Consider the following 137,344-nt stretch of genomic DNA (forward strand, 5'->3'; position numbering starts at 1 on the left):
ATCTGTGGTGTCAGGTGCTGGGATTAGGGTAGGAGTTAGGGGTTGGGTGTGTGAGTGAGTGTTGAGATTCAGGTGGTCTTGGGTGAGTCTGAGGAACATCCTTGTGGGTCTCTGGCTGGAGCTGATGTTGGATTGGGGTCAGACTGGTCAGAGACGTCCTACAAGAAAAAGGTCCATAAAGAACATTCAGACTGTCACTGGTGCACAGGGGTTTGGGAAGACTCAGGGAAGAAAGAATGAGGCCTGGGAAGAAAGAATGATGCATGTTTGGGAAATGTCCGTGCTGGCTGTGGGCAGGGTTTATTCCAGGAGAAAAGAGTCAGCGGGTGCACGTCTATGGAGTACTTGCTGAGTGTCAGGCATTGTGCTGAGTGCTGGAGACCATGGTGGAGATTTACAGAGCTCCTGTTCTAAGGCCTGCAATGGAGGTCCTTGGAGGAATGAAGTATGGTCCAGGCCCTCAAGAACTCCCTGGTCACAGAAAGACTCCACAGGCCAATCCAAAATGGAATACGGAGGGCTGGGGGAGCTGCCTAGGAGAGGCTTCCTGGGAATGTATCTATATTCCCCAACCTCCAGGGTTCCCAAGCCAGATCATTGTGCATAGTGCGCCGGTGTTCAAACTCCCAGAATACACCTGTGTGTTTCCCTACCTCCCAGGAAGATTCTCAGAGGCTCCAGCAGGGAGCCACCCGCTAGAATGCAAGTCCAGGTCTTGGTGTGCCAGGGAAGCTCAGAGCTCACATCAATGGGAGGCAAGGAATCCCAGGGTGTTCTATTTCAGAATCAAGGGTCCTGGGAGGAGGCAGTCTCCTTGGGACCTTGCCTGACTCCTCATCCTGAGGGGCTCTCCATACCACAGGCAGGGAGATCCCAGCTTGCCAAGTTCTCTGCTTCAATCAAAGGCTGACCTCTGCATCTCTCCCCCAGGATAATGAGGACCCAATCAGAGTCCCATCTCACATGTGGGAAGCACCTTGCCCATCCTGCTGGATCACACTCCTCCTTGGAACTTGGCAGAGTAGCTGTGGTTCCTGTCTTGCAGATGAGGCTATGAGGCTTGGAGAGGGCGAATATGGCACTGGTGGGGGGTCTGGGGGTGGGGGGCGCCCTGCTCACACCAGGCCCTGCCTTACAACTTTTCCAACAGCTCCCAGACGACTTCCATCTGAATGCAGGCTGCATGTCTGCTCCTACAGAATGGACTGGTTTCCAAAACCAACTGCGAAGTTTCCTGAAAGGCGCTGTAGGGCGACAGGCTTCAAGGGCTCTCAGCAGAGCCCTGCCCAGGAAGCAGTGAGACAGCACTTCCCCGGCTCTGCACTTGTGGCTGACCCTGGCCTCAGGGGCCTTCCTCTCCTCATTAGGGAAGGATGCTGGGGAGGGTGGAGAAGGCTCTGGGGAGAGACAAAGCCCTTCTGGGAACCATTCTGAGGGAAGTGGTCACTCCTGTGTGGCCCTGCCCTGCTCTGGGCCTTGCCCGCTCTGGCCTCAGCAGGTCTTTGGTGCTGGAAAGAACGGGCCTCGGCTCCTGAGCCTTGCAGGAGGCAGAGGTCAGCACATTCCAGGGCTGAGCCCTTCCGCTTAATACTCACAGGCTGGGCCTCATCCTGTCCCCGGGCTGCCCTTGGAGGCGGCAGTGGACAGGGTGGGGGACTGGCGGCGGCCCCTCTCTGACAGTCAGAGCTCTTGGAGTTGTTTGGCCTCTGGTGGGAACCGAGCCTTCGTCCCTCCTACCTCCACAAAATGAAGCTGCTGGGCCCCAGGCCACTGCCTGCTCCCAATTCCTGGACTCCAGCCACTGAGCAGTGGAGGAAGAGCCTGCTTCTCAGCTGGAGCCTCAAGTGTCACAGGTTCTGGTCCTGTGTCCCTTGCAGACACCCCCAGTCTTCCTTCCTGGTCTCCCCCCAAGGCACACATGCCTTCTCTGTTCCTCACTCCTCTGCCCTGCTCTCTCCTCTGCCTGGAATGCTCTCTCCTGAGTCTTCCCCTTGCTGATTCCCATTCATCCTTCAGCTTCTTCTCTACCCCACTTCCCTAGGGTGACTTTGTGGACTCTGGAAGGCTAGTCCCTCTGTCCCACGCCCTTCTTCCCTCACCCCCAGCAATCCTCTGCCACAGTTTGTTACTGGAGGGCAATCCACTGACTCCTTCTCTCCAGCCAGGAAGCCACTGCTTGTGCACTGGCCAGACACAGTATGAGGACTTAGGAGTGCTTATTGACCAAGTGGATGATGGAATGTTCTAGCAAGGTTGGGTGTCCAGAAGGTTCTCCCATGAGGCTCTATAGACTTGTAGACCAGAAGAGGCAAGCAGCATCAGGAGCATAGCTATGGTAGGGCAGAGAGCCTGTGGGTGTGACACACACTGATGGGCCAGGCCAGGATGGTGTTGGGAAGAGGGGTTGGAGGGGTAGCTGGTAGAAATGGGCCCAGATGTCTTATAATAGAGGTGAGACCTATGGAGGGACTGTACCCATATAGGGACAGCCAGAGGCAGACTCCTGAGGTCATTGCACCAGTCACCAAGTGCCCTCCCCTTTCACAGAACTCCTGCCTTGCAGAGGGAGGCAGCAGAGTTCCAGTCAGCTCCCGCCTTCTCCCCAGAGCCCCCTCTTCTCATCTGTGAAGCAAGGAGGAGACACACTGGTGGTGTTATTGAAAGGTCAGCAGAGGAAATGTTCTTGAAGGATGTTATTGAACCGAAGGTCACTTTGCTTTTCCCTTCTTTGCAGAATCACAGGCCAGAGGTGAGGACAGGGACAGACACCCTCCTGGTCCCTGGGAGTGGGAATTGTTCTTCAATTGATGGTAAAGGGTTGTGTGACTCATGGCCTCTGCAGTGGTTGGTTCTGGGAAGAAGGCGAAAATAGGTTCCCACTAACTTTGCCGAGGTGAAGAGTTTTCCTTGGCTCTTCCCAGACCCACTGTCAACAAACGTATACCAAGTTCTTACCAGGGGCCAGGCACCTGGACAATGCGAACAGAATGACCCAGCTCTGCCAACAAATGACTCCCTTCTCAGGGAGCAGAGTTGTGAGCGAGGGCGCACTTTCTAGAAAGTGGGAGCGGACCAAGCTCAGTCTTCACCATCTGAGACCTGGCCAAGGCTCAGTTCCACATCTGTGTCTCCAGCTGCCACTAATTCCCTTCCCACATGGACAACCGTTTGACAGCTCATGCTCTTCTCCAGCGCTGAGTTCTGGAAGCTCTCCCTAGATTCACTCCACCCTTATCTCCAGTGATGGCAGCTTCAGCCTTCCAGTTGCTCTAGCAAAAAATCCTGGACTCATCTGGACCCTCCTCTTTCTCTCACAATCCGCACCCAATCTGTCAGCCAGTTCTGTCCAGGTCTACCTTAAGATATATGCAGAGACTAATTCATCCAGACACGAAGCAGATCCATGGTGCTGGCTGAGGGAGGAGGCTGCAATAGCTTGAGGAGGTTTGGGAGATGATGGAAATCTAAGTACCTTGTTGTGAAGATGTTTAATTGGTGTGTGTGAATGCCCAGACTCATCAAACCATAGATATTTTTTTAAATGTTTTTATTTATTGTATATATTTTGATTTTTTAATTTGTTCTAAATCATGCGTTTTCATGTACACTACACCTCCATAAAGCTATTTGTTACTATGTTTTAAATCAGAGGTTCTCAGTGACCTCTGTGAGACCTTGGATAAGTCCTTTACTTCTCTTAGGTGAGGTGAGGACCTTTCCCATCTGTAAAATGGAAGTCTCTAAGGAACTTTCCTGGGCCCATCTCTACCCAGCACGACCACATCCTCACTTCTCCCTAAGAGGCGTCAAGGGGTTAAGGGAGGCCCTTAACCTCTTGTGGGGGACAGTGAGTATGTGTGACTCAGGCTTGTTCCAGGACTTTTCTGACCCCAGCTCAATTCATCAGCCCTTCCCATAAAAGTGGGTCAGACAAAGTTAAGGAATTAGTTGGGGAGAGGAAGGTGTCAGGAAATCCGGTCAAATCACACAGGAAAAGTAAGGAGATGAGAAAACACGGGACAGCACACCATATGGGCTTCAGAAAACCTCCAGAAGCTGGAGACAAGCACAGCCATTTTGAGACCCACCTTTGACAGGGAAACTGAGGCCATGGAGAACATTTTTTAAGTTCACTGAACTGGAAACTGGCAGAGTCGATGGGGGAACGAAAGCCACTGGAATCTTAGTCTGGGGCTTAAATGTTACCTTCTCCATGGGGACTTTCTGGCCACCTCAAGGATTGCCGCAGCTTGTCCCTTCCCTGGCAATCCTGATCGCCTCTACCCTGCACCCCACTTTTTTGTCCATCGCACTTTGCACTTCCTAATATGTAATATTATTTACTTATTTATCATTTGTATTCTTTGTTTCCCCCTGGAAGAATATAAACTCCAGCTCTCACAGATCTGTCCAGAATCTCAAAAAGGTCACAGGGAACCTCTGATTTTAAACAGTGAAAGCCAGGGCTTGGTGTCTGTTTTGTGAACTGAAGACTCCTGAGCATCTAGGACAGCACCTTGGACAGGCCCTGGAGCAGAGCAGTTGCCTAATAAGCATGTTGAATAAATGGCTTAGTCAAAGGTCACTGCCCTGCAAAGAGTCAGGGCTTCCAAATTACTCTGAGTTCCACAGACCCTGCTAGCACTGCCTGCTTTGTCTCACCTCCCAACACCTCCATTTCCTCACCTACAAAATATGATTTCCCTGGGCTATTAAGAGAGAGAATACCGATGAAGAACCTAACAGAGTGCCGGATCCACAGCCGCCAGACCGGGGCCAAATGTGGGGAGAAGTGACTTTATTTAGTCACTGTATTTAGTTACAAGGTGAAGCTGGCAAATTACATAGGACAAGCTGAGTGTTGACCCATGTACAGAGGGAAGATGATGGGAAGATACAAGGAGAAGGTGACCATCTACCTGTCAACGAAAGAGAGGTCTCAGATGAAGCCAAATCTGCCAGCACCTTGGTCCTGTACTTCCAGGTCAGGAGGAACTGTGAGACAATACCTTTTTGTGGTCAAAAGCCATCCTACCTCTCCTACTTTGTTATAGCAGCCCCAGGAGATGAATGCAAATAGGGCTGGTAGGGACAGGCAAGTTTCAGCTGACCCAGAGACCCCTGCCACTCATTCCTCTCCCAGCAGATCCTTCTGCACACTGTTGCCCCAGACAAAGGTCTCTGGAGTGCATTCCAGAGATGTTCCCAGAGATGTCCAACTGGGTGCCTCAACCTGAAAGACCTGATAGCTCAAGAGGAGTCCTGATCGCATCTTGGGGCCATATCTAATAGGAGGCCCTGAGGAACACGACTTGTTAAGGTTCCATGAGGAGGGCTTTCTAGAAGGATCTGGGTCACATTAATCAAGAGGGAGTGAATAGCCTCTGCTTACCTTTCCTCTTTGATGAGAAGAGAGAAATCTGTACTCTCTAGAAAGGGAAGAGCAGACACTCAGGCCCTGGGTCCAAACTCCCTCTTCCCTCCGTGCTCTCATGATCCTACAAGGGCACACTGAGCCCTTGGGGTGAGGAGATTTGTTTGTGTCAAGCAATGGCCTCTGAACCATGGACTCAGGTCATCCTGCTTTTCTGGTCATTAATCACTCCTTTTGGGACAGCTATCCTACTCCTCCCATCTTGAGCTGGATTCTGATTTAGTCATACGATGTGATGGTATTCTCTTGTCTCCCCCAAAATCACCTGACCCCAATCCCTCTTCTGGCCCATTCAGCTGCTCTGGTCAATAGTCCAGGCTACACATCACAGGAACAAAACCCGCATATCAATATTGTGAAATTAATTAATCCTTGTGGAAGAAGTTTCCAAGTCACACATGTGTGACCTCGTGGAAAGGTCTTATTTCTTTGAGGGTAAGGGGGAGAATCTAAACAAAACAAGGAATTTTTTTTTTTTTTCCTGGCAAAACAAGGCCACCCACATACACTCCCCTTAAGAAGCCAGGCCTGCCTGGAGTAATTGTGTTTTGGTCTATTGTCATGTAACTGTCACCCTGCAGCGAATGATCCCAGGCCATCTCCTCATTGACTCAGTCCTGATTTAGGAAAATAGGAGCTGTCAGGACTCAGACTGCCTGAAACCCACAGCCGATGCCCCCCACCTCAGCTCCCCTCCCTTTTCCTGTGTGACTGGCGACACAACCTGGGACTTCTGGGGAGAGAGGTTTGAATTCCAGGCCCACCGCCTTGCTCCCAATTGCCTCCTGTACTTAAAGAAAGGGAAGGTCAGCCAGCCTGGATCAGGCTGTGGGGATAAGTGCAGCAAGAATCGATTATCCCATAAAATCGTTGGCTCCCCAGTAGCTGCTGGCATTGGGCGTTTCAGATCCTGTTTGGCTTTGGACCAGGTGCAAATTCAGACTTTAGCTTTGGTCCAAATATTCAGTCCTGATCACGTGTTTCGGTGAAATGTTGTAGACCTTTGCTCCTTCCTCTCCGTGTCTCCCAGATGCCTGAGATGGGAATGTTTTCTAAGAGAAGCTGAAGCCACACCCAGATGTCAAGGTCTGTAGCCTCTAACCTATTTGAACAAAGGACCAGACTCAAATGGGCTTTTCCTGACAGTTCTAAGAGTGGATTAGCAGCCTGTATGTGTGACTTTTGAAGCTGGAGTGACCTGAGAAATCCATTTTCTTTCTGTTAGTAGAGGTGGCTCCAGAGAAGAGAGATGGTGGAAGAGTTGGCCTGGGTCCCCACATGTCCAAGTCCTCTCTGGAGGCCCCTCCATGCAGGTGGCTCTCTGCAGCCTGCACTGGACGGTCCAAGAAGACTGCCACATCTGCCTGTGGCCTGCCTGCATCTGTAGCGTCTACCATGACGTCTGAGCTCCCTGGAACCTGCTGCCAGGGACTTTTCCTTCTTGCTGTGGCCTCCACATGGAAGAGAGCAAATAACCAAGTAGGAATGTATTTTTAAAAGATGTTTAGGGAGTTTCCTGGTTGTCACCACACCATAGCTCTTCTTACCTCCTACTTTTGCAGTTGGATCCAGCTGGAATTCAGAATGATGTCCTGGGAATTGTAAAATCCTGACCAATTTTTTTTTTTTTTAAGTTCAATTATACTTACTAGACAATTCTTACAGAGTCAGGAAAATGAGAAATATGTTTAGTAAAGATTTCCAGGAATGGCATGTGAAGCCATGCTGGACATTCTGTGGTCCAGAGGCCTTGATGACTGTGCCCCACCATCCTGACCCAGGTCCCACCCAGAGGCAGCTGCTAGCTAGCGGGTGAGGTGCTTGTGGATTTGACTGGGGGAGTGTTTTCGCCTTCCTTTGCTTCAGAGCGGTTCCACACTGGCCAGAATCTGACTGACCCGCAGGGACACACAGAATGAGAAGGGAGGTAGAGAGATGCAGAGGTGCCAGGGAAGTGGCAGACCCACCAGGGTGGGAGTTGCAGATGTGAGTTTCACGGGGGCGGCAAGATGGGGTTCAGGTGGGCAGAGTGGTTGTCCTGGGCTCCTGACAGCATGGGTCAGCATCAAGCTGTCCTTACTAGTCCTGGGACTTTGGGCCAGTTTTTACCTCCTCTTAGCCTCAACCTCCTGCTCCTCCAAGAGGACAGTGGTGGTAACCGGTGCCATGAGTCTGCACGACCAACAAGAATGATGCACAAAGAGCGCCTGGCGCCATGGCTGGCACCCAGGAAGAGAAAGCACGCAACAAACACTTGCTGTCATCAGCAATACTAAGGTCCAGGAGGCCTTAGTATTAATCCCCAGCCCCAAGTCCTAACTGCAGGGCACTCTTCACATCCTACCCATTCATCCATCTGTCCGTATTTCCTTTCTTCCTTGACAATATATTGTCACCACTCAAAGTCACTCGAGCGTGTCTGTTTCTTGCAGCTTAAAAGAGCGTCTCCAGCATAGAAATAAAAAGAACTTTCGTGATTCCAGAGAGCCCAGGTGGCCACTTATGTCAAACACCATGGGAAATGTTGTTGGCTCTCGAAGGACCTGGGTCTCAAAGCACCCTTCAGATTCAAGAATGGGGCACTGCTTGGCTGGCCAAGGAGAGGGGCGGGGAGGAGGAAGCTGGAGTCCTGGTCTCATCCAGAGCATGACCTCATGCTCTGCAGCCTGAGGTCAGCAGAGAGACTGAACAACTGGTGGAGTGTGTTGTGTGTGAAGGAGGCACGTGTGGAGACAGGAGTCGGGCACATGGCAGCGTGGGTGTTCTATGTCCTTGGACGTCTGTGTTTGTGCAGGATGGATGCACATGTAGGCAGAGCAGGAGGAGAGGGTGGCTGTGTGGCTTGAGAGAGCTCTGGGTGTGTGGCGGGTCTGGGCGGCTGTGCCCAGGTGCCATTCTGTGCACGGCCGTGTGTGCGCATGCGATTTCTGTGCTTGGCTGGTGTGTGAGGCATCGCTTCTCTGACCTCGGCAGCTGGACGAGTCATAGCTCAGGATGGGGTGGGGCAGGCCATCTGGGCCACCTGACTGCCAGGGCTGTAATGACCACCTTTATAGGGCCTGCTGTGACCCAGGAGCCAGAGCCGTCCAGGAACTGCTGTCAAAGACCAGGAATGAGGAAGTCTCAAAGGTTCCTCTGGGTTTTCATTTCAAGGGGCAGAGAGTGACCTTTGCCTGCGCGGCTTGGGCTTGCTGCAGGCTCCTTGTCCTTTTCCCCAGAGGCCAGTTTCACTTTTCTTCCCAGTTGTTTTCACTTTCAGACTTCCTCCACGAAACACCGAGGAAGGTGCATCTGCCATGGTGGGACGTGTGTCCGAGTCTCTGGGACTTCCTGAAGGCCCTGGGCATGCTCCTATGTGGACATGTCCCAAGCTTGGGAACTGACCCAGAGTGCACATTGCACATCAATCGCTGAGATCTGCCAGCCCAGTGACCTGATGAGGCAGAAGATGACTTCCCTGAGTACACCAAGCTGTAGCTCTCTGCTCCTTCTCATTTATGCTGGTGAGAAGGCAGCTTCTGAGAGGAGCAGATTTATCCAAAATAACACAGGGTGGGTGCCAGAGGCGAGGCCAGAACAGACGTCAGGCCTTGCATGGAAGGAGGGTGCCCAGCTGGTTGGCCAACAGCAGATAAAGGGAGGCACTAAACTCCAGTCCCTCTTCCTAACAGGTTATGCCAGACAGTCCCAGCATGTCTGTCCTGCTGGCCCTCCCTGGCCATGTCATACTGCCTTCACTGTCCCAGGAGCCAGGCAGGACCTGGTCACTCTCACAGAGACGCCATCCTACCTGAAAGATTCCATACACTCCCAAGATGGGTCCATCCTGTGCAACAAGCCATTAGCAGCAGGCCAACCTTTGCTCTGTTATCCACCCCCACCTGTCCCCCTCGAGTCTGAGCGTGCCTTGACCTTTGCTCTTTCAGGCCCTGAGGCCCTGTTGGACATCCACAATGGGTCGTGTATTCTCCAGAGGGCTCTGAACAGGTACCTCTTAGGCCCTGCCACCCTTGACCAGCTTCCCCCTCTCACGGGCCCTGGAAACTGTTCAGCTCTGCCTGGAGCTCACTGTCCCGGTTCTCCCACCTCTACCCTTTAGGTCTGTGTTGACAGCCTGTGCTACAAGCTGTGTACTGATGGACCCTTGGCAGCCATCCAGCTGGAATGGGCACACTCTACATTGCAAATAAAATAATGATAGCCTTATCGCAATCCACAGGAGAAATTGAATGCCTACTGAGAACCCTCTTTTTAAGTCCTTCTCCATTAAACATTTGACACTGGCAACTGCAAACAAAGAAGCAATCACATCTGATGCAAAGCAACTGACCATCGACCTCGATCCTCACATTAAATTTGGCTCTTATTTACTTTTATCCCATTGAAATGCTTCATGTGTCTGAGAGGAAGTGCTGGCACTGTGACTTCCTACTTGCGGCATGGGTTAAATGGAACCATTCTCGGGGAAGCCACTGGAGTGTACTGCTGTCCTGTGGACAGTGGGGTCCTGCTGGCCTGACTGTCCAGGAAGGCCTGGCCAGGCTGGGCGTTTACCACTGGCACCTTGGAGGTGGCTCAGAATATGGCTATAGAGTTGCCATATTCGCAAGTAAAAATAAAATACAGGACACCCAGTTCCATTTGAATTTCAAATCAATAATGAATAATTTTTAAGTATAAGTAGATCCCAAGTATGCAAAACTTGTACTACTATGCTACACTTATAATGAAAATTTATTGTTTATCTGAAATTCAAAGTGAATTGGCAACCAGGGCTTCATCTGGTGAGCCTAATCCAACTCCTTCACCCACTGGTGTGTACCACCAGGCATCAGAGGCTCTGCAAGGAACCCGTAACCATAGTAACAACTGAGAGTCTCACTGATCTATAGTCAAAGGCAGATGCAGGTCCTTCCTGCAGTAATGCCCCCCTCTCAGGTTCTAGAAAGTGGAATTGACCAATCCCAGTGATGCCCAGACCCCAGAAGTCAGTTCAGTGCTTTGTATCTAAGTCACCAGCTAGATAGTGCTTTGAGCTTACATTTCCACCGTTTTCCTTTTCTTCTTTACCCATGCATACTTCTTTAGGGAAGAAAGAAGACAAGTCCAATAAAGACAGCGTGTCAAGAGCATGCACCTTGTGACACTGCCTGTAAGCCAGGATGACGTCCCTGTGAGTGGCACTCCCACCTGAGGCCAGAGCAGGGCTTTGTCTGACATTTTTCAGGTTCATGATCATCTGTCAATTAAATAACAAATATTTATTTATTCTCAGGCTTCAGTAGTACTTCTAAACCTATTAATAATACAAATGAGTGATATATAAACCAAATCAATACTTATTGAAAAATGTTTGGCATCTGATATTTATCAATCTTCTGCATTTATTCTGTAAAGTATCAAATTTTAACTGATGTTTACTCACATACATGTGAAATGTTTTGTGCTGAATATGGCTCCAAAATTTCATATCTATAGCATGCTCTACTATTTTTCTGCACAGTATTTGGAAGATGTGTCAACAGCTGGGACAGCCCTGGGAGAGGACTGCAGACGGGCCCAGGGGACCCTGTGGGTTGCCTACTTCCTGGCTTTGAGCGACTTTGTAGCCATATTTCTTAGCCTTCACTGAAATCACTGGCTAATTGACTCAGAAACCTGCTGGGGACCTCATATTTCTTCTCGTCATGGTTTGCCCAAAGATGCTGGGTCATGAGCTAGATCAGATGTTGAAAGGGGATTTACATAGCCATTTACTTGGGCAGGCAAAGGGCTGGATGGGGGGCAGTGGGCAGGCCCTCCTTTGGGAGACTTGATGAGCAACTTCTTTAAGTAAAGGGTCTGTGCCTAATTTGTGTGGCATCCCCTTGAATCTGGCACGGAGAGCCCAGTGAACAAGGTGAACCAGGGGAAACAACCACAACTGTGAATAATCTGGCCTCGGTTCTGGGCAAAGCAGGTTTATTTTTACATATCGACACCCAAATCAATCCTCTAAAAACTTGTTTTGTCTGCCTTTGGTTGACTCCTGCCCCCTCATACCTGGTCCTTCTTTGTTGTCCTCCAAATCTCCAGAGGTCTGGGGCTGGTAGTGGGGGCACCACTGGACTGGGGAATCTACAAGGAGGGGGATGTCTTCATTGTAATTAGAGAGCTGTTCTCCCTGTACAGATTTCTGCAGATAGAAACATCCAGAGAAGGTAGGGAGCCATGAATGCTTGAAATCTAAGGTGGGGTGTTGTGGGGTGGTGGTAGGGAGGGGGCAGCATCAGAAGCTAGGAACAGGGGCAATGGAGGAGAGAGCTGGTTCCTCTCCAAGTGGACTGGAGGCCCATGATGGAAGAATCTTAATTTGTGCATTGCTGAGTGACTGCTACGTTGCTCCCTGGCAGACAGCTGAAAGATAAAAGAGAGTTTGTTTTATGCCCAGTATGAGACATTAAAAAAGGGAAGGATTAAAAGAAACAGGAAAAACTCAGTGTAGAGGAGAGCAGCCAGGATCGCATCAGATCTTCTGGAATGGATAGATGATCCTGGAATGAGTGCATTCGTTCATTCATCCAGCAAATATTTATTGAGCACCTTTGGAGGGCCAGGCAAGGATCCAGGCCCTGCACCACTAGCTTTATTAAAGTGTGTCTGTTTGGAATGATTAAATCGGATCTGAGTCTTGGGAAGGAAGTGAGTACCATTTTATTACACTATTTACCAAAGAAAATATCAAATACTTTTAGGCTTTATCCAAGGAAACTCAAGCCCTGCCCCCGCAGCTTCACACATACACGAGTCCTTATGTCTTTAGTCCTCTGAGCATCAGCCCCCTTCTTCCTGTGCAGATATGATCAGCTTTTGCCAACTGTTGAAAACAGGGCAGGAATTTGGCAAGAGGCTCGAGGTGAAAACTGTGTATTTAGTTCCTGGAGCAGATGGAGGGCAGAGGAAGTTAGCTGGGTTGCTCTGGGGCCGTGTTCCCGGGGAATGCTGCTCACCTGTTTTGAGGCTGTCCTTGGGCTCCTGCATCAGCAAATGCATTCTTTTGTTTCCTTTCCAGGGCTGGCATCCTTAATGTGTGGAGACGTCCCTCTGCCTGTCAGCCCAGAATACGGGTGTTGCCGGGGACCTGAGGGGTGCTAGAGGAAACTGAGAAAGAACTCTGAATTCAATTTAGGTTGTCTTTAGGTCTTTGTGGAAGTGCAGATTTGTGTCCTCTTAGAACAAACATGAAGGGGGTCTCAAGAAAATGCAAGTCATGAAAATAATGTCTGACTCTGGCGGGGGTTGAGCAGCCCTCTGGTGGCTGTTGTTACCTTGCACATGGTTAATGCTCATGTGCTGCTCACCAGCCACAGCAACAGTGATGAAGAATAAGTTGGAAAATGAACCACAGGTGAATCCAGGCACAGAGACTCACCACTGCCAGCCAAGCCAACATGGAGGCCAAAACCATTCCTTCAGCTCAGGCAGGAGTGGGCCCCTTGTTTGGAGCTTCCTGTGCTCATGGAAGGGGTTCAGGGTGAGGTGCTTTCCTCTAAAACAGTAACTCTCAAAATGTGATTGCTGGGCCAGCAGCAGCAGTAGCAACGAGGAGCTTGTTAAACATACAGAATTTGGGACACTATCCCAAGACTTCAATCAGAAACTCCAAGCAGGACTCAGCAATATGTGTTCAAAAAGGCTCTGGGTGCTGCTGGTGCACACTCAAGTTTGGGAAGCGCTGCTTTCTGTAGACCACCTGCTTCCACCTGTGCCAAGTCCCTGAGTGATACTGCATGGATTCTGCAGGCCAGGACACCCAGGTCCCTGGATTCAACCAGTGAAACAACCCAGGCCTAACTGATGCCCTCTCTCTTCCTTTCTTTCACTAAAGTCCCACAGTGTGTGGAAGGCAGTGGTGACTGGAACCTGAGAGTCACTCCACAGAGACCCAGTGAGCCAACCTGTTATATGACCCATGATGCTTCCTCTTGGGGACAAGTAGAAGTAGAAGAGTTCTGCAAGGTAAAATGAAGTCAGAGAAGGGTCAGATGAGCTCCTCATATAGTTAGGACAAAGTTAGGCTAGATAAGGGGGACAAATCTCACATAATTGGGAAGAGATTACTTTTGGCACATGAGCTACATTTAATATATTTTAGGTCTTCAGGTACACCAAAAGGGAGAGAAGCAGATTGCAGCTGGAATGGAGAGTATCCTGATAGTTGACCACCCTCCTCCACCATCAGGATTCTGGAACTCTCTCCCTCCACACTCCACATATATACATAATACTATAGTGAAGCTTCTACATACATAGGGAATGGCCAAGACTCACATCTCATGGTGGAGTCTGTGCAAGTTTATCAGGAGCAGAAAAAAATGTGGACAGGCTAATTTCTGGAAGTGAGGACTTTAATAAAATGAGATTTTAAAAAATAGGGAAAGTGATTGGTGGTAGCATGAGGTCTAGAGAGGTCCCACATGGGCCTACCCTTCCCAGGAACAGCATGGTGTGGACAGTGAGACCCACAGTCTCAATGTTCTAGCCGGGTTCTGGAGAATGAGTTATGTTAGCCTGAGTTGACAATACCAGCATTTTCACTGCTGTTTGCCACTATGAAGATCTCCAGAAGATGCTGGAAACTGCAAATAGTATTCAACACATATACTATATTATTCCTACACGTGCATGCAATGATAAAGTTTAACTTATAAGTTAGACACAGCAAGAGACTAATAATAAAATGGAACGGTTACAGTAGTATTCTACAATGAAATTATGCAAATGTGTTCTCTCTCTTTTTTTCTCATACTCTCTCAAAATATATTCCTGAAGTTGGCCATGGTGGTGCACACCTGTAGTTCCAGCAGCTCAGGAGGCTGAGGCAGGAGGATTGCAAATTCAAAGCCAATCTCAGCAACTTAGCGAGGCCCTAAGCAACTTTGCGAGACCCTGTCTCAAAATAAAATATAAAAAAAAAGGTGAGGATGTGGATCTGTGGTTGAACCCCTGGGTTCAATCCCCAGTACAAAAAAAAAAAAAAAAACAAACTTTAGAATGCTGTGCTCCTTCCTCTCGTGATGATGTGAGATGACACAATGCCTACGTGATACAATGAGGTGAGGTCTTCCGAACACACATCAGGAGGAGGGTCACGGTTGCCTGCGGGTAACTAAACCCTGGGAAAGTGAAGACCTACAGGTAAGCAGGCACGGCTGTGTTGCCATTGCCGGGTTGTGCAGCAGGGGAGGGTGTCAAGTGAGACGTCAAGCTCTTTCGCCTTGGAGCTGTTGATAGGAAAGACATGAGCAGGAGGATGCGCAGGTGTGGGAGAAAGGAGAATGCACTCAGCTTGAGTTCCAGGCTCCTGTGGGTTGTCCAGGTGGGAGGTCCCGAGGCCTCTGGGTATATAAGGTTTAGGAGGCAGAGACAGTCTGGGTTGGAGAAAGATGCCTGTGAGTCATTAGCAGGTAGTAGCCAAGGTCATGGGCTGTAGAGAAAAGAGAAGGATTAGAGATTTATCATATATATTTTATGTGAATGTTACTATATCAGTTTTATATATATATATCTACACATATATATGAACATATATATGCATATATAACTACAATTTATAAAGAGTAGGAATTTTTAAAAATGGTCATACTACCAAAAGCTCTCTACAGATTTAATGCAATTTCTATAAAATTCCAATGGCCTTCTTCATAGAAATAGAAAAAGTAGTCATGAAATTCATTTGGAAAGCAGGAGGCCTAGAATAGCCAAAGAGATTCTTAGTGAGAAAGTAAAGCAGGAGCATCACAATACCCAACCTTTAATTATACTACAGAGCTATAATAATAAAAAAAACGGTATGGTATTGACACCAAAACAGACATGAAGACCAATGCAACAGAATAGGAGATACAGAGACAAACCAACATAAATACAGTTACCTCATACTAGACTAAGGCCCCATAAACATACAATGGAGAAGAAAGAGTCTCTTCAACAAATGGTGCTAAGAAAACTGGAAATCCATATGCAGCAAAATGAAATTAAACCCCTATCTCTCACCCTGCACAAAACTCAACTCAAACTGGATCAAGGACCTAGGCATTAGACCAGTGATGCTGTGCCTACTAAAAGAAAAAGTGTGCCCAAATCTCCAACATGTCAGCTTAGGAACTGAATTTCTCAACAAGACTCCTAAAGCACAGGAAGTAAACTCAAGAATCAATAAATGGGATGGTATGAAACTAAAAAGCTTCTTTAAAACAAAAGAAACAATCAAGAACACGCAGAGAGAGCCTACAGAATGGGAGAAAATCTTTGCCACCTGCACCTCAGGTAGAGCATTAATCTCCAGGATATATAAAAAATTCAAAAAACTTAACACACACACACACAAAAAAACAAATAACCCAATCAATAAATGGTAAAAGAACTGAACAGGTACTTCACAGAAGAAGAAATATGAATGGTCAACAAATATCTAAGAAAACTGTTCAACATCTCTAGTAATTAGAGAAATACAAATTAAAACTACACTAAGATTCCATCTCACTCTAGTCAAAATGGCAATTATCAAGAATACAAGTAACAATAAATGTTGGTGAGGATGTGGGGAAAAAGGCACACTCATACATTGCTGGTGGGACGCAAATTGGTGCAACTACTCTGGAAAGCAGTATGGAGATTCCTCAGGAAACTAGGGATAGAACCACCATTTGACTCATTATCCCACTCCTTGGTTTATACCCAAAGGACTTAAAAATCAGCATACTACAGTGACACAGCTTACATCAATGTTTACAGCGGCTCAATTCACAATAGCTAAGCTATGGAACCAACTTAAATGCCTTTCAACAGATGAATGGATTAAGAAAATGTGGTATATATACACAATGGAATAAAGAGAAATGACATTATGGCATTTGCCAGTAAATAGTTGGAACTTGAGATTATCATACTAAGTGAAATAAGCCAGTCCTAAAAAACAAAAGGCTGGATGTTCTCTATGATAAGTGGATGTGAACTCACAATAAGTGGGGGGTGGGGAGGGGGAAGAGGGAAGAATATAAGTTCATTGGATTAGATAAAGGGCAGGGGAAGGGAAGGAGCGTAGGGGTATGACAATAGGAAAGACAGTAGAATGAACCAGACATAACTTTCCTATGTTCTTGTATGAATACACCACCAGAGTAACTCCACATATTGTATAACCACAAAAATGGGAACTTATACTCCATGTATGTATGATATGTCAGGATATGCTCTACTATCATGTATATCTAAAAAGAACAAGTTAAAAAAGTAGGGATTTAAAATTACAAGACAGAAAAGAGCTACACAAAGAAACTGACATTCTCTGCCCACTGCCCGTGGACGGTCCTATGTCCCCACCAGGGTGCACACGCTCCCCTTTGAGAGCTGCTGGGATGCGCTGGTGTCTCAGATTTCTTCGAGTCTCCTGTGTAAACAAGAGGTTTGCTATGTGCATAGTGGGTGTTCAGTAAATATTTGTGAAAGGGACAAATAAACAAGTCACCCAGGAATGTTCTGGAATAGAGGCAATGTCACAGTATGGCCAATGGCTTGGACTTTGGAATTGGAAGGGTTGCAGCTCAAGTTCCAGGCCTGTTCCTCACTAGTCCTGTGACGGAGGACTAGTGGCTTTTCTCCCTGAACCTCAGGGGGTAAGGACCAGATCTCCCTGGCAGGCGCATGAGGAGGAATCATAGAGATGAGCTGTTCTCACAGGGAGGGGAATAAGCCCAGAGCAGCTTTTTTTTTTTTTTTTTTTTTTACGAGTGCTGCAGGCAGCTGAGCTCTCTCGTGAGGGCAGAGAGTAAGTGTGAATTTTGGCAGAGGCAGTGACTGGACGTCAGTACTGGAGGCCGCCCACGTGCCCTCGGCTTGTGCAGAGAAGCAACAGACAGGGAAAAGCAGTGACTCCCCCAAGTCTGTGAAGGTCAAGGCAGGGCAGGGCCAGGAGTATCTTCCCTGAGACCCATCCAGTCGTGGGATTTATAGTGATTAGCTTCCATTCTGCAATTGATATTTATGGACAACTGCAATGTGAGCAAGTAGTTTTTCCCTTCTTTTATTTTAGAAGAAAATTGCATCTTTTAAAAGATAATTTTATCTTTTAAAGATAATTGCATTGGTGTCTTTCCAAAGTAATACTTATCATAAAAATTAAAACGTAAAGAAAAATTAAAGTGTAAAAGGCCACATTCCCACCAAGGAAAGATAATCTTTCTTAATATTTTGCTCTGTTTTATTCTGGCCTTAAGTTCTATGTAACAGTGTTTTGAGAGCCATAATTGCGATTATTATATCTGTTGTATAATATGGACCTCTGTTTTGTTTTTTATTTGAGGTCTTGACATAGGTCTTTCCCTTGTTATTACAAGTCCTTCGTGGGCATAACTGAGCAGCTGTGCATATCAAAGGGTGCCGTTGCTCTGCGGGTCTTGGAACCCTAAGCAGCCCTACGCAGCCCCGCCTCTCCCCAAGGAGCTGGACGGTCCTGCCTCTGCCTTGCAGCCACAACACCTTCCAGGCCTGATTCCAGCAGGGCCTCGCTGCTCCTTGATGCCTGAGACCCAGCAGGACAAGGGCTGTGTTCAGAAGACCTGGGCGCCTGATCACACTGTCCTCTTAAACTCCAGCCTCAGTTTCCCTTCTTTGAAATGGGGATAACAGCAGTCAGACATGCCTCTCATGGCAGCTGCCAGGCCAAATGAGGTGCTGCTCAGAGGCTGCTGGGTAACTTCCCAGTGCTCTCCAAATCTTGGTTTGTTGGCTTCATCAGAACTCTTCAGATGCTAGCAACAGGAAATCCAGCTCAACAAAACTTAAACCATAAAGGGAATTTATTGGCTCACAAAATTGCAAGACCCAGAGGCAATGGCCCAGTGAAACCAGAGCCTGAAGGACATGGCCACAGGTCTCGGTGGACAGGACTCGGTGACCTCTTTCCCATGCTCCCATTCCATCCTGGGGCAGATTCTCCCCAGGTGTCCCAGACCCTGACTTTGAGGGAGGTGTCCCAACCCTGGCCGTCCCAGGAGGCGGCACATGATCTTGACTGCTCCAGCAGAGGGTCCAAGCAGCCAGGCCTGGCCCAGGTCTTCTACCCTGATTGGCACCAGCTCACCTAGACCTCCTAACCTGAGTGTGGTACCCCAGAAGAGAATCTAAGTGCTTTCACCAGAAGAGGGGCAAGTTGGGGGAGGGGCAAACAGCAGCCATCCGCCTCGCTGACCATCGTTCCTACTGCTGTGGCTTAAGGGAGGTTCTCAGAGCTGGTGAGGCCAGGGGCCCATGGCCTTGGTCTCCACAGCCTGCTGCAGGATGGTTGAAATCCCTGGTCACTCTCCTTGTCCTTCACTCCTGTCAATCCTGCAGGGAAGCAGTGAGCATTCTCTTCCCGAATCCCCTGCCACAAGGCCACACCTCCAGGCGCTCCCTCCCTGTGACCATGAACTGGGAGGAGGCCTGACTCCCAGTGACCTCATCAGGTGACTCAGCGCACCGTGTACAGCCCAGGCCCAGGGTGTGTTAGGGTCCTGGCCCCGCAGAAGGGCCCCATGGAACGTTTATAGGCCTGATGTTTATAGCTCAGAAAGCAAAGCTGATGCTGCCCAGGAGAGCCAGGCTGGGGTGAGGGCAGGGATCGGGCACAGGGAGAGGACAGAGCAGCAGAAGAGGTGTGGGCTGCAGGCTAAGAGCTGGGAGCTATTGTCCATTCCCAGTGCCTTGGGCCTTAGCTTGGCTCAGTGGGGAAAAAAAAACAAATGTGATCACCTCATCCCATGAGCCCCTCATGCCTGAGAGGCTGGGAGGGGCAGGCTTTCCCCACAGATAGTCCGGCTGTGTCTCCTGCAGTGGCATCCTGCTATCTACACCTGTGTTTGTGCTTGGTCCCTGCCCTGAAGGCTCACAAGCCACCTGATATGGGATCAATCCAAACAGTGCAGTGAGGGTGTGTGCAGGGCAAGGTAGGGCATCAGTTTCCTTTCTCCAGGTGAAAAACAGACCCAATACCTGTGGGGGCCATGGCCAGGGTGCAGAGAGGCAGGAGGGCAGAGAACAGGGTGGCAAAGAGCCATAGATCTGGACAAATAAAGGGGGAGGAGAAAAGGACTCCAAGGGACAAGACTGATGACCAAGTCAGGGGAAAGCAGGAGCTCAGACCTAGATTCACAATGGGGGACAAGACACAGGCAGGGGACACCCACCCCAAAGCGATCATACAGTTGAATACAGGTATGGCAGGAAATCCAGAAAATGGAACAGAAGTTTGAGGCGCCTCCTTGTGAGGGCTTCCAGGGGCTGTCCCTGTTGAGGACAAGGTACAAAGTTTCGAGGAGAGGACAGGAGAACAACTTTGACCCAGATAGCCAAGAAAGCCTTAAGGACGCCAGCCAGGTGAGGTGTGGGTGTGTGTGTGCACACATTCTGTGATCAAGACAGCACCCAGGGCTTGTGCTCCTGGGGAAGAGGAGTGGAATTCAGGGCTGGCAACCGACTCCTAGGCTCCCCCACGTGCCCACAGAGGGGAAGATTCAGGGAGGAGAGGAGCAAGCAGGGGCTGGGAGGAGACCACAGCGGTAGCGCCACCTGGCCCCAGCGCAGGCAGGATTTCCAGTGGAGAAAAGAGGGAAACCAATGCGTAGGGTCATGGTTTGAACCATGAAGTTCAAAACCTTGATGATCTGCAGTGCTGGGCTGTCTCTGGAGTTGTGGTGGGAGGTGGGGTCTGGATCAGCCACTTCCCATCACATTCTTGGTCAGCCTCAAGATGACAGGGAAGGGAGGGAAATGAAATAGCCAGGCACTCTGAGACCCACAGCTTTGACTGCCCAGGGCACAGAAGGCCCAAGAAGGCCCTGGGGACTAGGGAGGCCCTCTACAGCTGGTATAGTCAGGCCACACCCCTGGACTGTTGGCCTTCCTCTGTAGAGACCGGGAGGGAGTCATCAGGAGGAAGAGGGACCTACGTGATGAAACCTGCATGAGAGGTGAGTTTGAATATCCAAGGAAATGCCTAGAAGCTCTGGAAGTGTTCAAACCCCCTGAACTTCATTATTGGTCTTTTTTTGGTGGCACGGTGGCGGGGTGGTACTGGAGGGTGAACCTAGGCATGCTTCGCCACTGAGCTACTTCCCCAGTCATTTTTATTTTTTATTCTGGGTCAGGTCTCACTAAGTTGCTGAGGCTGGCCTTCAGCTTGCGATGCTCCTGCCTCACTCTCTTGAGTCACTAGGATTATAGGCGTGCGCCATTGTCCCCAGCTTTGAACTTAATTACTGAACCCAGTCATTAAACTGTTGGCAGCCAGTCCTAAGGCAATGGACTTTTTGCACAAAATTGTCCAATCAAGTCACTATTTGTAAGATGAGAGTCACATATACCCTCACCATTCGACACCAGTGGGCAGTTGCTTAGAACTCCTAGCTTCCCACAGCCATGCATGAGATGGTGAAGCAGGGCTCCTCTCTGGTGGAATGACCCATATTGAAAAGAGTAGGATAACTTACTGTGATTTTTAAGTAAAACCATGCTTATGGGAAAGAATTAGCAAAAGTAGAAAATTCAGCAAAATTTAAATCTATTAAGCCCAAGTTTTTAATTCTGCCAATATTTCAATGAAATGGACAGGGGTGCATTAAAATAGGTTAGAAATCACAATCCAGGGTTTGCTTATACTAATATATTAATATTACTGTAATTATCATATAATTATATTTTCACCATTACTACGGTATTATTATGGATTATATTATTTATATAAACGTATATATGTGTGTGTATATATACACACACACACACATATATATATATATATATATTTTTTTTTTTTTTTTTTTTTGTACTGGGGACTGAACCCAGGAGCACTTTACCACTAAGCTGTATCCCCAGTCCTTTTTTACTTTTTCAAATTTTGAGGCCTCACTGAGTTGTTGAGTCTGACCTTGAACTTGCCATCCTCCTGTCTCAGCCTTCCAGGCCACTGGGATTACATGCATGTGCCACTCTGCCCAGCTTCTATTATCATATCATATTTAGCTTGTTATAGGTGTTTCACCCTGGGATGATTGGCCAAAATGCGTTAAATAGTGGTGTGGAATGATAGGTGAATTAAATAAAAATTTAACTCCCCAAGCAGAGTTGAAATATGGTAAGTTATTTTTGAAAAGGTATAATGTAAAAATTATTCAATCAGTTTAAAAACAAGCATCATGGAGGAGACAAATCATGGTTCCTGTTGGCTGGCTCAGCAGTCTAGAGCTGGCAGGACATGCTGGGTCCCCAGGAGCAGCACAGGACTGAAGATATGCGAGGTGCACGCTGAATGTGTGTTGAGTGACTGCAGAGACAAGATCCCTGCTCTCCAGGGGTGACTGAGTCTCACACAGGAGTAGTGATGAACTGGAGCACCCGAGTGCAGGCTGGGGTGGGTGCAGAGTAGATGAGGCCAGGCTGGGGCGCTTACCCCCAGGGAGGTGTCTGCTGAGGAAGTGGACGTGGGCGGGGTGAGGGACAAGGCCTGTTGGAGTCTCTCCGTTTCCTGCCAAAGCAGCGAGTGACTTCCACTGAGTAAGACTGGGAGCTAGAACAGCAGAGCCAGGCCTTAAGGGAGTCATCATGGACACTATGGAAACCCCATTGGCTGTACCAGGCCCTGGACCAGCCTGGTGTATCCCAGGGAGATGCAGAGCAGCTGGTGGGAATGGAGAACTGGAGGGAAACTTTTGCCTGGATCCTGAGAGGGAGGGTAGGGTGGAGGAGAGACCAGCATGCAGCAGGTGCTGCATGAAACCCATGCTAGAGGGATGAAAGGTGCAGAGGAGGGAGGAGGAGCATGGGGTTCTTGGAGGTGGCCTGCCAGTGACCCAGCCTTCATTTAAGGAGGATCTCCCAGGTCAGGCATGGATGTGGTTCTGGTAGCAGAGACTACACCTCTCCTGATGCTTCAGCAGAGGAGGAGGCCAGAAAGGTTTGTTAAGGATGCAGGAGTGGTTGAGGCACCAAGATGGCCTAAGCGTACAAGAGTGGTTGAGGCACCAAAGTGGACTTCTGACCCCTGAAGTGTCATCGTGTGGGTGGGCATTGGACTTGACCTGCCTGCAAACTGTGTGCTGCTCAGTCGCTTTGACCAAGCTTCTCGGGCAGCTTAGATTCTTTTCCTGTGTTGCCTGGGTTTGAATGTGTACTCTGTCATTTACCAGCCATGTGGCTCACCTAATTATTGTGCCTCTCTGGACCTCCATTTCGCCAAATGTAAAATGGCCCTAGGAAGGTAACCTCTCCTGCTGGGTCATTTTGAGGATTAAATGAGTCCATATTCTACCAGCACCTGGCACAGACTGTTTGCACTGTGTGTTTGTTAAATAAAAACATAAAACAATGATCAGAGTGACCCATGGGGGAGCAGGCTGCTCTGCCACTGACAATGACAAAGAGATTGGGCTCTTGACTTTGGTGATGCCCTACAACAGGGAGAGGCAGTTACTGGGAGACTTCCGACCCACAAGGAGCCGGGTCACTGGAGTTTATCCATGATCACACTTGGGTATCCAAATTGCTCAAGGGACTTTCATCCACTGCTGCAGGAGCGAACTGATGGACCCATCACCAAGTTCATAGCCAGTCACCAGTGAGGACTGACAAGGCTAGCCCAGAGACTGCCAGAGGCTTCCAGAGATGGGTTCTGACAGAGAGAGCAATGGCCCTAAGGCCTCAGACCAACAAGGTCTTCCCCAGTCACTGGGGTCTTTTTGGAATTCGCTTCTGTTTAATATCATTTAATAAACAGTTTTAAGCAATGAGATATACTGGACCGAATGCAAGGAGAATTAACACAGAACCTCTGTCCTCAGTAGCTCACAGCTGTGTAGGAGGAAGAGACACAGGGTACAGTTTACTGGCATCAACACCACCAACCACCACAGCCAAGATGGCTATATGGCACTGAGCCCCTCCTGGGCACTGAACACTCTGTGCATCTCTTCATACACGCTTTCTAACAAACATTAATATTTTCATCTTAAATAAGGCCTTGAAGATCTGAGAGATTAGCAAGCTATCCTCAGCCCCCTTAACCACAGTAGGAACTTGTCTTAGACTGAGATGGTCCTGTCACATACATCACCTCTTGTCCTGCAGAAAACTAGCAATCATTGTCCCCATTTTACTGATTAGTAAACCGAGGCTCAGGACTCTTCCCTGTGCACATGATGTGCTCCTGTCTTTATCATCACAGGTCACATTTGAGGCAATATGTGTAGTGGCCAAGGGCACTTTGTCAGACAAAGGTACTGGCTTCCCTTCACCTGGGCCAACCCTGGTATTGCTGTGGCCCATCCTGGACCTACCTCTCAAGACACTCTCGCTGGGAGATTCCTTCCCAAGGTTTAACTGCCACCACGTGTTCCCCAAATCACATTTCCAGCCCAGCGTCCACCTTGGCATTGCACCTGTATAGTCATCTGCCTGTGACACATCTCGGCTTGCATTGGCTCACTGGCTCCCCACGACAGCTGCTGGTCCTTCTGGATTCCCTGTGTCAGGGATGGGCATCGTCCATGCTGGTTGTAAAGTCAGATTCAGGGAGACTTCACCCACGTCTCCCTCTCTGACAGGCAGATGCCATCTCCTTTTGACACTTCTTGAGTCTCTCTCTCCTCCCCACCATCCGCGGCAGCTGCCGGGCCTGCCTCTTAGCTCCTGAGTCTCCTTCCAGATGGCCCCATTCTTCTCTTATCTGGCTGCCAGAGAGGTTCAGAGAAATGCACATCAGCCCAGGTCACCCGCTGTTCCTGAGTCCCGGTTTGTGCCAGGGGCAGGCCTACAGTCTTAGCATGCCACTCAGGGTTCCAGCCTCTCACACATTCCCACAGTTCCTGGTCCTGTGTTCCAGGCAGCAGATTGACTCTCTGTCACCCCAATCCTAGTCCTCCTAGTCCTGGGGCAGCTTCTCCAGGAAGCCTTCCCGTGGCCCCAGGTGAGTTGAAGGCCCTCTGCTTGCATTCCCACAGCCGCTGTGAACACCACGCCGATGCTTTCTCTTCTCTCCTTCCACCTTGAGGCCAGAGAGGCATTGAAGTTGGGGGCTGCTCTTAAGCTTTATTTATTTTTTAGTGCCAGGAAATTATGCTGAATTGAAGGATGGAAACTCTGGGAGACAGACCTGGGGAGGGTGCTCTTTTAAGGAAATGGGTTACTCTGTGTGTAGATACTGAATGTTGAAGACACGATATCCTTTCTCTTTCTTTCCCTAACACAGTCTCAGTTTTGCTCAGGGGGCAGCATTGGAGTTAGCTATATTTCTTAGCCTCCTTTGCAAAGCCCAGCTAATGTCAGCAATGAGGTTTAAGGAAAAGCAACTGTGCATGTGTGAAGATCTGCTTCCCTGATGTGAGCCTGGACCCTTTCTGTTTCTTGTTTTGCACTACTTTCCTGGAATTAGGAAGAGAGGCTGAAGTTGGAGCAGCCATCTTATGACCATGAGCAAACCATAGGGGAGGACAGTCACACACTAAGGAATACTGAAGGGGTCTAGATCATGACCTCCACACTATCTACTGCAGACCTATTATGACAGACAAATAAACCTCATTTAAGTCACTTTGGTTGGATCTACATTTAGCTGAACTCCACCAGTACAGAAATGGCATCTCTGAATAGGCCTTGGAGATGAAGCTGATCCTGAGAGCAGTCAGAGGTCAAGGTTAACTGAGCAGGACAATGTGAGGGCTGGAGTGGTTGGTTCCCCTGGGATTCCACTAGAGGATAATCCTCAGGCTAGAGATTGAAGAGGAAGCTCCAGTCATGGTGGCCCTAATGTGCCTGTGACCTTGACTTGGTATTCTCTGGTCCCTGCTTGGTTCCACCCATGAAATGAGGCTCCTGGACTAGATAACTTTTCAAGTGCTTCAGGGTCCACCACTTATTTGCTGTATGGCAATTTTTAATTGGCCACTAGCATTCCCATCTGTGAAGTCCCAACTGTAATAGAATCCGTCACTGTAGAGCTAATCTTGGGGTTACACTGAATCCTGCTTGTGGAGGCTCAGCAGAGTGCCTGGCACAATCTACCACCTGAGTTACCATCTGTGCCCAGCACAACTTGAGTTCTCTGTGATAGGAGGTGTCTTTGTGCTCCTTGTTGTCCAACCAGACAGATTGGTGACCTGGAGTTCCTGCTTGCTCTGGATCTGGGGCTGCTGCAGGGCTCTGGAAAGTTTGCCTGGATACACCTCTCTCTGTGGGTGAGTGGAGCGGTCAGAGGTTACCCACTGTCCAATAGCTTCTGAATGCTGCCATGCCTGAGGTCCTACTGCTCTGGTGAAGAGAAGCCGGTAGACACAGGCCAGGCCACACTAGGCCTAAATGCCTCAGGCCCTGGGTAGAAATAAACAGCCTATGTGGTTCGACCATCCTGTGACTTTGTGATAGTTGAAATTTCCTGGGTATTGACACGCATCTTTTCCTGGGTGTGGGGTGGGCTCAGAAAGATCGGCTCTGTAGGGGACTACAGAAATTAGGGAGCTGGAGGAAGGCCTCTAGCACTGGATTCCTCAGGGCAGCTGCTTTTGGCAGAATCTTTTTGGCCTCGGCAAAAGCCTCACCTTCTTTCCTTTTTTCTGAGTTTGCAGTCCCAGAGGTTTAAAAAAAAAAAAAAAAAAAAAAAACCCTTGGGAAAAATAAATCTGCTGTTCATTCCAACCCTAAGAAGGAGGTCAGTGGGGTGCATCCCGTTTGTCCAGGCCCCTCCTTTGTCCCCGCAGCACTCCAGCCCAGACCCAGCCTGGCCGACACTTGACAGCGCTTGCCGTTTACCTTGGCTCAGGTCCAGAGAGTTCGGGCCCAGCCCGGGGCGGCCCCCACCCCTCCACCTTGTTACCCGCCCCCTCTCCAGCGCAAAGAGCAGTTTAAATATAAATCAGCCCGCAGCACAAACAGAGCCTCCGCGAGTCTCAGAGCCATCACCGGAACTGAGGGCCCGCGTTTGCCGCGGCGAGTGCAAACAAGCAGAGACTGGCTGCGTAAATCTTCCCAAGTGCGTCGGGCGGGGTGCCGGGCTCACCTCTCCAGGAACCCCAGGCTCCCTTCCACCCGCTTTGCTCCTGCTGTCCCTACCCCGGGGCCCCTCGGACCCTCCTGCCCCTTCTACCCCCTGGCCCTGCCCATTCCTTCCTGGATCCCTTCTAATTACCCACCTGCCCGCACCGGCGGCACCCACCTTCACCCGGTCATCCCCCCACCCTCCTGCAGCGTCCTGTCCCTCCTGCCACTAACTCCCTCCTTCCCCCACCGCTCCCAGCAGGCGGGACCTTCTCCCGGCACCGTCCAGACTCGCGGGTTTGAGCTGAGGTCGAGCCCCAGCGCACCCAGCTCCTCCCGGGCTTGGGCAGCACGCACTCCCGAGCCCCGAAGACACCTGTCCAAGGAGGCGGCAGCGGCAAGGGCGGGGGCTCGCAGCGCTATTGACACCGGAGGAAGAAAGGGAGGAGGGAGAGCGCGTTTCATCATCGGCGACGGCGGCGGCCACTTATAAAAACTTCTGGGCGCGCACTCTCTTGTTCAGTTTCCGCGCCGCGCGCCTCCTCCGGCCATCGCCACCAAGTTCTCCATCCCCCGTCCGGCCGGACCAGCCCGCGAGGTCTCGCTTGGAGAGCTCGGCCCGGAGCCTGCAGCCACCGCCTCGGCAGGGCGGTGGGGGACGCCGTCCCCGTATCACTCTGCAGCCCGGCCCGCCATCCGCCACCATGGGGCTGTTGCCCAAGCCCGGGGCGCGCCAGGGCAGCAGCGCCTCCTCGGGCCGAGCCGGCCGCTGTCCCCGCTCCGTCTTTGGCAACATTAAGGTGAGCAGAGTCCGCGGGCAGTCCGGGCTGAGCCGCGCCGCGCGCACCTTCGCGAGGCGCTGGCGTCGGTGCTGCCGAAGTCCAGGGGGTGCTGGGTGCTCCCGGCTCCCTCCTCGGCTCTCAGGGCCACCACTCCAAGTCGCACCCTTGGCGCTTGGTGCTACCGGCCCTGGGACACCTGGACGGGCCGCGCGCGCGCGAGTGCTCACCTGCCCTCAACAGGCTAAGAAAGAGGACAGTGAAAGTACCTGTGTTTTTTGCGACAACCCTAGAGAGACAACGGCAATTCGAGAATTGCCATCTTAGAAAAAGAGTATCTAGAGGAACACTGTCTCCCGCAGACAGTTACTTCGTTCTTGGGATGGACTTGGAGGTGCCAGGTGGGCGCCTTGTGGGGATGGCTGTGGGTACTGTTGAGATGGAGCCAGTCCTGGGGCCGGTAGCAGAAGATGTTCTTCCTGGGGCTGTCAACTTCTATCAAAGCTGGTGGGGACTCTGCTACCTGGCTGCGATTCTCCCAACAACACTGGGAATTCCCTCTCAGAGGTTCAGCAGCCAACCCTTCTGCTAGGGCCTGCTTTCCTGATCTGAAAATGGCCCCAGGAAAGCAGTGGCCCTAGTGGTCAGAAAGATCAGAGCAGGTGCCTCTGGCCCAGCAAGTTAAGGGGAGACAGGGAAGATAAATTGGGGTGTTGGCAGCTATTAGAATGACAACACCTTCTTCCCCAGGAGTCAGAAACACTTTCCACTCACTCACAGGTCCAGGAGGACCTAGAATGGTTGAATCCACACTCGGGTTCTTTGGGGACTTCCTGGCAGAGGGAAGCTACATTGTGAGGAAGTGGAAGGTTAGAACGTACCATGAGGGCATATTGGGGTCAGGGTAGGGATTATGGTGCAGAGAGGTTAGATTGTTTCCCACAATCATACAATCAGATGGAACTGGGTAAAATCTCCAGTGGTGGAGATAGGGGGAACTCAGACCACACTAAGGGAGGTTGGGACTCTGTGAACTGGTTACATGTATCTAACAGAAAGGGATCTGGAGGTCAGAGAGGATCCCACCTACATACTTGTACTTAGATTGTTACTAGTGGAATTCCCTATTCCTGTTGCTGTTCTTCCCACACCACAGTAATAAAGGTTGAATAGATTTCATGGTTGAGTATAAATAAGACAGATATTTTGAGATAATTTAAAATAATCCTAAAACCTCACCTCTGGCCAAACCTGCATAGAACATTGTGTGTGATTTCCATTCCACCATTTGAAAGTGTTCTGGAGAAGTTTCAGCTGAGAATTGTGGAAAGTGTGATATTTAAAAATTAAGAATTGGAAGGAAAGGGTCAGGGTGGGTGTTGGGTGGTCTGAAAGGGATGGGTCTGTGTCAGGAAACAGGGTACAGGCAGTCTACCTCCTTCACCCCCAAGAATGGCAGGAGGGGCTATTGTTCCTGCACAGATTCCTGACAGTGACAAGGGATAAGGCTGAGCCATGTAGACCCACCCTAAAATAGTTTATGGCAGCAATTTCTTTGAAGATCTATAAGAATAAGATAACTTCTCTCATGCTAATGATTCATGCCTGAGGCCTGAGTTCTGAGCTCCTAAGGGAGTTAAGGGCTCATCAATTAAGAGTTTTTCTTGACTCCTAACAACCACATTCTCTTAATCATCATTTCTTTGGATGGATAACAGTCTTAAGATCAGAATTTGTAAGAATCTGAACTGAGCTTCACTCAGGAGCCTGAAACCAGGCGAAAGGCTGGCGATTTCCAGGGAAATTGGAATCTGGAATCCCATTAGTTAAGCGTCCCTCCAGGGACAGTAAGAACTATCCAGGGCTTTGAAGGGAAATTTCCTCCTCTGAATGAGAAGTTGGGCCACAGCCTTTCACCTTCCTGGTGGGGAATGGGCTGCAAACACCTCGCGATATGGATAGGAAAGGGGACACTCAACTTGAGGATCTGTCATTTTCCTAGGTTCCTTGTTGCTGGGGCAGACTAACCTACTGGCCTATGGACATTCCTGAGAAATCCCACATACTGTAAGGTTTAGGGAAAAGGGATAAAGCCAAAGGACTCAGATCCATATCCCATCCCAATCACTTACTAACTTGTGACACAGGGAAGCATCTCTCACTTTTCCTGGTCCTCAGGGTCCTTACCTGAAAAACTGGATAATATAAACAATGCCCACATCGTGAGGTGGCTCAGTAACAGGATGTGGCACAGGAAGGGGACTTTGTCAATCTGAGAGTGCTTCTTGCTTCAGCAAACAGAACTGTACGTTCAAATACCATGTAGGAACTATTGTTCCACCAATTCCATCATGGAATCATTAGTTAAGAAAAACAACACCTATTAGTTATAACTACAAATAGTTACAACTACTAGTTAAGAAAAATTACAATTAATAATAATAGTGTCCAAAATAACAGTAATAGTAGCTAACAGCAATTGAGCTATATGAACTGTGGAAATACTGTACCCATGTTTTGTCTTCTTTATAACTATATCAGGTAAATTATTGTCCCCTTTAATGATGAGGAAAATATGACTTTGGTAGGGGATCCCCATGTGTGGACATATAACCAGCAAGGGTTGGAGTGTAGAGGGACATGAACTCTAACCACTGTGCAACCCAGCCTTCCCATCAGCTGGTTTAGCAGGCAAGGATTCCATGGGTTTCCATTAGGAAGGCTTTCCCCAGGCCCTGGTGACACACAAGTCCCAGCTGTGACCTCGGGGAGCTATAGGGGCAGCAGGATGCATATGCATGCTCCCAGTTGCTCATCATTGTTTGCATCCAAACAGCCTGGCAACTCTTAGGGTCCATTTTTTAGACTCCCCTGCAGGAGTACCTATCCTGATATTTAATTTAGAGATAGTCTCTGGCCTCCGACTTGCAGGATTCTTAGGAAGTACAGGACCTACTTGAGACTCACTGTCAGAGGGAGTAGTTCAGAGGCTAGAACTCTAAATTAGAAACAGGTCCATTCAGTGAGCGTGGAGGTGGGGGCGGGTGTTGGTAGAAGGGAGCCTTTGTGGCTGACTTGTCCTGGCAACCTCTCAGAGATCTGTTTCTCCTTAAAGTGAAGCTTTCTTTGGGGGCCAAGCTGAGGCTATCTTATAGTGGGAGTGGTCATTTGGTAACTGCTGCCAAGGCTCCAGTGTGGTGAACTCATACATTCGACGGGGTCGGGGACGGGAAGAAGAGTGGGAAGGAAGGACAGGCAAACCTTCCAGCTTGGCCTAAGCAGCCCTGGTAACCTCTAACCTAGGAGAACCAAAAATGGGGCGTATGTCCTTTGTCCTGACCTGTGTCCATAACTTCTGAGACCTTCAGTTCTCAACCATGGGGAGGCATTTTGGGCTTAACCTCGCAGTTTCTAGAACGAAGTACTATATCCCAGCAATCTGATTCATGCTCAGGAAAACACCCTCCATAGAATCCCCAAGGCCTAAGAATTCCTTCTCTGATCTGCTTAATTAAGACCCCCACTCCTGCCCGGGGGTGGGGTTTCTCTAATGTTATGATAGCATCATTCAGCTCTCAGGCATCTGCCTCCTGAGAACCACCCGGCACTGTTTCTGGTGGGGAGCAGTGTGAAGTGTTGGGGTCAGGGTGTCACAGGTCCCTCAGACCTTCTCCTGGATGTTGCTCACAACCCTTCTTAGCTTGTATTTTCTCTTTAGTGGCACACAGAACAAATCCGAGAGTGACCTGTGTTGCACGGCGTGGATAGTTCATTTCATCTCTTCCTGATGGTTCTCTTCTGTTCATGACGGTGGCTACCTTTTTTCCCATTCTGGGAGACCCAGAATGGGGTGTTGGGATGGAAGTGTTGGGTGGTCTCCCCTCACCTTCTTTTGTTCTGCTGTGCCATACGTCTGTTCATGCAGAGGAATGTAGGAGGTTCCCTGGCCTCTCCCTTTCCTCAGTCTTTCCCTTTGCAGCCTCTTCTGGTTTGTCCTGTGCCTCTGCTTGGTTTAACCACACTTGGACCTTACCTGAACTTCCCTTGTGCCTTGGACTCACTGGTCTGTTCAGAGGTCCAGTTATGTGCCAAAGCATGAGAGCAGGGACAGTGGACCTGAGAAGCCAAGGATACTCCTGGAGTGAACGAGTCCCTCAGAGACTCCCGTTCTTACATCGTGAGGATCACCCATGTATCCATGACCATTCCATCAGTTTCTTTTGGAGAATGACTTGAAAAAGTAGGTGTGTGAGCTTACATTGTCTACATCCCACAGGATCCACACAGATGGCTGGCATCATCGTATTTGGGGACTTTCTTATAAGGGATCACAGGAGAAAGTCAATTGAGTTCTTAATATAAGATAAAATTTGGTTTGATTCTTTAAAAACAAGTTTATTTTTAGTTTTCTGTTAGTCAGCTTTTCCTTGCTGTGACAAAATAACTGAGAAAAACAAAGGAAAAATTTATTTTGGTTCACGGTTTCTGATGTCTCAGCCCATGGTTGACTGACTCCACTGCTTTGTGCCTGAAGTGGGGCAGAACATCATGACAGCAGGAACTGGTGAATGGAGCAAAGCAGAAACTGGGAGGTAGGGGGGGTGGGGAGGAAAGGGCCGGGGACAAGATATAGTTCCCGAGGGCATGCCCCCAAAGACCCATTCCCTCCAACCAGATTCTATCTCCTATAGTTTCCACCCCTCCCAATACTCCATTCAGCTATGAATCCCTCAGTGGATTAATTCATTAATGAGGTCAGAGCCCTCATGATCTAGAAGTCCCACCTCTGAACATTACTGCACTGAGGACCAAGCTTTCAACACATGAGCTTTTGGGGACATTCCAGAGCCAAACCTTAACGAATTTGAAACAATTATAGAATCAAAGGAAAATAGTACTTCAAGGTCTTGTGTGTCCTTCATCCAGCCTCTCCTGGTGTTTGCATCTTATATAACTCTGATAAGTATACTGTATGATCAAAATCAGGAAATTGACATTGCTGTCATGCATGTGTACAGTTCTGTGCCATTTTATCACTTGTGTGGAATTCTTGAAACCACTGGTCTACCACATGAAGATACAGAACTATTCCACCACCACAAAGGCTTCTCTTTTGTTAACCCACTTACAGTCACATCCATCCCCCTTCTGACTACTGAATGGCAACCCCTGGCAACCATGAACCTGTTCCCCATCTCTATGATTTAGTCATTTCTAGAATGTTACATAAAGGGAGTCATAAAAGAAGTAACCTTTTGAGATTCATTTTTTTTTCAATTTGTCACAATGTCCTGGAAATTTGTCCCAATTGTTGCACTTAGAAAGAATTTGTTTCTTTTTATTGCTGTCGTGTTCCATGATATAGATGTACCATAGTTTGTTTAAATGTTCACTCACTGAAGAACATTTGGGTTGATTCTAGTTTGGGGCTATTACAAATAAATCTTTGATGAACAATTGTGTGCAGGTTTTTGTGTGGATATAAATATTTATTTCTCTGGGGTAAATGCCCAGGAGTGTGTCTGTGGGTCATACGGTTGTTGCAAGCTGAGCTGTCTTACGGGTCTGCCAAACTGTTTTCTAGATTTGCACCAGCATGTGTGAGAGTTCCAGTTGCTCTGCCACCTTTTCAGCCTTTGATATTGTCACTACTTTTTATTTTAGCTATTTTAATAAATGTGTAGTGACATCACAACGTGGTCTTAATTTGCATTTCCCTCATGGCTAAAAACCTAGAACATCTTACGTGGATTTCCATTGTATCTCTTCGTCATTGAAATGTCTGTTTGTTATTTTGTCCATTTTCAAATTGGATTTCTTTTTTTAGTATTGAGTTTCGAGAGTTCTTTATGTATAAATTACATACATACATTGGGTATGTGGTTGGCAAATATTCTCTACTAGTGTGTAGAATATTTTTTATCCTCTTAAATATTTTATGGAAAAATGTTTAATTTTGATAAATTCTAATTTACTGACCTTTTTTAATTTTCTGGATCTGGCTTTTGAGGTCTAAGAACTCTTCACTGAACCTTTGTGTCCAAGTGCTTTCTCCTACATCTTCTTCTAAAATTTAGTTTTCTAATTTTGCCTTGTGTGTGTGTGTGTGTGTGTGTTGAGTGGGGGGCTATTGTTGATCAGTTGTTCCTGCACCATTTGTTGAAAAGACTATCTTTCCTTTATTGAGTTGCCTTTGTACTTCTGTCAAAAATCAGTTGGTGGACTGGGGAGGTAGCTCAGTGGTAGAGTGCTTGTCTAGCATGCGTGAGGCCCCGGTTCAATCCCCAGCACACCACCCACAAATGTACAAAAAACCCACCATCAGAAGTGAGTTGACCACAGGTCTATCCTGGGTTTCCTATTCTGTTTCATTGATCTATGTGTATAGCTCCCTGCCAATACCACTGTGTTTTGATGTTTTGTTTTTGGTACTGGGGATTAAACGAGGGCACTCAATCCCTAAGCTACATCCCCGGCCCTTTTTAATATTTGTTTTGAGACAAGGTCTTGTTAAGTTGCTTGGAGTCTCGCCAAGTTGCTGAGGCTGGCTTTGAACTTTCTATCCTCCTGTCTCAGTCTCCTAAGCTATAAGAATTGTAGGCATGTGCCACCATGCTGGCTGTGCCTTGATTTTTGTAGGTATGGATCAAGTCTTGAAGTTGGGGGAAAGCTTGGTTTTATCCTCCCTATTGTATGTGTTTAGCTTATGGCTGCCAAATTTGATTTCCCTTCTACTTTGACTTTAGATAGATATCGGGAATTTTCCTAAAATCCAAGTTTATTTTACTTTCTAAAATAAAGTTCACTTTTGGTAACAGTGTGGGATCTTGTGTATTTATGCCCCAGTTCTTCTTCTGGTCCTAGCTGATCGGTAGATCTTTTCTCCTGAACTTGATCTGTGTTCTGATTTTTTTCTATTCTCAACAATAGCCCTGCAATCGAGGTAACAACATCTTCATTTCCTAGTTGGGGAAACTGAGGTTGAGCCAAGGCCACATATCCAGTAACTGGCAAAGCAGGAATTTCTCCCTCCCCCGTCCCCTTTTCCCTGTGACCACAGAATGCCTCTCAGTTCTGGGTCCTCTCATCCTTGATCATTTGGACCTAAGCTTGGTGATCTCGAACTTTCCTTTCCATTCTCAGATTCTCTTCTCATGCTCTTAAATTGCTGATTGAGATGAGACTAGGAACAGGGCCAGCTGGGTCTGAACTTTGCCGGGAAACCTGTTATGAAACCTGGCAGAAGCAGCCAGGTCGTCCTTGATCAATCCCCAGCTCACTTGGTTTAGAGGACCTTGATTTTCTGGGTGTGACTTACTGTTTGGGATGGATTAAATTTGCTCAGGGGTGGGAAATGAAAGCAGAGCAGAAGTCTCAGAGCAACATTCTTCCAGGGTCTGTCTTCCCAGGATCTTTGATGGCTGGAGGCGAATGCTTAGGAGGCTCACAGGGAGTCTTGTGCTCAGCCTGAGGGCATAGCCGAGGAGCAGTAACCTCAGGACTTAGGAACTTTGGAGCATTCAGTTTGATCAACACTATCCCCCACCTCCAGAAATGTGGCACGCTACCCCCTTATCAGGGATCGTGCATCTGAGCCCTGGAGGAACCTGGGAGCCTGGTGGATGTTCCGTGTTGTTTACCCAGTGCTTCTCTAGGTACCAGACTGCTCCATCCAGCAGCTCTGGGAGATACTGCCCTGGAACACCAGGGGCCTCAGTTAGGATGCAGTTGTCATCAGAGGAGGCTCCACTGAGCTAGCGTTTGTGATAAAAGGCTCTGAATTCTAGAAGACAGTGGAACGAAAATATTTCCACATGGGGATAGGACATGGGGCAGAGGAGGTATCTCGGGATGTGGCCTAACCCCGAGCATGACATTTCATAGACATATTTTTACATTTTGTCTGAAAATCAAGTGAATTTTCTATCTTCCTCCATGATCGTCTGTTTCCAAAAGCATGTTGCGTTTCCCCACAAATCGTGAGGGACCTCGATGTTCCAGGAAGCTGCATCATGTCTAACTCGTGCCTCCTACATGAAGACTCCCAGGTGCCATGTACCAAGTTCGGGAAACAACACAGGCAGGTGTCAAGTCAGAACTAGTTTATCTGGTTAGTTCACCCAGCTATCTTGTTGGGTGCATTGGGACTGGCACCTAGACAGTTTGAGGGGACAGGTGTGTGGGGTGTGGGTGTCCGAAAGTTCCTGGGCTGAGCTCGGTGGTACACTCCAGGAGAGGGATCCAGCAAGGGGAACACAGTGAGGCCCCTATGGACCTGGGGAAAAGGGGCAGCGGTGGAGAGAACAGCAGGCTTCAAGTCATGCTCCTCCTGCTCTCGGACTGCCAGAGATCCCCGGATGGGATTAGTCTGATCACTTTCTCAGACTGTTTTACAAGTTACTCCTCGCTTGTGCTTCAGGCGCTTTTGCAACTTGATGCTTTCCTTTGGTTCACAGTGCAGTTGAGGGAAAGCTGGGAGCTGAGGATTTATTGAGCATCTGCGGGTCAGGCCCTTTACTAGGTGTGCTGCTCTTTATCCCCAGCTTCCCTAAGAGGCTCCCCAGTTTCCAAGAAACAATTGCCTGCACCGTTCTCTGCCTCCCAGGGTAAGCAGCTGTCTCCATTTGCCCAGCATTGAGTGGGTTCTAGGGACCCAGGACTCTCAGCTTTAGTATTGAGAATGTTCTAAGCAAGTTGGAATGAGTAGTCACCTTATTGCCTCTCTTGCTATCGCTGTTTTACAAGAGCAAACTCCTGCCTTCTGACTGTGGGGCATGGAAGGCATCAAGGAGGTCAGGCATGGTGTCTGGGAATGGAAATGAACCTCAGGGATTCAGGGAGGCAGAAAGGGGAGGCTCTCTGAGAGCAGGTGGCGAAGCTCAGAGGCGGGCTCTTGCAGAGTGGCAAGGCTGGGTTTCTGTCTTATTTCTGTTGAGGTCCTCCTCTTCCTCCTCAGCCTTTCTTTATTATTGGTCATGGTTTTTATGGCCTTTAAAAACTTCTTCCTACACAGAATCTATACATCTAAATGATGACAAAATCAAGCTATAGAAAGATGGTGCTTCCTGCTGTGGGGGATTATTGAATTTCAGAATTGGCCATAAGAAGCAAGCTCATTTGCTCCAAGATGCAGAAATCGTCTGGAAGTCCCACCTCTGTTCACATAGCTCCAGGGACTTCATGCTGCATCCCAAAGCAGACCCATATTGAGCTGAAATCTGTGCCTGTCCTTCTGTGTGAATCCCCCTCAGAGCGAAGCTAATGGGACACCTCACCTCCTGGTCACTTACCTCCTTGTCTGTACTAGGAAGGTCTCCCCTGTCCCAGAAGTCCCTCTAGCTGAGGACTGCTTAGCAGGGTTGGCTTGGGCCATCCTCTTCTGAAAGCCAGACCAGGTTGTGAAGGTGGGCATTGCTGGGGTGCGTGCAGTGTGACCCTCGACTCCTCTTGTCCCTCTTGTCTCTGCAGGAAGCTCAGTCACTACTCATGTGGGTGCCTCAGGCTTGGTGACAGCTGCTGTAAAGTAGCATAGGGGCCCAGATCAGCAGAGAGGGTCTTATGATGGGGACCCCTAGCCCACCAGGCCCTGCAAATTCATGATACCCTCACCAGCTCCAGGGCCTGCTCTGCCATCTGTATACTCTTCCTTCTCACCCCATATCCCTCTGTTCTCACACCCCATCTCCCATTTCTTCCCAACTGTGGAAACTTTCATGGAGTGTTCATGGCAAGCCCAGAGGAGCCATGGATAAGTCATTGAGTCCATCCTCCAGCCTCTAGATGGACGATAGCCCTCCCCAGGAAGTAGAGAAGGGGATGACCACATTCCCTGGGTTCATTGCCAGAGGGTCCAACCAAGGCCTCTCCCAAGGAATCTGGTCTGATGCTCATGGGAATGTTCCTTATGGGTCCAGCCTGTGCTCCTGGGCTGCACCCCACCACCCAGACTGGCAGGGTCAAGTTAGTAAGGGACCACCAACCTTATATTGGGCCAGCTCCGTGAGCCTACAGGGATCATTGGTGGTCCGTTTCATTTTCAAAATGCCCTTTCTATCAGGAAGCTGTCTTTCTGTGCAGCCAAAATATTTCTCAAGTCACCTTCTTCTTCAGTCTTCAGTGTCCTGGAAAATAGTGGGTTCGTGGAACCTATCTGTAAATTTAATGTGCAAACATGTACAATGTACACGGAGACGGTCATTAGTCACTCCAGTTTCGGGTTATCTTTAAATCACACATATTCAGGATTCCCACCCTCAGCATCAACACATTCTGAGCAGCCATTACGATTTTCTGAGATATCATCCCCAACATGGATCTATTTTGTTAGGGCCTCCATGTGTGGTAAAATATAAAGGGGGTTTATGGATATTGAGTTGTGAATGTAAATACAGTTGAGGCCTCCTGCTTGGCAGCACCCACTATGTGAAAATGTAGTGACATAATTGGGGCAAGGTTAGGTCCTTTCAGAAACACTCTGACTAAGCCCCTCTCCCAGAGCTGTCAGGTGCTTCTTATCCACATTTTATAATGGAGGAAATTGGGAGGCAGCCTCTGGAAATTGCCACATTACGATGGGGCTCTCTGGGTGACAGTGTCTTAAGGTTTTTTTCCCTCTATGGCTGCTCTAGAACTTCATCATAAACCCCAAGCCAGAGTCTCGGTGCATACTGACAGACACAGCAGAGTTGCCTATTTCTATTTATTGCTGTGTTTTCCAAGACGAATTTGGCAATGGTAATACTGCAAGGCTTCAGTCCTCCGTTCCCTTTCTTGGTGCACATTCCCTCACCCTTGGTCTTGGGCCTAGACCCACACTCCAGCTGAGCAGCTGGAAGCATTTAGCACTGGTGTGGGTGTGGGCAACTGTGGGGCTTAGAAACACTTGATTTCCAAATGAAAGAATCAGTGCAAATCTGGTCAGCTGCACTATATCTTATCATGTAACTCATCTGCTCAGAAACGTTGAACAAGGGAAGGGCTTGCATATACAGCAATTGGAGAGCCAATCAATCAATCACAGGACATCTATCTATAAAATATTTACAAATCATTTTTTAAAGTGTTACTGAGAATAGTTTAAACTTTGGGGAAGAGTCCAATCTCTAATGTGAAGTGAATGGAGATGGCATGAACAACCACAGGTAGAGGTGATCCAAAACATTTAAGTTACTAACCTGTAGAGCAAGAAGACTTGAAGGCGGTATATCTGGACAGTGATGAATCTCTCTGCATGGGAAATGTATTAACAGCTTCACTTTTCTTCTTTGCAGATTTCTATGTTCTCCATTTTTCTATAGTAAACATGTCCTGTATTTGTACCCGGGAAAAAACAATCAATTGAAAAGTCCTAAAGGGAGAGCCACCCTCCTTTCCCAGGTACACCTGGCCATCTCAATTGTGGTATATGAAACGCAATGGAATTGCATTATTCTCAGGTCCCTGAGAATAGACCAAGGATGATGCAGCTGAGACTACAGCCAGGAGGATATGGTTCTCTGGAAGGACCATGTCCCCCAGTACTGTCACCATTCCCACTGCATTTGAGTCTCACAGCCCTCTAGGGATGGAGGCAAAGTCAGATAACAATACTTGAGGTCTTAAAGAGAGGCAAAAAAGATGGAATGTTTTCTGGAAGATTAGGAGGTGATTCTGTCCAGGAAGTCTTCTCTGCTCTTTTGGTGCCCACTCTCAGGGGCTGGCTCAGAGCTTAGGAATTCAGCCCTAAGGATTAGACACACTTGTTAGAGAAATGAGTGTATCTAGTTGGCTCCTTGCCCTATAGGAAGAGTGGGCCCAAGGGTGAGGCGGTAAGAACAGAAGCTAGGACAGGATCTTCTAAAGGCTGATTAGGGGTCTGGTTCTGTGCCTGGGGTTTTACACCTGAGAGGATGTGGAAAGAATTCTCAGAGTAGGCTTTCACTGAGTCATTTGGTGAGCCTTGATTGACCACCCACTGTTTGCCAGACAACTCTTTGCCAGTATTCTAAACAGCATGAATTTCTGAACTCAGAGACCACAAGTATTGAAATGGATGCCTGAAACTTATTTATTCATTCACTTATTAGTATTGATCACTTATCGACAATCATTATAGACATAATAATGAGTAAAATAAAGTGGGCTACATCCTCAGGAGTGAAATAGACAGTGGGTAGGTACACAAAAAAATGCAAAGTTATAAAGCCTGTCATATGCGGGGGGAGAACTGTTTCAGGAGGGAGAATAGGGTGGAAACAGAACTGGATTCTGCTTAATACATCTAGGTAAAGGACTCTGAATTTTAACAAGTCACCTTTATGGTTCTCATGTAGATCCTCTGTATGGAAGACACAGCTGTAAATTAGATAAGGTCTCTGCCCTCCAAAGATTGTGGTTAGATGGGATGAGGTAGACCATGAAGAGCTCTAGTGAACTATGGTTTCCATCGACATGATGGGTCCACATAACATGAAACCTTACTACAAATACCTAGAGGTGTTGCATAATATAGAACAACACCAAAGGTTTAAATACCAGCTGAGCTTGCAAGAAAGAGCAAAATCTTCAGGTGAAAGAAATGAAAAATGGGTTAAACATCAGAATAAAAGAGGCATCAGTTGACCTTGTAGCAGGGTAAAAGGGAAAAATGAGTGTGGTATGAATGAACAATTAAAGACCCTAAAGAAACTCCTAGTGGGGAATGGTTTTTAGTAATCACACAGGTATGAAAGATTCATGGGTAGTTGAATGAAACTCAGACCTATTCATAAAGCTGGGCCCCTTGGTAAAAGGGTAACTAGTAAATTCAGCACACCACCCCAGGGACAGAGGAGCTTTGCCTCTAACAGGATCCCTGGGTGAAAAAATTCCTTTGAGAAATTAAAACCTCAAAGCTATACCATATAGAATTAGCAACAGAATTTATCCTATCCATATGGTGAATATATCTTTTACCGTATACAAAAATTAACTCACAGTGGATCAAAGATCTAAATGTAAGACATAAAACTGTTGGAAGAAAAGTTGGAGGTGAAGCTTGATGACATTGAATTTGGCAAAGATTTCTTGGATATGACATCAAAAGGACAGGCAACAGAAGTTAAATAGACAAACCATATTATATCAAAATTAAAAACTTCCGTGCATCAAAGGACACAATTGAAAGAGTGAAAAAGCAGTCCACATTACTGGGAGAAAATATTTGCAAATAATACATCTGATAAGGGACTGAAAAATTAGCAAAGGGTTTGAGTACACATTTCTCCAAAAATGATACCCAGGTAAGTAAGAAGTTCATGAAAACATGCTCAACGTCACTCATCATTAGTGAAATGAAGATCAAAATCATGAGTTATCCTTTTATACCCATTAGGATGGCTATTATAAAAAATAGACCAAAAAATCAGGAAATAAGTGTTGCCAAAGATGTGGAGAAATTGGAACTCTTGGGTACTATTGGTGGGAATGTGAAATGGTGTAGCCACCATGGAAATCAGGATAGCTGTTCCTTGAAAAATTAAAAATAGAATCCCCATATGATTCATCAATTCCATTACAGGGGATATGTACAACAGAATTGAAATTAGGGTTCAAAGAGATATTTATATGCCCATGTTCATAGCAACATTACTAGAAGGTAGAAACAAACCAGACTTCCACTAATGGATAAATAAGCCATATATATATATATAATGGAATGTATGTAGAATGAAATTCTAACCCATGTTGTACAATTGATTCACCAGGAAGGCATTGCACAAATGAAATAAGTTAGTCATTGAAAGTTAAATGCTTGATGATTCCATTTATATGAGGTATCTAAAATAGCCAAATTTGTAAAGACAGAAAGTCAAATGGTTGTTGACAGGAATTGGGGGCAGGGAGAATGGGGAGTTGTATTCAATGAATATAGTTTTATAAGATAAAGAGTTTTGAAGTTTTGGAGTTGGATGATGGTGACAGTTACACAAGTGAATGTACTTAATGCCACAGAACTGTACTTAAAAATGGTGAAGATGGTTAATTTTGTTATATGCATTGTGCCACAATTTTAACAACATATGGGAAATCATTAAGACAGAGATATTGGATGCATATCTTCCAAGGCAGAAGGGAATACAAGGGAGAATAAGGAAATGTAACAAAAATTTAAAAAGAAACATAATCAAACAATAGATGATTGGAAGGGTGAGGGAGAAGACAAAAGACAAAAATAAAAACAAACAAAAAACCCTTCATGGTAAATGGTAGTAGCATAATATAACAAGCAGAGACAAATCTAACTTTATCCAACATTACAGCACATGCCAATGGACACTCTTACCATTTTGAAGCTAGAGAATCCCAGATTGGATTTAGAAAAGCAATGCCAATCTAGTCACATAGTCCTTAAAAGAGACGTATAAAGTAATATGACATGAAAAGGCTGAATATCCAGGGGTAAAGAAGACCTACCAGAAGAATGCCACCTAAAGAAAGATGATTTATCTATATTAACAACAGATAGGAGTGTTCAAAACAAAAGAAATGCCAGTCTGTGAGATGGCTGCAAAATCTAAAACTGACTAGGGACTAATATTTAGAATATACAAGTAATTCCTGATAATCAACAGGAAATCTAATAACTCAACTTACGAAGGTCTTGGGCAGGTGGACTGGAGTGCCAGCTAGGCTCCATCTACCCTCTCTACTTCTCTCTGAATGTCAAATGTCATTATTTTCCACTATAAACCTCTGATTTCCCCAAGGCTCAGTCATAGCCAGCAACTAGAGAGTTCCTGCTGCTCTTCATTTAGTTCTAATTTGGAAAAGTCCCAGGGCAGGGCTGTGGTTGGCTCAGCTGGGTCATGTGTCCCTCCCCGAGGCCAGGCAGAATGCTTTAACTGATGGCTTCTCCTTGAAGCATGTGGTCAAATAGGGATCCTTCTCCACAACAAGAAGGGAGCGAATTTCAGAGGAGGACTGAACAGAGAAAACAATTAAGACTTCCTCTGGAGAGGAAGAGAACAGAGTGTCTCAAACAGGGACCATGTCAAAAACAAAAACAGGCATGATCCCTGTTAAGAAGGGAAAATTCCTCAGGTCAATTATATCAAGCAGAGTTTATTTGAACAAAGAAATGAAACAAAAATGATTGACAAATCCATCAACTCCCAGACCAGAGCAGATTCTGAGACTTCTAGTCAACAATATGATCAGACAGCATTCACAGAAACATAGACGTGAGGCATAGAAAACTAATTGACTACAGATTAGTCAGTTAACCATTCATTTGGTTACAGCTTACTTAAGCTGTAGGGCCTCCAATAACTAACCAATCAAGGCTCAGTAACTACAATTAAACTCTGTATTGGTTTGGACTGTTGTGCCCAGTGCAGGTGGCCTCCTATAAATTTTATTTCAGCTACAAGAAAAAGAGGCAGCCTGAATAAGGGTAGTGAGGTAATGGGAAGGAAGCTTCATGAATCAAGGTTTGTATTAGTTCCTTATTTGCTGCTGTAACAAATGATTCCAAATGTAGTGGCTTAAATCAGCATGCATGTACTATCTTACAGTTTTGGAGGTCAGGAGTCCTTGAGTTTTCAGGATATCAGGAGAGCTGTACTTCTTCTAGAGGCTTCATCAGAGAATCTGTCTTTGCCTTTTCCACCTTCTAGAGTCATCTTCCTTCCTTGACTCATGACCCCTTACTCTGTCCTCAAAACTGACAGCTTAACATCCTGAAATCTCTCCTTCTCACCTTTTTCTCTGACTTTGGCTTCGCTCTAATAAGGATATGTGTGATATTACATTGGGCCCACTCAGATGATCCTGGATAATCTCCCAAATTAAAATTCTTAATCACACCTGAAAATTCCCCTTTGGCCATGTGAGGCAACATATTGAAAGGTCCTGAGGAGTGGGATGTGGACATTAGGAAGACACTATTTTGTATGACTGAGTTCAATCAGCTAGAGCCTGTAGAGAGGACATACATGAATATGTTTTAAGAGGTTTATTACGAAGGATTAACTGACACAGTCCTGGGGGTGGATAAGCAAATTCAAAATTCGTAAGGTTGGCAATCAGAAGGGACCATGACAAGCAGGCTGGAATTCACAGGCATCATTCGAAGCTGCTGTCTATGGGGGGATTTCTCTCTCCTTTTTAAATCCCCACAACCTCCCTCCTTCTCTCAATCCTCAACCCTGCTTTTAAGGTCTTCCAATTGATTGAATCAGACCCACCCAGATTATCTAGGAAAATTTCCCTCACTCCAAGCCACGTGATGATGGTGCATTTTGATTACACCTGCAGACTCCCTGCAGAGCAACGCCTGTGTTGAGATTAGTACTGAGTAGGTGGAGATGGTAGTCTAGCCAAGCTGACACATCAAAAACACTCACAAAGTCAAAGGCAGTGACATCCAGGGCACATACAAGACAGAGTGTGGCAGTAGCAGTCAGAGGGCTCCAGGGTGGTGAGCACCACTTGGCCATAGGAAACACCAAAGGGGTGCTGGGGGTCTTGCTGAAATCACTGGTGGAAGGGATGAATCACATGCTTGGGATGAACTTCTGCAAGGGGTCCTGGAGTGGGGTTTCTGTTTGCTCCTCTTCACAGTTTGAAAATCCCATGTCTGGGGTATGCTTCCCTCTTCTGCTCCAACTCTTCCAGTGCCCCACAGATCAGAGGCCCAGCATATCACCAATACCTGGATTCCCCTGCCTTGCCTTTCTTGTCACTGAGGTCACAGGCCCCTGGGCTGTAGACATGAGTCGACCAGTGATGTTGGAAAGGGGCTGAGCTCATGTCTGCTGCGCTGAGGACCGCAGTTGGTAGGCGTCAAGTATTTGCTTACCTAATCTTTCCCCATCTAAAGATGCTTATTGATGATTTCACTCAGGAGTTTTGAAACCTACAGGTAGAAAGTCCAGCCAAAACCAACCAGGTGTGGATGATGAAACCAGGTTCCCCTGCACTTGCCTTCAAGAACTCTAGGTGAAGCAGAGTAGTTGGGAGGTGGACCAGTTGTGGGGTGCTCCCGGCCATTCCAAGAGCACAGGCCAACCCTCACCAGGATAGAGTCCCCATGCCCAGAAGGGAAGATGGCCAAGGGGAGTAAAGAAAGCAAGGGGTTGACTCAGTTTTACTCCAGAGAAAGGTTTCTTTTTAGCTGCCCTATTCACAGAATAGATTTGCACATAGAGGTTGTATGTTATTTCCAGCAAAGAGATCACAGGAAAGAAGGATTTAGGCTAGAGCTCAGGAACACCTACTTGATTCTGAGGCACTGGTTCTCAAGGTATGGCCCCTAGACCAAGGGAATTGGCCTTACCTTGGAGCTTGTTATATAGGTGAATTCTTGAGCCCCAGACCCACTGAATGAAAAACTAGAGGGATCAAGCAAGTTGTTTCAGCAAGTCCTCTGGGTAATTCTGATGTACCCTCCAGTTCGAGAACATCTATTCTGAGGCTAGAGCATCATGGAGCACAGATTCACTTGCAGAGGTCACAGAGGTGGCTGTGATATGCTTGTGGCCAGGATATTCATTAAAGCAATTGGGGGAAAGTAATCAGTCTTCAATCCAAAGAGTTGCTAGGGAACAGGAGTTTCTAATGTGGAAGCCACCACGGGTGGGAGGAGCTTCGTAGGGGGACATTTTAGATGACCAGTGAAGGCTTCCCAGAGCCCCCTTCTGTGGCCTGGGCAAAGCCAAGGGCTGTGCACCACAAACCCTGAGATCTTCCTGCGCCAGGAGACTTGAGTGTGGGGGGTGCTGAGATGAGGCCTTAGCAAGGAATGGCCGCCACATACTGGAATTCAGAGAATCTCCAGGGGTGTTCCAGTGCACGGCTGGCTATGCTAGACTGAGTTCCATGTCTACCTCTTTTGGCCCCCAGATAGTTTGGAAAGGACAAATGGTCTGGGAGGCTGAGGTCAGGAGTGTTCCAAAGAATATTTATAACTTCAAGTTAAATATTATAGGTAAACAGGGAATTTGAGAAATTGGCTTGCTTTTCTCTTTGTATACTCTTGGCCTTATTTCCCAGGCTTGGACTAGACAGCTAATGGTGCAGAGAAGTCCTTGACGCCCTGGATGACCCATCCCAGCAACAGGTGGGAGGGCCTCACTGTGGCTCACTCCCTTGTTCTCTGGAGCCATGGCATGGGGGCTGGGAAGGAGTACCAGAGGGTGTGGGTACAGGGAGGCATGTTTTGGTGGCTGTTATCTAAACATGGGAAAGACGCAAGCATGCCTTTCTTGACCTTCTGCCTTGACCTCTGCATGAACCAGTTTCCTTTACTCTCTCACATCAGCCTTGGACCTGAAGAAGAGTTTCTGAGAAAGAATTTGGGCATTTTCCGAAGTACTTACGAATGTCACTCTCTCCTATCTTGTTCAGTTTCTTCCCCTTTCCCCTATCTAAACCTTGCAAATGTTTCTCTTTTCCCTCCTTGCTGAGCTGAGGACTGGAGGGGAGGAGGGTAGAGAAGACACTTGGAGACACAGAGGAGAGCAAGAGAGGGGAGGCGGTGGAAGCAGCAGCTCCCTCTCTGGAAAGGTCCAGAAAGGAGTTGAAGTGATAGTGAGAGGACTGCAGAAGTGGAGGCTTCTTGGGGCAAGCAGGTGGCCCAGGCCATGTGCTGGGTAGGGGTGACCACATAAGACCAAGCAGATGGCCTGACCCCCTGCTCTGAATGCTGCCTTCATTGACAAAGCGCCACCCCTGCAGCAGGGGCATGGTGGGGCCACATTGGCAGGCCTCTAATATCCAAAGACCACACCAGAAACTTGACTTGGCCCCAGTCATGTTTTTGGGAGGTATGACTCCACCTCTAATGCTCAGTGAGGAGACTTGGGGCAGAGAAAGTCCTACTGCAAGTTCTAGTAGGTTAGAAAGAGTTATGAAATTTGTCATGGGGATCATAACAAAGTGTGCTGGGGTCCCCCCTGGTTGAGATCAAAGCTAAGAGGAGCTTATAGGGAGGAGGTAGAGACCCACAGGGTGTGTTGGGAATGAGCATCAGTCTTCCCTGCCCAGTCATCCACAGGAGAGGTGGCCCTTTGGGTATTTGTATTTTGGGTATTTGGTGTTTGTTGTTGACCAATGGATAAGCTAGACCAAGTTATGTGACCCTCCTGTGATCTACAGGAGTTCCCAGGTCATGATCAGGAGCTGTGCTCATAGTTTAGTGCTTGGGGAGCATTTCTGTTGAGTTGTCTAATGGGACACAGAGATTTAAATATTAGACAAAAATGTCTTTTTCTCCTACTTGCCACCCAGCCAAACAAGAAGGGATGACCCCAGGAGTGGGGCAATTTTCCTATGTAGAGTCGATATGCTTTGTCACTTGCTGTATCTTCCCTACTCATCTTATTCCAGCTGCTGAGGACCTGCTTTATATAAGGCCAACTTTTTAGAGGGTTGCTCAATTTGCTTTTGGGGTGGCAGGGTCTTAGAAAGGAGAGGACACCTATGAAGACAGCCTGTGGTCTTGAATCTGGGGTCCCTGGGCAGGCAGGCAGGGAAGGAGAATTCAGGGTGACAGAACAGGGTGTGGGAATGGTCTTGTGTGGGAACAGATGTCTCTGCCAGAGACAGCCTTTTGCAGGGAAGCCCCTGCCTCTGGGTGTCAGGAGGGAATGGCGGCTGAGCTTGCCTGTCTGTTGTATATGCAATTCTGGAATGCATAGCCTCAGGACAGACTGACTGAGTAGTCAGAGGAGACAGTGTTGACAATGAGCAAGGCCCAGGCTGCCACAGGGGGAAGGGCTGATAGGCGCCATGTCCCTCCATGCTTTCTCCCCTACTGGTGGGCAGCCTGCTTATCCTCCTCGTAAGCATCTACTATTTGGGGATCCCATTACAGACTCCTGAATCTTTGTTCTCACACCTCCACTGTGGCTTTGAGCAGGCTAGATGTGCTGTGGTTTATCAGGTCTTCCTGGAGGTGTGCTGTGGAGGCTGAGCTGGTGGGGGGTGGACACAGGTGCCTCAGGGCAGGGATTTCCCTGGGCAAGGGCTGTTCCCCATCCTGCCGGGACACTGACTAGCTCCTGATGAAACTTCCTGGAGCTCTTCACTGGCTGCCCCAGGGACATAGCCTGATACTTTCCCTTCCTCATGCTCAGAGAGTGAGTCTTCTGTCTTTGGTCTACCAAAACAAACCTTGTAGGGCCAAGAGGCAAAACTGGGTCCAGGGCTTCAATTCTCCAAATGGAGATTATTTTCTTGGGAGCTCTGGGATGGAATTGGCCCTGGGTGTTTTCAAGAAAGTGAAAGAACCTGCAAACATTTGCTAAGTCATTTCCAATGTCTCCAGAACTTTCTTGGGAGATAAATGGGCACAATAAAAGGAAGATATCTCTTTCTTCAATGAATTTACAACCCAATTTGATAATTTTATGTCCTCTCACTTTTGGCTTTTGGATACCTAGGTAACTGATGGGGTCATTCACCAATGTTTATTCTTCAATTTGTTCATTCATCATTATTTATAGAGAGGATTGTTTCTTCATCTTAAAATCTCTCCCCTTTGTGTTCATTTCCCTCCTCTGTCCTGTTAGTGACATATATGCATTGGGTAACAGAATTGCCACAGGACCCAAAGCACTCATGGTGGTTGTGATTGCATCTGAACTCAGTGCCCTGAAGGAACAATGGAGAACTGTAACAGGAGGGACATTCTTTGCCCCCAGAAAGATGAGTAGAAATTAACCAAAGGAGTGGGTGGGAATGAAGAGCCCCCCCAAAAAGAGCCCCTACCCCCAAAGTCTCTAAGGCAACACAGCATCCAATGTGGACCTGAATCTTCCTCTCAGCTACACATTTCCACTGCTTATTACCAAGCACTGCATACAGAAAGATTGGGAACTGAGAGGTGGCCATTGCAGCAGAAGCTCAGGGAAAAGCAGAAGGTGTATGGGACCTGGAATAGGGAGGGCCCTGTGGGCTGGATACTGTGGTTGGATTCGAATTTGAGGTAGTGAGAATCCATTGGAGGGGTTTCCACAGTCATGACAAGCTCTGATCTCCATTTTCAGAAGCTGGTGCTGATGTACTATCTGATTCTTTTTCTATAAAGCAAAAAACAGATAAACCAATCTCTGCTCTTAGAAGTCAACAGAGTCGTTACCCTGGAGGTGAGGTGGGTGGTGACTGAGAGGGGCCCCATGAGGCTTCTTCAAAGCTGGCAAAAAATCTACTTCTTGCTCTGAGTACCAATCCCTCAGGTATACCGGCTTGTGAAAAATTTCAAGTCATACTTTTACAATTTATGCATTTCCTTTGTGAATGTCATACTTGAATAACATTTTTCTTAAGAGGTTTCTCTGACTGTTGTTTAAAAAATAGATGGGAAGGAGAAGAGAGTGGGCATAGGCAACAGCTAGGAGGTCATGGTTGCAGGTCCCGTGAGAACTGCTGGTGACCGGGACTGGACGGTAGCAGAGGAGGTGGACATGGCAGCTTGAAGACTTGGTTTGGAGATGGCAGCACCAGGCAAGAACTGAAATCAGGAGGAGACAGTGTGGGGGAACCATGATGGTCTGGGGCATAGGTTTGAGGGACTGATGGGGAGTTAAAGTTGAAATGTGAAGAGCACAGTTTTATAGGAAGAGAGTCTTCAGTACATAGATAAGGATTCCTCGTGAGCAGATGAACAGGACACAGAGGAGAAGAGTATGTGGAGACATGGGCACAGAGCCCCAGTACCATCAGCATCAGGTGGGGACACAGCCTCCCTCCTAAGGGGGAACAACAGAGCAAAGAACAACACTGGGATGTCAAGTGACATCACAAATGGCAAGTGTCAAACCCTGTAGAATTCAGGTAAAGCAACTGTTGGAGAATCCACTGGATGTAGCAATTGGAAACGTTGCTGAAAACAGTTTCACTGACTCTCCTTCCCCTGAGCTCTCATGAGCCCTGGCATCACGATGGAGCAGAGTCATGGGGTAACTTGGCATCTGTTGGCTGCTACCACTTACCAACTACAACAGGAGATAATTTTCCAAGGTTCCCCGAGCCTATTTTCTCCTCCCTAAGCCCAAAGAATCATTTATACCTTTTAGGGCAGTTATAAGGACTAACTACTTCAGCAAGTTTTTATTGAGCATTTGTTATGTGCTGATAGCCAGAGGCAGAAGATACAGAGTGATCAAGACTGACAAGTGAGGAGACAGAAATACATAAGTAAATAAACAAATGCAGTGACATGAAGGAAAAATAAGTGCCATCCCTCAATGTTTCCCAGTGGCTGTCACTAAGCTTCTTGAGGCCCAGGGCCCCCCCTTTCCTGGCCAGCTTCCTTGGGGTCAGCTCCTAAGATCTTAGGCTCTTCTAATACTGTGTCCCCAATCCTCACTTTCTCTCTCTGAAAAACTGGCTTCCCTTTCCTTGAAGGCAGGAAGGGAAGGGCTTCATCTTTAAACCCTTCCAGGATGTGAGCAAAAACATTGACATCCCATCTTGTTATTAGAACAAAGAGTAGGAAGGATATAAAATAGCAAAGTTTCCATATTCATATGGTCTGAACGTCCCTTTCCTGCCAAAAATGGATTCAAAGCAGATCCCCTGATGGGGCCTCATTTCATCCTAGCGAATTACTCCTGAACCAACTTACCCAGAAGACAAGATGGCACTTGCCCTCCATAAAGGAAAGCTTTCCTGGCTTAAAAAAAACAAAGACTTTAGGAATTTCTGAAGAAGAATTTGGATGCATATTTAGATAAATGCTAGTTGATAATTTTATTTTTAAGTGTTTATTTTTCTGGGAAACCTTGAGCACCACATTTCTAGTTAATCTGGTAAATTCATCTAGTCTCACATGCTTATGTTTCATCCTTCCAGAAGTTTTATTTTTTGCATCTATGACTTCTAAAGCCCAGATCCCAGACCCAAGCCCTCAGGCAATCTCTCACCTTTTACTCTTCCATTTCATCCTCTCACAAATCTCACCCCAAATCCCAGACACAAATCCAGCTGTTTACCTCATCCACTTCGTACCAGGATCATAGCCCAGAGGTCTGACACTGGGGGGTCCCAACAAAGCCGGTCTGGTCACTTGCCCCAAACACCAAGCAGAAAAGTAATGGTGGAAAGCAAACATTAATCAATATGGTCACACTAGGAAGGCAAAGTGAGGCCCAGCATCTCAGCTCGGTCTTCTGGTGCTGACGTGAGGTTTAGGTTTAAATAGAGGAAGAATTGGGGCAGAGCTTGAGAGAGATGTATAATTAAACAATCTTGGTCAAACTGTGATCTGATTGCTCATTTTCTTAGGTCTAGTTTTGTGGAATGGCTCCAAAGGCACCCTTTGGAGAAGTCCTTACCACCTGAGGGGGCAATTTCTACTTGCTGCTCAGACCTGTGATCAGTTCCCATGAGACGTTGGCTCCTGCTTGGGGGAAGTCTTATCCTGGTGCGATGTGCCTGCCAGCCTCCTGCTGTTCCTGGAAGGCGTGGGATAAGGGCTAGAGACTTCTAGGGCCACACCAGGGTTCTGGAACAGGATGCTATAAATCTTCCTGCATATCTGGTATCTATCTTGAAGAGGAGCAAAATAGGGTAATTTAGGTTGATTTACTAGGTTTTAGACAAACACTCCTTAAATCATTAACATGTCTACAGGCAGAGTTGAGCAAGGACCTGACCCAACATTTAATGTAATAAAGAAGACAGATAAGAAATGAAGGCAGAGATGCCCAGAGTTTATCTGCATTGGGTTATCCATAGGGCATCTGCAGATCTGGGTGAAGATCTGTTGGCAAAGGCAGCCACTGTAAGTTCCTGTCACACACTCCTACTATGGAGTTTCAGACAGGGCACCACTAGGAAAAAAGCCAAAACAACCACAGTAGGATTTCTGGGGTTGCCATGAGCTAGAAAGCTTTTCAGAGTCTCTTTTTCATGACCTAGCTTTCAAAAGAGATGCAGCCATGAAAATGTGCGCATTTCATTTTCCAGATGGTTCTGATCTTTGGTTTTCCAAGGATACCCAGGATCTCATCAAAGATCTTATTTTAGCTCATAATAATACACAATTGAAAGATTCAAAATAACAACAAAAATCATATACATATGCAGATTGGGGCTTCCAGTGTCCGTTTTAGTTGTATCTTTCATGGCGGCCCTCAAGCGAGATTTTTGTTTAAACTGAGTATATGAAGCTAAAAATGGTTGGAAAATCCTGCTTTGGTCCGATTGAGTCAGGACTTGGCTCAGAGAGATACCTTGGCTGGGGTCCCCCAGGCAATGCAAAATGTGGGAAGAGTGTCCTTCTTGGACTTGACTTCCTGGGCCTGTTGTGTTTTCCTATGGCCTCCACTGAGGCCACACCTGTCTTTCCAGGAGCTGTTGTCCAGGGCCTTTAAGGGCAGCTTTTCTAAAGGCCTGTTAGGGAGCCCTGTTAGACAGCAAGGTCCCTCTGGGACAGTAGAGGCTGGCAAGGGGGCCCTGGAAAGAAAAGGGGAGGAAATGATACCAGGCCTTGAGAGAACTCTGAGATACCTGACCCTCCAGGCCCCTGATGGCCTCCCTCCTAGTCCCAGGCCCAGCTCTCCTAACTGGCTCCTTCCCTCTAAAACAGCAAGGAGGTTGTGATGGAAATTTATGTGTTTCTTTATAGATTATTCTGATTTTTATCCTTCTCAGGGCCCACAGGGCTCTGTCTTGTCAAAGGTTTTGTCTAGCTTATAATAATACTAATAATGCTAAAGATACCTTTTATTATTGCTGCTGTGAACACCACCAACTTTGACCCCAGCCTGGCTCTTTTGAATCTCTGAACTTTATCTTGTGCAGACATTCTTCCTGCATGGGAACATACTTGATTTCCTGAATCACTTCTTGAAAGAGATATTCCCTGCTGGGACATTGGACCATAGTTTGGATCCAAAGCCATGCCCTGCTAAAGGTACAGGAGGAGCAGGCAGGCTGATTCACTGAAGGAGATTTCCATTCAAGGACACATCCGATTCTTTGCTTTACTACCTCATCTTTTGGAAGGACAGGGAGAAGGGTCCCCCTCTCTCTCCAGCTCCTGGGTTCTTTCGGTTGGGTCCCAGAGGAGCCCACTCAGACTCCCCCTTCAAGTGCCTGCATCTCCGATGACCTTGGGAGATAGCCAGGAGTCACCCTTCTGAGTTCATTTTTTTGTCCTCATTGCATTGGAGGATCCCTGAACCCTGAGCTTCACCCCTCAGTCCTTACCCATTGGTGAACTGCCAGTCAGGACTGAGGATGAGCAATGAGAATGGACACCCGAGAAAGAGAACCTTAAGTTGAGATGAGCCGACACCCAGAGCCAGCTCCGGCCACATGACTTTGGTTGGTTGGAAACACACTGATGACTTTGGAAGATTCAGTCAAAGAAATGAAGTGTTGTTACCAGAGTCTGAGGCCAGATCAGACTTGGCCACCCACCACTTTGAGAATCCAGTCAGAGAGACATGTATCATATCGAAGCAAGAAAGGGATTTATTACGCCAATCATGAATGGGAAAAATAAGAGGACCAGCCACCCAAGCCCTGTTTTTGAGATGCTGCTAAGAGCTTCTGGATTACATGGGGGAAAGACAAAAGCCAGAGGCCAGAAGTATACAGGAATCTGACCCAAATGTAGCAAATGAGATAGCAAAAGTCCATGCGCTTAGCAAAAGTAGCCTTTAAGTCCCTGTTACAGTATCAGGGCACTTGAATATAGTTGGGGTAGAGGAAGGATCAGGGTGTACTTTTTGGTTTGGTAGCTTAGTTCATAAGTACAGATGGTCCCCAACTCAGGAAGATTTATTGTAACAACTTTTCAACTGTACTGTGGTGTGAAAGCATACGCATACACTCTTCAATAAATGACATGAGATATCAACACTCTATTACAACATAGACTTTGTTAGATGAGTTTGTCCATCTGTGGACTAACGTAAATGTTCTGGGTATATTAAAGGTAGGCTGGGCTAAGCTATGGCGTATAGTAGGTTAGGTAAAGTAAATGCATTTTTGACTTAAGGTGAGAGGTATTTATGATGTATTTGTCAGAATGTAACTTCATGGGAAGTCAAGAAGCAGTTGTATATACTTCTCAGAATCTTTTTTTTTTTTTTTTTTTCTTGTTGAAAAAGTAGGGACAGAATGATTGTCTGCTAGGCTCATGTCAGGGAATAGGTTGAGTTTATAATTCAAGATCCCAGACTGAGCACCTATCTGTCTCTCCTCATCTCCCACACCCCCATTATAAAGTAAGTACTGAAAAAAAATTTTAAAAACAGTAATGGAAAAAACCTGAATAAGGAGAGAACTTGTGGAAGATCTCAAGTCCATGGGCAGAATGGAAAGTGGTTATGAGTTACTGATGGATGAAGTGGAGGGGCGGGGGTGGTCTCTCAGATGCTCATACCAGGCTTACAATGTTAGGGATTCCTGAAGCCCCAGAGAGGAGAGAGGTGTAGAATCAGCAGGTGTAGTGGGAGGTAGTGGGGACAGTCCATGGCTCCAGGAAGACTCCAGACACCTTCCCTCCATGACCAGGGGAACTATCACCAGTGTGAGTACTTCTGTCCAGGAGGGAAGCCCTGCTCCTCTCACTCCCAACTTGTTGCCACAAAATGAAGTGATCTGATCACAACAAAGATACTCACAGGACTAGTAAAGTTGAGAGGAGTGGGGAGAAGCAAAGGTGCAAGTCTAAGGGAGCTCATTTCTCTTCTATAGTAGCAAACACTCTAAAGTGACAAGTCAAGAAGTTGCAGAACAAGCATATTTTGGGATGTGTGGGTGTAATTAACAGAGAAACTAAAATAACAAAACAGAACCAAAAAAAACCCAAAACAACAAAAACTCCCCAGGGAAGTGATTGTCCCTGAGATGTGATACTGGTGGTGGGCTGGAACTGAGTGCACACTTGCCATGTCAAGCCCTGCTTGACTTTTTGAACCTATGCAAGTATTGCATTTATTTAAAATAAATTTAAAAAATTAAAAGTGAGAAGAAATATAAGTCGATTTTAATTTCACAGGTGGGACCCAGCTGGCTGTGGAAAGGAACTCCTAAATGCAAATTGCTACCCTGTGTGTCAGCGTAGCCAAGCAGCTCTTTCCAGAGAGATGTGTTCCTGCCTCTCTGGGGTGCAGCCAGCTCTGGCTGGGGGAGAGGAGGAACAGAACCGTCTCTGAGGCCAGATTTTGACTCTTAGAGGTTGACAGAGCTAAAGCTAAAGCAAATGGCACCTCCAATGTCCCCTCCCTCATGTAGAGAACTACAGAGTGGCCTTCAGCACATTCCTGAGTGATCCCTGCATCCTTGTAGATGTGAGAGAACAGTCTTCTTGCTCTGTTCTTTGCCCCTTCCTTCCTTCCTTCCTTCCTTCCTTCCTTCCTTCCTTCCTTCCTTCCTTCCTTCCTTCCCTCCCTCCCTCCCTTTGGAAGAGTTGTTCCATTTAGATTGCCCTGTTTGGGAAAGTAAGCAGCTGCCATCTAGGGCTAGAAGCTCTTCCCAACGGGGAGGTCACCAGCCGTGTATCTCAGTCAGTCCCATTGCCTGCTCCTAAGGGTTTTCCCTCCCACTCCCTCATCATATGGAATGGCCTCAGTGAAGTCACATCGCAGTGGTCATAAGGAATCAGGTGAACTTTCTAGAGTTTTGTCTTCCCTGAAATTTGTGTCAACAAAATCAGAGTTGACTGACAGCAGAGTCAGTCACTGACCAGGCAGTAACCCTACCATTAATGAATTTAAAAGAACTTCTGTCTCGTGTCCCCATGACCATGGTGAGATGCCTCTGTGGTCTCATGTGACTTAGAACATAGTTCCAACATTTAGTTTGGAGAAGTGAGTTGTGAGCATGCAGATTGTAAGGAGCCATGTTTCGGCTGTACTCTGGCATTTTCCCATACTCCCTGACTGTGGCAGCATCACTTCTTGTCCCTATACATACTTCACCCTTTTTGGTCACCTTACATCACTGTAGTTTCACCTCTGTACCTTCAGTTGGCGTCTCCACATCTCTTCAGCCTTCCTTAACTCCTTGGCACATGTGGTAAGAAGTTCCCTCTTTGTTAGAAAATCTTCATGGACACTCAGCTTCTTTGTTTCCTTTCTCTCCAAACTCCCTCTCTGTGCTTGTTAGAATTAGACAGAGGATGGGGCCGTGAGCGTGACCTTCACATTTAGAATCTGAGAGTTCCTCTCCACCCTGTAAAAATGTTGTTCCCCCAACATGAGATTTCTCTGCCAGCTTCCTTCTACAAGATGAGCCTTAAGTGACATGTTAATTTTAACAAACATGCACACACACCCCTTATGTAAACCTAGATGTTTAAATTAGCACATACACTCCAATCTAGATATTTACATAGGTTTTGAACCTTTCAAAATAGGCCACTTGGACAAACAAGCTTATTCCAATGACGTCGCCAATGCTTATAATTAAAAAAAATGTGTGTGGAATTCCCTTTGAAGTGTTAGATTATATTAAGTACCTTTATGGTTACAAATAGTTTTTCGAAAGAATTTTCCTTTGGTCAACATTATTGAGGTTTCGTTTGCATATAATAAAATGCTTTAAATGTTAGATGAGTCTTGGTGAGTGTAAACTATACCTATGCAAATACCATCACTATAAAAATGTGGACTATTCCCACCACACCAGAAAGTTCCTTTGGACATAGTTGGCAATTCTTCAACCTTTTATTTTGAGTTAGAAATATCCAAAAGTGATTTAGAAGTGAACCAAGTAAGTGAGGGAATGAAACTGGCAAATGCTCTTCTGTGCCTTGGGAATTGTGTGGCATATGGAATGAAGACACATCATAGGGGATGTTTTTAAATGAAGGAGGACAGATCATTGAGATGAATCTGAGTCTCACAGGGGACTTTTCTGATGGCTGAGTCCCATGAGCATGGGTCAACCAGGTACTCTAAAGACACTTGCCCACTTGAGACTGAGCCCCAATCATGAACCAGGCACAGCTTCAAGCACTGGGATTTTAGTTTGGTCCTAAAAAGCCCCTGTCATCTTTCCTCCATGAAGTCTATATGCTGGTGGGGGCCAGAGGTGGATAAAGGAGAAATCAAATGCATGATGTAATCTTAGGAAGCAATAAATGCCCAGAAAAAGCCAGTAGATTGAAGAGATGGAAAACGATAGTGTGCTGTTTTAAAGACAGTAACGCAGCCTGTGTAACACATCGTTTGTTTTCTTTTCCTTTGGCAAAGAAATTCCAGGACTCAGATAAGCTACTTCTAAATGGGACATGTTATCTCTCCCTAAAGTGTGTTTTGCAGAGTTCTAGTACCCATAATAGGAGGGAAAAAGTGGTGGTGGTTGGGGTGGGGGTTACATAGCTAAAGAAGTAGGGGAACCTGGGTGTCATGGTCCAAGCCTGTGGTCCTGGCTACTGGGGAGGATCACTTGCTTGGATCCAGGAGATTGAGATCAGCCTGGCCAACATACAATACCTTGGTTTAACAAAAAAAGGATAGCAGCAGGGAAATTGGATTAAACAAAGTTACGCAGGTCCTTACGGAAGGAATTTCAGTGCCTTCGAAATGCTAACATGTTGCAAATATTCATGCGGAAGGGTTGTAGTATGCAATGTTTTCCAGACTTTTTTCTCCAGGGAACCCTTTTGATTTGGAGCGTCTGGAGCTCCAAACTGGTGCTCTTTATTAACACATGGCTGGGAATTGTGCTTCTGGAGTTCACATAGCGGGAAAATGGAAAGCCACAGAGAAGTTAAGTTACTTGGGGAGCAAGAGGCAAGAGTGGAGTCAGCCTCCACTTACTGAATCTCCCTCCACGTGGGCCAGGTTGGGCACCAGGCGTCCTAAACTCATTCTCTGGTGCTGTCTCCATAACTCAGTTGCTACCATTTCCACTTACTATTGGAGAAAATACTGTTCAGATTAGTAGCCAAAGGTCATGCCAGGATCTGAAACTCCAAAATCCAAACCATCAAAAATCAGAGCACTGTACTGCCTGAGGGATGGTACAGAGGAGCTGAAGCCTTTTCCTGCTTCCTACAATTCATCTACATATACTTTTAAACCTGTCTTCTGCCCTGTGTTAACTTACTGTCTCCTGCAGGCAATGTAGCGGGTATTTGATTGATTTGAGCAGCCTGGGTCATGGTTCCATGGTCCAATCCACATAACACAGTTTTTGAGGTCAAGTGTCTGTGACCTTGAAGGGGCCCTGGCCAGAAAGTTCTGCTGAACCATCCATCTACTGCCGTCTCATTTCCTGGCGTTACCCCCAACCCCTCCCTCCCATTGTCACATATGTGATCTGTGCCGGCTACGCCTGGAGTCCAGATCCACTCCAGCACCTCTGCTGGGGCACCCATGGGGTATGGAGACTTGACAGGGCTGCAGTGACCCACAGCTGGAGATGAGGTTGGCCCTGTGAGGAGGTCGGGGGGGTTGGGGTGGAAAGGGTCAGCTGGTTCTTGCTGGAGTCTTCCACTTAGCAGCTTGTGGAAGAATGTGGGAAATTTCTGAATGTATTGGAAATTTTTTTAAATGTCTCTTTCAGGAAAAGGGATGAGATAGATGTTTTTTCACACTATTCCCTATCTTCTTCTCATGAGACTGCTGAGGAAGCTAGTGGAGATTAGTAACTGCTGTTGATTCATTACTCATCTGGATGGAGGGAGGGTGGTCTTTTCTGAGCTCAGTGCTCAGAAACTCAAGTGCTCCCAAACGGAGCTCATCTCCACAGATGCTCTTCCTCTGGTTCCTCGTCTCTAGCATGGCTTCGCCTCCTCCTGGCCCTCACATTAGAAACACAATCACCTCTCTTCCTCCACCTGGAATCAGTGTGAATTCAGCTTCTGCAGGAGCCCCTGATCTGGTCCCTCCCCACAAGCCTGCTGCCCTGGCTAGGCCTTGAATTCAGCTGTCATTGTCTTTCCTCAGCTGTCATGATCGTCCTCACTCCTCAGCATGTGCTGAGTCTTCGTGATGCCTCTGTGAAGTCAGCAACAGGATGCTGGGATTTTCAGAACTAGTCACACAGCCGAGCCCAGTGCTAGGCAAGGGGCATCCTGAAAACCAGGGGGAGCCATCCAGATAACGAAGGGGAAGATGATTCTGTGCAGACTGTGAGCAAAGGCTTGAACACAGCATGTGTGCCCTGGGGACCTTTGAGAGTATAACCTTGATGGTGTTTGAGGAGCAAAGCGGACAGCAGCAGGTGTTGCTGGATCCAAAGCTGCATGCCAAAGCACCCCGAAACTTAGTGCTTCAAACGACGACAACTCTCGGTTTCCTGGCAAATCCGCAGTGGGTACAGGGCTCAGTGGGGGTAGCTCATTTCTGTTCTAATTGGCATCAGAAGCTGGGACTGGAATCATTTGAAGGTTCATTCAGTCCTATGCTGACAATTGAACTATAACCCAAGGCTGAAACCTTAGCTGGAGTTGTCAGCTGAACACCAACATGTGGGTTCCCGGTGAGTAAGGAAGACTGGGCTTCCTTACGGTGTGATGTCTGAGCTCAAAGGATCCTTAGAAGGGGCCGTGCAGATTCTCTACCACGTTTAGGACCAAGCCTCAGAAGTTACATAGCATCGCTTCTGCTTCATTCTTCTCATTAGAAGCAAGTAGCCAGTGTCTCATATTCAAAGAGAGAGAACATATACCCGGCTTCTTTGTGGCATGTCATTGTCACATTGTAAGAGGTGCATGTTCCTGGGAGATATTAATGTGGCCATCTTTGCAAAATAGGATTAACCTCAGCAGGGTATGGAACCAAAGAGTAGGCAGGCAGGGTATAGTATATTGGGTTTCAACCCTCTTCCCCTTCCTTCTTTCCTTCCTTCCTTCCTTTACTTTCTTTCTGTTTTGGTACCAGGGATAGAATCCAGGGGTGCTCAATCACTAGCCACATCCCCAGCCCTTTTTAAAAATTATTTTTATTTTCAGGCAGAATCTCACTAAGTTTTTTAGGGCCTTGTTAAGTTGCTGAGGCTGACTTTGAACCTGCAATCCTCCTGCCTCAGCTTCCCAAGTCGCTGGAATTACAGATGTGGGCCACCACACCCACCAAGAACATTGGTTTTCATTCACAGAAAGTGGGAGCCAGTGAGACATGTTGATTTGGGTGTGACCTGCTCTTATTTGCTTTCAAGAAAGCTCTCCTGGGGTGGTTTGGGGAAAGATTTGGAGGGATCAGACAAAAGGCGTGGGAGAGGCTGTTGCAGTCATCCAGGGGAGAAGTGGTGAGGCCTGAGCCAAGGCATGCAGCTGGACGTGAGGGAGGGGTCAAATAGAGAAACCCCAAGAAGAAATCACAGGGTCTGGCAGTGGGGTGAGTGCTCGGGGCATCCAGGGGATTCTTGGGAAGCTGAGTGAAGGTGATGGGAAATGAAGGAAAAAGAGGAGAGGTTTGTGGGGAAGACCATGAGTCCCATCTGGAAAGTGATTAGTCTGAGGAGTCTGCGAACATAAGGTGGGCTGTCCACCAGATAGTAAATAGACCTGAGTGCAGAGCTCTGGGGAAAGTTCTGGAATAAAAATCGAGATTTGAGGACTATTGTTCTAGTGGCAAATGGCATTACCCCTAAGTGTGTGCAGAAAGGGTACATGTCCAGAGAAGGGGACTGCGGAGTTTTGGGGACATTTAACCTTAGGGGATGGTCAGAGGAGAAGGACATGGTAAGGAATTCAGGATCAGATTGCCTCTTTCCCAAGTCCCTGAACCAGGGAACTGAGTGTGCATGGTGCCCTGAGTCTGTGGAAAATGATCAGACTAACAAAAATCATCACCATCACCATCACTATCACCTCCCCATCCCCTCACTCTCACCATTACCTTCCCATCACCTTCACCATCACTGTCACGATCACCTTCCCATCACCTTCACCATCACCTTCCCATCACTGTCACTATCACCTCTCCATCACCTTCACCATCACCATTGCCTCCCCATCACCATAACCTCCCCATCACCTTCACCATCACCTCCCCATCCCCCTCACTCTCACTATCACCTTCCCATCACCTTCACCATCACCTTCCCATCCCCATCACCATCACCTTCACCATCACTGTCACTATCACCTCTCCATCACCTTCACCATCACCATCACCTCCCCATCCCCATCACCTCCCCATCACCTTCACCTGTTACTTTTCCATAATCTGTTTCAAGGTTCTTATCTTTCCTTCTGCCTGTAGTGGCAGCACCTGTAGACTAAGAGATTTCTATGTTTGCTTTGCTTTTCATTTTCTAATTATTACCACTTATTACCCTCTGCACAGATAGTCAGAGCCAGGGCATTACTATAGTTCAGTGATTGTAACCCGTGTTGCAACAAATCATAATGGCCACCCTGCCCTGGAGGAAAAGCATGACCCAGAAGGGTATCTTCCACTGGCTGCTTGGGGATGTGAGACTCCTGGCCTGGAACCCAGTCATGTCTGGCCCAACAGCTGAGAACCCAGGAGGGCCCAAACTGTTAGAAATACTGAGTGTCATGAAAAATCAGACACATGCTTGCAAGTAGCTCTGCAAGGCAAAATTTACTTCTGCAGAAGGGTGTGCTACTGAACAAAGTCTGCAAGCAAGCACCTGCTTTTATCCCTAACAAGGCACTGCCTCTTGCTCTGATAGGAGGAACTCAGGGTTACAATCTATGAGATTGGCTAATTTTAAAATTGGGGAAGGCAAAGTTCAGAACGGCTGATTGGGTCATTTAAAGAAATCCACAGGCTGTGGTGCTATTGTGTAACTCTCCTTTCTGCTCCATTTCCTCTCTGGAAATGCTTTTCTTACATCCCAATTTTACATTTAAGGCTAAATACTATATTCTAAAAATGGACCACCAGAGTTTCTGTTTCTCAGCTTGGAGCTAAGGATGCCATCAAACCCCTCTCCCACCTCCCTGATATACATCTGTCCCCATGAACCATGGAACTCACATTTACTCAGTACTCTTAGGACAAGGTATATGGGATGCAGTGAGATATAATGACAAATAGCCTCAATTCCTTGACCATCCATCCAGAAAGGAACCACAAACTCAGATACCCCTGATAAGGGGTCAAGATAGGCCTAATAAGAAGGTTGGTGAGGATGTGAATGGGACATTCATTCAAACCAGGTGATACATCATGGTGCCTTATTGGAGACATTAGAAATGAGTCTTCGAGGTTGGGTACTGGGGATGGAGGACAGGTCAGGAGAAGTGGACCTGGGGCTTGTTGTACATGCTCCTGGGAGTGGCCTGAGTTGGATGGGGGTGGCCATTAGCCCTCATAGGGCACAGGAAGAAGGCAGCTCTGCAGTCCATGGGGCACTGGGAACAACTTAAGGTGGCGAATACCCCAGGTGCTGGGCTGATAAGTTGGGCCTTTCCCTTGGGGATGCCTTTCCTGTGGCCTTAGTGGGTTACTTACCACAGCAGTGATGAGATACAGAAAAGATAGGAAAGACTGACATTTGCAGAGTGCCTCCAACTATGGAGCCATTTCACCCTCAGGACCACCCTATGAACTACATGTCCCTGTTCTGGTTTGGATGTGAGGTGTCCCCCAAAAGCTCATGTGTGAGACAATGTAAGAAGGTTCGGAGGAGAAACGATTGGGTTGTGAGAGTCTTAACCCAGTCAGTGAATTAACCCCCTGATAGGGATTAACTGAGTGGTAACTGAAGGGGTGGGGTGTGGCTGGAGGAGGTGGGAATTGGGGTGTGGCTTTGGGTATACATTTGTGTCTAGCAAGCGGAGACCTCTCTCTGCTTCCTGATCACCATGCGAGCTGCTTCCCTCTTTCACACTCTTCCGCCATGATGCTCTGCCTCACCTCAAGCCCGGAGGAACGGAGCTGACCTTCTATGGACTAAGACCTCTGAAATCGTGAGCCCTCAAATAAACTTTTCCTCCTCTGCAGTTGTTTTGATTGGGTCCTTTTAGTTGCAGCAGTGAAACAGCTGACTAAAACAGTCCCCATGTAACAGATGAGGAAACGCCTGCTCGCTGGGCCTCACCCCCAGAGGCTCCACGTGGAAGGCTGGCGGGCGCCAGGTCTCACTGCGTGGAGGCCTCACGGGCATCGTCTGTTCCCCACAGGTGTTCGTGCTCTGCCATGGCCTCCTGCAGCTCTGCCAGCTCCTCTACAGCGCCTACTTCAAGAGTAGCCTCACTACCATCGAGAAGCGCTTTGGGCTCTCCAGTTCTTCCTCGGGTCTCATTTCCAGTTTGAACGAGGTGAGCAGGAGATACTGGGCTATCAGATCCCCCTGCACACCACCCTGATCACAGGAAGAGGGAGGAAGAGAACAGGGGCCTGGAGGCTGGGGGTGCACCTAGGGCACAGGCCTCTCTCTGCATCAGGACACAGAAGGCACCCTCCTCAAGGTGGCCTTGACTTGGATAATACCCTGACACACGCAGGCCTCCCTGGTGACAGAGCAAGGAAAACAAGTCTCTACGTTTGTGTCCCCACAGTCCTCTCTGCCCTGTGGCACTGGCACACAGTGAGTAGCCCACAGGCCTCTTTCCTGCTGAGTCTGGACAGTGCCTTTGAATCCTCAGCACAGTGTTCGAGGCCCCTCATCAAAACCGGAGCTGGCATGTAAGGCAAATGCTCTCTTCCAACTCAGCCCCCAAAACTGCAAAATCTGTTATCTGCCATATTGTCCCTGTGCTTGGAATAAAAGTGTGGGTCCAGAAACAACTGCAGTTTTCAAGGGGCAGGGAGTAGCTAGCTGGGATATGACACAGGGTCTGTTAAGACAGCGGGCTGTGAGGCAAATTAGGGGTGTCATATTGCGCCAGAGCTCTCATTCAATCCAAACGAAAATAGCTTAACCATTAATCTTCCTTTCCCCAAACGGCAAGAATCTGAGTCCACATTAAGCCTATGAGCACAATTTGAGATAAATACAATCAGAGGGTTTATTCTTCAGTTCTAGAGTGTGTGTGTGTGTGTGTGTGTGTGTGTCTAAGTATCCTGTGTCATTGTGTGACTGTGTATACTTGTGCGTCTGTACGTGACTGTATTGTTTCTGTATATATCTGTGTCTGTATGTGTCTGTATTTGTGTGTGACTATTCAAGTATCTGTGTATGTATTTGTGTGTAACTGTATATCTGTGTGTGTGACTGTGTCTATGTGTATCCATATTTATGGTATCTGAGGATTTATGTATAACTGTGTGTATGTCTATTTATGCATGACAGTGTGTATGATTGCGTGCATGTCTACATCTGTGTCTGGTGCCGTGATTTGTGTGTGACTGTGTGTATCTGTATCTGTATGTATTTGTGTGTGACTGTGTAGCTGTGAGTAACTGGGGATGTGCATGGCTGCCTGGATGTGAATTTGTGTGTGTGTCCTCTGTGCACCCACATCTGTGGGTTCTGAGGATTCGAGTGTGGCCATGTGTGTGTCTTTGTGTATGTTTGTGAGCCTGGGGGGTGTGGGAAGAATCCAGCCTGTGCAGGGGAGGGTGAGGCCATCTGGATCTCGGCCTTTGTGGTCCGTGTGAGGCTGGAGCTCACAGTCTCAGAAGCCTTCTCAGGCGTGAGGTGAAGGGACACAGGCCTGGCATGAAGTTCAGGGGCAGTAGGAGGGGCTTGTTGAACAAGAAGAGCCCACAAGAGTCTTAGCTCTGGGGAGCAGTGGCTCCTCTTGTGCCCTCTAGCAGCCAGGGCTGAGGAGCCAAGGTGAGCAGGAGCCCAGAGACCCTGCCTTTAAATGCCTGTCCCTAGAGCTGTGGGGACCCTTGGGCTCAAGACACTGCAGGGCAGGATATGCTACTAATGGGCTTTGCGACAGCTCTAGGTGGCCTCCCAGTGAGTCCTTGGAGCTGTTCCAGGGGCACTGTGGGGCTGGGGGTGAGGCCTGAGGCCCATTTCTGGACTTGCACAGCTGCCATTTCAGGGTGTGTTTTCTAGAAGGGAAAAGTACTTCTTTCAAAGGGCCTGTGCTGCTGAAGACAAGTTTGACAGCAAGGCCCTAAGCCAGCAGCAGCCACAATACCCGACGAGGGCTAGCTTCCCACAGAGAAACACGCCTCCTGGGAGAGGCCAAAGGACCTGTGCAGCCTGGTGGCCACCACCTGTCCATCCTCCCTGGGTCCTCCTGGGGGCCTTCCATCACTCTCACACAGGCCTTCTCAAGTCAGCCTCAGCACAGCTGAAATGGTCTGACAATTCCATTATTCTGTGGAAAATGACGGGGAAACATGAAGGAAAGACAGGACATCCAAGAAGCCAAGAATAAAGCCCTTTTCCCAGAGGCAGGTTTCAGAATGTTCTAGAACCCCCTCCCCTGCAGGGGCTTCTGCTGAGGCTGCCTCCTCATGCACCTTTCTCTCGGCTGTGCTATAGTGCTCCACGCAGCACATCCTCTTCTGGATAAGCCTCCATGTGCATGTTAGTTCTTTCACTGACTCAACTCATTAATGGGCACCAACTATGTGTCAGGCCCTGTGCTGGGAGGTAGGAAAGAACAGAGAGACAAAAATCGAAGGATAAATATATCTCGAGTTACAGAGATAAACCATCTCGGAAGGCTGAGGCAAGAGGATTGTGAGTTCAAAGCCAGCCTCAGCAACTTAGGGAGGCCCTAAGCAACTCAGTGAGACCCTGTCTCTAAATAAAATAAAAAAAGGACTAGGGATGTGGCTCAGTGGTTGAGTGCCCCTGAGTTCAATCCCCAGTACCCCTAAAAAAAGATAGTTATGGGGTCAAAGTGGTGGGTCTAGAGAACTCATTCTCCAGGGAACACCAGGAACATGGAGTTACCAATGTTTCCAACCAGGAAAGGACTTAGCCGGGCTGTAGTACCCTTCATTTTACAGAAGTGGAAACAGGAGCAGAGAAGGACAGGGGCAGATCAGAAGCAGGGCTGCTGGGGCAGACACGCACTTGTCCAGGAAGAAGCCAAGGACTCTAGTGAATCCTGGGCACTTTAAAGGCAGGCTGCCCTGGTTCAAGCCACCTCCTGACTTCGTGAATGTGGGCATGGTACTCAATGTCCTTCTGTCCTGTGTATATTAAGAGTTGTCCTATGGTTAGATGAGATGATGCTTCTGCCTTGGTTGCCATTCTTTCTACCAGGCCAAAGTCCTTGGCTCCTTTAATTAGATCCTGATTAAACTTAGTTGGGGAACATGTACTTTTCCTAGGAGTCAACCAGGATTGGAGGCTCCCTTGGATTTTGCCCCTAAAGATTGGTCCTATGACGGTTGATGTTTAGCTTCATGTCTCTGGAGAATTACTTGCCTTGGGCTCGTGTGGAAGGCGGAGGCCAGGTTGGGTTTTTGACTAGAGGGAAAGTTGAGACTGCGCATGCGTGTCCAGGGGTGAGGCCTTCGGGACTGGCTGGGTAGCTCTGCTGGGGCTGGGGAGCCTCTTCCCCTCAGGTCTTCTGGGCGAGGTGTGGTCAGGTGTCCTGCGGGATGGATGAGAATGGGATCTGTGGGCTCACCCGGCCCCTCTGGTCCCTCTGCAGATCAGCAATGCCATCCTCATCATCTTCGTCAGCTACTTCGGCAGCCGGGTGCACCGTCCACGACTGATCGGGATTGGGGGTCTCCTCCTGGCCACCGGTGCCTTCGTCCTCACCCTGCCGCACTTCCTCTCGGAGCCCTACCAGTACACCTCGGCCAGCATCGGTGAGTGGCCTCCGCCCCCGGCCTCAGAGGAACGGGGAACGGCGCATCTGCTCCAGGGGGTGTGGATACCACCGTGGGCCCCGAATTATGTTTTCGAATCTTATGTCCAATAAAGAACTTGTATTCAGAGTTTGGAACGAACTCTCAGATTCAACCATCAAACAACAAATAACCCAATTTAAAAAATGGGCAGAAGGCTTGGACCAGAGTTTCTTGACTGTAATGCTTTGGTTGCTCCATAATGCCCTTCTGAAACTCACAACAGCCAAAGTACTTAGAGACATTTTTTTCCCTAGATATACTGAGTAACAATCCCAAGCCCCTTTGGTAAGGATGGAGCATGCAGCCCTCCTCCTTCCTATGACTCCCAGGACTCCCTGTCAGAAATGACCTATAAGCCACTTGCCTGAGGACACTTGTGAACAGTGCCCCTGATGAGAACTGGAGGAAATAGGGTCCAAGCACCAACCATGAGATCTGGGGATTTCCGGATATTTAATGGCACTTCCTGACATTTGGATACATGTCCATCATGCTTCAGATAACATTGCATTCCTACAGTGCCAGCATCATGCATTTGTTCCCAGGGACACCAGTGGAGAGCAGAGAAAAGGTGTAAGTCAAAATTCAAAGATGTGCAATGAACTTCCCCAAGGGCCAGTTGGTTAAGGGAGTGGTGGGGTTAGGTCTCTTGGCACTTGGAGGAATGCTCCTTCTGGGACCCCCACCTCTCTGTGGGGAGATGTCCAGGGCAGGATGAGATGGATAGGGTTTACATGATTCATAAGCATTAAATTTCATTGTATTAAATGGTACTAAATTGCCCAGGGACAGATCCCTTTTAAAATTTTTGTTTTATTTTCATATGAAAAGATTCAAAACACAGGCAAAGTAAATAATATAACACATACCTGTGTATTGACCTTCAAGATTTAGCAGTTTTCCTTCAGAACTTTAAAAAAAAAAATAGCTGTATTAAGATTTACTTCACATGCCATATAATGCATTCATTTTTAAGTGCCTAATTTAATCAATTTTGGTATATTACCTCATTTTTCTAAATTGTGATAAGATGAACGTAATATAAAATTGGTTGTTTTACCCATTAAGTATACAATTCAGTGTTGTTAAACACATTCTAAATATCCAACTACCACTGATATTTCCAAAACATTTCCATGACTCCAAACGGAAATTCTGTATCCATAAGCAAAATCTCACCACTGCACCCCCAGAGCCTGGTCACCTCTTGTCCACTTGCTGCCTCTGTACATTTGCCAAGTCTAGATATATCAGGTTAAAGGGGAGTCATACAATATCTGTCCTTTTGTGCCTGTCTTATTTCATTTAGCGTATGTTTTCAAGACTTATCCTTGTGGTAGAATGTATCAGAATTATTCCCTATGACTGAGTATATTTTGTTGATGTATATGACACATTGTACTTATCCAGTCATCTATTGATAAACATTTGGTATTTTAGTCAGCTTTTTCATCACTGTGACCAAAAGACCTCACAAGAACAATTTAGAGGAGGACAAGTTTATTTTGGCTCATGGTTTCAGAGGTCTCAGTCCATAGATGGCTGAATTTGTTGCCCTGGGCCCAAGGTGAGGCAGAACATCATGGTGGAAGGGTGTATTCAAAGAAAGCAGCTCAGGACATGGCCTCAAAAAGCAGAGAGAACTCCACTCACCACGGACAAAACATAACTCCCAAAGGCACACCTCCAGTGACCTACTTTCTCCAGCCATACCCTATCTGCCTACAGTTACTACCCAGTTAATCCATCAGTGGGTTAATCCACAAGATTAGTCACTACCTCATAATCTAATTGCTTCACTCTAAAAATTCTTGCACTGGCTCACACATGCACTTTTTGAAGATGCCTCACATCTAAACCATAACACGGGCATTGTTCAACCCCTCCTTTTAAAAAGGAAGTTAGCGTTCCCTGCTCTTTCTCCCTTGCTTCTCCCCCATGGGTAGCTGCTGGCTGATAGCTGGTGTCCTTAAGCCACTGTTTATCTGTGTACCTACTGCTCCTCCTTCTAGTGTCCTGCTTCTTGAGTTCTGTTTTTCCTTCTTACTGGTTTGAAAGTTGTATGTTATTTGTTACCTTACATTAAAAATTTTTCTAAAAATTTGTTATGCAGGAAAATTGACTTTTTTGGGGGGTGAACTACATGTCCATAAATTATAACACATTTATAAATTCAAATAAGAATCACCACACTCAGGGTCCCTAACAGTTCCATTGCCACCCAAAATGCCATTCTGCTATTCCTTTATACACACTCTCCCCAGACCTGAAAACCCTATTCTGCTTCTATCACTATACATTAATGGTTTTGAGAATATCTTATAAATGGAAGCCCCTGGCACATAACCTTTGAAATTCATCTGAGATGTTCCATGAATCAACAGTTCCTTCCTTTTTATTCCTGATATACATTTTGTGGATGTACCTCAGTTTATCCATTGACCTACTGAAAGGTATTTGGACTGTGTCCAGTCTGTAGCCATTATTAACAGATTGCTGTAAATGTTTTTGTACAGGTTTTTGTGGGAATATGAGTTAATGTTGTTTTTTCTGTGCTATTTGTTATCCAGATGTCTTCTTTGATGAATTTTTTATTCAAGTCTTCAACCCATTTTTAAATTGGATTATTTGTTTTATTTTTTATCGTTGAATTTGAGAGTTTGTTACAAATTCTGGATACTTCTTTACTGGATGTGAGATTTGCAAATATTTTCTCCCCATCTTTGACTTTCATATTCTTTTAACAGTGTCATTTGTAGAGCAAAAGTTTTAAATTCTGATGAAGTCCAATTTATCTTTTTTCTAAATTTTATTTTTTGACTTGTGCTTATGGTGCTGCATTTAAGAACTCTGCCCAACCTTAGGACTCAATGTGTTTTCTAAAGGTGTTCCAGTTTTACATTTACATTTAGATCTGTGATCGATTCTGATTTAAATTTTTATAGGATTCTTTTAGTTTTTCCTTTTAGTGTATGTCAAATTGTATCAGCACCATTTGTTGAAAAGTCTATCTTTTTTTGCATAAAATTATTTTTGTACCTTTATCAAAAATAAATTGGCTGGGACCAGGGATATAGATCAGTAATAGAGCACTTGCCTCGCATGCAGGAAGACCTTGGTTCCACACATAGCACTAACTGCCAAAAAAAAAAGTCAGTTTCTGGATTTTCTATTCCAAGTTATTGATCTGTGTGTCTATCTTTGCCAGTATCACAAGGTCTTGTGAGTGTTTTATAGTACATCTCCAACTTCATTATTTTTCAAAACTGTTTTACCTATCCTGATTCATTTGTCTGAGCACACACATTTTAAAATTAGTTTGTCTATATTTGAAAGAAAACTCCTTCTGGAATTTTATTAGAATTCCAGATCAATTTGAGGACAATCACATGCTTATTATGTCAGGTCTACTCACCTGTGAACACAATATACCTCACCATTTTTTTTACATTTAATATTGACCTGTGATTTAGCAAACTCTGAGGTTGATCTATTCTGTTCTTCAAGAGAATATGATAAGAATCCCAGGATATTTGATGCCCCTGTCCTCTCCCATCTTCTTTTATGGTTGACTAATATTCTATTTCCACCTGTCTTGAATCTCCATAGAAGTCATTAGCATAATTTTTATTATATTGTTAATATAAATAAGTTGCTGTTTATTTATACTGACCCACAAGTTTACTGGTTTCTTTGTTCAGCAATGCTTTTTGTGATTCACCCACTCTGCTGATCAGTTCCCTTTTTCCTGGAGTATATCCTTTGGTGCTAATTTCAGGTAGGCCCATGAGTGAGAAAATCTCTTCTTGCCTTAAAATGTGCCAGTTTTACCTTTGCTCTTAAATTAGTTTGGCTACAAACTGTATTAACTGTATTAAATGAATACAAACTATTTAAATTAATGAGTGTTTCTTCTGAGTGCTTTGAAAGACAATGCACCTCCTCTTTTGGCATTTTTTGATGGTGTTGGGACTGCTAATTAGCATCCCTTTTTTAGGTATGCTTTTTTTTCTACATAGTTATACTTAGCAGTTTTTGTCTTTTCTGTGTTGTTCTGCATGTCTGTCATAAGTTGTCTGAGTATGGGTTTATTTTTACTCATCTCTTTGGAAATTCAATGTGCTGTTTTTCTGGAGATTAGGATTGAAGATGAAGGTTTTTCTTAATTCTGAAAAATGCTAAGCCAAAAGTGCTCTTAATATCACGCACACTTTTTTTTTCCCGGTCCTCTCTTTGAATTCCTTTTACAGATGTATGTTGGTCATTTGACTTCTGGCCTTTTTGTTCTTTGATCTCTCTTCTATACTTTTTGGAGTTTTGTTCATCTGCATCCTCAGTGATTTCCTTAAAGCATGTCTTTCTGTTCCTTTAGTCCCCTCCAGCTTTCTTAGTCAAGTGTCAAGTCCATCCTTCACATTGTGCATTTTAATGGCTCTCTATATTTGGCTAATTTCTCAAAGTTCTTATGATGGTTTTGCAAATCTTTCTCCCCTGACGTTGTGGTTTCTTGGTGTTTCCTTATGATTTCTGTTTTTCTTTGATGTCTTCAATTATTGAAAATATGTTTATTTTATGATCTTTTCCCAGTTTTTCTACTGGCTCAAGTTTGGGGAATGTTAATCCTCCGGCTGATTAGTGTCTGCTTGCTCTTGTTCATAGCAAACCATCTCTTTGTATGGTCTACAGTGTTTAACCAGGGATCCATTTACAGTGACATTTTTTTCCCCGAAGAAATTGTATGTGGTCAGGGTTGGGAAATAGCTCTACAGAGTGGTTTTGGGCCAGTCTTTGCATTTCCTCAGCACCCCAGGAACATCATTGCTTTGGAGTTCATGTTATGTTACTTTGTTAGCTTGGGATAAATTCGCACTTACTTTAAGGGAAGTAGGAAGTAGCAGTGGTTTTATGATGAACAGCAGTGAGAGGCCCTGTCTGTAAGTGCTCATCCTTCGTCCCCTGGAGTGGACTTAAATGTGTCTGGAAACGAGCAAGCCACCCAGGGATGTGTTGAGGGAATAATTGATTCTGGTTTGCTTAAATACAAGGCTCTTTTGAAAGTCAGGTGTGTAGAACACGTTCAAGAAACAAATCACTTGGAAGGATAGAGGGGGTTCTTTTGTAGGTTGCGAGACCTTTGCCAGAGAGAGCTAGGCGGCTGGAATGGAAAAAGAATGGAGCAGAAACAGGGATTCTAACAAGGAGGTGTTCTGGTTCTGGCAATCTTTTTTCCACCTCTCCATAAGTCACCAGTGTGCTAGTCATTTCTCTTAAGTACATTCTGGTCTTGGATCTATTTGGACTGTTTAAAGGCTAAGTCTTTCTTCAAGTGAGCAGAGAATGACAGACCTGAGCCAATGTACCCTGCCCTAGGCTTCCCTCCACCCCCTGAGTCTGGACAAGGAGTGTGAGGCTAGCTCTGAAGGAGAGTCAGGAGTGGACCTTCCCCAGTGCATGAAGACAGAGCTAATGAAATTAGCAAGGGAGCCTGGAGCCCTGGGGCCAGGCCGAGGAGGGCTTCCTGCCAGGCACCACACACCACAGCCTGCTCAGCCTCACAAACTGGCTCCCTGCGGCCTGGGCCTACCTCCCCATGGCATTTGCTTTGCAGAGCAGCCATGGGAGGGTGGTTAGAGAGGGGCCCCACTCTGCTCCTTGTTAGGGATGGTCAGTTGGTTTGGGTTCAGCTCACCAAGAGACCTCCAGCTCAGAAGAAAACACTCTGCCAGTTCAGCCTCAACCTCAGTGGTTTTAGCCAAAATCATCTGAGAGAGGACGGAAGCGGGCGTAAGAAGGACCACAGCTTCTCTTGCCAGGCGGCAGAGGGTATCCACAGGCCAGGAGAGTGGACTCTGGGTCATTATTGCTCTCTTTCTGCAAATTCTAATTGTGACAATGGACGCACCAGCTTCCTCACCAGGGCTGGGACAGAGCAACAGCTGGGACAGAGCAACAGCTGCAAGTGCTCAGGGCTGGGCTACCTTCAGAGCATCTTCCTGGTGCCAAGTGCTGGGATGAGCAGGACTCTGGCCCAAAAACCACATCTGTGGAATCTAGGTGGGGCTGTGCACTGGGTGCCAGTGTGCATAATATATGCAAATAAAAATATTCATCAAGGTTCACTTCAGGAGAAAAGTTTGACATGTGACTCCTACTTCAAATTTATTCTTATGGGAACTTCAGTTTTGAATTGTGTGAGTTCATCAAGAATAAGCACATTTCATAAATGCAACACCCTGAATGGTGGTGTGAGTCTGAACTGGCTTCTGGAGTCAGGCGGTCCTAGGTGTGAGCCGGGCTTTGAGAGTCCCTGATGGTGTGGCCTTGGGCCACTTCCCCACTCCCTCCTTGCTGAGTCTCTCTCAGTTCCTCCCCATAAGACCCCCTAGGACTGCAAAGTTGCATATCCATGCAGTTAGCCCAGTGGCTCATGCATGGAAGTAATTGTGAGTAGGTGGCTCTTGTTCCTGGTGGGGGTGGGGACAATACATGTGTGTCGTTGAATAAGTTAGTAACTGCTCAGGATCCCAAGTGAAAAAGTGCCCTGCTTCCTGGGAAAAGCTGAGTCCAAGAGTCCTGGCCATGGGACTGGGAGCATCTGCAGGTGGCTTCTCTCTGGTCCTCTGCTCTGGTCTGGAGGAAGGTCCTTCCCTCGGCATGGTCCCTGCTGCATCCTCATGTGTGAAGTCATGGGCTTTCTCTGTGCTCTTTTGCTCGATTCCCAGATTCTCAGGTTGGTGCAGCCTGGTGAGGTTAGTATAATGGGTAAAGCAAGGGCAGGGCATTCAAATGCCAGCTCAGCCACTCACCTGCCACTCTCCTCAAAGGAGCTACTTCACCTTTCTGAATCTGTTCCCTTGCCTGTAGAATAGGAACAAGCATATCTTCACTTTCAGTGTGCTCTTAGAGTGAAATTAAAATGAGCCAGGTGTGGTGGCACATACCTGTAATCTCAGTGGCTTGGGAGGCTGAGGCAGAAGGATCCAGAGTTCAGCAACTTAGTGAGGCCCTAAGCAACTTAGGAAAAACCTGTCTCAAAATAAAAAATTAGGTTCGGGGTTGTGACTCAATGATGAAGCACCTCTGGGTTCAATCCCTGGTCCCAAGTAAATAAATATAGGTGAAGTGACTGGCTCACGTTAGCTATTCAGCACATTTCCATTTGCCTGCCCTTGTGGTATTTGAATTCTGTTCCGCATAAGTAAGGCCCCCAGACCTACTACACTTGCTTACCACTGATTTCCTCCCCCTTGGAACAAAGCTGCCCCAGAAACAAACATGGGAAATGAAGAGCAACTGAGTGTTTTAGGAAAAGAAATTAAAGAAGGGCTGAGCATTGTGGGAATCAAGGAGACCTTTAACAACTAATTACTAATTTTAAAAAGGCCACGGAGACATTTATGGATGTTTAGATTTTCTAAATGTCAGTGGGGTCCGGAAATGTGCCCTGGCGCCTTTCTGAGAGAGACTGGCTACCCAGCCAAAGCCTCCAAGACCACTCCTGGAAGGCACCTAGAGGTTTTCATAGATGGGAAACAGGCCAGCAGAGACCAGTTCTCCCAGGAGATAAGAGAAGGGTCTTCGGAAACTAGTGTCTGGTGGGAATAGGTGTAACTTGTGAAAGATCCCAAGGCCAAGTCCAGAGGGAAGTCCGCCCCCACAGACAATGGATGCGGCAGGCAGGAAGCTACCCCCGCCAGGTGCAGCAGGAAGGGGGAGTGGGGGTTGTATTTTTGGAGCAGCTAAGAAAAGAAAAAGAAGAGTCACTTTCTAGTCCTTTATTCATGAAACTGCCAGTCCCCATGCACGGTCGGTCACCCATCCCAAGGCTGTCCTGGGAAGAAACCGGTGGGAAGGCCTTGGGATCCTGAGTGACTGTCCCCTCCTTGGTGAACAACACACAGTCCCTGGCCCCCAAAGCAGAATTCATTCCCTAAACTGTGTGAGCCACACAGGATCTTTGAGCTGAGGGAACAGCTCAGGCACGTGAGCTGAGGGCAATTCCCGGTTGAGCATCCACCTGGGGGGCGAAATTACTGTACTAGGAAGGTGAAGGGCAGGTCCTGCGCAGGGCAGCGTGAGTGCATGACTGGTGTACAGGTGTGCGATGAGCCGGGCGTTGCTACAGGCAGGAAGCTGAGATGGGAGGACCTGTGGACATGCGCAGGACAGGCTGGGGAGGGGCGTGGAGGTGGGGCTTGTGGGAGGGGGAGGGGAGTGCCTCCGCTGCAGGGTGAGCAGGTGGGCGGTCAGCCTGGGAGTTATACAACCGGCCAGTTGGATTCATTTAACCTGAAATGGAAGAGAAAACAAACAAGAAGGAAAATCACAAGGCGCATGGGTGTTATTAATTCCGCTGAGAAAAAAATAGCCCCGAACAGATGAGCAGAAAAAACCTAATGAGATTTGATGTGGAATCTTATTATTATTTTAATGCATGGTGTAGGAAAGAGTAGAACTAAAGGTGGAGAAGTGACAGAAAACGCAAGGCAGCATGTTGAACATCAGAGGCGGCCAGGGAAAGCGCACGGGCTCCAGGGCGGGATGGAGACCAGCTCATCTCCGTGGTAGTGGCGTGGCAGCCTCTCGGAAGGCCGGAGCCGTTGATCGAGTTGACTTTCCGTCAGGCTCTTTTAACGTCTGTTTTTCTGACAAGTCACAGCCCCTCCGGGCTGGCTTGAAAACACAACCCCTGGATCTCCTGGGCCTCCGGCACAATCCCAGCGGACCCCTGAGCATCACTCTCCTCCCTTTTCCGAACCCCCAGGTGTGTCTACTCACTTTTCCTGCTCAGGAGAGAGGCGGGAGGGCAGGCCTGCTTCAGGTCAAGGGTCTTGGGACAAGCTGCGGCCTGCTCCTCTAGCAAGAGTGGCTTCTCAGGGAAGGCTGGTGGATCTTATGTCATGGGCCCATCTAAAACGCATCGAGAGGGTCTCCTTGGAAACCAGCATCCAGGGTGCAAAGGAGGACATCGCACTATTTGTGGTGCCTTTCACCTCTTCTTGGCCTGGGGCCGGGGTGAGGAGAGGTCTGAGCAGGGCAGCTCCTCTGTTTTGATCTGTTTCACGCATGGTGAACTCTGATTTCAGAAAGATTTGGTGGCTGACATGCTTGAAAACACTGCAGCAGAGCAGGAGTCGACATTTCTGGTAAAGTGCCGCAAAGAGCGCTGGGTAGTAAATATTTCAGGCTTGCCCACCCCGAGGTCTCTCAAACTATTCAGCAATGCTTTGGTGGCAGGAAGTTTCCCCTGACAGTAGAGAAACAAATGGTCTAGATGTGTTCCCACAAAACATTTGGGCACAAACAGGCTGGGAACCAAGTTCAGCCCACAGGTAGTAGTTTACCAGCCACTAGACTAAACAGCTCTCAAGATCGGCCAGGTCCACTGCCCCTGTTGGCACCCAGAGCCAAATCCCAAGGGCGAGGGGTCCACCCGGCTGCATTAATGTGGCCAGTCCTGGATTACAGGGGGAGACTCTCCTTCTTCCCCATGTGACTCTTTTTTTTTTTTTTTAAGGTCTCCCTGGATTCTCTCTCCTCATACTCTGTGAGTGTCAGATCTGCATCTTAGAAACATACAGAACAAGCCCAGCAGCCCATAGCGATAATGGCCGTCACACGGCTCAGAGTTTTGGGTTTTGTTTGATTCTTTTTGCAGTACTTGTGGCCCTAGGCATGCTCAGCAAGTGTTCTACCTCTGATCTATACTCGTAGTCCTTCTGTTTTTTTTCTTTTGAGACCAGGTCTTGCCAAGTTGCCCAGGTTGGCCCCGAACCTGTGGTCCTCTTGCCTCAGCCTCCCCTGCGTTCAGGACAGGTGTGCGCCACTGCTCCCAGCAAGTCTTTGCTTTCTTTGCTTCACTCCCTTCTCACCTCCTTATGAAATGAGACTTCAGACCTTTGGGGAGCAGCCTGCAGGGGAATGGTGCCCTTGGGGTGGCCTCCTTGGGAAGAAGACAGGATCCTAGTACAGACTGAAATCAGAAACATGTGATCAAGAGGACCAGGGACTTGTCCCTACAAACCCTTCCAAATGCTGACTAGCTGACTTCTTTGAAGTGCAAGTAAAGCTTTGTGTTTTACCCCCATATGAGTCATTCTCCTTGTTTTGGAGCCCCCCCTTTTTAGTGTTGCATTATAATTACACATAATAGTGGGATTCATTATGCCCGATCATACATGCAGATAACATAATTTTCTCATTCTCATTCCCCAGTATTTCCCCTTTCCCTCCCATCCTTCCTACCTCCCTCCTAATCCCCTTCCTCTACTCTGCTGGTCTTCCTTCTATTTTTGTGTGATCTACCCCCTGCCCACCTTTTTTTATTATATATATTTCTCAGGATTTTTTTTTTAATTTGTTTGTCCCACCCCCTAGCTTCCACATTATAGAGTAAACATTTAACTGTTGACTTTCTGAGTCTGGCTTATTTCACTTAGCATGCTGTTCTCTGATTCCATGCATTTACCTGCAAATGACGCAATTTCATTTTTTATGGCTCAGTTAAATTCCCTTCTGTATATCTGCCACATTTTCTTTCTCCATTGATGGCTACCTAGGCTGATTCCATACTTGGCTCTTGTGAATGGTGCTGGTAAAAACATTGGGATGCATGTATCACTCAGATGCGCTGATTTGGGTTCTTTGGGATAAATGCCAAGGAGTGAGATGGCTGGCTCAGAGGGTGCTTCCTTTCCCAGTCTCTGAGGAACTGGAGCCCCTTCTTAGAGCCTTGGGTCTGGTTGTGAATTCACACCTGAGACTTTCATTGATAAGCCTGCAAGCTGGGTCGCGACTCTCACCCCATTCGCTGACAACAGGCACACAGTAGCTCAGGCTTAGGGCAGGGCCAGTCTAGCTGCTCTGCCCTGGGGACTCTGCAGCCACGTGTCCCCATCTTGTCTAGCAGGATATCATGACAGGCTTTGTCAACAGGCTTCCTCCTGTCAATAAACACCGTGTTATGGCTTCCTGCTGGTTCAGGAGCCCCACGAACAGAGGAAATGGAAGCAGGTGGGTGGGGTGTACAAATGGCTTTTGATGAACTCACTTTGGTTCAGCTAACAGCTTTGTATTTTCTTCAAAGAGCTCCTCGTCAGCCTCAGGAATAAATGTGTGAACAGTAAGTTCTGCCTCATACTCAATGGGGGCGGGTGCTAATTAAGTGCACATTTCTTTGAATATTAAAATTAAATGGCCCCGAGTCACCATCCTGCCTGCTTAGGTATGCCTTCCTTCCCTGCTCTCCACTGAAGAAATGACTCGGGTGAGGAGCTGAGCTGGGTGATGCCCAGGGGGAGAGTTTGTGTGCACTGGCAAGTGGGGTGAGGAGGCAAGTCGGGGAACCCCTGCCCAGCAACATGTCACCCAGACTTCTTGGGCAGTGCACAACAGGCTCACCCACTCATGGCCAGTTCATCCGTCACTCAGCCTCCTCAATACCAGTAGGCATTTTCCCAGGGACCAGTCCCCACTGCTGGTGTCAGGGTGGTAGGGCAGAAAGGAGAATCCACTCTCAGCCTCTGATCTAGTTGTGGAAACCTAGTCTTGAGAGCAGAGTGGAGACGCTCATCCTTCTACGCTGGAAGAGCTCACTCTTTCGCTGCACAGTTGCAAACTCTTCCAGGCACATCACTTGACCTGTGATTCCTCTATTATAATCCATCTATTGCTGGACACCAGCTCTAATCTTACTTGTCTCTTATTTGCAGACCCACTTCCCAACTTCTTATAAGCCTGGGTGACACTGCCTGTCTCCAGGATTCTGCCATCTCCCTTATCTATCTGAGTTTCTCAGAGTTCCTCATTTTTTTTGGATGAAAATTGGTATTATGGTAGGATCACTACAGGTGAGGTTAAAACATATGAACTTTTTAAATATGATATATTGTATTTTTAATATTTAATTGTATTTTTATATTTAATTTTAATTGTATTTTTAATTGATGCATGTTTATAGGGTATAGTATGACATTTTAGTAGACATATACAATGTGCAATTATCAGATCAGAATAATTAGCATATGTATCTTCTCAGACATTTTTTATTTCTCTGTCTTGGGGATATTCAAATCGTAGCTACTAGCTATTTGGAAATATTCAATTAATTGTTGTCAGTCATAGTTATCCAACTTTACTCATTATCTTTAATTGTCATAAGAATATTTCAAGTATCATTATATCTATTTTGAAAATGACAGTACTGAGGTTCAGAAAGGCCCCTGACTAGTAAGCAGTAAAACCAAGATTTGAACTGGTATGTCTAGTTTCAAAGGGTAAATTTTTTCCATTGTCCCACAGGGTTCCTCAGGCTATAAACCTTGACCGATTTTTCTGCTGGTACTAATTATATTCTCCTAGTTTCTCAAGAGGAGATTCAGAATGCATTTGCTCATAGAAATTATTTTATAAATGGGCTTAGTTTAGTTGGAATAGACTTCATTAATAGGAGGCATTATGGATTGATAGGGCTTGTAGACTCCACTGGGAACCTGATCACTTTTGATTTGCAAACAACCCAAGTTACAAATGATTTGAGATATCTAATCATGACAGAGTTCTAGACAGTCTGTTCCAAGCCTGCTAGTGGGTGTTGCCAGTTTCCGGAAGAACTGTGGAGTTGCTGAATTTAGGAGGATGAATAGATCCTTCAGAGTGAAGCATTCTGAAAGAGGGTTCCAAGAGTTGCGCTGATAGCCCAGGGGCTTAGCACCTGGGCCACAGCTTCCATGGAACTTTCCAGAGACATCACCGCCTGTCTCTGTTGCTTTATGCATCTGGATATGGGCTTGCTAATCTTCCTCCCCACCTTACCCTACTCATCCAACAGGCTCCCCAGTGACAGCCATGCCCTAGATTGGGAGGTAATGGGTGGCTTGCAAGAACTATGACTTGAAGGAGGATTTGATGTTGCCCTCCTGTGTCCTGGTAGGATCTTCTCTTTGCTCTGCATAATGACAGAATGATCAGTCAAAGGAAGCCCACTAGACACCTTCGTATGTTGCTTGGTCTTCCTGAGACCCTCTTTCTGCCCCACTCCCGACCTCTGTGCAGAGATCTGTTATTATACCTACAACAACCTTCCAACCAGCCTCAGCCTGACCAGTTGAGGGGTAGGAAGGAGCTTGGAACAATGGAATGGCCATCCCTTGGTCTTGGTCTGCCCCAAACCTGCCTCATCTCTGGGGGTCCCCTGCTAGGGAAGCAAACTTTCCTGACCCAGAGTCTCTTGTATTTCCAAACCCATGGAAAGGTCCAGAAATTAGAACTGAAATTCTGCATATTTAAATTGTGGGATGAATCAGAGGGTTGACTCACGTGCCTCTGGGGTGGGGCTGGGGGGAGCCAGAGGAGGGGAGAGGTCTCGGCCTGTTTCTAGTTAGCATTTCACAGTCCTGTGAAAACGGGCCGGGCTGGGCCTCTGCAATCCTGAAGGAAAAAGAATGTGCTCTGATGCACTTGATTCTTCCAGAACATTGCTTCAGGGAAGATGAGAAGCAGACTGACATCCAGCTAACGAAGGCCATTCCAAGACGGAGGTGGGCAGCCTTGGGCGGCCAGATGGACTCTGGAAGAGGGTCTCTGTGGTAGGCTGGAAAGGGCAGGCATTTCTATGGCCTCACCACTGGATTTGACACAGTGGGAAGGCTAGAGCAAGCAGCCTCTGCAGGGGATGGGTGGCGGGTGGACAGTGCCCTTCAATAACTTACCGGGAGACTCTCTAGGTATGGAGCGTGGAAAGGGCGAGGTTGCAGTTTTCTCCTTAAAGGGGCTCAAGCTCCTGAAGAAAGAGAACTCCACTCCAGAGAGAACGTGGGGGAATAGAACCCAGAGAGCCAAGCCCCCACCCCATTCTGTCTGCCAGATCCTGCACTCACCAGGGCCACCCACTGCAGAGGGTCCCAGGCTTGAGTTCTTGGGAAAAAACACTGGATGACTCTGACGCAAACACCAGTCCCCACACAAAGCAGGGATCAGCCGGTCCTGTTAGTACAGCTCCTACTGGCTGCCTGGTCCTGCTTCTGGCTCCAGGATGCAAAGTCTCCCCAGCCTGGGGACAGCCAGCTGCTACTTCCCTGAGGACAGACAGGGGCGGGAAGCTTTGCCCTCCCAGGCTACATTTCACTGCTTCTTTGCACAAGTGTCAGAGCTTGCTCTAGGGTAGGTTTGGGCCCCATTCAGGCTTGGCAGATCTCAAATCAATATGGAATGCAGAATAGTGAAGAGGAACTCAGTAGACTTGGATGTAACTGGGGCCAACTGATTATTTTTAAAAACACACTTTTTTTTTTTTTTTTTTTTAACAAACACAGTGGCTGACACGTAATCTGACATTTTAAAGTTAACAATAACAGTTAAACGATCCCCAGAGTGTTTTGCCTCCCGGACAACTTCATTAGGTAAAACACGATGGGGATTTTTGTGGCATTGGTGCACCACACAACGTGCCCCGTGAAGACTTCATAAGACGGTCAACATTTTTATGATATTTGATGATTGTTAAACATCCCACAAAAAATGCTTTCGCCAGCCAAGTCAGCAACAGTGTGCTAATAAATGTGAATTTAGTAAAATAAAGAGAGTCAGCAAAATCAAGAACTAGCACTCTTAAACACTTTATTCTCTGGCCCTGTGTTTACCTAGGAGGGTTTCTGTGTCCCCACGCCCCTTACTACAGCCTGGTCTTGTGCATCTTATGCACACCGCTCTGGCCTCTGCACAACCACGGACCACCCCCTACACCCCACCCCTCCTACCTCACACCAGCACAGGGGAGTCCCTCCTTCCACGTGGAGACCTGAAAACTGGTCTTAATCCCTCCATGTCTTCACCGCACTGTGACCTCATGATCTTCACCCTTCTGGGGTTTTCCTTGGGATACAGTTCAGGTTCCTTCCCAGAATGCATCAGCTCTCCATGAGCAGCCAGCCTCACCCTGGCTACATTTGCCCACCCACCATAATGAACTTCAATCTGAGTCATGGAGTATGCTGGACCCCCCTCTGAGCCCCTCTGCATGTGGCTGCCTTCGTCCTCGGTGCCCCTCACACCTTTATCTTCTGTCTGTGCCTGTAGATTTTTCTCAGTTCAGAGGCCCCTCTCTCTAGGAATTTTTCCCAAGCCTTCTCCCCACAACCCTGGGTTTGACGTCTCTCCCATCTGTTCCTGGGCACTGTGTCTCAGCACATGCCAGGCAATAATTTTTTCAATTGGGGTAAAATACACATAACATAAAATGTACCATTTAACCACTTTAAGCATGTATTTCAGTGGCATTAAGTACATTCTTGTTGTGCAAACCATCGCCATTTTTCCCAGTCCAAACTTCCGTGCCCATAAAACACTACCTCTTTGTTCCCTTTTCTCCAACCCTGGTGACCATTCCACTTTCTGCTTCTATGAATTTGACCACATTAGAGACCTCCCATGGATGCAGTCATACAGTGTTGTCTTTTTGTGGTCAGGCTTATTATCCCTTCCCATGATGTCCTCTTGGCCCATCCATACTGTAGCAGAGGTTGAATGATATTCATTGTATGGACCACATTTAGTTCATCCATTCATTCCTCAATGGACATTTGGGGTATCTCTACATTTTGATTCTCATAAAAAATGGTGCTGTGGATATGGGGACACAAAGGTCTGTTCCAGTCTGCTTTCAGGTATCCTGGGTGTATCCAGAAGTTGAGTTACTGGATCATATGGCAATTCTACTTTGAGTTTTTAAAGGAACTAACATTCTGGTTTCCACAGTGGCTGTACCGTTTTACATTCCCACCGGCAGTGCACAAGGGTTTCAGTGTCTGTGCATCCTGGCCCACGTTTCTTGCTTTCCATTTGTTTTAGAATAGCTATCCTGTTGTATATGAAGTGTTCTCATTGTGGTTTGGGTCTGATCAAGCAATACTGTGATTGTCTGCTTTCCCACATTTTTATTGGTGCAGTATAATTATACATAATGGTGGGATTCATTGTTAGATTGTTGTTCATGCACATGATATAATGACAGAATTTGGTCAATATCATTCCCGGGTATTTCTACTTACCCTCCCCACCCCCGTGCCCCGTCTCTTCTACTCTACTGATCTCCCTTCAATTTACATGAGATCCACCCCCCAACACACACACACACACACACACACACACACACACACACACACACCTTTCTTTTCCTGTTTCCTCTCTCATAATAAAGAAAACAGGACCCGTTCTAAGTTTGGCTTATTTCACTTAACATAATGTTCTTCAGATCCATTAATTTTCTGCAAATGACATAATTTCATGTTTCTTCATGACTGCATAAGACTCCATTGTGCATGTATACCACATTTTCTTTATCCATTCATCCATTAATGGACACCTTTACCAGTTTCATACTTTGGCTATTGTGAATTGTGCTGCTATAAACATGAATGTGCATGTATTGCAATAGTGTTCTGACTAATTCTTTAGGATAAATACTGAGGCGTAGTATAGCTGGGTCATATGGTGGTTCCATTTCTAGACTTTTAAGGAGCCTCCATACTGATTTCCGTAGTGTTTGTACGAATTTATAATCCCACCAACCATGTAAAAAAAAGTGTTTTTCTCCACATCCTCTCCAGCATTTATTATTATTTGCATTCTTGATGGTTGCCATTCTAACTGGAATGAGATGAAATCTCAGTGTAGTTTTAATTTGCATTTTCCTAATTCCTAAGGATGTTGAACACTTTTCATATGTGTGTTGGTCATTTGTATTTCTTCTTTTGAGAAATGTCTGTTTAGTGCACTTACCCATTTATTAACTGGGGTTGGGGTTCTTTTTGGTGTTTTTTTTAAATTCTTTTTTTATTGTTGAAGTAAGAAACTGTTTGATTTTAGCGTCTATAAGGTAGTTTGTCTAACAAATGTTCATTGTAAGATTTTCTTTTTAAATTGAAAGCAGGGACAGGAGCAGAGGTTTGTACACTGATGTTCATGGCAGCATTATGCACAGAAGAGGAAGCAACCCAATCAACCATCAGTAGACAAAATGTGTTTCACTTGTACAGTGAAATATTGGCCTCAAAAAGGAAGGAAATCTGATACATACTACAACATGGATGAACCTTGAAAAATTATGCTTAAGTAAAATTAACCAGTCATGAAAGAACAAATACTGTATGATTCCACTTATATGAGATTCCAAGCATAGACTAATTTAGAGAGACAAAGAACAGAATGATGGTTTTCAGACGCCAGGGGAAAGAGGAAATAAGGAATTTATGTTTAATGGGTATGGAAATAAAGTTTGAGAAAATGAGAAAAGTTCTGGAGATGGGTGCTGCATAGCACTGTGAATGTGTTTGATATCTCTGAGCCATATACTTGAAAATGGTAAATTTTATGTGTATTCTATCACACCTCCCCACCCCCCGCTGTCCCCACCAAAGGAGAGGCCTAATGGAGACTGGCCTCTTTCTTTAACACTGTTCTGGTTTAATTCAGTAAGTTGTTAGTCCTTTAACTCAGTGTTGTTCTGCTCAGATTCATCCTTGTCCCTGTGGCTGATAGGTGACTACCAGGTCTTGCTTGCGGTGCACTGTGGGTAAATATTTGCTGAATGAATGAATGAATAAGTGCCTCATTTGTTGGTGTCCATAGCTCAGTTCTGTGCAGGACTGTTTCAAAGCTCCAGTCTCTTTATGGTTCTTCCTTCCTCCTCCTCTTGGATCTTCTGTCATCTGTTCTTGTTATCTGGCAGGGTGCTCAACTGCAGCATCAGCACCTGGGAATTGTTAGAAATGCAAAATCTCAGCCCACCCAGACTTAGGGGATCAGCCACTCTGAGGGGGGAGCCCCACAGTCTGAGTTTTAACGAGCCCTCAGGGTAAATCTGGTGCCTGCTGGGATTAGGGAACTGCAGTTGTAATAAGCCATTGGTACCGAGCAACATATCTGTCTGTTTCTATCTACCCTTCCATCACTTTTTGAGTTCTTTATAGATTCTGGATATTAATCCTCTGTCAGAAGAGTAGCCAGCAAAGATTTTCTCCCATTCTGTAGTTTCTCTCTTTACAGTCTTATTTCCTTTGCTCTGCAGAAGCTCTTTAACTTGATGCCATTCATTTTTTTAACTTTTGGTATTATTTCCTGAACCTCAGGGGTCCTATTGAGAAAGTCATGGCCAGTACCTAAAAGCTGGAGTGTTGACCCTATGTTTTATTCTAGGAGTGGCATAGTTTCTGGTCTACTTCTGAAGTCTTTGGTCCCTTTTGAGTTGATTTGTGTGCAGGGTGAGAGATAGGAGTCTGGTTTCATTCTTCTACATATGGACAACCAGTTGTCCCAGCACCATTTGTTAAAAGAGCTGTCTTTTCTCCATTGTATGTTTTTGGCACCTTTGTCAAAGATCAGGTGACTGTATCTGTGTGGGTTTGTCTCTCTGTCTTCTATTCTGTACTTTTGATTTATACATGTTTTTGTGTGGGTATCGTGCAGTTTTTGTTACTAAAGCTCCATAGTATAATTTTAAGTCAGGTATTGTGATGCCTCCAGCATTGTTTTTTTGGCTTAAAATTGTTTTGGCTATCCTGGGTCTTTTATTCTTCCAAGTGAATTTTAGGACTATTTTTTCTAGTTCTGTGAATAATGTCATTGGTATTTTGATGGGGATTGCATTCAATCTATATGTTGCTTTTCATAATATGGCCATTATAACAATATCAATTTTTCCTATCCATGAACATGGGAAGTCTTTCCATCTTCTTGTATCTTCCATTTCTTCATTATAGAGGTCTTTCACCTTTTTGATTAGATTTATTCCTAGGTATTTTTTAGCTTATTGTAAATAGAATTGTTTTCCTGATTTCTTTCTGAGTAGATTCATTATTGGTATATAGGAAAGCTACTGATTTTTGTATGTTGATTCTGTAACCTGCTACTTTACTTAATTTGTTTATTAGTTCTAGCATTATTCTGATGGAGTTTGTGGGTCTTCTTTAGGATCATATCATCTGCAAACAGTGATAATTTGATTTTTTTCCTTTTCTATTATTGTCTCCTGTTGTTTTTTTAAGATCTACATACCACAGTAAACTGAAAAGTTTGTAGGGAGAGTGCCTGTGCCTCTCCCTCACCTCCACATCTTTCGCTCAAGCAGAGGGTTCATCCAATCACAGGCAAAACAACCGAGTGACTGAAGAATGAATGAATCTTTGTCCAGGTGTTTTCTCAGGATTCAGCACTGTGAAGCAGGTATCATCCATATTGCAGTTGAGGGGACAGCTGCTTGGACCTAGGCACCATCTTTCAGGGACTGAGCTGAGATTCAGGGCCAATTCTTTGCATCTCTCTCTCAGGATTCTCATTTGTGTTAGTCACCTTTTCATCACTGTGACCAAACTACAAGCACAGCTTAGAGAAGGAAAAGTTTATTTTGGTTTCAGGGGTTCAGTTCATGGTTGGCAGACTCCACTGCTGTGGGCCTGAGATGAAACAGAACATCATGACAGAAGGGTCTGCTGGAGAAAACTGCTTAGCTATGGCAGCTGGGAAGCAGAAAGAGAAAGAGAAAGGAGCCAGGGAATTATATATAACCCCAAAGGTACACCCCAAGTGACTTGCTTCCTCCAGCCACACTCCACCTACCTACAGTTAACCACCTATTCCATTCAAATTAGAATTACCGACAAGGTTATAGCTATCACAAACTGATCACTTTGCCTCCTGTATTAATACAGGAGCCTTAAACTACTCTTGAATATAACTTAGATCCGGTCCTGGTCCCATTAGCCTCTGAGGCACCATGCCACAGAAAGCCATTGTCACTATCACACTAAGAATGGCTCAGCCAAGTGACACTTGCAAATGACAACAGCCTGAGGTTTTAGGGAACTCTGACTTTGCTCATTTCTGCATTTGAAATATACCTGAAAAATTTTTTTGAACATTTGGAGAGAAATACCCATTTAAAAACTAGGCAGCAGCCCTTTCATTTATGAACCCAGAGTATGTGTTGACTCTTGAGAAGTGCATTTCATTGATTTGGTCAAAGCTGGTGCAGTGAAGTGAGCAGAGAAGGGTGCATGCCAGTTTATCTGAGTGGCCATGCAGCTGTATTGGGTCATTTGGTTATGCTGGGTCAGGTGGGTTTGTGTAAGCATCAGAACCCTTCCCAGGCCAGGCGTATACACTTTTGGTGTTGAGAAGGACATAGGGGCCATCACTCATTGTAAGGACTAGTGCAACCTGTGGTGAGAAATTGCTCATCCCCTTGGGCCAGCAGCCCGGGGGTGCCTGTGAGACTGCTGCACTGAGGACAGCCAGTGAGAGTGAGCCTCCTCTGCCCCACTGACTCAACAGCAGCCTCCCACCTTCTGCTTTGCTCAGCCTTTCCCTAGAACCTTCTAAGGTCTTTCAAAGTCAAGGTCACTGGCATATGGAGTCACAGATTCAAGACCAGAACCCGGATCCCAGGCTCCCTTTGCAGCCCTTCCAACTTCTCTTGGCCTCACTTGCCCGCAGCCACCAGGACTTCCCCTTGGGGATCTGCCGGCACCATTCCCAGATCTGGGTGTTGGATGCCAGTCAGTGTTAATGGAAGGATTCCTGAGTGGGGTGGGGGTGGGTCAGACAGCCCTGGGGCTCTGTCTCAGCAAAAGCATTTTATAATCATGTGCTTCTAGACTAAAGTGTTCTGAGAATGGGAACCTTGAAGCATTGCTAGCCACCCCAGCCTTCCTTCAGGAGCACAGGTAAAGACACCAGGCTTGCTGACTGACCCACATTTCCACTTCACATGCCCAGGCCTCTTTCTGGAACCATAGCCTTCTAGTTCTTAATGGCCACCTGATGCGGTCTCCCTATCCAGCTACCTTATGGTCTGCTCCAAGGGAAACTAAGGCTCAAAGAGGTTTAGAAATATGCTGAAGATCACCTGGATGCCTAGGGATAAATCAATTTCTTAACTCCCTATGCTATGTATTTATTGCCCCAAATTATTATTATCTTATTGCCTCAAATTTCTTACTACTGCTGCCAACAGCCAGCCCTCTTCTAGGACACCTCTGCCTTAGAGGAAGTAGGTATAAGGTTCCAGGTACCTTCAAAGGTCAGAGAGCTCTTATGTTTGAATGTGACCAGGGATGAGGAATTCTCTGCAAGCCTTTTGCTTCCATCCCTGAAAAATGTGTGCTCTGCATTTTCAAAGCTGCCTTGCAGACTTGATTTCAGTGTGGACTTTAAGTCAGATACCTGCAGAATCAAATCCCAGCTCTGCCCCAAACCAGCTACCTTAGGTAGGTCAAGAGCTTCTGTGAGCAGGAGACGATGTGAGCACATAGACTCAGGAAAGTGTCTGGCCCAGCTAATCCAGGGAGGTTTAAAAATTGTGGTGCTAGAACTTGAGTTTCTACAGTAAAGTCTCTATATGGGAGAAGGGCTCAGCACTGCACAGGGAAGAGGAGGTGATGAGCAGAGGAAGTCAGCCCACACCTTGGCAGGCCTCGGGCAAATGCCAGAAAGAAGGACAATGGAAATGGCCCAAGAAATGAACGAGACATTGTAATATTGGAAGCATGTTTGTTTATGAAAAACTTTTTACAGTATTTTTTTTGCTTGTTTAAAAAATTATCATGTGTTTATTGTAGAAAAGTGAGAAAATAAACAGAGGCAGACCAAACAGTTCGATTCATCCCCTCACATAAAATACAGCACATGATCTTCCAAAAGTTTTGACTACATATTCAGGTAGTGCACACGAGTTTTATAAATTAGGGATCAAATTGTTCTCCACACTACTAGTAGTTAGTTTGGGGCCTAATGAGATGTTACAGTGTCTTTCCATGTTAATAAGCTATATCCTGCCTCTAATTCTAAGAGGCTGCTTCTTATTCCATCCTGTAGTTAGACCACTGTTTGAATTCTTCATTGGAAGGTGGGATAATGGGAATGCAATGGAGGAGGAAGGTGCAGAGGAACCCTGATCAATGTCTGGGGGCTGGCATCTTGCCAGGGCGCTCAGTTCCCTGCCTATAGATGGTGCGGGTTCTAGATGATCTTGACGGAGACAGAAGGCTTGACCTGCTTTGCTTTCCCTGGGGACAGCCCTGGATGCCCTTTAGGGACACCCCTATGCCAGCAGTTTTCAAGCATGTCTTGTATACCAGGTCTGAGGACAGGCAGTGGTGGAGCCTAGCTGGATGAGGTATGTGTGGGAGAGGGGAAGGGGCAGTAAAGAGGGAAGACTGCCACACACACTCCCCAGTCACAACATCTAGGACAGCCCTGAGCCCAAGAGAGTCCAATATGAAAGCAGATCTAGTCCACAGCCCTCAATTTTCTTCTCCCTGGGACTTTGAAGCCCTCCCAGCTCTAAGCCACACCCACTCCAGGAGTGCCATGAATGAAAATTAAACTGAATCCTGTAAATTTTATTCAGATCCATGATGTCAGTGATTTCCATTGGCCAGAATGGGGTAGGGATAAAAGGGTTCTTGTAGAAAGGAACCCCTTAAAATCCTCAAGGACTTGGAGAGACAATACTGATTGCTTAGTATGGGCCAAATTAAGAACAGAGGTACAGAAGCACTGGCCAACTTGACCAGGTCCACAGCCACAGGAACTGCAGTGCCCGGAGGCCACACCAGGGCCCTCCTACAGGGGCCTGGAGGTGCAGCCTAGCGCCTTTGGTGCAGCCTCAACTCCCCGATCTATACTTCAAGAAGTTGCACTTGAAGGTCTCAGAGTCCGTTTTGTTTAAGGAGGTCTGTGGTTCTTGGAATCTGCCCAGGTCTGGCAAGGTCACTTAATGTCTTTGGCAGTAGGTCCTCCAGTGTGACCTGATGCTGGGCTCATTAAGGAGTGAAAGCTCTGGAAGTCATGACCCAGGAGGGACACAATCCAGGCTGGAGGGGACCCTATCTTCTGTGGGACAGATGACCTTTGCTGAAGAGAACTCTGGGAACCCAGTGCCCCAGGTGCTACTGACCAACAAGCTAGGGCTTTGATCCTGGGTTCCCCTTTTCCAGGTGGGTGACCCTTTCCTTCAGGACTAAAGGCACTGACCAGGCTCAGCTCTCCGTCAGCGCCCATGGAGGAGGAAGCATGGACACCATGAGAAGCAGCTCTCTCCGCCTCCTGTAATGGGGCCCACATTCTACCTTTCCCTCACCTTTGTCTCTGGAATCTCTCCTGCCAGCTGAGCAGAAGGAGTGATCCTTGGGAACCGTGTTCTGTCTGCTAGCACAGCCTCTGGCGCTGGGCTGACTCTTCCCCAGCGTCATGGGAGAAGGGCCAGGATTAGAGGTCAGCTGATGGATCCAGGAGGTCAGCTGTGGTGACCAGGGCTTCTTGTTGCAGGGAACAGTAGCCGCTTCCAGACTGACCTCTGTCAGAAGCATTGGCAGGACCTGTCACCTACTAAGTGCCAGAGCACCCAGCAGGACCCCCAGAAGGAAACCAGCAGCATGTGGGGCCTGATGGTGATGGCCCAGCTGCTGGCCGGCATCGGGACGGTGCCCATTCAGCCTTTTGGGATCTCCTATGTGGACGACTTCGCAGAGCCCAACAACTCGCCCCTGTACATCTGTGAGTCGCGGGCTTGAGAGGGCTGTGGGGAGGGGTCAGGCCTGGACGGAGCACTTGTTGAGGCCCTGGGGACTGAAGTGAGGTCTGACCCACTCTGGCCAGAGCACAGCAAGTGAATGCAGCCTGTAGACCTGCATCAACAGCAGCTTTACTGCTGTCCAGCCTCGGGAATGGGCCGGGCACATACGTCCTCTGAGCTGTCCACTTAGAGGCAGGCTGGCCTCAAACAAGTGCATGGAAAGCAGATAGCAGATGACCATCTGCATACCAAGCCTTCCCTTGGGACAAGCCACAGCAAGCCTCCTGGAGACCCATAACCCAGACCAGACAGACATACCCACAGCCTCTGTGACCCCACCAGCTCCTGCCAGGGCGACCAGCACAGCACCTGCAGGGAGCTCCCCCCATCAACACACCCAGGCTGGCATTTTTAGAATGCTAAGGAGACCATTTTCCTTCCTGGCCAGCAGGTCTCTGGCAGTTGACTGGAGGAGAAACTCATTGGTTCTGTGCATCTTGGCATCTTGAGTGCTCTGGCCTTGTCAGTGGGAGATGAAATAGGTGTGGGCTTGTTAGGTCCAGAGGACAGATGGTGACATCTCAGGGATACCCCTGGGCTTGGAAGCCTGGGACTGCCAAACTCTCTGAGCCCCTTCAGACTCTTTTCTCTTGCTTCCATTTCCAGCCATCTTGTTTGCCATAGCTGTATTTGGACCAGCTTTTGGGTACCTGCTGGGCTCTGTCATGCTGCAGATCTTTGTGGACTATGGCAGGGTTGACACAGGTAAGCATGTACAGAGGACACCCAACTCATCACCTGTTCCGTGGAGCATCCCACCAACTTCCCGTGAATCAGGGCAGAGAATTAGGCTTTACCTCAGTTGTTCATGGCCACCGCACACATCCACTCCCAGCAGAGAGTCTGTGCCTCTGCTCCCCAGAGCCCCCACCAGATCCTGTGGGGAGCCAGCTGCCAAAGCAAACACACTTTCTGCCCTCAAGAAGGTTTCTGCCGTAGGAAACCTTGAAACCCAAGGCAGGACCCCAGGTGTTAGCACCTCACCTGCCCATTCTGGTGGTGGCATGAAAAAAACTTCTCAGATTCTTTGATTTTTCAGATATTGCTTGATTGTTTAAAAACAAAATATGTAATAAGAACCCTGAGGAAAAAAGAAACACTGCATAAGATATTCCTATAATGACTCATCCAGAAGAGTATGACATGATGTTTCACTGGTGGTGTCTAATCCTGGTTCCACCTATTCCTTGCTGAGTGATCTGGGCAAGTAATTCCACCTTGCTGTGCTTCAGTTTACTCATCTGTAAAATGGGGCCAATAATAGAAGTAGAGAGTTCTTCTAAAGATAAGAGCAAGTCTGATAGATACAAAAAGATCAGCAGGTGTGAGCTTGCATTCTTCCAAAAAACAAATGGTTTGGATTAAGTCACTGAGTATCATAGAATGAGAAAATATAGTCCAAAGACATGAACACAAGTACCAATTTAGCCATTCAGGAAGCCCGTCCCAGCATGAGTCCAGCAGGGCTTCTTGCCTCTGTGGCATGTCCTACCCCAGTCGACCTTCTGCAAGAGAGGGAAGGGTGGCAGTGTGGCAGAGAGACAAGCAGAGTGCTTTTCAAGTTCAAGGCAAGAGAGAGAGCTCCTGCATGAGACAAAAGGGGAGGGTTTTCTAGGGAGACGATGTCTGCATAGAGCCATGCCGGGTGGGACATTTGCACAGTAGTCATGAGTAGGAAGGCCTTCCCAGGTGGATGAACCCCCCAGTCACAACCAAGAGGGTGGACAGTGTGAGCAGTGTGGGGTGGTATGTGAAGTTCCCACTCGCCAAATGTGCTGGGAGGCAGGACCAAGTCAGACCCTCCAGAAGGAAGGACACCCCTGCAACATCAGTGCACAGCACACAGGGCAGGGCCTGCCCATCTCACAAAGAACTGGGTGAGTGCTAAGCCCACCCACACTGCAAAGCCTAGACTCCTCTCCCTGGAGGCTGTCAGACCACAGTGTCATCTGCCTACATATCAAATGGAAGTGTCTAACCTCTGCATCAAGCCATCTGTGCCCTCTGCTGATCTGGTTCTTGATACTTGGCTGTCCAAAGAGACCAGAAACTGAACTCCCCATCTACCCAGAAGAGTGCCCCGGGATGCCTGTCACTGTGTGACTGTGCATTCTGCCACCTTCTCCTTCAGAATCACTATGGCAGACTTCTTGATGTGGAGAACTGTGGCTGGAGCTTTTCCTCTGGGAACCAGGCAGGCCACACTGTTGATGGCTGCTTCCCTGGGCTCCTAAGCATTATGGGGTCTCCTTTCTTTAGGGAGTAATAAAGCTGGGATGTGGTGGAGTTCAATGGTTAAGATTTGTGTGACCTGGTCACCAGGAAGACTTAGGTTTGAAATTGACCATAAAATGATACTCACTGACTTTAACCTTGGACAAGGGACTTGATCTCTCAAACCCTCAGTTTCCTGATTGGTTAGAGGTGAATGGATGTAACTCCTCCTTCATAAACTTGCTCAGCAAACTCAGATGAAAAGCATCTAAGGATTAAACAGCTGGGTGTAAAATCAGGTGAGGGGAAGGGACTGCTCCCTTCAGCCTGGAGCTTTTCTGATGTTCAGCTTCGTGTGCATTGCCTTCAGTTCTCTGGCAAGAACAGAATGACCTGGAAAGAAAATGTGTCCTGACCCAGGTTCTAGCTCTGTCTCCAGTCTTGCCCTGTGGGAAGAAAGTCAATTAAACACCCAGAAGTTTCTTTTTCCAGTAAGGTGAGATTATGCATTCATTCAACAAGCACCTGTATTCTTTGGTTTCTCTTCAGCTGCAGTTAACTTGAGCCCAGGTGACCCTCGATGGATTGGAGCCTGGTGGCTGGGCCTGCTCATTTCTTCAGGCTTCTTGGTTCTCACCTCTTTCCCCTTTTTTTTCTTTCCTCGAACAATGCCCAGAGGAACAGAGGTAAGTTGGAGCCCACAGCTCTACCAATAGGAGTTTAAGAAAGAGAGGTAGGCATGGAAAATGAAACAGCTGAGAAGCAGCAGCAGGCTAAGCAAATTGAAACTGAAACAAGTTTAATATGTAGAGCTTCTTAGAGGCTTTGAGAGGTGGACTTGTACTGGTGGGTGTCCAGCCTCTTCATGTCCCCTTACCATGTTGGCATCTCAAAGATCATCAGGGTTCCAGGGTTTGGAAAACACTGAGTTCACTGAAATTGGACTAAAGAGTCAATAAAAGCTGAGTAGGTGACTTGGCCCAGTCATCTAATGGGCCACTGAGTCTGACCTTGGAGAACTGAGGAAGAGGGGTTCCTAGCACTGGAGTGCTTGAGGAGGGGCTGGGAGTGGGACCTATTTGGAGTAGGGTGACCTTGTGTGCATCTTCTGGTCATATGTGCTGGGGAAAGGAATCCAAGGAGGGTGACAACAGAAGACAGGAAGAGGAGACTGGGTGGAGGATGTGAGGCTGAGGGCCCAAAACTTGCTCTGATTCTGTCTGGGCACTGCAGTGACTGGGGGGCCACTTGAGTGGCACCGTGGCAGCTAGATTGAGGCTGGGGAGTTGGGAAGGAATGGAATCTGGAGATCTGAAGAGGTGCAGGTGAGAGATGGAGAATGTACTGAGCCAGGTAGTGGCTCTCAGAGAGCTGGGACAAGGGCAAGGCTAGACATTCCTGAAGGGGTCCTGAGAAGGATTCGGCAGAGATCTGGGTTGGAGAAGAAGGAGATTGTGTTCGTGCCCAGGTTTTGAGCCAGATGTGGAGCTCTGTGTTTGGCAATGAATGAAGCGTGTGAAATCTGGGCCCAGCTGTGGGAAGAGGGGTAGGAGAAGAGGATCTCGGCTTGTACTGGGAAAGAATGACAGAGGTCGGCAGCATGTCCTGATGGATTTAGGTTCACAGCGCAACTCTGCTGCTTATAAACTAGACAACTGATCTTAGGCAAGTTGCTGTGTAGCAGAGTTTCCTCTTCTTTAACGTACTCAAGATAATTAGACTACCTACCTGGAAGGAAGTGGCGAGGAGCCAGACATCGCAGTGGATGGGAGCACCTGTTACTGGTGATCGCTCCCTTGCAGGAGCCTAACCATGACAGAGCTCAGGGCCTGGCATCTGCACAGTGGTTCAGAGCTGGGGCCTCGGGCTGGGGCTGCTGCATTCAGAAGAGGCAGGCAAGATCATGGAGGTGGACGCCCAGAGGTTGCAGGTAAAGTGCAAGGATGGAGCCTTGAGCCCAGGAGGAAGCAGGGACCCCAGAAAGGAGACAAAGAGGGAGATCTGAAAACAGAATGCAGATCCCAGTGTCCTAGAAGCCAGCTGCCCCTGAAATCTGAGCATAGGGGAGAAGCGTAGCCAGGACATGTAGACAGCGGGTGGGATCCAGGAAGATACCTTTGGTATCAGTCATATAAAGTTAGATATGAAATTAATGCCCATAGGTATCAGGAGAGGGATTGGCACAGATGCATTCCAGCCACAACACCGGGCTCACTGAAGCCCATGGTGCTTGCTTCAAGAGCGCATGCTCTAGATACTTTCTCAGACACGTGCCAGCTTTGAACCACTGAGATCAGGGGTCACCGGCCCAGTGAAGGACTGTTAACGCTCACCCCTTTTGCTGCCTCCAGAGGTCTCCTGCCATAGTCGATGAGGCGAGGAAGATGGAAGAAGCCAAGTCTAGAGGCTCCCTGATGGATTTTGTTAAACGTAACTGACCAACCCTGTTGCCCTGGGCGGGCTGGCTCTGGGTGGTGGAGGAAGTGATCAGTGTGTTAGAAGGGACGTTAAAAGCAGGTGGTCTGTAACTGGTCCACCTCCCACATATACCTGCAGCTCAGAAGGTCTTCTGCCAGAGATTCTGGTGATCACTTCTCTGCAGTTACCAGCAGTCCCAAATTCAGGCAAAGTCAGTCCCTACTGTACCCTGTGGTCTGACCCCTGCGTCCTGTCCCTCTCCCTTCTTGTGGGTGGCAGTCATGGGCGGAGACAGTTTTCAGTGTTAATCCCACATTTCTTTTAGGCACAGCTGATTTCAGCCCTTGAGCATGATGTGTGGGAGCCCCAGTGGCTGTGTGCCCCTGGACTGGTCACTGCACATCTTGGTTCCTCAGAGCAGGGTGGTGGCTGGTCTTGAGGTCGCCTGGCCCCTGACGGCACTCTGCTTGCAGGGTTCCCCCGCATCTTCGTGAGGCTCCTGATGAACCCGCTCTTCATGCTGGTGGTCCTGGCCCAGTGCACCTTCTCCTCCGTCATCGCAGGACTCTCCACGTTCCTCAACAAGTTTCTGGAGAAGCAGTACGGCACTTCTGCGGCCTACGCCAACTTCCTCATTGGTTAGTCCAGAGGGAGCTGCAGGACTTGGGCTGCTCTGGCTGAGGGAGGGACCAGACCGGACACAGACAGGAGACAGGAGGACTTGCCCAGGAGAAAGAATTTTAAGGACATTTTTCCTGGTTGGCAATATAGAATGTTCTTGGCAGGTTTCTGGGACTCCCATTATTCCATTCAGGAGTGGGTGGAGGCTGGGGGCTGCCTTCCTCTCTATTAAGAGGTTGGAAGTCCAACAGCATCAGGGGCAGAGGAGAGGGGAGAGAGAGGAGAGAGAAGATGGAATTGAGGGTGGGGGGCAAACACAGTGCCTCCTGGGTTATTCCTTCTCCGGGAACTTGAATACATTTGTTTTGGTAAGAGAGTATGTGGCCCAGTGATCCTCAACCCCAGCTGTCCTTGAGATTCCTCTGGAGAGCTTTGCACGGTGTCGATCCTGAGCCCCACCCTGAATCACTGAAATCAGAACCGCCGGGGGTGGGGCCCAGCACCAGTGTTTTCACAGCTGAGGTTGAACATCACTGAGGTGGTCCCACCAAATGCTCAGAGAAATTACTGGGCCCAACTAACAGGTGAACTCGACCTTATGGATTTGGCAAGGTGGCCACAGCATGAGATTTGAAGGTGACTTCCCTGTACCCCCTGACCTCCTGTGACAATGGCCCCACCCCTCTGGCCTTCAGTCACTGGCTGGTAGATCAGGGGTCATCACCCTTGCCTTACAAACCCCATGTGGTCAGAGCGAGGATACAGTGAGGGCCCAGGTAGTGAAAGGTGCTTAATAAATGCACATCCCTTGGGCTCCAAAGGCTGTATTTTATTTTTGGCATGGACAGGAACTCCTTTACTAAAGATAACTCTGTAGATGTGCCTGGCAAGCAGTAAATGCTTAATTAATGTCAGCGATTGCTATTTTAATTTAACATGTCCAGAGTATCGGCCTGAAGCCTCGCACCCTTCCCAGTGGCCCAGCCCAAAGCTCCCAGGCCGTGCACACAGACCAGCTCTGCCTCTCCCCTGCAGGTGCCGTAAACCTCCCGGCGGCTGCCTTAGGGATGCTGTTTGGAGGAATCCTCATGAAGCGTTTCGTTTTCTCTCTGCAAACCATCCCCCGTGTGGCGGCCACCATAATCACCATCTCCATGATCCTCTGTGCCCCTCTCTTCTTCATGGGATGCTCCACGCCAACCGTGGCCGAGGTCTACCCCCCTAGGTAAGGGGAATAAAGTGTGCAGAGATATCTTTGCTAAAACCAGGGCCTGAATCTGACTGCCACATGCCTTCTTTCCTGCTTCCTCTACTCTCCTGTCTCCTGTTCACTTTCGATTTGATCTCTCCCGTGGTAACTTAGAAAATCAGGCCTTAAATATACGTTCCACTCTGAGACAAGATCAAAGGGTCCCAGTGGGCCACAGCAGTCAGGGTTAAGGTTCTGCTTTTTAAGAAGCACCCAAACTAATTAGTTTGGTTTCAGGACCAACCTGAGCCCCAGGAACCAGGAAATAAGCTATCTTTAGCATCAGAATTACGGATTCTCATTGAATAGCTGAAGATAGATGAGAGGAGACTTGAAAAGATCTGGAGAAGAACAATAAAAGAGACAGCAGCCTTGAAAAATTAGGGCAGGTGAGGAGGAGGGCAGGAGAGATATACCTGTCAGTTTTCGTAAAGCAATATGGGCTGTAGATTGGAGTCTGGCTTCGAGTTCGGGAAGGGTTTTGGAGCCCTGCATAAGGCAGGATGCTAGGCAAGGAGTGTGTTCATTTTGTCCTGAGTGTCACGTTCCAGCAGCCTTTTCTTGGACTTGGCAAGATTTGGAGATGCTAAACCTTTCAACCCTGATGTTCCCTCTTTCTCTCTGAAATTACCTCCTGTCTTTGGTAGGTGAAAGACAGCCCAGGTAAGGGATGGTGGGTGGCTCTGGGTGGGGAACGCACTGCTTTTCTGCAGGTTGACTGTGGGTGGAAAGAAGCCCAGAAGCCTTTGGGCCTCTTGAGGGCTTTCACTGGGAAGTTAGCGCATAGCTTTGCCATCAGACTGGCCCGAAGTCACTCACGGTGTCCTTTCCTAGTTGGAGAAGTGACTTATCTGAGCTTCAGTTTGTTCATCCATCATCAAAGATGAGTGGTTAATTGTAGATTTACTGGGATGACTACATGAAAAGCTCCCGGGCACTGTGCCCTGCACGTGAGAGATGCCCCATAAACGGTAGCTATCATTAGTAGTATTATTTTAGTGCAGCCCTGGACTGTGGTTTTTCAGCCTCTTTTACAACATTCCCCAAAGAAGATCATGAACATCAGATCCAAGGCAGGAGAGGAACATACCATCAGACTGTGAATTCCCCCCAAATGGAGCCCCAGTGGCTTCCAAGGGACCCAGTCACTGCCATCAGTCTGAGCCCGGCTGGAAGAGGAGAGAAAACAAAAGCTACCTGCGACGTCCCTCTTCTATCTGCCCTTTCTCTCTTCAGAGTCCTAGCTCGTCGGTTATTCTGACTCCTACTACGGCAGAGGGTTGCTGACCAGACCTCTCCGACCGTGTGGAATTGTGGGTTTGGGCTCCGAGTGTCAGAAGAAACGGAGGAATGCCGTGACCCCTCAACAGTGGCAGATTCACTTTTGGCTCCCATAGGTGTAATTCAGATCCCGGGGTGGCACTGACCCAAGACAAACAGAGACACACAGGCACACTAAGCAAGCCAGGAACTCACACTGGGCTGGAGTGTAGGGTTTTTTTTTTTTTCCTTTGGTCTTGCTTTGTTTGATTCCTCGTTTCCTGTTTTGCTGGCAGCACATCAAGTTCTATACATCCGCAGCCTCCCGCCTGCCGCAGGAACTGCTCGTGCCCAGATTCCATCTTCCACCCTGTCTGCGGAGACAATGGAGTCGAATACCTCTCTCCTTGCCATGCTGGTTGCAGCAACATCAACACCAGCTCAGTAGTCTCCAAGCAAGTGGTAAGGACAGCTGGGGGACCTTAGGGACAGGCAGGGCCCCCCAGGATCATGGAGCTCAATGTGATCCCTTGCAGACCATTCCTGGGCTCCAGGACTCATTATCAGCACCCTGGCCTCATTTGGGTCCTGCCAGCCCTCTTTCCACCTCCCCTGTCCTAGGGGTCATGACCAGATGCCTAAAACCCAAAATCAGTTAAAGACGGACCCACGTCCAACAAGTTCACTTTCACTCAGCACCATAGCTCCAGGCCTTTTAGGATCAGCCAGCAGCAAACCAACTTACGTCATTTGCGTAATCATTCAACAAATAGTGGACTCTGGGCACAGCCACAGGTGCTGAGGACAAGCTCCCTGCTGTCCTGGAGTTGGCATTCTGTTTGATAAATGCCCAAGATAGTTTGAGAGAGAAACTCTTGCCAAGGAGAGACTTAGTGGGACAGAGGGTACCTGGGGACTTCCCTGAGAAGGTGGCAGCAGAAGAGAACCTATGAAGACCTGGGAATCGGGGGAGCATTGCAGGTAGGAGGAAGAGCAAGTGCAGAAGGGCCCCAGGTGTGAATGCACTGGAAGGGCTGGGCTGTCGGAGCAGAGAAAGGGCAGGGTGGTGCTGAGTGAGGATTGCCGTGCCCAGCCGGGCCAGCCAGAGGGAAGGACCAGAGCTGGGCAGGCCCAGCTTAGAAAGATGTTCTTTCTTCTAAGAGCAATGGAAGTCTTCACTGCGACACAAGGATACCTGAGGAAAGCAGTGGACCTGCTTCCTTAGCCTCTGTGGAGGTCATGTCATGGGCCTGGCTGGCCCCCGCTTACCAGCCTTCTCGGGGGGGTCAGGATAAGGCTGCTTCCCAGCAGCCTCTGCAGGTAAAGCAGCATGGTTCATAGACAAGGGGCTTGGACGAGATGCTCCCTCACCTGCCTTCAACTTGGAGGAGTCTGCAGTGGCTTTTGTGGTTTTCTTATCTTTATTTACTTACCTCTGACTCATCTACTTCCAGAAATAATCTTGACAAGTTTCCAATAACAGCATAAGTACATCAAGATAAAAAACCCATTAGCATAGTATCAAGGGAAAAATGACAAATTATAAGGGGAAAAAAATCCTGTATTTTAAAACTCTACCAAAGGAAAAATTGTAAATTATAAGGGGAAAAACACCTATATTTTAAAAGTACTGCAACATGACATATAACGTATTTCTGAGCTTCCTAGGAGCTAAGGTAAAGAGGGTACATCATTTCCACTATCTGGCAGAGGGAAACATACCAGTTCATTAGTTTCAATAGTGGCTTCATAACTGCTGTGACACAAGGTCATAGGTTGGGCCATCAGCCACTGCAGGAAGGAAGGTGAAGACCACCAGACAAGCAGTGGCCACCAAAGTGAACTGTACAACACTATTGAACCATATTAACTTGCAGACTTGGGACAAGGACCTCTTCTGGAGTCCTTTATAGGCAGAAAGAATTCCTCTCAGGCAGGAAGCTCTGCAAAGGCCTGAGAGGTTCATGAGTTCCCTTGTGTTTTCACTACTCCTCTATTCTATTGGTACCTTCCCCTGCAGTAAACACACGCACAGCCAAAGCAGTAGCTGCACAATCAGCACAGCGGGCCGGGAGTGGCCCTCTGCAGAGGAGAGCCCCTTCCAGGCCTCGGGCTCCAAGCTGAGTGGGCCTTGCCTGGTGGTGGGATCTTGGGCATCCGAATGTGGGTGTCACTGTAGGAACCCAGCCCACAGTGGATGCTGGTTTTGCTGAAGGTGGTTTCTGTGGCCCAGACATTGAGAGAAGTGAGACCCCTGGGGCACCTTGGAACCTCGCCTGGACTCCACTTCAGCCTCCAAATCCAGTTCAACCTCTTCCCTGAAGGATAGAGGGGTTCATGCCAGAGGGACTCTCTGGCAGGAGCTGGTACAGATGCTTGAAGTGTGTGGAGGTGAGATCGTGACAGCAACTCTTTTCCCTTTGTCCTCCCTTACCCATCAAGATCTATTTGAACTGCAGCTGCGTGACTGGCGGATCTGCTTCAGCGAAGACGGGATCATGCCCCATCCCCTGTGCCCACTTCCTGCTCCCAACCATCTTCCTCATCTCCTTTGTGGCCCTGATAGCCTGCGTCTCCCACAATCCCCTCTACATGATGGTTCTGCGGTGAGTGATGCTTCTGGGGCCCGGAGCTTGGCTTGGCTTCTGTTTTCCTGCATCTCCCTTTCCTTTATACCCTGGTGCCTGCTTCTCATCTCTCGTCCCTTTGCTGTCCCACAGAGTTCTTTGAATGGTGATGTGCAAGGTGCTCCTGGTAACAGGGGGATATAACACTAATGGCTGCGATGGAAGGTTCTCTGCTGGGCTCTCTGTTGCATGGCCTTGTTCAGTCCCATGGCACCCCTCTGATGCAGGCCCTGTTAGTGCCTCCATAAATCACTAGCCTGCGGTGGCAGAGCCGGTAAATGGTGGAGTCCCATGTGGGAGCCAGGCTGCCTGTCCTGTTGTGGAAATGAATGTAGGTTCTCTTATTTTAAAGTCCTAAAAGCACTGAAAGAAAGGAAAAGAATTCACTTGGAGGAAATAAATCAAAGAAGGAAAGTTCCAGAGACAGAGTGAGGGCTGTGAGAAAATCCCAGCATGCTAGGAGCCAGGGTCGTGACCTCAGGTCAGAAGGGAAAGGCTGGCCATGGTGGGAGGGGGAGAAGAGGTATGCATCAAACCTGCCTTCCCATGCCTCTGAGGTTTTTACAGTCAACGTCCGTCCCTTCACCTCACTTTGCAGAAGAAAACAGAACATTTCACCCAAGTTCACTACCCTGTCCTCCTACCCGCCTCACAGGGTACCCTCTTTCCTGTCCTTACCCACCTTGAAAGCAGAAATGGAGGGACACAGGATTTGGACTCTCGGTGCCAGGGTCAAAGTCCCTAAGCTGCCACATACTGGCTGAGTGTCCTTGGGTATTGTCTAATCTCACTGAACCTTAGTTTCCTCATTTACAAAATGGGAATAATGACATTGACCTCAAAGTGTCAGCGTCAGAATTATATGGTCAATTGCTTTGTAAACATAAGGTGCTCTCCATATTGGTCAATTATTTCTATGAAGCAAATTGTGATAATTACTATTAACAACTAGGTACCCAGGACCTATTTTCCCCAGAAGACTAGGAAATGAGGACAGAGCAGAAGCAGTCACTTGTCAAGGTCTGGGACTTTCCCCTGTTTACAAGTTAGCTGTTGAGTTAGGTTGCAGCCAATAAGCTCCTATCATGGTTACTATTTTGAAGATGCTGGCAGAAGATAGGAAATTCCTGGATCAGAGATAAAGGACTTCAATACAATATGGAAAGCAGTGTGACCCTCATGTTGTATCAGTTATCCTTGTCCCCCAAATTCTGAGTGTGTGTCGGGGAATAAGATGGAGGGGCCCAGATGGCTGCTTTGCGTGCAGGGGGCTTATATCACACCTGAAGAAGGCGGAGCTTGGGAGAGCCAGTGCTTACATGCTGAGCAGGGAGCACGCTTCCTCTTGGTCTGGAGTCTAATCTCAAAGTTGCTCACTACAACCACAGCCCTGAGAAGTGGCCCAGCAACAGAGCAGCCAGGACCTTGTATTCTTAGCACACTCAGCAAGAACCGGCAGGGATGCTCAGAGCCCATGGCTTGTTGCCTCCCTCAATGCAGCTGTCACCCTTCTGTCTACTGCTCCCCATCCTGCGCCTTCCAAGTACCGATGCCTTCACCCAAGGCACTTCAGTAGGATTTCCTTCTAGCACTCTCGGTCAGATGGACCCCCAGGAGACCCTCTTACCCTGAGATAAATCTACACGAGGCCATGAAGAGGAGAGGGGCAGGGTAAGGAAATCTCACAGTGCAAAGGAGAGAGGACAATTCCCATCAAATCATCATCTGGAGGACTTCTGTCACAACTTAGGGATGGGGAAGTCATGGAGAGCAGAGCGTGATTTCAACCACAAGATGGACTTTTCTAGAAAACCTCTTCTTTCCAAGCCTGGTCAGGGTCTAGAGTAAAACTAGACTGGAGGCCCAAAGATCTCATGATGGTTTAAAGATAAAATCCCACTGGGAAAGATGGCAGAATGGATGCTATTTACTGTAGGGAAGATGAGGCTTAATAATGCTTAGGTGCCCTGAGCATTATTTCTCTTAGTCGTAGCCCCCAACCAGGCATGCGAAAAGAGTCTGGGGGCCAATGTGGAAGGAGAGAGAGTGGTCAGTAACCCAGCATTGACTCAGGGCCGAATGGGGCAGAGGTAAGAAGGGGTCAAGATCTCAATCAAAAGCCAATTGGGGTGCCCAGGTCTTATAAGTTAAGAATCTGGGGGAGTCTTCCCAGGACAGGAACAAATATCAACAGGGTGCCTCTCTTGTGCACTGAGCTATGTGGGGGTCTCTAGGCATAAAGGGAGCATCCATTAGATCAGGATTTGAGGCAATTTCCATTGGGGGATCCCAGAGGTGCCTCTTTCCCCTGTGTACACCCCACTAAATATGCCCTCCCTGAGCTATCCCTCCAGGGGTCTGCAGTGGGGTCCCTTCCCTTTGCTAGCAGTACTCTGGTAGTGGGAGCAAAACAAACTGTGTACAAGGATGTGGGATTCCTTCCAGGTTCCCTTCCTCACTGCATCCTCGGTCCTGCAAGCTTTCCCCACAACAAGCACCCGTCAGGAATGTGTGCTGACAGCACAGAGAATTCCGGAGAATTACAGGCAGTCAACAGGTGCCTCTGAGGCCAGCTCCTGCTCCTCTCTGCTCCATCCCCAGCTGGGATGGCAGAGCCACCCACCCTCTCTCTGGAAGGAGGCAGGTGGGAACAGGACTAGCTATCTAATATGCAGGACCCAGTGCAAGTGAAAATGTAAAGTCCCTGGCTCAAAAATTGAGAATTTCAAGTCAGCCACAGCAGACCATTAAAGCAAGCATGGGCCTTTCAGAGGGTGGAGTCCTGTGCAGCAGCCCGGGTCTCGCGCCCACAAAGCTGGCCTGGGGTAAGGAATTCTTTCAGTTGTGCACAGTAGCCAACAGCCCAGGGGCCCTAATTATACCAGGGCTGTCTTTCCTGGTACAAGACACTCTCTGGGAGTTGTTCAGACCTGCTGCCATAAATACTCTGCCACCAATTCTTCCCTCCTAGTCTCTCCTGCTCCCATTCTCTTAAAGTGGGCTCTGGGCAGCCCTGAAAATCACCTAGACGAGTGATTCTCAGATATAAGCTTGCATCAGAATCTCTTGGAGGGTTTGTGAGATCACAAATCACTACCCACCTCCCCTGAGTCTCTGTCTTTTCTGGACACTTCCATACATTAGCCATGGAGCCAAAGAACCTGCTGATCTGGGGATCATGCTCTGAGAACCACATTTATAACAGAGGGACATGCAGCCCAGGTGAATCCAATTATCCAGATGGCTTCTCAGGCCACATGAGGGTGGGTTTGGACCCTCTCTGAGAATGGTGCAGCCCGAATCCTCACACTGCTAATCCCCTGTCTGCCTTTCCAGTGTGGTGAACCAGGAAGAAAAGTCATTTGCCATTGGGGTACAGTTCTTGCTGATGCGCCTGCTGGGTGAGTGTGTATGAGTCCCCTTCCTGAGCAGTGGCCCTGGACTGCGGGCTGTCAAGGGCTATGAAGAGCAGGGCAGGATTGGGGGAAGTCCCATCTCATCTCCATGGCACCAAGAAACTGTGCGTTATCAACAGCAGATGCCCAAACCCCACGTGGATGTTCCCCTGATTGCTTGAGGTCAGGAAAGATTCCATCCATGGCATTAATTCCAAACCAAATTATATAAGAAAAATGAAAAGTGGACTCAACTGAGAATACCTCATAGAGAGTGAACAGCAGGTATTTTTAAACCTTTCTCCAAGAATTTGTTGGAGGAACAAAACCTTACATTCCTGCCCTTCACAAAACAGTCACTGAACCCAGCCTGGCTTTCTTCCCATTTTAAAAAGTCACTCGTCCTACCACTCACTATTCAGCCAATGTGTCTTCTGTGCAGGGTCCTTTGCCTGTGAGCCCTGCCTGTCCAAGCAGCCCAGAGTCCACTGGAGGAACCCAGCTGTGTACAAGTGATCAACAGTGTCCTGCAGGGAGGGCAGGCTGCCCACAGGGAGACGTGGCACCCAGGTGTCCCTGAGTGCACAGCCTAGAGGAAGAGGGGACACTGGAGACCCTTTTCTGGAGTGCTCACACTGGGCTGCCCCTTTTTGACACATTCATGCTCTACATTAACATAAGGCACTAATAGGGGGACCTTGAGATGACAGGTAAACAGAAGTAAAGGGACTGAGGGACCCTTCAATTGAGGACATATCTATAATGGATCTGCTAGGTGTAAACTGCAGTGGGGAACCTGGAGCTTCCGATGAGGGGGTCTTCACTACTATCAAAGTGTAACAGTGTCGTCCCTGTAGGGTGCACGCTGCATGATTGCCCTGGGGGCCAGGTCCAGACCACACCCTGCAGTGGCTTCCACTGAGCATTGGCCCCGTCCTTTCTGGGGTGGGCTGAGCAGGAGCCCTTGCAGGAATCCAGTCCAGCTGGAGATATTGGTGAGAAAGGGACCAGCTTCTTCAGTGGGATTTCTTGGCCTCATGCCACTTGCTCCTCTTGTCCTAGTGGAGCCCCTCAGGATGCTGCCCCTCTGGCCTGTATTATAAACACAGAAGACACAGTGTGCCCTGTCCTCTGGGACAAGGCTCTGATGTCCTCATAGCTCCTTGTCTTCACTTATAGCTTGTCATCTCTAACTCATTGGTTACTTGCTCTGTGGCCTCCACTGGGAGGGAGACCTTGATTCCTTCCAGTCAACCAGCAGCTAGGACAGGCTCCTGTGAGCCTGGCCCTGCTTTTACCAGTGACCTTTAAAATAACTAGTCTTTCTGGGTGCAGTGATGCCTGCCTATAATCCCAGTGATTCCAGAGGTTGAGGCAGGAGGATTGCATAGTTTGAGGCCAGCCTGGGCAACTTAGCGAGATGGTATCTCAAAATAAAGAAAATAAAAAGGACTGGGGACATGGCTCAATAGTTCAATCCCTAGTACCACCAAACAAGAAAAATGACCACTCTCTCCTACTGCTCAAAGCACTTGCTGCTTTTGCTTGTCCATCTAAGCTCAGAAAACTCTCTATGGAAGGATAGTTAGCAAACCCAGACCTGGAGAGATTCCATTCATTGCTGAAGAATATAATTCCACTCAGGTATAGACAAAAAGACTCCCTATTTGTAAACTGCAGTAGGTTTACAATTACCTACTGGAATTCGTTTGAACATTTTTCTGGATTTCATTTCTACTTAGGGAAGTATCATTGGAGGGCAATCTTTTGGGCCAGTTTCTCTCTCCCTCCCTGGAGACTGGGGAGTGAGCAGGTTCTAAGTAGAGAGATTACTTCTGGAAGTTTCCCACTCATGGGTGGGGCCACAAGTACATACCTTTTTCTTTACCCTCTCTGGCCAGTGGCTGCTGGGATCTGACCTAGCAGCACAAAGTAGGAGTGACCATCCAAAATACTCAACACCGAAAGGCACAGCAGTAAGGCACAGTGTCTGCTGAATCAGGTCCTACCATTCAACTGCTGGGGACCTGGTGTGGAGGGTTTTCCAGGGGTACTGTCCCACTCGGTAGGGCAGTGTAAAGTGGTGGAAGAAAGAATATGGGATTTGAACCCATGTAAACAGGGATTCAGAGTCCAGTCCTGAGCCTCTTTGGTCCTGTAACAGTGAACCGTCCAAGCTCACCTTCCCTTATTACACTGAGACCCATGTAAGGACCTGGGCAGTTGATATCCTTGCCTAGGGCCAACCCTGAGTTGTACGTCTGGGCTGGCATCAAGGTGACCTCTGTGATTCATTCTGCCCAGAAAGGATGACCTGGGTCCCTTTTATCTCCTAAGCCTTTGGGTGAAAGAGAAATTCAGGCTTCACTGATAGTTATTCTGCTTTCCAAAGCCACTGTGGTCCCTGAGGGTGGGGCAGAGCTGTTCACCTCTGTGAACCATGAAGTGGGGCTCACCCTGCTGGAACCTCGGCTGTGGCTCCACCTGACCTGGGCCCTCTGAACTCTTCCCTGCTGCTGCCAGCCTGGCTGCCCTCTCCAGCCCTCTATGGCCTCACCATTGACTACTCCTGCATCCGGTGGAACTTCCAGTGCTCGGGGAGGCGAGGGGCCTGTGCCTACTACGACAACGACGCTCTCCGGGACAGGTGAGGGCCCTGCCTGCATGGCCATCCAGGAGCCAGGCAAAGCAAAGTATGGCCATTCGTCTGGTGACCATGGTGGGGCTCGCCAGGCTTCCAAGGGGCCATTCTGCAGGCCCTGCCAGGGAGAGGGAGCTGGGTCACTGTGACAGGCACTTAAGGGCGTGTAGGGAGCTATGGAAACCAGTTCACGCTGAGGTAGTCCTTGTGTGGTGGCCCCACAGGCCCTCGGGAGGGGCAGCAGCAGAAAGAAGTTTGTTGAAGGAAGCGACTGTGGCTGTGGAAAGAGCCAGAGATCCAGGGCGGTGGGTTCCAACCCGTCTGGTTGAGCCCAGCCCAGCTACAGAGATGCCTAGGAACTCCGTGAGGGTGGCAGAGAAGGCTGGGAGAGGAACCGAGCAACAGATGGCAGAAGAGGCCCTGTCCTCCTGACTCTGCTGGGAGGACAGGACTCCCTGGGACTGGCTGGTGTGGCAGTGTCACCTCTCGCCCTCTGGGGGCTCCAGGGGACTGGGGATCAGTGAAGTCCCATGTCTATGGACTCCCTTCCTACTTCCTGGGAGGTGTATGTCCTTTTAGGTCAAAAGAATGAGGAAAGTGCTGCCCCGGGGCAGAACTGGCATTCCCTGAGCCACTGAGAGACTGATGCTCCCTTTCTGGGTGGCCACCTCCCTCACTGGTCCTGTCTCCTCCTGTCCCGCAGCTACCTGGGCCTGCAGGTGGGCTACAAGGCGCTGGGCACGCTGCTGCTCTTCTTCATCAGCTGGAGGGTGAAGAAGAACAGGGAGTACAATGTGCAGGAGAAGGCGGCCGGCCTTGTCTGACCTTCAGCCTGGACCACCGCCCTGTTCCCGAGTGGACCCTGCCTCCTCCACCCCTGCCTGTCTTTACTAATGTTAACACATCTTTTCCTTTTTGTTTTTTTAAATAAGAAAGAAAACCCCGGCCACTCTTTGCCTTCCCTGCCTCCTCCTCCCAACCTCTCCCCCACGGCCTCTAAGAGCTGATGTATATCTGGGCTGGGTCCCACAGAGACAGAGGACCCATTCTCCCCTGGCTCCTTGGAAGGGGCCCTCACATGCCCAGGTTGTCCTCCAACAAGGATGCCCACCTAGGCAGTCCCTGCCCCTCCCGGCCAAGCAGCCGGGCTCTCCTCTGATTGCCCACACCCCATGGAGAAGCAGAGTGGAAGGAAGGAGGGAGTGGCTGAGTTATGAATAACCAGAGTTAGGCTAGGAGCGGGGGATTCAGCATAGCATAGAACCCAGAAGGGGCTGGCTCCCTTCACCCCCAAACCCTCGCTTCCTGCCCCAGAGGCCATTTTGGAAGCTGCCATGTTGGGAAGTACAACCCCACCTCCAGTACCCACACCCTGAGCAATCCAGAGCAGGCAGAAGAAGCCCTGAGGATGGGTTCTCCAAATGCTGCTCACATCGAGCCCAAGACCTTTGTGTCTCTGGACCTGCATGTGTTTATCTCTGTCTTTCTGGGGTTACATTTCAAACAAAGAAAGCCACACATGCTGAAGGCCTGAGGAAAGCCTGAGAAATGTCATGGTGCCCAATCTCCCAACCTCAAAGTGGGGATGAGACCCCCTCATCTCAGAGTAATGGGAAGGCCTCCCTACACTTCCCTGGGAGGAGAAGAGTTCTCACATGAACTTCCCCATCAGGACTTCAACCTGTGGCACAGGAGTAAAGGGAGGCACTCTGAGATGCCAGCACAGCCAAGTGATAGAGTGGATGTCAAGTGCCACCCGCTGAATGACAAGCTGCAGCCACAAAACGGAGGCCAGCAAGGTTGACTTCCCTCGTTTCAAACACGCTTGTGTTCCTCAACATCCTCTCACGCCCTCTGTGGCCCTGGGCGGGGAGACACTGCTGCTATGTGTTGGAGGTCAGAGGTGGAGGCCAGCAGAGGAAGCCTTCATCAGTTATTCTATTTATTGGAGATCGACTTTGTGCTGGGCAGTGCTAGTACGTGGTTCTCCAGGGAGCTTCCCTCAGATCTTACCTCACCTCCCTCCATGTCCACTAGGGCCTCCTCCCAGAGCATGCTTCATGGGCAGCGTGGACAATGCATGTAGGAGACACACATGCTGTCAAGCACTGCAAGTACCCAAGATCAGTAAGAAGGATCCTGACCTGACCATCCGTGCCATCCATGGCTCCACTATACAGACTCTGTGAGATGGAGACCTGGCTCACCATGTCTCTGGAGCAGCGGGGCATTGGTCATTGTCATGCATGACCCTTGGGTGCCATTCCTCTTGGAAGACCTCCTTCCAGAAGCATAGTGGAAGCCACTTTTGCAAAGGCCTACTGTCAGCAGTTTGTGTCTGTGGCCCAACTGCCGTGAGACGCAAGTCTTCTGGAAACCACTATTACAGACAGCCCTCTTTCCAAAGCCACCAGCCTTATTTCCACAGATCTCACTCAGGAAAGGAGGCTCCAGGCAACCTCAGGGGCCAGTTTCAGCATTTGCAATGATTCTGCTTGGAAAATGATTCCCTCCAATTAACCCTGGTCTTTCTCGCTGCAGTTTAACCAAATTCTGAAGGTGCTGCCTTCACCTGAGCTCATGAACAATGAATGCCAACCTTCAGGTTCTAGAAGATTGGTTGCCCTCCTAATCCTTTATTCTATTATATTGCTATTAATATATTATAATTTTACTATTGATGTAACTTGGTCATGAATTTGTGCCATCACAAACATCTATCAGAGAACAGACAGAACCTGCACCTTCTAGACACAGGAAGTACCCATGTCTCCGCCCTCTGAGCTCACGGCCAATGGCATTGACGGTACTGCTGTTTTCAATCTGTCAGTTGGTACTGAGCAGGTACAAGGCCCTTCTTGCTCCTTCAGTGAAATTCTGCAAAAAAAAACTGTTGAGGGTCCATGGCGCCAGACTCTGGGGAGGCCTAATCTGCCTTTGAGTTTAGACTCAGAAGCTGGGTCGGACATGAACAGCCATGTCTGTGACACAAGACAGAATTAATGTCATAATCAGAAGTGATCACTTAGTACTCCCCAGCAAACCTTTCCTCTCAAATGCTAGCAGAAAATATCATGGTGTCACTTTCATTTTACTTCTAGAACAAAACTTAAGTGTAAGATGCTCATAGAGGGTGCTGTTAAAATGTGGATTCCGAACACCCTCCACACAGCCTGAGAGACTCTTTCTGTGGTTCTCAAAGGGACCCAAGAACGGCACTTTCACTGGCCTCTCTAATAAGGCCAATGTGGGAGGGCCTCAAGCCCAGTGTCTGGGGTCATCAGTACATCTGAGTCTTGGGAAGCACACTTGAGTTTAGGCCATTGAAAAATATATAATCAGATAGAACTTTGGTAAATGTAAATATGTGTGAAGGATGACAGAGGGAAGGGACACCTGTGAGTCCCATTTCCTGGATGGCTACAGCCAGGAGCAAGCAGGCCTAAAAACACACTCACATTTGTATTAAGCTCCTATCAGTACAGAGAGAGAGAGAGAGAGACTGACTCTCATTCCACAAGTTTGGTATGCAAAGCAAAGCCTGCAGTTATCTATTTAGATCAGCTGAACCTGATGTCAAGCCCCTGTCCTGCTGACTGGCTGGAAGTTCAGTATCAACCACGCTTGGGACTAGCTCCCAGAGCCATCCCAAGGGCCTTGGGTGCCTAGGCATTTAAGAAGGTCACTGTAGGTCTTCGGTCCCTTCCCAGTCTGAGGCCTCCTCGTGGTCCTGCTTCTCCGCGGAACCTGGAAACCCTGCAGAGTCTGAGCCAGGGCTAAGGCACCTCCCTGGGCACACCCACAGCTACACCCTCTTCTCAGTCCTAGGAAGCCACTCCCCTGCACCACTCCATCTGCCCGCACAGTCCAGCGATGAACAAGAGCACCATGAGAGGAAGGGTTTGCAGGACCTTTATTTTTGTTTGTTTTTCTCCATACTTCTTTGACACTTCCTAGAATAAGAGAGGGAAAATGCAGTGAGAACCAAATGTCAGATTCCCATTAACTGTCCTTTGGTCCAAAGCCCTCTCTGAAGGGATCCTCACCACAATCCCATGGTGGAGGCCAGTCTGATCTCAAAGGCCCCATTTGAATGAGTAATCTGTAATCACGGAAGTACCACTGCGACTTCACACAAATAATAACTTGCCGGTACTGGACTCAAGCCAGGCTGTCCAGCTCTCTCTGCCTGTTGCAACCCCATCTCCCCTACTGAGTCATCCTGAAGTTGGGGGGTGGACTTAGATAAGAGGAGACTGCCTCTTGTTCCACTGAAGTTCACTATGGCAGGGAGTTGGAGGAATATCTTTGGGCAGTGTTGGACAGGCAATGGAGGTGGGGAAACCACCCACATCCTATTCATGTAGCACAAGGACATTATGGCTGTTCACTAAATAGGACCCATTTGACCCTACAACACCATGAGTTAAAGGAGAGTCACGAAGAAAGGAGACAAAGAGGAACAGATTGTGGAAAGACAAGGCCCTGAGAATGCTGCAGGCAGGCAGGCCTTCAAGGGAACACCCCCATCTGGTGACTGGTTAGCAGACTCTTGCTTAAGACACAAAGCCAGATTATGATTTTCTTCAACCATTCTCATAGATAGAGAGATTGTTAAGCAAGGACTGGAATCCAGTTAGTATCAGATTGATATTAAAATATTATATTACAGATTCCCAGAGAGATTGGCAGTAGCTCTGTGCATATGTGTGTGAGCATGAGAGAGAGCGAGGAAGAGAGAAACACTGCAAATTCAAGAGGAAAATTCCTCTCTTTCACAACCACAGGAACTAAATACCTAGGAGAAATGTCCATCTCCTGCCAATAGTTCCAGATTCATTATAACCTTTCATCAGAGATTAAATATGTAAACAGGCCCTGGGCAAGCCCTTGGCAAATCATAAATGAGAGAAAGCCTTCCTCCCACGACACACCCTGCCCATTCATCCACTCCCTGCCCTGAGTTCCAGCCCTGCAGTGTGGCCACACTCCACAGAGTTCACCACCTTGCTGAAGTCCCTGCCTCCCTAGGCACATGCTACACCTTGATCACAATGATAACATGTGCACAGGTCTTTACAGTTAGCCAAGCCATCCATTCATTTAACAGGCTGCCTTCATCAGTAAATCACCCAGGGGAGGTTTGGCTATGCATCTGTAACAGACCTCACCAATCTCAGTTCCATGACACAACACAAGTTTATCTCTTGCTCACACAAAGTCCATGGCAGGTCTGGGTGACATTCCAGAACAATGGTTTCCCAGGGTAACTCGGTAAAGCAGAATTCTTGGATCCTGAGGTGTCTCAATGCATCATGCTGCCAGGATCGATGAGGCAGGGAAAGAAAGCCTCCTGGGTGGGTAAGCAAGCTCTTTGGTCCAGAAGGAACACACTCCACTCTGCTTCCAGCCCATTGGCCAGAACTTGTCACATGGCCGTATCAACTGCCATGGAGCTGGGGAAGCATGATAATCTCATGTGCTCAGAAGAGAGAAAAAACAGATGTGGATAAGCACCAGAATTTTCTACCCTGGGGAGCAAACCTGGGTGGACATAGCTGCTCACTGAGACACTTAACCCAGCTTTATCCTGCTGTTGAAGAGGGAGCGGAAGCTTCCCAGTGGAGGAAGCATCAGTGGTGGGTCCCCAAAGGTGAGGAGATGATAACCAAGCAAGGCCAAGGCTGGTTGCAGTGGGGTGGGAGGTGGGGAAGAAGATTGGATCTGAGGAGGAAGAAATGGGCAGTGTCCGAGACAGATGCAGGGTCAGGAAAAGGTTGTCATCAGTGACAGAGATTTGCTGGGATACAGAAACAAAAGATGGGAAGTCTGAGGAGCCCAAAGGAAGACAGCTAACTGAGTAAAGTCCATGAGGAGGAGCAGGAGGCCTGATCTGCAGTGGAGGAGTCTCACCCAGAGCTTCCACCAGCCCTGTGAGGCTATGGTGACTGTCAAACCTGCAGATGAAGAAAACAAAGACCCTTCCACTTGTCACTCATGCTTTTCTATATTCATTTAGTAACTGATGTGTGCAAGGACAGGAGATGACAAACACATGCTCCCTGGTGCTGTGAGCTATTCAGTCTCACAGAGATCAGAGAAGGGGCTTGGGCTGGATTTCAAGAAAGTCAAAAGTGCAGGAGAAGACTTTCCAGCAGAGGGAACAGACAAATATATGGCAGAGGTAAGGAGGCCCATTCTGAGGTCACATTGGCCAGGACACATGAAGGAGAGCAGTGGTAAGGCCAGAAGAGGGGTCAGATTGAGGGTGTAGAGTGTCTTCTGGACTGACATACAGGCCTTGAGGAGTGGGTTCAGCCTGTTCTGGCTTCTGGGTTGGTGCTATGCCCTTGGATATCTGTGGAATGGGCTCAGAGTCCCAGCTGACCAGTCCTAGGAAGACATCACTGCTTAGAAGATTCTCCTAGAGTCTATGTTGGGAGAGTCCCAAGTGGGCCATGCCACACCCAGAGACGCCATCTTCTCAAGTACTTCAAACACACTCATCCCTCCCCAGAATACTCCAGGGAGCCCCCAAGTTGTGGTACTACGAGCACCTGCCCATTTCTGGCCTCCCTCTTCTGCACTGAGCTGCTCTACCCTGACCCTCCCTGTCCTCTCCCACCTGCTTCTCTGAAGTTGGGAGAACTGGGATTCTGCAGGCATGGAACTGGGATTCAAAAAGGCTCAGACTCAGGGCAGAGTGAGGCATCTAACTTAAAAGAACTTCACCGCAGGCCCCCAATGTGTTTATAACCCCTCTCTTTGCTTTGCAAGCATCTTTCCATGTGCAAGCATCCCTTTTAAAATCCAATCACCAAATCCATAAAAGGAACTTCAGGGGTCCCATAAAGGAACAAATATTTGTTTAAAATTTCATTCTCCTTATACCTCTCAACCACCAGCTTACAGAAGAGGAACTGGGCAGGTGGGGCGTAGGGTCCAGATGAGGCAGAAGCTTTCTCTTGGGTTCATGCTGGGAAAGGACAGATGCAATTTTCACACGGTTCCTGTTAATCCTGGACCGCCTCTCCAGACCCATGAAAACCCCAGAAAGGCGGTTGCAGCCCAGAGTGTGTTAAAAATTCAGAATACACAAACCATCAGTGCTTTACATACATCTCCTTGAATCTTCACGACACTCCTGAGACGCAATTATCATGCCATTTTACGGACGAGGAAACTAAGGAACAGCTGGCTGCGGTCGCGTGTCCCTCCCTCTGGCTTCTGCGACACGGTGCAAGTGGGGACCAAGGGTGCTGAGTTCAGCGAGCGGTCCCCGGTAGCTGGGTGATGTGGGCGGGGCCTCTTCTCCGCTCCCTAGAATCCAAACCGGCCACCAGGGGGCGCCACCCTCCTGCGCCGTGGCTGGGAGTTGGGACCAGTGGAGGCACCACGCCCTACCGGCCAAAAGGACCTTCTGAGACCAGATCCCTCGCTGGGGTGGGGATTCCCTTCCCGTCCGGCGCTCCTCGGACAGCCCGGTCTCCCCGCCAGGGTGCCCTGGGTCTTGCGGGGCTCCCTGCGCCCACACCCACGCCGCATCTCCCCACTCTGGCTACCCCACGCCTGCTCGCTGGTCATGACCTGGAGAAGACTCTCCTCTCCCTCCCCTGCAACAGAGCAGCATTCGGCCTGTTTACATTTTCAGTAGGAAAGTGTAATAAGCACGTTGAAGAACAAGGATGTGAGAATCACGTGCCCGCACCAGGCTCCGAGATCGGGTGCGGGCACGCATTGCCTCTCCAGGCCTCCTGCTATGGGCCGGGCAGTCACCCGACTGCAGTGGGGGACTCTCGCACCCAGATGCTGGCAACCTCCCCACGGCACCACCATCTGGAACTCTGTGGCTGCCCCGGGCGTTCAAGTAGCCTCCCCCTCCTCCTTCCCCCAGTTCTCCAAACGTTTACCAGAACACCTCCGGCGGCCCGGCCCTGAGACAGGAGCCGGCATTAGAAAGAAACCTATGTCAGTATCCGCGACGCTGACCACCTTGGAAAGGGACCAAGTGGCCCTTGTCAAGAGACTAGGGCATTCGGGCAAATGCTGTACGCCAGGCCTGGAGAGGCAGATGGACAAGACAAATAAAGCCCCTTCCTCCTTGGGGAGGAAAACAGACATAACTAGGAAAGCACACAAACTGCGCAATTGCAATTAGCTGATCAATTGGAGGTGCATTCGTGCGTGAAGGAGAAGTGCAGGCGGACACCTGCATCCAAAGGCAGGGACGCTCAACTCCTCATCTTTCTTTCTCCCCAAACCTCTTTTAGCTGACTTTCCCATCTCAGTTAATGGCATTCCAGCCTTAGCTGATAGGAAGTAAGCTTTAAAAAAGCCTTATTAAAAAAAAAATTTCACTGGCAATTTACATACAATGAAAATAATTTTAAGTCTACTTACTGTTCAATGAGTTTTGAAAAATGTATACCACTATGCAATACCGTTCTTTCCATTTGGTATTGGTGTTGATTATGCATACTAATGGGATTCATTGTGATATATCCATACATGCACAATGTATAATTTCCTCCATTTCATTCATGTAATTGCCTCTTTGCCTCCTCTTCCCCCTCCCCTGTTCCCCTTCCTCTACTCTACTGGTCTCTTTTCTATTTTTCACTAGGTTCCTTTTCTTTCTTTCTTCTCTCTAGCTTCCACATATAAGAAAAAACATAACCCTTGACTTTCCAAGTCTGACTAATCTCAGTACAATGCTCTCAGATTCCATCTATTTTCCTGCAAATTATATAATTTCATTCTTCTTTGTGGCTTAGTAGAACTCCATTGTGTATATCTACCGCATTGTTCAGTAACTGGGCTCTTGTGAATCGTGCTGCTTTAAACATGGGTATGCATGAATCACTGTAGTATACCGGCTAGTTCTTTTGGATTAATACTAAATGGTATTGCTGGATCGTAATCGTACGGTACCAGTCTTTGTCTTTTGAGGAACCACCATACTGGTCTCCACAGTGATTGTACTAATTTACAATCTCACCAACAATGTATTAGTGATCCTTTCTCCCACATCCTTGTCACCGTATTAATCAAGGTATAGAGAACATTTCTATGACTCTCAGAAAGAGTCATAGAAAAAAAAAGTGTCTTGGTACTCCTTTATATACTATACTTAATGCCTATTTTCCCACCCCAACTTTATACAAGCAACCGCTGATGTGTTTTATTCCACTATTAATTTAAATTGTTCTAACTTGGCATGTAAGTGGCACAGCACTTTGCATTCTCTTATGTATCTGTCATCTTTTGCTTAGTATGATGTCTTTGAGATTCATTTGTGTGGTTGTATGTATGTCGTTCATTGCTTTTATTGCTAGGTAGTATTGCATTGAATGAATGTACCATAATTTCTCTATTCATCTAGGTGATTAAGTGGTTTATAATTTTTTACAATTATGAATAAAACTGCTATTAAAATTTTTAGATGAGACTTATTGTAGACCCATATCTTTATTTCTCTTGGGGAAATATCTAGACATAAAAATTGCTGGATCCCAGGGTATGTTTAACTTTTTAAGAAACCACCTATTTCTAAGGTAGTGCTACTTCGAATTTCCCATTGGCAATGTAGAAATCACCCATCCTCTTGAAAATTTGGTATTGTTAGTTTTTTTTTTTTTTAAAGTCAACTACATTGCAGTTTTATTTGCATACAATAACATCTACACATTTTCAGCAATTGCTTAATTCATTTTGATAAATGTATGCATTCATATGATTACCTTATCCCAATGGAGAAATACAACATTTTCATCTCCCTGGTAACATTTTCATTTCCCTCTTGCCTTTTGCAGTCAAAACTCTTCTCATTATGCTGCCCATTGCCCCCAGAGAACTATGATGTAATGTCTCTCATTATAGAGTAATTATTCCTGTTCTAAAGTGTGATAGAAGTAGAATCTTAAGCATGTCGTCTCCCCGTCATGCTTTTGAGATTCATCTGCATTGTTGCATGCATGAGTAGTTCATTCCTTTTTCGCTTAGGACCTCACTAACTTGCTGAGACTGGCCTTGAATTTGCAATCCTCCTGCTTCAGCCTCCCAAGTGACTGGGATTACAGGCATGAGCCACCATAGCAGTCTGTTTTAAAACTGTTTTACAACTCCTTAAGTATTTAAAAAATATGCAGCTTTCAAAGTCATATATTTATTGAGTGCACCTTGTCCAGGCTTGTACTTAAAGACTACCTGTTGAATATTCCTGATTTTCACAATACCTATGGGTAGTCTCTAAAGTGGAACAAGCTTCCGGCAATTGTATCACCTAGGAGTCTATGAAGGCATCGATTTAGAGTCTGCTTTTTCAGTTTCACATGAAAATTCTTATATGATGGTTCAAAAAAGGCACTGTCCTAACCATCCTGTGCTTGGATAATTTTCCAAGGGATATGTTTAATGGAAATTTTGCTTGTGATCATTACAGATTCACAGGCAGTTGTGAAACCAATTGCAGAGAGATTCTTTGCTTTGTCTAGTTTCTACTGATTACAATGTTTTAAAGATTGTGTTATAATATCATAATCAGAATATCCACATTGACACAGTCCTTCTTTTTTATTCAGATTCCCCCAACTTATCTGTGCTCATTTGTTCCTGCTTGTATATGTGCACATGTTCATGTATATTTAGCTCCATATAATCTTATCAGTGGAGAAGTTGAATGGTTTCATCACTGGAAGAATCTCTCCTGCTGCCCTTTTACAAACACATCTACCTCCCTTCCTCTGCCTCCTCCCAACCTACCCCTCTCCTCTGGCAATTACGTTAATCTCTCCTCCATTTCTAAAATTTTACCATTTCAACACTGTTAGATATATATGGAATCACACAATATGTAATATTTATTATTCAACATAATTCACTGGAGATTCATCCAGGTTGTTTGCATGTATCAATATTTTGTTCTTTTTTTTACTACTAAGTAATTTTCCATGGTATGGTTGTACTGCAATTTGTTTAACCATTCACCTACTGAAGGACATCTGAATCAAATTGGCATGAATAAATATGCTATTGGTATTCTTGTACAAGTTTTTGTGCAAACAAATTCTCATTTTTCAGGAATAAATATCCAAGAGTGTAATTTCTGAGTCAAATAATTCTGTGTTTAGTTTTTTAAGAAATTGCTGGGCTGGGGATATAGCTGGTAGAGTGCTTGCCTGCCAAGCATAAGACCCTGAGTTCAATCCCCAGCACTGCCAAAAAAAAAAAAAAAAAAAAAAGAAAGAAATTGCTAAAGCATTTTCCAGAGTAGCAGTGCCATATTACATTATCACCAACAACGTATAGCTGATCCAATTTCTCTACATTCTTGCCAGCATTTGATACAGTCACTCTTTTTAAGTTTTAAGTATGCGGGGATATCTCATTGTGGTTTTAATTTGCATTTCCTTGATGTTTAATGATGTAGAATCCCTTTTCAGGTGCTTGTTTACCATCTGTATATCCTCCTTGGCAAAGTGCCTGTTCATGTCTTCTGTCTTTTGCCTCATTTCATTATATGTTTTCTAATTGTTGAGTTTTGAAAGCACTTTTTTTTTGTAGTCTAAATAAGTGCCAACCTTTTCTTAGATATGTGACTTCCAAATAGTTTCTTTCTGTTGGTAATATATTTTTCAGCCTCTTCATGTGGGCTTTCATAAAGCAAAAGTTTTTAGTTTTGATGAGATCCAATTCACTAATTTTTCCTTTTATGGATTATGCTTTTAGTGTCAAATTCATTCTCTTTTATTTCTCAGTACTTTTCCACTATATGAATATATCTCAACATTTTGCCCATTGATTTGTTGATAGGCATTTGATTGAGTCTACTTTGGGGTCATTTGAACAAAGTACAATGAAACATTTGTAGATGAATAGAGATATAAGTTCTCATTTCTCTTGGGTAAATACCTAGGAGTAGAACTGCTGAATCACCTGCCAAGTGAATGTGTATAAGAAATGTCACACTGTTTACCGAAGTTATTAAGGTTATAGTTGGGTCACTATTAATGTTCCATTTTTGTCCCTCTTTCTTTCTTCCCATAGATTCTGGTTTCCATCTAGAATCATTTAACATTAGCCCAAAGAACTTTCTTTAGTATTTCTTATATTATCATTCTCATGGTTCAAAACTGTCTCAGCTTTTTTTAAGCTTGAAAACGGCTTTATTTGACTTCCATTTTTCATGGCTGCTTTTTTTACTTCATGGTATATAAAAATTCAGGTTGACCATTTTTTTTCTTTCTGCAACTTTAGGAACCTTTTTTCTTCTCCTCTCTTTGTAGGTCTGTGTGCATGGTACTGGGGATTGAAGCCAGGGCCTCAACACATGCAAGGCAAGGGTTCTGCTACTGAGATACACCCCAGCCCCTTTTGTTATTTTATTTTGAGATAGGGTGTCACTAAATTGCCCAGGTTGGACTAAAGTTTGTGATCCTCCTGCCTCAGCCTCCTTATTAACTGGGATTACAGGCATATGTCACCCTGCCTGGCTTACCACTGAGCTATACCCTGCCTCTGTTTTCCTTTAGCTCTTTGAATTTTTTTATCATAGCTACTTTGCCCTTTCCATCCAACGTCTGGGCCATCTCATGATCCATTTCTCTTGGCTGCTTATATTTCTGAACTTTGGGTCACGTTTCCCTTTTTGTGCTTTTTAGTATCTACTGGACATTGTGAATGACATGTTGTAGAGATTCCAGACTCCACTACTATCTTCTAAAGAATGTTGATTTCCTATTTCAGTAGGAAGTTCATTGGGTGTTATATACTTTGTCAAGGCAAATCTGTACAAGACAGTTTAAAACATATCCAGATAGTTGGCAAGCTCCTTTTAGTGGAATTTGATCTCCAAATTGTTTCCCCTGTGCATCCCATTGGGTTCTGATTTGGGGCCTTTTTAATGCACATTTAGTGTAGGCCTGGTTCTAGAACATGTTCCTATCCCTACTCCAATAGCACTGGGCTCTAAAGGCTTGCTGTTCCACCCCAACCCCTTAAGGGTTAGGGTTATATAAGATAAGGGATCAGGGAAATAGGTGGTATTTCAGCAACAGCAATGGCCTCCTGCATATCCACACCATCTAAGGGAGCTTTCTCTGGCCTCTTGCTCTGGCCCCATTTTTCTCAGGAGAATTCAGGGGAAAGTCATGAAGAATATTTCAAGAGTGTGCACAAACTCTATTTGTATCTGGGACACATGGTCATTCTAAACTAATATACTGGACCAGATTCAATCTTCAGGAATTCATTAGAATATTAGCTGAATTCTTTTTACCCAGCTGCATGGTGGTCACTTCTTCCTCTGTGTACCACGAAAGGTGAAATAGCTTGTATATCTCATGTGTCCTTGGTTGAGAGAACAAAGCTACACCTTTGTAGCTTATCTGGGCTTGTTACTGTTGTTTTAAGAATGGAAGAAATGTTTTCTTGTAGTTTTGTTCCTCTTGGGTAGAAATGGAAGACCTCAGAAATGGTATCTTAGAGTACAATTAAAGCTATCCATAAAAGATAGATAAATTGAATGATATTAAAATTAAATACTTTCAGAAAAAGCATCATTAAAGAGTGAATAGCTCTCTGGAGAAGAAAGGAGATTTCCAATTTATATAACAGACAAAAGATTTGTATTCTGAATCTGTTCATAAACACCCTACACGTAAATAAGAAAGATACATTTAATAAGGAAGAGAATACCAAATGACCATCAAATGCATTTAGATGTACTTACTCTTAGTTATCAAGGAAGTGAAAATTTAAAGTAACAGCAGTATTCTACAATACCCCCACCAGAATGGCCAAGTTAAAAAGACTGATGATACTAAGTGCTGGCAAGAAGAAGGAGCAATGGGAATGCTCATATGGTGCTGTTGGGAGTGTAAATTAGTGTAATCCTTTTGAAATCATTTTGGCATTTTCTACCAAAGTTGAGCAAATTATATATCATCTGACACAGAAAGTCCACTCCTCAACACAATTTCAGAAATGCATTGTGTGCACGCACACACACCAAGAAACATGTGCAGGGTGAGTCCTAATAACATTACTCAGAATAGCCCTAAACTGGAAACACCACCACACCATACACAAACACACACACACACACACACACACACACACATACATCAATGAAATAGAAATGAACTGCACTAACCACAACATCATGGATGAATCTTCCAAACATTGAGTGAACAACCACAACACAGAGGAATATATACCCAGTGATTCCAAAAATAAGCAACTGACATGTGCTAAGTCCAAAAAGATGCTAAATTTGGGAAGGAGGGAAGGCTTAGCAACTGGGAGGGAGAATTCTGTGACTGTGGAAATGCCTTATTTCTTCAACTAGTGGTGGGCACATCATTTTGTCATAACTTATTGAATTGTACATTTGCGCTTCATGTACTTCTGTGTAATATACTTCACAGTGTAAAATGACGGATTGCCATGTGCATTCTTCAGTTGGATGCTATTATAATTGCACCATCATCGTAGGGATAAAATGGAGAATCATTCTTAAAGTAAAACTCGGACCTAATATTTTTTACAAGTTTATTTAATTACAGGTTTTGAGTAAATTTTAGATTAGAATCAACATTCATGGTTTTGTTATACAGTAATATGCTACCACCTTTTTAAATAAATGGTTTTGTCTTAAAATATTCTCACATGAAACCATTGTCAATTGCAGAACATTGACCTGTTCGACTTTACCTAGGTGAGGTTGTTTGGAATGCGGACTGATAAGGCTTCACCTGCCCTGCAACTTATTTTATCCACAGAAGGCTTCAAGCCAAAAATCTGATTTGTTGACTTAATAAAATAAAGTAAGATGACTTTTCTTCCCTCCTTCTCAGTCTGCACTGATAGAAAATAAGTGATGTGGGAAGAGATTGGATTATCAGTTTTAATACTTGGCATAAATTGTAACCACATGTTAGTCTTTATTGTTTGAAACTCACCTGGGACTGAAAACATATAATTGATAGGGTTTTTACCTCAAAATATCTTCATCTATTGTTATCTCTCATCAGAATGCAATATTTGCTTGATAAATAAAAGCTTAATTATCAAAGCATAATTTAATTTTATACTTACAAAGTACTTGTTTCAAGAACAAAGTTTTTGTTTTTTTAAAAAGTCCAGTTCTCTAACCATGAATTTATTTTGATTGATTGTTTGATTGATTGATGCCAGGGGCACTCAACTACTGAGCCACATCCTCAGCCATTTTTATTTTTTGAGACGGGGCCTCACTACACTGCTTAGAACCTCACTAAGTTGCTGAGGTTGGCTCTGAACCCACAATCCTCCTGCTTCAGCCTCCTGAGCCACCAGGATTACAGGCATGTGACACCAAGCCCAACACTACCCATGGGTTTTTTAAAACACTCATTGAATATGCTAACACACATCTTAGTTTAAAATTCATACCACTTCATTCAGCTTTCTATGAGACTGCAGAGATGGCCTCCGCACCCTTACCTTCCCACCCACACCTTCCCACCCACATCCTTCCCCAGGCTGTAGGGACACAAGGAGGGCAGGGGAAGGAACGAACTGTTCATCAGTTCTAGTTGTTAAGGCAATGAGTCATGAATCTAAAAATCACCTTAGTGTTCATCTGAATCCAGGAATATTACTCCACATCTTTGAATCAATAACCTCACATGGCCATGATTCATAGTACTGAGCAGGAAGGAATCCCTAGAGATGGGCCCTTCTCTCAGCTCCCTGGTGTGGGTGTCCTTGGGGAGCATCATTTCACAGTGACAGTGAGAAGAGGGTCTCAACCCTGAAGGAGCTGGATGGACCAGGAGCTCTCTCCTATAGTGCTCATACAGTCCATCAGTCTTAGTGAGTCAGGGAAGGGGATTTTCTTGGATGGAAGGCACAGCATCCTGAGGGGGTCTACCTATCCTTGACACATATATAGCAAGCACCCACTTTTTGTTCTGGCTCATAAATTGTGAACCCTATTTAAGCAGAAATGATATTCCATGTGAATGCCATGGGCCATTAGAAAAAGAAAAAGAGATGCTTAGGTCAGAACTGCCTCCTGTTGAAGCAGATAGGGACTAGATGCATGAAAGCTCCAGACCAGTTATTTGTAGATCAACACATCCACTTCCTCTTTCTTGTCCTTTACCCAGGATCCCAAAGAGCAAAGACACACTCAAACCAGCCTAGCATGGAAGTATTCGCCAATTGAGTCTTTCCCCCTAGCCACAGAGGGCATCCAGAATGGAGGCTGTGCACCTAGGTATCCCTGAGGAGAGTTGGTAGCTTACTCTGTGGTCTGGAAGCCCCTCAGGTGGGGGCTTCACAGTTCAGGTCAGAGTAAACTCATTGGGTTTGTTAGCTTTTCATTTCTGTGACCAAAATGTCTGACAAAAACACATTAGAGGAGGAAAGATTTATTTTGGCTCACACAGTTTCAGAGGTTTCCGTGTGTGATCAGTTAGCTCCAAGGCAGAAAACATCATGGTGGAAGGCTGTGATGGAGGAAACTTTCTCAGTTCTTGGCTGCCTGGAAGTGGAAAGCCATGGTGGAAAAAGTCTTCCAGGGCACTCCCCACCCACACCCACCCCTGCTTTCAGGACCTACTTCCTCCACCTATTCCCACCTCCCAGCAGTCCCTAGTTCATTCAGTTATCAATATATTTATCCATTGATGAGATCAGAGCCCTTGTGGTCTAATCATTGTCTAAAAGCCCCACCTCTAACCTTGCTGCATTGGGTACCATGCTTGCAGTACATAAACTTTTACAGGACATAGCAGATCCAAACCATAATGCTCATTTGCATCTTTCAGATTGAAACCTTACTTTATGTGGTGTGAAATAGCCACCACTAGAGGAGACAAAAGTGTTTCTATCTCTTTCTTAATCTTGACATCTTACTATCATTGGGGGTAGGTTAAATTAGTCTCTAAAGATATGCCTGCGTCCTAATCCCCAGAACCTGTGAATGTTACTTTATATGGCAGAGATGGCAGATGTAATTCAATTTCTGATCTTTAATGAGGAGCTTGTCCTGAACATGTGGGTAAGGCCTAAATGCAATTTACAAGTGTCCTCACTGGAGGGAGGTAAAGGGAGATGAGACATGCACACCATGAGAAGGAAAAGAAATGACGGATGCAGAGACTGGTGTGACAAGTCACAGGCAAGGGACACCTGCAGACACCAGAATCTGCAAAAGGCACCCCATGGATTTGCCTTTAGAGTCTCCAGGGAGCAGGGCCCTGCTGACACCTAATCACAGTCCAGTGGTACTAATTTCAGACTGCTGGCCTCCAGGAATGAGAGAGAATAGGAGTCTATTGTTTTAGCCACCAAGTTTGTGGCAACAACCATAGGAAATTAATATACCATGTCTCCACGAGAAAACTTCCTGGCTGACAGGTTTCTAGAATCTTGGGTCCCTACCTACCATGAGTGGGCATTTCCTCTCTACACATGGCTTAGTGATTGCAAAGCAAAATCAGTTCCTTTTTAGCTTTGAGCTGGCCTGGGCTTTCATGCTCCCAGCATGCCATTTGATAGAACCCCTAGCCCACCACTCCCCAGCTGAATCTGAATCACCACTCCTTACTGTCATAAAAGAGATTGTGTGTGTGTGTGTGTGTGTGTGTGTGTGTGTGTGTGTTTAAATGGATCTGCTAAAAATCTTTACAAAAATCTTTTTAAGGAGGAAAGTTCCTTACAAAAATCTTTTTAAGGAGGAAAGTTACTTTTTTTTTTTTTTGAGGTGCTGAGGATCAAACCCAGGGCCTGATACATGCTAGGCAAGCACTGTACCACTGAGCTACACCCCAGCCCCATTACACTTTTTATTCATCAAAGACACGACTTAGTTCATAAACTCTCAGATAAATCATAGCGATACCTGAGGGGGCATAGCCAGGGATTGCTTGTCAAATGGTTGGGGAACAAAATCAATTTCCGACCACAAATATAGTTTGTAACTCTAGGTGAACAGTCACAGTTTTTATAACAAACATCTTAATAGCTGCACTTTTCTCTAAGAAACATGCAAAATAAAACAAGCACTGCCATTTTCAAGGTCTTGAGATGAGGAGTACATTCCTTCGAGAATTAACACAAAGCCTAGGGTTAAAATGGAGAAGGTTAAGAGAACATTTCTGCAAACAAATTACTCAAGGTTATGATAAGATTAGAATAAGCAGAGAATTAATTTTTTCAGTTTCCTCTTTTATGTAAAGAAAAATCAGTGTAGGTTTTGTAAAAAGAATGCATGCTTATTATAAATTATTCAAGCACAGCATAGAGGTTAAAATAATTCAAATGCCACCACTCACAAGTAATCAGCACTTACATTAGCGGCATAGCATTCTAGACATATTTTTTTGCATGTGTTCCAAGATTAAACAGTTAGAATGAAATATGATTATAAATATGTGATCATTTTATATATGCTATTTATAATAAGTTGTTGCATTTAATTTATATTTAAAACTAGAAAAAGAAGCCAAAGGGAGTCTAAAAGAATTATAAAATTTCAAATAAATTGTTTATTCACCTTGAGAGTTTTGTTTTGAAAGATCCTTTTATAATTACAAAAGTTTTGGAGGAAAAAATACCATTGAGATTAATGATGTTTCTCTTCTGCTGTAGTTTGGATCTTTAGTGTCTTCCAAAGGCTTGGTTTCCAGAGTGGTGATCTTAGGAGACAGTAGAACTATCGAGAGGCGGGGTCTTGTGGAAGGTCTTTAGGTCATTGTTGGCGGAGGTGCCCCTGGCGGAAATTATGAGACCCTAGTCCCATCTTCCCTCTCTTTGCTCCCTAGCTTAAGATGTCAGTGGTTTTGCTATGTCACATGCTGCCACCGTGATGTGATGCTTGCCACAGGCTCAAAGCAACAGGACCAAATGAACCCCTAACTTGTTAGACAAAATATTCCTTTTCTCTTTATAAATTAACTCAGATATTTTGTTATGATAATAGAAAGTTAACTAATTATATTAAATTCCATATTTTATATGAATAGTATTCCATATTTTAATTTATCTTTTGATTCCCTGCTGTGAAAGATGAAGACATTATATTCAAAGTCCATTACTCTTTTTCTCCCCTTTACCTTTACATATTAAAATATTAGTGTTTTTACATAAATAGTATTTAAATTTTACTTTATAGCTATAATTTACAAATGATTTTTATTAATACTATTTCATAGCTAAATGTTTTAAAGAATTAACACTAGATCACTAGATATTTCCCCATAGCTCTTCACTCCTGAAACCTTTATTTTGATTTACATAAATTTAATTTCAAATAAGACCTTTACCACTCTCAGCTAGCAATATTCATTTCTTTATGTTTTTATTCTCAAAATACCTATTTTCAACAAAAAGAGAAATTTTGTTTTCATTGCAAATTGTGACCTTTCTTTGGATATTTAAATTTTTCTCAAGACTTAGAGAAATTAGAACATTTTATTCAATGTCATACAGATTGTATCCTTACAAATGCAGGTCTAATTTCAGAGCATATTCTGTTATCATCTATCCATTATTCAAGCCAACATTCACTTATACATTTGCTCATTATCCATCATGCCTACCTAGCTAGTTCTACATCTATCCATCTGTTATATCCATCCATCCATCAAATATCTATCTACCTACATCTTCTTTATCTATGCACAAATAATGTAAACTTACATACACATATAGATATGAAGCCACTTCATCTATATTCAGATATTCCATTAATCCACTCATAATCTTTCTGTTTACCTATCTATCCATTTATTTACATTCACTTACTCCAACATCCATCCATTCATACATTTGTACTAGATACACCTACTCATCCAGACTCTGATCTATCCATCTGCCTACCCACCAAGTCAACCATTCACAAATCACTAAATTCCATCTCCCATTCCTAATTTATCCTGTTAATTCATCTACTCATCCAACAAGTTCATCAATTTATCTGATAATCTTAAAACTCAAATCTTTATTCTCCAGAAGAAGGAATGGTGTCCTTCTATGACTCTTCTGATCTCATTCAAGAGAAGACCATGACATTCTATGAGCTTGAAAAAGAGGTCTGTGAACCCATATGCTAATTGTCTCTCACTCAAACATTCTTTAAGACCGAGTGTGGGTCTTATGGCATACTATTCAACACTGAGCCATCTATCATCAATCTCCCCACTAATTGAATTTTCTAATCTTACAGTAACTAGTCTTCACAAATTGAACATAATGCATAACACAGGCAAATTTACAGTGAAAAATAAGCATAATTAATATTACAGATATAGTCATAAGATGAGAGAAAATATTAGTAAAATGAAGTATGAACAAGAACCCATAAAAAAGAAATCTTTCCTCTTTGGGTAGAAGAATAAGTAATTCATTCAGAACATCAAAACAAATATATATTCTTGAAGATATTGTTATCTTGTAGGGATAACAAGGTAGCAATGAGGTAGGGGGTCTAGATCATAGGGGGGTGGCAATCAGAATCCAGAAATGAGGTCAACATCTGGACTACCTCTACCTGGGGAGCATTTACTGATTTAGGAAGAGGAGGTTGAGAGCTTGAGCAATGTTTTAAATAGACTCAAAGGAATGGGATTAAAATGACAAGAGTCCAGGATTCACCAAGGCAAATCAGTGTTGGGATGAAAACCTGAAAACTGCAGCATAGTAACAAGATTGGATTGCAAGTAGACTGGGTCTCACAGAGACTTAGTCCAGCCTCAAATCAGTTCCATCTCTGTGATTGGATTAAAAATCCCTGTGTTTACTAGAATTCTCTGGTAGCTAGCATAGACAAATGTAAATCCTCCCTAGAAAAAGACCACATCCTCCTAGTCCAGGACATTTTTACAGAAGCAGACTTCCAAATGCAATGCCTATGATATAGTAAAAATACCTAGACACTTGAGGATACATGGTAACATGAATTAAAGGACAATCAAAACAAAACAAAACTCTCTCTGGCACACACATGCACATAAACACACACTTCATGAACAAAAACAGTACACCAAAAACCCACAAAAGAAATAGGACATTATATAAGGATTCTAGATAATGAAGACATTAGAGACACACTTTAAATTAATGCTTGCTAAATTGAAAGAGATCTTTAAAAAATAAGTTTGGAATTTGGGAAAGGAAGAGAAAACCCTAAAAGGATGTATTTTTTTAAAAAACTTGGGAGATTTGAAAAATATAAACCTAGACATTAAAGCATATCAATAAAAGTTAGGAACTCTTTGGATGAATTTTTGAAAGATAAAACAGAATTGGAAAGAAAATTGATAAATTGGAAGGTTAATCAGACTAAAATACCCACAATGGAGCATGAAATGGCAGAAGAATGAAAAATAAGAGATATGTAGGATACAGTAAGCTCTAATCATCAATACTAATAGTTCCAGAAAGAGAGAAGGAAGAGAATGAGGAGGAAGAAATATTTTAATGACTGAGAATTTTCCAAAACTGATGAAAAAATATCAAGTCACAGATTCAGAAAGCTGAAAGAACTCTATACTTGGGAACAGAGAGAAAGCACACCCAAACACACCAAATTCCTGAAACCAAAGCAAAAAGAAAACTAGAACAGTCAGAGCATACAAGACAGATTTCCCCTTAAAGAAACAACAGACTTCATGCTAACTTCTCAACAGAAACTATGGGAGTTAGAAAACAAAGGAATATTTACAAAATAATGAATGCAAATAACTGCAACCTAGAATTTTTTGGCCAACAAAAATCTTTCAATCATAAGGCAAAATAAGATACATTTTTAAAATTCCAGGAAATTCATCACTGGCAGCTCTCCAATAATACTTAAGAACTTCTTAGACAAAAAGAAAATGATCCCAAAGGGAAGATGGAAATGGAGACAAAAGCACAGAACAGTGAACCAATAAATGTACAAGTCGACCTAAATGAACACGGACTCTTTAGAACAGCATTATCTAGTAAAAATGTGTGATCTATGCCAAGTATGCCACTTTGCATTTTCTAGTAGCCATGCTAAATGACAAAAAGGAAACTTGAAATTAATTTGAATAATATATTTTACTTAATCCAATATATCCAAAATACTATGATTTCAACATATAATAAATATGATCATTCACTGAGTGATGACCTTTCAGTCACAATGGACCACATGTATGACAGTGATCCATTAAGATTATACCATCGAGGGACTTCTTTTGTCTTAGCTTATGTAAGTACACTCTGTGATGTTTGCACAATGATGAAATTGCCTAACAGTACATTTCTTAGAACATATGCCATTGTTAAGCTGCTCATGAGTGTGCATAAAAAATTAATAAGGAGATACTCTACATTTCTTTCATATTAAGTCTTGGAATTCTAGTGTGTAGTTTGCATTTATAGTATATTACAGTTTGGATGCTATATCTTCACAAAATTTATAAATGAAAGATTAAATTCACATATTTACATTCTTTCAAAAATACAGTAAAGCATTTTAATAAATGAATTGAGTTCTAAAATTTTTCCTTAAGTATTTTCATTTTCCTTTAATATCTGCATCTATACTAGGAAATGGACTCATCTTTTTTAGAAAAATTGATTCGATTTTAAAGAAAAAGCATATTGGTTTTCAAATTATGTCTGACTAAAGTTAGTAAATTTAATACCTTGTTTCGATTCAGTATTATTAATAGCATATCAAAAAGGTAATACATAAATTAAAAAGCAACTCTAAACTGTTCAATATAAACAAAGCATTCTTCAAATTTTTCTTGCAGTTTTGGTGGCCAGCTTATACAATGGCGATAATCACAATAAAAACCTTCAACTTATTGATTTATTTTAGAAAAATAGATCAAATCATCATTGTTGGGATTATATTATAACAAGTTGTTCCTTCAAAATAAATTATGGTTCCTATTTAGCTAGGTCACAAATAAACTTTCTTCTTTCTTTACCATTTCAAAATTAGATCACTCACATAGGATAAAGCATCAGTATAAACGTAAATCCCACTGACATATTTATCTTTAACTATTGAATCTTGGCCAACATAAGCTTCATTTTAAATATTTCAGTCTCTAGTTTTAAACTTCCAGTAATCTGAAACTTTAGCATTGCTGAAGCACCTTCTATCATGATTGAACCTAATTTTATTCACATCTAGTTGAAATTATTTATTTATTTACTTAATTTTGATACCAGGGATTGAATCCAGCAGCATTTAACCATTCACTGAACCACACACCCAGCCCTTTTATATTTATTTTGAAAAAGGATCTCACTAATTCGCTTAGGGTCTCACTAAGTTGCAAGGCTGTCTTTGAACTTGTGATCCTCCTATCTCAACCTCCTGAGCCACTGGAATTACAGGCATGCACCACTGCTGCTGGCTAAAATTACTTTTGACAGACATAAAATATTCAAAATATTCTTGTCACAAGTTCAGTTCAATCTTTTAAACAACAAACTGACCATTTTTTTTATAAATTTGAAATTCCTTTGAGATACAACATACCAAAATATTCATTAAGTAGTATGTATTATATCACATGACTTACTTAAGCTAAAGAAAAGTACTAGCATTTTTTTCTACTATTGAATCAGTTGATCCTTGATATTATTAGAAAGGTGTTCTAGTCTACAGGCAATTGTCAGATGTCTTAACCAAAGATCCCATTTCATAAAATATCTTTATTTTCTTCCTAATTTTTAAATAAAATTTTCATAACTGAAATAAGGATTTATTTGCCATTTCTCCATCTAAAAATGTTGTTGCTGCTGGTTTTAGTGCAAGAATCTCAGTAACCTGGGCAAAGTTACAGCTCAGATCCTGTGAAATGTTGTGAAAATTTCTATTGTAAATTAAATTGATTTGAAGGAATAATTTTTTAGTGTTTTTTTTTTTAACATAGTAGTTGGTTCATTTTCACATGATTATGCATGCATGGAATTTAATTTGTTCCATTTCAGTCCCTGGTACCTCCTCATTCCCTCCCTCTCTTCCCCTTCCTTTACTCTGTTGATTTTCCTTCTATTTATTTATCTATTTATTTTTAATTGGTGCTTTATATAAAGATACATATAAAGTTGGAGTTCACTGTGTTATATTTATAGATGTACCTGGTGTGATTTTTGTCAAATTCATTCCTCATTTCCTCCCCTTTCCTGTTCTGTCCCGCCTCCCACCCACTCAATCTCCTTCTACTCTACTGATCTTCTTTTAATCTATGATATCTGATCTCCCACCTGCCTTCCCCTAACCCTACTTTATTTGTTCTAGCTTCTACATTTGAAAGAAAACATTTGACCCTTGTTTTTTCTGAGTCTGGTTTGTTTCACTTAGCATGATGTTCCATTCATTTACTGGCAAATGCCATAATTTCATTCTTCTTAATGGCTGAGTATATTTTCTTAATCTATTCATCTATTGACAGTTCACCTGGACTGGTCCCATCAACTATTAGTGCGATGCACTGCTATAAACATTGATGTGGCTGCATCACTGAAGTATGCTGATTTTAAATTCTTTAGATATATGCCAAGGAGTGGGTTAACTGGGTCAAATGGTGGTTCCGTTCCTAGATTTTTGAGGAATCTCCACACTGCTTTCCAGAGAGGTTGCACTAATTTGCAGTCCCACTAACAATGTATGAGTGTGCCTTTCCCGCCACATTCTCATCATTCTTGATGATTGTCATTCTGACTGGAATGAGGTGAAATCTCAATGCAGTTCTTATTTGCATTTTGAGGGTAAAAGTTTATTGCTTCTTATATGACTGTTGAGAGGAAAATTCTTAAATTCACTATTTGCTCAAAATGTCTGTTAGTATTGTCCAATTTGTTGTCTTTAATTTTTTACATAGTAATTCACTGTTCTGTTTTTCTCTGCTATAACAAGTTGCAGTTGCCATTCATCATAAAATATGTACATAATTTATGCCAGTCTCTTTTTTCTTTACTGTTCTTGTCATAGGATTAGCGTCTTCACTAGATTCTGAGTTTATGTTTTCATTTTAAACTTAAAATTTTGTTCACAGTTATTTTCTAAGCTGGGAAAACTGTTTCATTACCAATTACAACTTACACAGCTAGGTCTCACTGTAACCATGTTATCTATATACAATATTACAGTGTTATATATAAAAACATTCATACTGAGTCAGTCTATTGACACCAACTAGAAACTTGATGTATTTTGTGTGTCTATAAACTTGTTGACCACACGATGGTATAATAATATGTAACATAACAGTTAAATACAGTCCTGTCAGCATGTTAAAATTGTGTTTATTTAGAAAATATTTTATACTGCTTCAGTTTTTTAAATTTTAAATTGTGACCTTTGCCACATTTGTTTGAAAAACACACTGAAAAGAAAACAGTTTGGCAGCTTCTTAAATCTGGTTAATCACATAACCACACTGAAGGGGTGGGGAACAAAGGAGGTGACCAAAGGAGACTCGGAAGCACATTGAATGGATGTTGTGAGGCTCATAATGAAAGGACTTCGGCACAAACACTAGGTTGCAGTCAACGAACTTGTTTTTCTTAGAGCGATGAGTAGGCAATTCAAAACTGGTTTAGATGGATTCCACGATTGAACAGAAAAGCAATATTGTAAATAATGACAGTCCCTTTTCTGTCAAAAGAAGTTACAAATGAGCCAGTGTGGGCAGTGTTAGGATAAACCCAGAGATGTCCGAATGTAGTTGGGAATATGTGTGAACTCACATTGCTGTCCAATAGATACATAGACATGGAGATAGATACATACATACAAACATACATAGACACATAGATACATAAATAGAAACATAGATACATAGACACATAGATGGATAGATAGACACAGATACATAGATACATACACACAGATACATAGATAAATAGATACATATACATAGATAGAAGATAGATAGATAGATAGATAGATAGATAGATAGATAGATCAATCGATCCACATTCACGGCTTAGTGCACATGCACACAGTTTCTTGCTCTGTCCTCTTGGAAGGTGCTGTGGTTTGGATGACTGTCCCTGAGAGACCTGTGTGTCCCAGGCTTCGTCCCTGGTTGGCACTGCAGGGAGGTGGTACCTTTAGGAGGCAGGGGAGGTCCTTAAGTCACCAGGTGAGTGCTCTCAAAGGAATCATGGGATCCCAGTCTCTCAGTCTCTTTCTGCCTCCCTGCTCATGACGTAAGCAGTTGCTCCACCACCCCTCTCCACTCTGCCAGTTGTGCCCTCACCAGAGTTCCAGAGCAATGGGCTTTCGGGTCTTGAATGTGAGTTCACACATTGGAAACCTCAGAACCTGAGCTAAATACATGCTCACTTTTTATAAGTTGATTGGCTCCAGTGTTTCAGTATAGTAACAAGAAGCTGACTAAGACAGAGGCTTAGAAGCAGGGATCTGTCAGTAACAGGAGGAACACCTAAAGTCCAGATCTTGGTTTCTAAATACCAGGAACCAGGATAGAGAGAACCAGGCTCCTTGGAGAGATGCTTGATACCAGGACGGGGAAGGAAAAATACAGGATCCAACAAGAAGATCTGGAATAGAGAATGAGAAAATGGAAGTGGGGGATAGCTCAGTGATAAGGTACTTGCCTAGCATGGACAAGACTCTGGGCTCAAGTCCCAGCTCAAAATCAAATGAACAAACAAGCAAAAACAGGAAGGAAGGAAGGAAGGAAGGAAGGAAGGAAGGAAGGAAGGAAGGAAGGAAGGAAGGAAAACATTACATGAGATAGGAAGGGTCCTTCCATAATGGTGTATGGATCAATTCATTAAGAGGATATAAACATTCTACATGTTAATACATCCCATGCCAGAATTTCAAGACACATGAAGCAAGAATAGGTAGAACTCCAAGGAAAAATAAAACAGTCCACAATGAAAACATGATTTCCACACCCTGCTCTTGGTAGTTGGTGGAAGTAGAAGATCAGTAGAAATCCACATGACTTGAACAGTACAGTCAACCAACTTGATACAAAGGACAAATATTATACTTCACCTAACAACAGCAAAATAGACCAAGTATATACTGAACATTTGCCAAGATAGACCATATTCATGGACATAATATAAAAATTTTGTTTGTTTGTTTGTTTTGGGTGCCAGGGATTCAACTCAAAGGCATTTTACCACTGAGCCTCATCCCCAATCCTTTTTTAATTTTTAATTTTGAGGCAGGGTCTTGCTAAGTTGTTTAGGGCCTTACTAAGTTGCAGAGGCTAGCTTTGAATTTGAGATGCCCCAACCTCAGCCTCCCAAGCTGCTGGGATTACAGGTGTGTGTCACAACACCCAGCAAACAGAAGTTTTAATACTAGCAAAGTTTGGTGTTTGATTCCAAAGAAATTAAATTATAAGTTATAATCAACTATTTCTTGAATATCATCCAATATTTGTAAAGAAAATAGCACTATTCTAAAACTAACCATAGGTAAAACAATAAATCAAAAGGAAAATTAGAAAATATGTGGAACTGAACTAAAATGAAAACACATTAAAATTGGTGGACTGCAGCTAAGACTTGTTTCATTTGGAGTGGAATTTACAGTAATAAATGCATATATTAGAAAAGAAAATTTCAAATCAATAAATTAATCTTAACTTTAAGAAAATAGAAAAAGAAGAGCTAATTAGACTCAGAATATGGAAAATAAAGGTAATTATATTAAAAAGAACAGAAATCAATAAAAAAGAAAGCAACAGAGAAGATCAATACAATCAACTGCTTATTATTTGAGGTAAGCAGTAAAATCAATAACCTTCTAGACAGAAGGCTGAGGGGAAAAAAAAGAACACACAAATCACCAATATCTGAATGAGACAATTGATATCACTAGAGGTTCTACAGATTTCAAAGAATAATCAGGTAATGTTATGAATAGCTTTATACCAATAAATTGTACACCTTAAATTAAGTAGAAAAGTTCCTTGAAAGATACAAACTACCAAAGTTCCTTCAAGAAAAAAGAAACCCAGAAAACTATATTGAAGAAACTGAATTTATACTTTTAAAAAAATCTCCCCACAAAGGAAATCAAGAACCAAAGTTTCTTTGGTTAATTCTATCAAACTTTTAAAGAAGTAACATCAGTTTCCAACAAACTCTTTGAGAATATTGATGAAGCCATAATACTTCCCAGGTGATTCTATGAGACCAGCATTCCTTTGCTATTCAAAAAACAAAAAACATTTACAAGAAAACTACAGGTCAGTATTATTCACAAACATAAATAAAAATATTCCTCACAAAATTTTATTCTATTTGATTTGTTTATTTTGGTACCAGGAATGGAACCCAGCAGTGCTTACCAACTGAGCCACATCCTCAGCCCTTTTCACTTTTTACTTTGAGACAGGGTCTTGCTAAGTGTAGGGACTTGCTAAGTTGCTGAGACTGGCTCTTTGAAATTTTGATCCTCCTGCCTCAGAATCCTGAGCTGCTGGGATTACAGTTGCATGCTGCCACACCCAGATTTTAAAAATTTTAGAAAGTTGAATCCAACTGTATATAAAAAGAATAATAATATATCATGACCAAGTGAAGTTTATTCAAAGACTGCAAGTTGCTTAGTTTTTGACTACCAATTAATGTAATTCATTTTAATAACAGATTAAAACAGAAAAACTATATCATTATCTTAATAGATATTTAGGACTGAAAGTAACAAAATCTAACATTCTTTTCTGACTAAAAATTCTCAGTCAACTATAAATAGGAAATAATTTCTTCAGCATGATAAAGGCTATCTACAAAATAAAATTTCTAAACTAAACAACTAAACTAAAGGAACCACCATCCCTACCAGTGGAAGACTTAATGCTTACCCAAAAGATTAGAAAGAAAAGAGAAAGTTTACCCTCATCACTTCTACTCAGTGTTGTATTAGTGTTCTAACCACTGCAATAAGGCAAGAAAAAGTATCTGGATTACAAAGAAAGAAGTAAAATTGTCTATACGAACAGATGACATAATATTCTCTGTAGAAAATCTTATGGAATCTACAAACAAAGACTACTAGAAATAGTAAGTAAATTTAGCAAGATTTCAGGAAACAAAACCAATACACTCATATTAATTGTATCTCTACACAGTAGCACAATTGGAAATTAACATTTAAAACAATACCATTTACAATAATATTAAAATGTGAAATACTTAAGGATAATGTAACAGAAGATCTGCAAGCCCTTTATGCTGAAAATCATATTACCGTGCCATAAGAAATTAAAGAAATAAGTAAATGGTGAGAGATGTCATATTCGTAGGTCAGAAGGCATAGTGTTGCTAAAAAGTCAATTGTCTTCATGTTGTACTATAGTTTCAACCAATTCCTATTTTTAAAAAAGATAACCAGTCTGTAGCAATCGAGAAGCTTATACTAAAATTTATTTGGAAATGCAAGGGTCTCAGAATAATTTTCTTCTTTTGAAAGAGAAAAGAGATGAAAGATTTACTCATTTAAAACCCGTCACAAATCTATAATAATAAAGACAGTGTATCATTGGCATAAAGACAGACAGATCAGTTGAACAGAACAGAATCCAGAAATAGATCCACATATAAATTGATTAATTTGAGACAATGATGCCAGGAGAATTCAATGAAGATGAAGTAGTATGTTCAAGAATTGGTGCCCAAGCAATCAGATACCACATACCATTTTTAAAATTTATACCTCACACTACATACAAAACTTAACTCAGAATGTGTTGTAGGATTAACTAGAAAACCCAAAATTATAAAATTTTGAGAAGAAAATGGGAGAAAATTTGGGGTAATCTTATATTAGACAATTTTTCTATTATATATCACAGGCACATTAATAATTTAAAACTGGCAAATTGAATTTCATCAAAATCAGTAATATTGACTCTTTGAAAGTCATGGTTAAGAGAATGAAGAGACAAGCCATAGACAGAAAGAATATTTACAAGTTGTATATTTACAAAAGACTTGAGAGTGTGCTGGGCTCGGTGGAGCATGCCTGTAATCACATGACTTGGGAGGCTGACATCAGAGGATTGTGAGTTCAAAGTCAGCCTCAGCAACTTAGTAAGACCCTAAGAAACTTAGTGAGATCCTGTCACAAACAAAAAATAAAAAGGCTGGGAATGAGATTCAGTGATTAAGTCCCCCTGGGTTCAATCCCCAGTAAAAATTAAAAAAAAAAAAAAAAAAGGATTTGAGAGTATAATATATTAAGAATTCTCCAAAATGAAACAATAGGCAAATGAATCACCCCAACTGAATTGGCAACATTTTTGAACTGAAACTCCTGTCACAAAAAAATATATGGATGTCTAACAAGTACATGAAAAGATGGTGATCATCATTGGGGAAATATAAATTAAAGAGATACCACCATATGTGTATCGCATGGCTAAAATGAAAAACATTGACCAACTGACCACATATGATTGTATTTGTAGGAAACCCAAAAAGAAGCTATAGATAACCCATTACATTAAATAAGGGAAGTTATCATGATGATTGGATATAAGATCAATTATGAAAATCATTTATATTTCTATACCCTAGTGTAAAAATCATTCATTGAAATTTATTAAATTGTACCAGTATCAGAAAACAATAAATACTTACCAATAAATCCAATAAAAAGAGGTGCAATTTCTCTATATCACTGAAGGAAAGATCATATTGTCTTCATGGATTGAAATACTCAATATTGTAAAGATGTCAGTTTTCCTCAAACATATCTGAAGATTCAAAAATTCCAGTCAAAATCCTCTCAGAGGAGTTTGTGGTACGTGTGTGTATGTGTGTGTATAGGAATTGAGAATCTGTTTCTCAAGTATATTTGGAAAAGATGTAAAGAAAGGAGTTGCTTTCTGAAGAGGAAATTGTATTAATTAAAGCTATAGTGATTTAGAGTGTGGTGTTGGCCCAAGGGGAGACAAATGGGCCAATGGAGAAGAGTAGCAGGTCCTGGAACAGTCTCTCGGCTTACGAAAGAGGCACACTTACAGTACTGTGTGGAAAGGATGGTCTTTCCCATAAAGATGGTTGCTGAATTAACTAGTTATATTTATGGGGGGAAACAGATTCCCACAAAAATCAATTTTGGAAGATTTATAGACCTAAAAGTGAAAGGTAACACAATGTAACTTCTACAAGACAAATTTTGTTCATACTCATGATCTTAGAGTGGACAAGGATTCTGTTAAACAGGTCCTCACAATAAAGGAGATGGCCCATTTGACTACATTAAAAATGTTATCTGTTCATTGAAAAATATCATTAAGCAAGTAAAAAAGGCAATCAACAGACTATGAGAAGATTCTTGTAATGCACATAATTAACAAAATTTTTAAAATGCTCCCATAAGTCAATAAAAAAGCCAGAAAATCGAATAAAAAAAAGAGAAAACACTTGA

General features: G+C 45.7%; 1 protein-coding gene across 2 annotated transcripts; it reads left to right on the plus strand.

Moving 5' to 3' along the window:
- Window positions 1–26,345: 26,345 nt before the first annotated feature.
- Window positions 26,346–108,611, plus strand: Slco2a1 (solute carrier organic anion transporter family member 2A1). 2 transcript variants are annotated; one of them, XM_047564033.1, is made up of 15 exons: window positions 26,346–26,468; window positions 26,736–27,273; window positions 62,282–62,419; window positions 65,672–65,834; window positions 89,199–89,426; window positions 90,112–90,210; window positions 92,269–92,405; window positions 94,071–94,149; window positions 94,611–94,775; window positions 95,794–95,983; window positions 97,564–97,729; window positions 99,710–99,873; window positions 103,231–103,295; window positions 105,813–105,936; window positions 106,634–108,611. In XM_047564033.1, exons 2-15 carry the CDS (start codon window positions 27,178–27,180, stop codon window positions 106,752–106,754), a joined length of 1,935 nt encoding a protein of 644 aa, XP_047419989.1. In that variant the 5' UTR covers window positions 26,346–26,468; window positions 26,736–27,177; the 3' UTR covers window positions 106,755–108,611. The 2 variants fall into 2 exon arrangements, with proteins under 2 accessions (XP_047419989.1, XP_047419990.1); XM_047564034.1 differs by having other exon boundaries at window positions 26,454–26,468; window positions 26,733–27,273.
- The last annotated feature ends 28,733 nt before the right edge of the window (window positions 108,612–137,344 follow it).

This window comes from Sciurus carolinensis, chromosome 9, assembly GCF_902686445.1.
Source record: "Sciurus carolinensis chromosome 9, mSciCar1.2, whole genome shotgun sequence".
Lineage (NCBI taxonomy): Eukaryota > Metazoa > Chordata > Mammalia > Rodentia > Sciuridae > Sciurus > Sciurus carolinensis.

What these genes read in the sequence shown, in the direction of transcription:
- Slco2a1 (XM_047564033.1), top strand. Translation starts at nt 27,178, where the DNA reads ATGGGGCTGTTGCCCAAGCCCGGGGCGCGCCAGGGCAGCAGCGCCTCC. An exon ending in GTACACCTCGGCCAGCATCG is followed by an intron (nt 65,835 to 89,198) that starts GTGAGTGGCCTC and finishes TTCTTGTTGCAG; the next exon opens with GGAACAGTAGCCGCTTCCAG. An exon ending in AACGACGCTCTCCGGGACAG is followed by an intron (nt 105,937 to 106,633) that starts GTGAGGGCCCTG and finishes CCTGTCCCGCAG; the next exon opens with CTACCTGGGCCTGCAGGTGG.